Genomic DNA, 127,560 nt, shown 5'->3' with positions numbered 1-127,560 from the left:
TTGGGTGTTCTGTGGCCGGGGAGGGGTTGATTCCCCCCCCCCCCCCCCCCCCCCCCCCCGAGATCTCGGCCGTCGATCGCGCAATCGGCATGAAATTTGGCACGTAATCTACCAAGCTGTGCAAAAAGAAATGGCTAATATATGCATAAAAACATACATACTGCTCTAAATCAGACATTAAAGCTCCTAGAATCCTAATTTTTTGGTGAAAACATTCTTTGTAGCATTCCTCGCAATGTACTTGAAAAAAAAATTTAGTATCAAAATCAATTTCTTATGTATTTTATTGTTTTATGAATTTCTTATGTATTTCTGTTTTTTCGACCTTTTGTTTCATCATTTTTTTCGACCTTTTGTTTCATCATTTTTTTCCCGCAAAATTTATGACGGAACCTATTTCAAGCATAATTATGCTAAAATTAATTAGTTTCAGCCTATAAAAGTGAAAATAATCATATCTTTATGAATACGAAGAGAAAACTCCATTTGCATAGACTTTATACACAAAATCACGTATTTGAGACATTTTCGGTCTGACAGGCATGTATAAAACGTTATGCAGCGTCGTAACGGTATTCATGATTTTCGCGAAAATGGTTTCAAAAGATGCGCGAGACTTGAAAGTAAAAAGTCAGCGAACGACGCGGTCAAAAAATTTCGCGTGGCAGAGTAGTCACGAAAAATGTCGAGGGGGGGCTGATTCAACCCCCCGGCCTTTTTAGGGTTAAAACACATATTGGCAGATGGTACATACGATGTAAGTCCTTTATTGTCCTATCACAGCAAGCTGCAGTGTATGGCAACATTCAAGATGTAGAAAATAAAGCTGCCATCTTGTATGAGGTTTGCTACGTTAATCAGATAATATGTAACACTTGGTAGTCCTATTCTCTGTGTCTGATGAGTAGTCCATTCAGCAAAAAAAAAAAAAAAGCATCTTATTTCCAACAAAAAAAAAGTTTGTAAAGGTCTCCTGTCAACTGGCAAGACCAAAAGGTGTTATCTCTGGAACATTCTCTTTCTGATATATTGATCCATTAACAGACAATCATTTCCAACCTGCTTAGATTCAACATTGCCACACATTGATAAATCATGCATTAACCCTAAAGGGGCTGGGCTTTTTTGGCTATGCTCAGACCAGAGGGGGGGGGGGGGGATGGATTCCGGACATTTTGCATGCGTGAGACCCGCGTCATAATCTACAAGATTGTGTCATAAGATTTTTTGAAACAATCAATTTCTATTTTTAGTTAATTAATTATGCAAATTAAGCTCAAGATCATATTTTAGCCTAATTAAAAGAATTGAGAGTCTAATTTTTGATCTGTAAATCTGTTTTAGCATATTCAACAATTGTACATCACAAAAACTTCCAAAACTCATTTCAATTCTAATGTATTTTATTGTTTTCAGAATTTCTTATGTATTTCCTTGTTTTTCAACTTTTGTTTTTTCTTTGTTTTTTCATTGGAAATTGTCACTGACCACTTTTCTACCATAATTAGCACAAAACTAATTGATGAAAGTGATTAATTGTAAAAATAATCAGGTTTTTATGACTTTCATGACAGATTACTGTTTTCCATAGGAAATGTACATAAAATCACAAAATTGTGCCCGCTTTGGGGCGACATTCCGTTACAAAAACGGGCGTGGCTTCGCAAAAGCATGCGCGGACGTCGCAAATTTGGTCTTAAAAGTTGCGCGAGACTTGGAACAAACAAAGTCAAGAAGCCTGGCGACGAGGCCTTCTCCCGTTACAGAATTATAGCGCGAAACGTCGAGGGGGGGGGGAGGATTCTGCCCCCCCCCCCCCCAGCCCTTTTAGGGTTAAAGTGAGTCATTTCATGATCCAGTAATCATGGGGTTCCTTCCTTCACAGCACAATATCACACAAAATCATCACATTTAAGTTTCTCCTGTTTAGCAGTTAATTACCATACATGCTTATAATAGGGTGAATTTCCCTCACAGTGAAAGTTGCAAGCTACAATGTAGCTTTTAAAACATACTGTAACCCTGGGCATCTGCTATTATCGTTGATGGCCAGTAATGTGTCATTTTTGGGGGTTGAGGTGGTGCTTGATACAGGGGAGATAGGGCAGGAAGGGATATTGCCCAGATTGCATGGGCGGATAGGGAGTCTGAGGTTTAATAGCTATTGTTAGTGCCTCTGTGGGCCATGGGGAAAGTATAGGGCAGTGTAGGTCAGTGTTTGTGTGAGGGTAACAGTTGCAGGGTTTTTCTGTCCTGCTGCCATATGGAATGGCAAGGGGGGAGGAAGAATGGATAGACATCTGGTCCCTACAGAGCTGTTATCTCAAAATACCAGCACTTTTGAGGGTTACATTAGCAGGGTTTACCGGGGCCTCATATGTAGTACACGTAGTGGCTGGTGGTCTTCTCCCTTGCACCTCCACATGGTGCATTAAATGTATCACAGGTGGTTAAATCTGGTTTCCAGAGCCAGAGGCTGGATCTGGCGCTGACGGTGTGTTATAATAATGATAATAATAATAATAATAATAATAACAATGATAATAATAATGGAGTCTTGTAATATGCCATGTCTGTCACACAGTGGCACTCTTGGCGCAGAAAGGTAAGACCTCCTCTCACATCACTTCATTCAGGAAAAGATCGCAATTGAAAGAAAGCACGCAGTTACTAGAACAAAAAGGTTTTGAGTTTTTTCACTACTGTATCACTTACATTTTCTTGTGGAGGTGAGCCTCCTTGGAGCTTATCTGTGCTTGCAGGATATTCTGCAGAGGTTGCATTCCTTCTTGAGAGACCAACATTGCTGTTCCCACATCTGAGAAATTTCATCTGTTTTGGGGATGTGATTTTGTGCCATACAGTAGTAGCTCCCCTCTCCCAGGAGCCAGTTAACCATCTCCTGCTCCCTCATGTACCTCTTATGAGGACTTGACAGCCTCATTGGGAGGAAGCTTATCACTGTCAGAGGATGAATGTTGTGCTGCGGGATTGTGAACCTTGGCCACTATGTCTATCTTGGAAGCAGGGGGAGGGGCAGTAGACCCAGCTTCAGATTCTGAAGGTGCTGGGGCATCTTCAGGCTCTTCACATGCTTCCTGGGCAGCAGCACCTCGGCCCTATCCATGGCAGTCGCCATTGGTGGAGTTCTTAATCTTGACCCCTTTTATCCTTCGCGGCATGACATGATATTGACCAGGTACTACATCTGTAAGTAAGTTAATGCCGGCTGATGCTCCAGCGGCAGCTGGCCATATTTTCATGCAATTCAGCAGTGTTCTGAATTATGTTTAGACTCGTTCAAGAGGCCATTTGGAGTTATCGACTGCATCGAGGCACATTTAAGCAGCAACTGAAAGATTCTGACAGCATTCAAGCTGCATTTCCTATGAATTCTTTTTGATGTCAAAAATAGATTTTAACAGTAATTGAGTTACATTCAAGGCTCATTCCGCCTCATTTGAGGCTATTTGAGCAATTCTGGCAGTATTTGAAATGGATTGCCATTTTGGATCTACTTCAAATGCAAACAGAATGTTTCATATGCTGTTGTAATATTGTAAGAATAATGTAGAATGTAGTAAGGCTGCAGATAAAACACCATGTGAATGCTGTTCTATATTTTTCCACTTCAGATGTACATGTACATGTACACATATCTTAGAAATTTTGAGCATGAGCAAAACAATGTTGCTAACCACATGAATGGGCCTAAATATTTGGTATGTACTCAGAATGCAGTTAGCATTTTTAGATTGCCTGCAGAATATCCAGGATTATACAAAGAATTTTCATTCTGATGGTATTCTGGCCCATTAAGTCTATAGTGTGACTAGGGACACAGTACAGTCATGTACATTTCAATCTCTTTCTGTATTTAAGGCCAGTAGAATCTGCTCCATTGGTTGCTGGAGCAGTGACATTCTCTGCTCTTTGATGTCCTCACCATGGAGCTGCTTGAGGACAAACTCTTGGAATTTCTCTGGGAGATCAAGTTGCAGCCATTTTCTTGCATCTCTGTAGAGAATTCCCTCCTCATTTATCCTTAACTTCTTCCACTTGTGTAGAAGACTCTTTGATTTCTTACTATACACGAGTTGCTCATTTTGAATTGGGGAAGTGCCTACAACCTTCCTTTGTTTTAGAAACAGAAATGATTAGGTCATTGCCCTGTGTCTTCTCTTTTTTTTTTTCCTGAATTTCACCGTTTGAGGGGTCGTGGTAGAGTGTCTTTTCCTCGAATTGGTTGGTTGTAGACAGAAGCCAGGGCATTGACACAGAAGCTAAATGAGGACTCTTGCACAGCCTTCGTGATGTCTTGCTCTACCTCTTCCTTACAACCCTGTTGGTGTCCACAAGTTAATTGGGCATATGTTACAGGGTGTCTGCAACAGAAATGGTTATGCCTGGGTGGTACGCGATGTTGAAGCGGACATCTGCAAGTGCTGACGCCCATTGGTGTTCTATGGCATTTAATTTTTGTACAGCTTTCTTCATGCTGTAGGTGAGGGGTTTGTTATTTGTGAACATTAAAAGATTTGGCAAAGGCAAGGTGGTCTGGAAATGGTCACTGATGGCCCACTTAAAGGCCAGGAACTCGAGCTTCCCAAAGTGTAGGTGGTAGTTGAGTTCTCCAGGTGTGGGAGTACACGTATGTGGTACATATCCAATCATCTTGTTCTGCCCATCTACCTCCTGAGTCATTACTGCTACCAGGCCATCCTGTGACACATCTGTGGAGAGGCTTGCTAAAATTTTGGTACACCATGATTTGAGGTGATGAGAGGGTATTAACTACATGTACATGAATGTAGCTCATTAAATGTAGTTTGGTGGCTTTCCTCCCACTATGAAGGGTTATTGGATAACAATGTGTTTCCTCTCTTCTTTATTTTGCTGGTTGCCTTTTGTTTTTGGTTGGAGGGGCTGGTCCTTTGTGTACACGTGTAGCTCGTTCAGTGGTTTGGTCCTTCTGTGAGGTGCTTGGGGTGTCTTTGCAAGTACCCCACAAGTCCCAAAAGTTCTTTTTCTTCAACTGTTCTGGGCTGCTTCTCTTTCGGAGCTTTGAGGCAGAAGTATGGCCTGATGATGATACAATCCTACCCAGGAATGTTCATCTGTATATGAGTATATCATCAAGGTGCACCACACAATATTCCTGGATGAGGCCTTCCAGGCATCCTTCCATGTGGTGCTGTTTTACTTGTGTGACATTCTTTTAGCAAGTTCAGATTTCTTGTCACTCATATAAATCATATCTTGTCACAAGGGTTGTTACATGTTGACTGTCTGGATGGACAAAACCTTGATGGTAAGCCTTCCCTTGGGTGAGAGTGGTGGACCAGGTGCTGTCCAAGACATCTTGGATCAGAGGTATAGGCTGTCAGTCATCAATGGTCTTCTTGTTTAGCCCTCAGTAGGCAATGCTAAGCCAAAGATCTGTGTTCATCTTTCATACACAGACAATTGGTAAGGTGCAGGATGAGGCAGATTTCCTTATCCACCCTCACTCTATCAAGTCTCATAAGCTATCACATCAGTGCACAAAGGTCTAGGGATGGAAACATATACATTTTCTTTTTTAATAGGGGCATCATCTGTAAGTCTAGAATACAACCCATGTCGGACTCATCTTGGGCAAAGGCATTCCTCTCCTCCATAAGTATCTGTAGGACACATGCCTTCTGTGACAGGATGAGCTCTGCAAGGTCTAGTGTTTTGGATGGGGTGGACTGTCGTGGTTGGTTTGGTCTCTGTCTTTTGAAAGTTGACTTGAATCAACTTACTGGACGTGGTGGAGTCAGCCCAAGAATCTGTGTCCCTTTAGTACACATGTAGAACATCATGCTGGATGGGGTTTGAGACACAGATTACTATCCGTTTACTTTACCCCCTCTTCAATTCGACCAGGCTTTCATTACCTGGAAGGTTCTTGATCTCATCAGTTTTGCCAGGCAGAAACAAGGTATCGGTGGCATTTGAATGCACATGGCATACCACACCTCTGTCTTGAGATTGTTGTGCTGTTCTGTCTATTCATTTACCCGTCCCATCTTATCATTTTGATCTTGGAAAAGGAGATTAATGAGACAGGGCATGTCTTTTAGGTTTGGCTGTGCTTACAAAGAAGACGACATATCTTGCTGGTCGACTTGTTATGTGTATGTGCATCTTCTCCAGAGCAGGACTTTGCAACTTGATATGACCTAACCAGTGATTGGGGTTTCTAATGAATCTGGGATGACCATGGTGGGTGGGTACCTTGATGGCATTGCCCTATCCAGCAATGTTGAATTTAACATTAATCCATCCGAGGAAAGGGCTGCCAATGCCATTAGGGGCCTTGAAGGTTTGATCTTCGCTGAGTAATTCAGTCCATTTGGGTGTCACATTTGGTAAAGAGTCTTGTCTCCATTTTTTAGAGATAAAAAGGACTTGTTCACCAGTATCCCATAATTAAGGAAACAACTATAACAGTACATCTGCTACCTAATTACTTGGATACTATGCTGGTGTGAGAGCTCATTAAGACTGGATAATGGAGGAGAGAAGAATTTCCTATGATGGCTGATGAGACTTTGGCCCAGGGCTGTTTCAGCTGAATGTCACCTCTCTCGGCTGCTTCCTCAAAGTTTCCTGAGCTCTGACATCGGAATATCTAAATTCCTCAGAAAGTAATCACCGGATTTGTAATCATAGATGGTGGTCTTGATGCTGACATTGGTTAGCTTTCTTGCTTTTCTCTTAAAAATGTTTAGGAGATGGTTTGAGTGATGTAAGAGGGCATTGTGCTCTGTTTATTTTAGCACTACTCATTCCCAAAGTTATTTAGTACTCAATCATTCCCAAAGTGTGTCATGTGTTTAATTGTGTAATGATTAGATAATTGTTCAAAAAATTAGTAGGGGATCCTACTTTTTAGAAGCTCCACAATTGTAATGCACTGTTAAGTGAGAGCAGTTAAATACCTTCTTCCTTTGCACATCTGAACTGTCTAACATAATTTATTTGTCACATAAGACTCATGTCTACAGCTCTGATTGGACACCATGTATTAGAAATGTAGGAATTTTCACTAGTTCTTTTTACACCCTTCTGTGAAATCAATGATAAATACATTTGAACTTACTAGTACATGTACTGACAGTTAAGAGATTATGCTAGAGTGGAGACTTGCCACTGCTGTCTTCAATGTAGGGACCTCAAATAGTAGGCTATACATGTACAACTACACTGAGAGATACCTCAACCATTATTATATTTGCTCAGCTATAGAAGAATCAAGAGAGCAGTTCCTGGAGGCAGATGTACCTGCCAGGTAGGTATTAAGAAGAATAACATTCATCGAAGCTCAAAGTATTATCCCCTTTAAAAAACAAACAAAACTGTGCATTACTTTATTTTTTATGGAGATATTTAAAGCTTCTTCAAAAGTTATAAAAGTTAAGTGGTCGCTTGCCATCCAGCAATATTCACTTCATCTAGGCTTGCAAGTGCAAAGGAGTTTTGTACTGGCTGTGCTACTGCATTGTGTGGTTTTTCTGCAGCTGTTATAAAGCTTGATTTGTGCATGGTCCTGACATTTTTCAAACAGGCTTGTGCATATAGGGCTACATGTACTTTATGATCTCTGCCACACATGCACTCACAGCATCTACTGTCCTTCAAGTGTACAGAGATGAAAAATGTAATTCATATGGGAGGGACAGGGAACAATCTTGTACGCGTACTGTGTTACATGTTATGTTAACATTACTTTTGCAAATGGCTTTAATTTTGAAAGAGCACTTCAGTTTCTCAGGAAGCTACCAGCACCTTCCGTCATTCAACAGGAGATTTATTAGTTTACATTGTCAGATTTGTAGTGCTTTGTAGATTCTTTATGCACTATTTATGCCACCCAATACAATTTTATAGTATTTAGTACGATAAAGAGTGTGAAATATGATAATACGATATTGCCTCCTGAAAGTATGACTTTCATCATTCAAGTAAAATTATAATGAAGCCAAGATCACCGCGGAAAACTGCAGAAAATAGCGTTATCATATAGAAAGATATACTATAAATATCTGCGACCCCTACAAAAGCATTGAATGACGAGCCTAAATGGGCGGGAAATGCACGGATGCTTTACAATTTTCTCATCGATGTTGATGAAGTAGCAACATTTTTACATGCCTGTCCTTACTGGGGAATCTTTTTTTTTTCTGACATTTCACTTGCCCAGAGCCAACAGGCTACTGATGGTGTCAAGATTTCATGAAAATCTGATTTTTTTTTTATATTCCATCTGTTTTTCTATGTCAAGAAGTTGGCATCTCTGTATTTAGTACATTAATACAATGTTTTGCTATATTGTCTACATTCCCATGAAGCAAGAATAATGTGTATTGTTTACACATTTTAATTGCAAGTGATAAATGTGTACATTGAAACACCAATGGTATCCAGTTTTCACAGGTTGGTCCATAGTGTACTCGTCAGAACAATGTAGAAAAATCTTGTTACCCAATAACAATGATTGTAGTTTGACATGAATTCATTGACAATATGAGTTGTAACAGCAATGTATAAAGATAGACAAATATATTCAAGATACAGGCTATATTAACATGTGAAGTAAATTATGAGGTCCCAGGAGCTGTACATATCAGATTTTCTTGTGCAATAATTCTTTGTCACAAGTTGGCATAACAATAAATCAAAAGTCACCATTCATAATGTCAGAAAAAGTTTCTTTGATTGTGTTTTGTTACTGTGCTGTCATATCATTCACTATAGAGTAACATCTTGCAGCTGATTGAAGGGCTTCCTTGCAGTGATGTACAATGTGTGTATGTGTATATTTTAGATGCAGGTTCCATGTAAGCAGCACTTTCAAAATAGTATACATGTACTACAGTAGTACACTGACAATAATCAAATATGCAGTAATGGTCTTATATATTTGCAGCCTTTGTTATGTTAATGAAAAGAGAAAATAACATTTCTTTAGACTTTTTTTTTTCAAAATGCTTACTTTGAATTTTTGGTACATTAATGTCTTTTAGATAGTAATCGTACATGTCTTCATACTTTAGAGAGCCTGCTGATATTCTGTGATAAAGATTTTACGCATTGCAGTTCACAGGAAGAAGAGTGTGTAATAAACATGTGGATAGCAATCATTTGTTTTGCAAGTGCACCCCACAGAGATAAGATGATTTATGCTAGAAAATAATGAACTTGCGAATTTGAATGAAGGCTGCAACTTGTTATATGGAGTAAAGCTCTAATACATGTATGAGGATTGAGTGAATGCAAAAATACAAGTGAAGCACATTAGTTTGTTGGTTTCATTTTCCATCACAAAAGACGGTTGGATAGCTAGCCCATATCCAGTTGCACATTATGTCGTTGGTCTTCCATGGGGTCCATGAGGCTGACCACTTTACCGGATATTTCACCCTGCTCTCTGACATGAATGAATGATGCAGGATCTCTAGTACATGAGTTCGGAGTTTCCCGTACACAGTTCCGACAATTGAAAGGACCTCCGTGTCCTATGCAAGTTGCAGAGTTGTTGTTGTTGTTTTTTTTGTATCAACAAGGAATATAAATGTACTCATCACACTTGTTATTGAGCATTATAGTGGTTTAGTCGAATGAACGGATCTAGACTGGATTAATATCTTTTAGGGATTACAGGGTATCATTTCAAATATAATTACGTGAGTGAATGCTGTGAGAACTGTGGTAAAGTGTGAAATCTCCAAGTCAAGTGCAGGAAATAATTTACCCTCAAGGGAAAAGACACAGGAAATGTGTTTTTGCTTTTGTTTTGGCTTTTATACCCCGCATGCACAAAGTGTATAAAGGGATATTTTATATACACTGTAAGTTGATCGGGCGGTCCATTGCAAATCTTGCGTAGAGAACTCATTCTACAGTTTTGAAGCAATGTAGGATGAAACTTAGGGTACAGATGTCATTAAGGTGTATTTATGTGCAAGACATGTTTTTGTGTGAGTGTGTTTGTCGGAGAAAGTGTTGCCATGGTAACCACAATTTTCCAATACCTTGTGGAGCGAACTACTTCCACAGTATTTAAGCAATTTATTTCAGATATGATACTGTATGTATACTGCACCAAAATTGTGGAATAATCTCCCTTTGTTTGTAAGACAAGCAATTACAATTAATGAGTTTAAGGTCAGATTAAAAAGTCATCTTTCGAAGTAATGTATTTTTTGTTTGAATTTCTTGTATGTATCTGATTTTGTAATGCGCAGTAGAGTACATGTATATTATTATAGTAGCTGCGCAATATAAATGTCCTTTATTATTATTACTATTATTATTTAATGATCTGTAGGTGTAGTTATGCAAGACACTCTTTGTAGTTGTACCCGACAAAGCGTTGCCATGGTAACTGCATATTTTTCTCGCAAATTTGTGGAGTAAATTCCACAATTTTGAAGCAATTGAAATCAAATTTGTTGGACATTATGGCATTGAGGTTGAGATGTGGAAGAAATTTGTGTGTGTGTGTGTGTTTGTTGGACAAAGCATTGCCATGATGGCATACTTGCCAACTAGTAATATTTTATCAGATTCAGTAAGATTTTTTACATTAAAAATAGCAAAATCAGATTTTCTGTCAGAGAAATAAGATTTTAAAAAAGATATTTAGATATACCTTTCATGTGTATTTTCTGAAGATTTGACAGAAAGTAAGATTTTTAACTTCAGTTTGCAATATGAAGTAAGATTTTTGCAATCCACGAGTAAGATATTTTATCTTGAAATGTTGGCAGGTATGTGATGGGTGCTGTTCGTTATTCCGAAGGTTCGTTAATCCAAAACACACAAGTTCCCTATGTACCTATAGAGGTTTGTTAATCCGAAAATGAAAAAAGGTTCGTTAATCCGAACATTTGTGGCATTATTCTGAAGGTTCGTTATTCCGAAGGTTTGTTAATCGGAAAATGAAAGAGAGTTTGCTATTCCGAAGGCTCGTTTATCCAAAAATGAAATAGGTTTCGTTATTCCGGAGGTTCGTTAATCCGAAAATTAAACAAAGTTCGTTATTCCAAAGATTCTTTACGGACCCTATTTCATTTTCGGATAAACGAACCTTCGGAATAACAAACCCTATTTGATTTTCGGATTAACGAACCTTCGGAATAATGAACCTTATTTCATTTTCTGATTAATGAACCTTCGGAATAACAAGCCTTGTCACATTTTCGGATTAACGAACGTTCGGAATAACGAATCTTCGGAATAACAAACCTTCGGAATAACGAACTGTACAATATAGCCGCCATGATAACTGCAATTCTACCAAAACCTTGCGGAGCGAACTACATGTTCTTCTACAGTATCTAAGCAATTTATTTCAAATTTGGTATGTATAATGATCTGTAGGTGTAGTTATGCAAGACACACCCAACAAGACGTTGCCATTGTTACTGCATATTTTCTTAAAAATCTTGTGGAGTGAATTACAACGTACATGAAACAATCGAAATCAAATTTGGCATTGAGGAAAGATGTTGAAGACCTGATTTTTGTTTTTGCCAGACAAAGCATTGCCATTATAACTAGCAGCAGTTTTTTTTTTCTTTTTCTTTTGTTCGTTTGTTTGTTTGGTTTTTGTTTTGTTTTTGTTTTGTTTTTTATTTTTGCTTTATATTAGAGGACAGGAACTTAACTTTCATCAGCTGCTGGAGCTCCTTCAGTGATAGTTCTAGTTTAAGTTTACATGTTACTAAACAGAAACCAAATTTCTACATACAATATAGAGTATATATTTTAAATTACAGACAAATAAACAGATTTATATGGAAATGTCCTGGATTCACTTCAAACTCCTTGGGTTGTTTTAATGTTTCTTTGGTTTTTTTTTAATAGAGTGTATCCTATGTATAGTAGGGCTTATGCTGTACAGTAACAAGTCTTTCAATGCGAATTTAGTAAATTCCATGTTCTTTATTATCGATGGTCATTCCTAAAATGTTTTCAACGGTGATATGTGCACGATCCACCCCTTTATGCCATGTAAGCGTTTCTCCTTTAGTTATACATTGTACCTTTCTTTTTATGTAACACTGACGTAATAGCTACTCCTTTCCCTCTTTCTTCAATTTTACATTTTAACTTCCGTGATATTGCCTTTATGGAAGTGATATATCAAAATATGTTTACACATTAATATCATCGATTATATACTATTAACCTTGCCAACGGATGATATGTGCTGTCCTCTTGCAGTAAACACACACACACACACATACATACACGGCACATTCGTAAGGGTGATTGTCATCTTTTTACAAGTAACGTAACGAATGTTACATCTTCCATTATTCACAACTATGCTTACCTATATGTTATCACACAACTTATACGATACAAGGAACTATCGCAGTTTTGTCATAACTCCATTTTTATAAAGATTCGTATTTGTTGTAGAGAACCACAATTCGGCTTGGTGCCTTTGAAAATGTATTTAGTATCAGAAGAAAAAAAAACCGTTTCAAGAATGAAGAGAAAAGACGAGTATTGTTTGATATCGATACGCCATTACTTTTAATGAGATGACCGAAAACCCACCCTCAAGACATATCGTATACCTGTAATGGTCGATGGCAGCGTCACACCTGCAGAAAAACACGACAAGGTTCTATAGTAAGGTGCAACGTGTCAAGTGCTCACGTGCCCATCTTGACAGCTGTGGCCGCTCGAAAGGGCACGCCGAAGAGGTAGCAATGCGGGTCACTCTCAATCCGGTCAAGAACTAACATTACATCGATGTTACGACACAGTTCTGATTGACCTCTCGCAATGTATATCAAGCCTTCTGCGTTACACAAGGTTTTTGGTAGCGCGTTGTCATTATAATCATAGATCCAATTTCAATTCAGTTCGATTTCAATTTATTTTCACAAACCATTCACATGTAACACAAACCCCTTGTGGGGACATGTACATTGTTTTGTATAACTATGATTTAAAAAAGATCGAACTAGTTTGATGTTTACATGGAATGTTGCGTGGACCTTGAAAAGCACAATTTCTTAAACAAGGTCCCAAAAAAGAAATATTACATGCAGATGAGTGGAAGTGATAAACAATGTATTGCAAAATAAATAAAGGGCTAAGATGATCCTCACTCCTATGTATGGGAATCTTTTTGTATGGTAGGGACCTACATTGTCAGTACTGTATATGAGAAGAATTTCATGGAGGCCGTGCCGAATCTTTGATTTTGATGTCAGTAATCATCCCCCGCCCCGACCAACCCCAAATGATTCAGTACACATCGTACATGCACTAGACCTTGCAACAGAAGTAGGCCTACATAGTAGCTATGTGCCGGTAGTGACGTTACATAATTACTAGTAGTGCATTTACCTCTCAACACTCCATCTGCAGTGCAGTAACACTTTGGATGAGTCTTTCCGATAAAAGAAACTCTGCACCCTTGTTTAAAAATTTAAGCAGGGGCAACGGTCGGACTTAAAATTTCAGAGCTCAAATAGCCTATATTTAAAGGTTATTCAATTTTTTTCAAAACTCCCCAAATAATTACTTTGAATTTACACCCAGTGTGTTTGAAAAAAAAAAAAGTTCATAAAATTTTTTAAAATTGGATCAGAACACAAGATTAACAGAAACGACAAAACGAAGAAGAACTTGCAAATTACTCTCATCCTCATCTGAAAGAATCATAATGAATCATCCACATCATACTATTTTCGGCCTTTAAGAGCTGTTTCTCCGATGCATGTTGTTCTTATAGTTACTTTCATGTGCACGTGCGGTTCTAAACACAGTCACTGAAATCATGAAACGGCTTACATTAATGCGAGTTTTCCAATGAGCATAGAGGAAATCTCATAGCCCTAAATACCTAGTCAATGATCAATTGACCAAACTAACACACACACACCCACACACACACACACATACTCCTCCACACATAACCTTCCACTATGATAACTGGACGGGCGCAAGCGTGAAAAGCTGTTCTTGATGCCTGAGAAAAGCAATCCGCCAGCTACAGTCGAAAGCTACCTGCTTTGTCACGGGTCAGAGTTTTCCCGCCGGCTGACGGCATTACGATAGCACAAAAACAATTAGTACTTTATTACATGTACTTAGCAATTGACCAGCACAGGTGACAAGACTTAAGTGAGGAAGAATTCAGTGCCGTAATATGATATCCGTTCTCGGGCAGGCATGGCAGGAGAGAAGAATGACGGAGAGAGTGTCGTCGGCGTCAACCATCGATCACACTGAATCGCAGAATGTCAGCCACATGAGATGTCCGAGGGAAGAGTTCTTGTGAGAACTTGATTACTTTACTTTTACTTTTACTTTTCCGGAACGATGGTGTAGGACAGAGCCTGTTCATCAATTGAAATACACGGACATCATACAAGAACAGGACAGGAGGCTATTGTATTATATCTACCAGCTTTCCGTCAAAGGAAGAAGCGTTTCACGGTCATCAACTTTGGCATACAAGGACAATGGGCCAATTGGATTTTTCTGAGGAAAACCTTTCAAGCGATCACGAAGGTATGTCGCGCATCCGGGTCAAGGGCAATTACCCCCTGGGCAATTACCCCGGACCCTTCCCTTGGCCCTAATCCTAATCCTAATTTTGAACCTAATCCTAACCCTAACCCAATCTTTACTCTAATCTTACCACTAACCAGAATTTAGCCGGGGGTAATTGCCCTGATACGCGCGCATCCTATCAAGATCATTTTAAATCAGCTCCACTTGTAAAAGATTTATGATGTAGGCCCTATTTCTGTATTGTCGACATTCCTTGTATATTACATTTATTTGTCAAACATAATCATTTTGCATTGTCATCGTGCTTACCCGGGTGTAGCCCACAGACCGTTTCGGTATGTTGTTGTTGTTGTTCATTTTCCATCTGTGAAGATGGCTGGATAGCCCATATTCAGCTACACTAAGCTGGTCTTCCATGGGGGTATTCAAAGTCTACGCAAAAGTTGGCCTTGTAAGTTTACTGTACGTTCGAAGATATCACTGGCGTAGCCAGGGGGGGGGGGGGGGGGCGATGGGGGCGATCGCCCCCCTAAGATTTGGACCGGGGATTTGGGAGGCGGAAAAAAAAAATGCGTGTATACTGTATATGCATGCACATGAAGCGGGTCTCCTTTGCAACCTTTCATCAAATAAGATATTTTTTGAATATTTCACTCAAAGTGTGCACCAGATCGTTGAATTTCAATTCAAAATATGCAAAATCTCTCGTGCTTGGGAGGGGGATACCCCCTCCCAAACCCTCCCCCTCTGTGCCCCTTTCCCTAGCTTAGTACACTTTTTAGATTTACAAAAAATTATGAATAATTCTGAGTGCACAAGACTTATCACTTACATTCAAAAAACTCAAGGTTCCTGTCATGTATAAGGGGAATTTCCCCTTTTAATCGAACCTTTCCTCCCTCAGCCCCCTCCCCCAATCAGTTTTAACACTCGCCCACGCCTTCTCCCTGCTCCCCCCCCCCCTTCCACCATGCATAGAAGTATAGACTGTGGCTATACCCAGATCGCTTTATTTCAATTCTAAAAACGCAAAAGCTCCGCGAGCGGGAGGAGGAATCCCCCTTCCTCTATATACCTCACTAGACTTTATACATACACACAGATGGTGCACATTCGGAATAAGAGCTAAATTCCGTGATTTTATCACTTCGATGAAAAAGTATTGCACCAAAAATTTGCAACAGATCGCTGAATTTCAGGTCTGAAAACGCAAAATCACCTTCGTGTGGGAGGGGATATGCCCCTATCTACACCCTCGTGTGCATGCTTTTTCTGTTTGACTGCTGAACAGACGGTATTCATGATATTCAGTGTAAGAATATTAATACAAGAAGATTATCTAAATGATACCATTTTATAGGCAAATTGTTCAATAATAATATACACTAAATTATACTGCAACTTTCAACAAGTGGGACTGTTTCATCACGTTAAAACACGCAAAAACATGCATCAAATTGCACCATTTGCAACATCAAAATGCAAAAAGTTCTCACCGTGGGAGGGGGTACACCCCCTCCCACACCCTCCCCTCCCCCCTCGCTCTCTCCGCTCTCTCGGGTTCAGTCGCGTTCATGATATTCAGTGAAAAAGAAGTAACACAAGAAGCGTATTTAAATGATAGCATTTTATAGGCATATTGTTCAATGATAATCTACATCAAAATATACTGCAACCTTAAACAAGTGGGACTGTTTCACGTCGATAAAACGCGCAAAAACATGCATCAAATTGCACCATTTGCAATATCGAAATGCAAAAAGTTCTCACCGTGGGAGGGGGGACACCCCCTCCCCTCCCCCCTCGCTCGCTCTGCTCGCTCGGGTTCAGTCGCGTTCATGATATTCAGTGAAAAGAATTGATACAAGAAGTGTATTTAAATTATACCATTATATAGGCAAATTGTTCAATAATAATATACATCAAAATATACTGCAACCTTAACAAGTGGGACTGTTTCAACTCGTTAAAACACGCAAAAACATGCATCAAATTGCACCATTTGCAACATCAAAATGCAAAAAGTTCTCACCGTGGGAGGGGGGACACCCCCCTCCCACACCCTCCCCTCCCCCTTCACTCGCTCCACTCGCTCGGGTTCAGTCGCGTTCATGATATTCAGTGAAAAGAATTAATACAAGAAGTGTATTTAACGTATACCATTTTATAGGCAAATTGTTCAATAATAATCTACACTAAAATATAATGCTACGTTAAACAAGTGGGACTGTTTCACGTCGATAAAACGCGCAAAAACATGCATCTAATTGCACCATTTGCAACATCAAAATGCAAAAAGTTCTTACCGTGGGAGGGGGACACCCCCTCCCACACCCTCCCCTCCCCCCTCGCTCGCTACGCTCGCTCGGGTTCAGTCGCTTTCATGATATTCACTGAAAAGAAGTAATACAAGAAGTGTATTTAAATTATACCATATTATAGGCAAATTGTTCAATGATAATCTACATCAAAATATACTGCAACCTTAAACAAGTGGGACTGTTTCAACTCGTTAAAACACGCAAAAACATGCATCAAATTGCACCATTTGCAACATCAAAATGCAAAAGGTTCTCACCGTGGGAGGGGGGACACCCCCCTCCCACACCCTCCCCTCCCCCTTCACTCGCTCCACTCGCTCGGGTTCAGTCGCGTTCATGATATTCAGTGAAAAGAATTAATACAAGAAGTGTATTTAACGTATACCATTTTATAGGCAAATTGTTCAATAATAATCTACACTAAAATATAATGCTACGTTAAACAAGTGGGACTGTTTCACGTCGATAAAACGCGCAAAAATATGCATCTAATTGCACCATTTGCAACATCAAAATGCAAAAAGTTCTTACCGTGGGAGGGGGACACCCCCTCCCACACCCTCCCCTCCCCCCTCGCTCGCTACGCTCGCTCGGGTTCAGTCGCGTTCATGATATTCAGTGAAAAGAAGTAATACAAGAAGTGTATTTAAATTATACCATATTATAGGCAAATTGTTCAATGATAATCTACATCAAAATATACTGCAACCTTAAACAAGTGGGACTGTTTCAACTCGTTAAAACACGCAAAAACATGCATCAAATTGCACCATTTGCAACATCAAAATGCAAAAGGTTCTCACCGTGGGAGGGGGGACACCCCCCTCCCACACCCTCCCCTACCCCTTCACTCGCTCCGCTCTCTCGGGTTCAGTCGCGTTCATGATATTCAGTGAAAAGAGTTAATACAAGAAGTGTATTTAACTGATAGCATTCTATAGGCAAATTGTTCAATAATAATCTACATCAAAATAAACTGCTACCTTAAACAAGTGGGACTGTTTCACGTCGATATAACGCGCAAAAACATGCATCAAATTGCACCATTTACAACATCAAAATGCAAAAAGTTCTTACCGTGGGAGGGGGGACACCCCCCCCCCCCCCTCCCACACCCTCCCCCCCCTCGCTCGCTCCGCTCGCTCGGGCTCGGTCGCTTCGCTGCCTCGCAGACTAACCGCCCCCCCTAAGATGAAATCCTGGCTACGCCGTTGGAAGATATCAAACATGAATAATATTTTCATGAAATTGCAAACAGAGTTTAAGCCAGTCTCATTACAATTACCTACCTCACGCAAAAAAAAGAAAAGAAAAAGGTTTGTACAACATGAAGCGAGAAGAATACCATCTTCCTTTCTATTTCGAAAACCTACCGAAAATCACCGAACACGCCTGATATTTGTGACGTCACTGAATGGACTATTAAAAGCGAGCAAAAGGAATGCCAAATTGTAATTTTCTTTGAATTTCCACTTTAGCAACTACAAATCTTGCCCCACCTCGCAGCAACGAAATGAATTTCTACCTCGGGTTCCGTTATGTATTCAGATTTCATGCATGCTTTGTTCACAAAAGTTACCCTTAACAACCTCAAAGCTTGCGCAGGCTTGCCCTATTTAGCAACAACTATGTGAATTCCTGCCTATGGAACTTAATGGGAGGGAGCAGGTGAATGAAATACATGTATTTCGATAGGCTGTTGGAAAAGAAAAAAATATATATTGATATACATGTACAGAAAGGGTCTATATGATGGAGCAGGTGAATGAAATAGCTGTAGGAAGAGAAACGTTTATGAATAATATAATTATGGTAATACAATACAGAAACGGTCTTTCAGTCACAGTTGTAAAGAAAAGTACACCTACTACGTAACGGAGCAGTATGAATAAAAGCAGTATTTCATGCTCGGCGCCGCTCTGTCAAGATGAAATAATTTGCTTTTGATGTCAATTGTTGTGTCCTTGCCAGTGGATCAGTGCCTGGCGATCGATTCATCTGTTTGTGCTGCTGACCCCTGCTACTTTTCCAATAGTGAATACACTGTACTGTAGTCCTACCCGAGCTCTCTCTAAAACTGCCCTTCCCAGTGTCTCATGCTGTTTGACCTGTCTACATCCAGGGAGGTGTTACAGAGATGGAGCGGCAACTCTTCGTAATTCATGCAAACACATGGTTGGGTTCAAGGCGTTACAATGGGATGTCTAGCATTCCACTACGTTTTTAAGTCATGCTCGGCACCGCTCTATTTGCAGGACGAAGTTCGGAGACGAAGAGCGCATTTCACCTTTCGTTAAATTACAAGCTTCATTTCACCGTAAAATTTTAAATGAAATACTCGAATTGATTTAGAATAGTTTAGGAAAGAATTCAATATTATAAACATGTATTTCTAGTTTCTTCGTAATGCGCAAATCGAAATGAGATGAAAATTAGGCCCTCTTAAAAACCTAATACTTTTCTATAATGCGCACATTTCCGCATGTTAGTTCTTATTTTTTAATAATAAAAATGGTATATTTTGATCTTTCAAATAAAGTACTCCGCTAAAGCGTGTTCCAGCGTGCTTTTAAACTATTTGCTGTTAAAATTGTCAGTTTTACACTGCATTTTGATTCGCTGCTCCAATTCAAGGTACACAAATTCATTGTTGCCATCACATTGAAAGAGAGAGCGAATTGCAGTATTAAGGGGCAAGTATTTCTAGATGTGAGAGCGCTACTCCCGATTACTGACGGTCTCTTTTGTCAAAGCACATGGGTAACACCTGTAGTTGAACGCATAACTTCTCGGCGGTGCTGCGCATGACTTCAAAGGAGAGCAGTAGTTGTCTCTCCTTCTCTAGCACCTCCCTGCTACATCTTTGTTTTCCCCATCTTGAGGATGTGTGTGTGTGTGTTTGTGCCTGTGTATGCTTTCATTACTTTACTTTCTCCTTTATAAAGCCCAATGCCCACTGTGCGACCTAAGCCTGCGATCTGGCGCGAGTAGACAGCGACCTCGAGGTCGCACCAGATCGCCGCGAGTTAGCGCGATCTAGCTTTGCGGACGCGATCTCTTCATTGTCCACTGTGCGACCGCTTTGCGATCTCATTGCGACCTCCCTGGGAAATGCCTTTTTGCCCCGTTTCCGCGCATGCGTGCACGGTCGAAGAATATGTAAATTTAGTGTTCTTGCGCATGCCGAACTTGGCGCGTGTCAAAGGAGGGAACGCGGTACTTCGCCTGTCAGGCTTGCTTTATTTTATTTTTTGCTTGTTTGTTTGTTTGTTTAACATAAATCATCAACTTTCGAAGTTTTTTTTTTTTCAGGGTTTCTGCACTGCAATTCATCCAATCATTTGAGGTCATACCAGGATCTAACGATAACGGAGTTCTTAATGTAACAGTGTCTTCTTACATTGTTCTAAAATTACAGTGCAGCTGAAAGTTAGTCTGAAGAGGAATAAAAGTAACCAGCAAAAACAATGAATAAATAGTTTGATAAAAATACAGAAGTTATGACATTTTGAATTTTCGTTATTTTTCAGGAAACTGTACGTGAACAGACAATGTGAATATTATGCAAATAAGAAAGTGATGATGCCATCCCCTCACTACTTGCCGTATAGATTGTAAGCCTACATAATATTTTGACATTCTTCTTTTTGTTTTCTTTCATGTTGGTGATTGTTAACTATTAAAAGCTAGTGCGATATCATTCAAACAGATATTGTTTATCACATTTCTCTCTAAGTTCACAGATGAAACACCGCTTTGGATTAATTGTGGTGTATGCATTTTACCCCCCCCCCCCCCCCCCGGTACAGCATACAACTCTCAAGTCACATACTCTCACTTTATAGGAAATGCATAATTATGATACTAGTATACTCGACCACCCGATCACATCCTCCATACCACTTGCACATATTATCGGAATTCACCAACTGCATCCAACAGAATAGAATATAACTACATGGGTTCTGGACACGTATGATAAACTAAGCAGCTATACGATATTGTATCTTAGTTGTTTGATTCATGATACATACGAAATGATTGATAGCGGTATTTAGGAGAGATTTTTACGATATTAGCATTCACATCGACATCATCAATAATTGGCCACTGATGAAGACTGGGCGTATGATTCTATTGTTTCCAAGGAGTCATGTCATCAATGTCTCAGTGGGTGTATATCGGTATGAGGGGAGGGGCAAGATTGAATTTTACGATGAAGGCACTCCTTTTTTTCATTAAGTGAATACGACTGGTACCCTGCTCCCTGAGAGATGGTTTACTATAGTATACTGCGACAGGGAAGCTCCTCCCCCTTCCCTGACAGTGTTGTTGGATTCAACTTTGATAAATGGAAACACGCAAAAACAGACAAGCAAACAAGCAATCAAGTTCACAAATCTATTGCAACATCTACGTATTACGTGTATTCCTCATTTATTAACCATAAATGCCCATTGATCGAAGCTATTTAAGTTGACCAGAGCGTTTTGACTTAAATAGAACACACAGAAACACAAGAAATGCTTTGTATAATTATGCTGATGATTCATAACATTTTTATTGTTTTGTTCTGTTGTTTTTTTCGTTCAATATCATCGGGCAATTCAGTAGTATGGCTACCCAATTTGCACTTGCGCATTCTAATTCATTAGATGTGCATAAATTATTTTCGGCAACGGTTATTCAACTCCGTCTCAACCTGTCGCTGGCTCATTCCGAAACATGTGTTCAAATTCCCAAATGGGCAGACAAGTTCATAATAAGAGCATTAAAATTAAACCTTTACGATGTCCTTTAATTATTCAAATTGTGTGAATCTGAAGGATTTGCACTACAACCATGACAACCATTTCATTTGATTTTGTCTCCCTGTGCGAAATGTCTAAAAGCTGATATACTGTTCATGGAACGTGTTTGCTTAAAGCGCTTCTGAATTTTTCATGTTTTCCTGTTTTCATTTTTTTTTTAATGATCAAGGCAATGGGAGAAAATGTTCGTCTTTGTTGTCACCGGTACAGTACGCAAATGGTTGTGGAAGGAAAAGAAAACAATAGAATATCAAAAGCTAGAGGAAATGCCCCCCCCCCCCCCCCAAACCCTCTTCTAATTGGACATTCAGGTTTTCTTTCTCCATCGAGCTTGAAACAGATGATAATATGAATGGGGAAAGGAGAAACAGATATGGATTGTCAATAGCTCAACTATTGCAATGTAATTACCTACCCTCCTGTCTGCTTTGGAATATGGCAAAACAAACAGTCAAACAAACAATCATCATACAAAACAATCATCCCTTATCTAACAAAACATGCTTGTTGTCTCAAACCCGATCAATTCACACCTACAACCACTGTCTCATTATCTCTTTACTATTGAAGCAGGCCCGTAAGTAGGATTTTAGGGGGGGGGGGGGGTCAAAGGTGGAACTAGTGGACCTTTCTGAGGGAGTGAATCGATGTTTCAAACATACGAAATTGAATGCACACAAAATGAAAAAGGATTACAATTTTTCGACATTAGCTGAAAAAAACACCTATATATTATGCAAAATTTGACAATATTTTAGAGATAATTATTTCCATTTCCCAATACAAAATGAAATGGATTGCATTTAGAACTGGAAAACTATGCAAAAGTCTATAACCCTATAAATCAAGTAGTAACTTGATTTAAAATCATATGAATTTTTAGAATTTATCAACTAAGATTTTTTGATTCTGTTTCCATCAGTGTTCCTTTTTCAAATCATAATTATTAAAGTGAAAAAAATATCATTCAGTAAAAGAAATGTTACTCAATAGTTGTTTACCCCAAAAAACGAAATAATGTTAAAAAAACTGGTCGACAAAAAAAAAATCATCGGATGATCAAGCGCGGTAGGGTCTGGCACGGCCACAGCGAGGGAGCGTATCTCTTCCAAGCGAAGGGAAGGTCTCTTCCCTCACCCCCCCCCCCTTTTTTTGCTCTTTTATAATCAAGATTCAACGATCTGGAACTCACTTTTGACAGAAATTTGGAAAACGTTCAGTCTGAAAAGTAAGACGAAGCGTTACTTATTTATTCAAATTATGCCCCCAAATCACACAAACACAACCACACACACACACGCACACAAACAAACAAAAACTTTGATTGTTGAGCGATATCTGATTTACTGATCCAAAACTTGAAAAATCTAGTCGAGACGAAGCGTTACTTATTTATTCAAATTATGCCCCCAAATCACACAAACACAACCACACACACACACGCACACAAACAAACAAAAACTTTGATTGTTGAGCGATATCTGATTTACTGATCCAAAACTTGAAAAATCTAACAGGACCTAATAAGCGCAGCGCCCAAAAAGGGGGAAGGGGATACCCCTCCCCCCCCCCCCCTTCCGAGAAGAGGAACCTATTGCATATTTAGACTTGAATTCAACGAGCTGGTGCATACTTTGGGTAGAATTTTTGGGAAATTTTCATTCAAAAAAGTAAAACGATACGTTTACTATTTAAGTTGACAAAATTTGTTGCGTGATTTTCTTATTTGATACTGATCAAATCATTAAAAATCTTTATTCAAATCTAAAGAAAAAGGGGGGGTCGAACATTTCGTAGGGCAATTACCCCACCACCGTCATCTTGTTCGAGAATCTGCAATACCAAGGTATTAAGGAAAACCAAGACCCCGTTTACAGTGCGAGGCTCGGCCGCGGCTCGGCCGCGGCCGTGCCCAGCCCCGCTTCAGTGTAAACGCGCAAAAGGCCAAATGCGAGGCCAAAATTGGCCTCGCATTTGGCCTCGCTCTGGAGGTGGTCTCGGCCGCGGCCGAGCCGCGGCCGAGCCCGGCCTTTTCTTGGTGTAAACGCAAACTGGGCCAAATGCGCGGCCAATTGCGCGGCCAATTTTAGTCTGGCTTCCAAACCCTCTGCCTGTATCTTTCTCTATTCAGGATATTAACCCCCTCAACGAAGAAAACTATTATAGTTTAAGGTGGTTTTGTCCTGCAAAGGATTCTTTCCTTCGTCAAAGGCCTTTGCCCGAACGGCGACTTCGTCGCCACGGAATTCATTTGGCAAAGGGTCTGAAAACCAGACAATACCAAATTGCATTTGTTCACAAGCAGAGCGCCACTAAAATATTGAAAGGTTTGACTCAAAAGCGCGGCCGAGCCCAGCAGTGTAAACGGACAAAATTACGGGGCTCGGCCGCGCAATTGAGGCCGGGCTCGGCCCCGCACTGTAAACGGGGTCCAAGGCCCAAATATGTGGATTGGTAAAAGCAACGATATTAGAAGAACACATCAGTGAAAGTTTGAGGAATATCGGACAATCGATTCAAAGGTTACGATTTTATTTTTAAGTTTCGTCGTCGTCATAGCTTGATAAGAAGACTACTACACTTCATGACGTTATAATGATGTACACAAATAAAGAAAATATAAGGTGAATTCTACAAGATTTCATTTCTTTTGAAAAAATGTACATTCCATCGACAGGTTACTGAGTTATACCCTAAGAGTAATCCCCCTGCTCTCTTAAAGAGGTGTGTCAAGTGCTCTTTCATTATGCTATTTTGAAAAGTGGAAATATCATGTTGAATTTTTTTTTGTATTTTCTTTACTAAGTATCTTATCGGCCATAATGGCGTCATGCTGTATATATAATCTCCTTGTCCAGGGATGACGGCACCGAAACTTTAAAGATTTATAACTTCTGTCTGAATTTCTTCAAACTTTCACTGAATGTGTTTTACTCATACAATAGGTGTGTTGCTTTCACTCAATCCAAACTTACATTTAGGCTTTGGTTTCCTTTTTCACAGTACCTGAGTTATAGAGGGCGCTTATTCCTCCCAGTTGGACAGACGTCAGATCCCAGATTTAATACATTTTGTAAAAGGTTATCAAGTTTTATGCATCATTCGGCTGCCGAATAGATCAGACAAATTTAGTTCCGCGGCCATCAGGTAGTAAACATATCTTGACACACCAATTCCGTGTAACTTCTCATGCAATCACTATTCCACACACAGTTCATTATTTTGGTTCCTTCTTTCACCACAACGCCACCGCCAAAGTCATGTGATCGAACTATGACTGGTTTACCCACTCTCGCACTCTAGCGATCACTTCAAAATCACTGTCTTCTGTTTGACCTCATTAGCAGTACATGTATTTCATAGGGCGAGAAAACAGTTACTGTTCGCTGCACACGTGATCGTACAATTGTAACTTAAGTGAGACCATTTAATGGAGTATTCTTATGCCTTTGTTTGATTACTATCAATTATTTTTTATTACGGTTTCTTAAACCTGTTTTTTTCAAGTAGTTAGTGGGTGCTGACACAATTAAAAAGCCTTCATCAGAGTACTTCATACAGTCATTGTTGTTGTTGAAGGATTTTGCCTACGACTCATGTGAGAATCTTAAAGTAAGTACAACCATGATTATAATTAGATTTGTGATGAAATGTTATTACACGTTTTATTGCGATGTATAAGCGAAAGTTCATCATCACTGGCATACTTTATGGTGTGGCGCCCTCTCGTGAATGAGATACTAAGTAACTTGCATGTGAAGCCTCTTGTTGATGATACACGTTAACAATGATTTTTTTTTTTGTTCGGTATGCCTACTTGCAAAGAGTTTCTGTTTGCACGGTTCTTTAGAAAAGAATGTGATCACTTAAAAACAAACTAACAAAAACCCTAGGTTGGAAAGACATTCTATTTGTGTGCTAGTCTCAAAAAGTCGTGCTTTCATTCGGTTTTGTTGTTGTTGTTGTTGTTGTCGTTTAATCCACTTTCTGTCAACCACGCGTAAGATTCAATAAGTTTTGTGTTTGTTAAGCAGGTTTTAAAAGAACTATTAATACTGATCCTGAACTTTGCAAGAGAAACTTTCAGTTGTATAATGTATTCTTCCTTCAAATAGACTCTTATTGACATCAAGAGATACAAGAGTTATTTAAAGGCAACAGCGGGCAATCACAGGACAAACGTTTCATTCTGGAACTTGATGTCATCACGGTGAACAATATAATTTTGTTAACCAACGATTTCCTGGGTATAGAAGCTTGATAAGCATTAAAAGTAAATTGGCTCGCGACTTCAGCGTGATTCAGCGAGCGCCAAAAACAGACGCCAATCATTAAACAGCTGCATGACAATTAAGAGACATTAACACCGTGCTCCCTGTGTTCACGTGTCTTCAAAGCACGTGCATCCAAATACTGGGTGCATCATACGTAATATTATGTTCATGTATACTATAACTAATTATCTGCGATCATTATGCGTACGTAACATTCGTATAACTTCCATTCATCAGATTTATATACAAAACTGATTGTCTCATGACTGTGCCCCATATGCCCCAACACACTCATCGGGTCAAACACCCCGCCTAATCAAGACTATCTAAAATCTGAGCTTTTCCACACAAAAGATAAAATGTTTAAGAAATCATGTCAGGTTAATGTCAATTGAAGGTTTTAGCTGCTGTCAATAGTGAAAGTGAAACATTTATACTACCAGCTTGTTTTTGTTTTTTTTTTTTTTTTGTTTAAAGCTAACCATGTTCAATTTCTATTTTGTTGAGTTCAAACAAAACAATATTTATACAAGAGCAAGGGCATTTACAGATGGAGCAAAAGAAATTGAAGGAAGACGAGAGCTAAGCCCTGTTTATGGCCATGGTGACAGTGAAAATAAAAGTGCATACAAATAACAGTGGACTATAGAAAAAGAAACCAAAACATTCACTAATGGTTCACATGGATGGGGTCCTGAACCTTTATTCTGTTTTTGCACAAGTATTCCTATTGCTCATGTTGCTTAAGGGGAAGTAAGGTCGAAGACAAGTGTCATTTTACAATCATGATCATAATGGACGTCCCGGAGCGATATGCAGACACGTCCAAAACTCGGCTGATTCATCTCAACCACAGAGCACAAGGCATGTGACATGGATTGACGGTGCATGACTTATCTAATGGTTTTACCCACTCTCTCTTGTCAAGCAAAACGACCATTTATTTTCTTTTATGGTAACGGTCCGTATCCTAAATACAGAGGAAGTGCTTTTTTATGCTGAAAACGACTTAAAGAATAATGAGAGAGTTTGCACAAAATATATCCACCAGAAAAAAGTGTCTCAAGCCAAAATGGGTCCTTTTTGTGTTCTATCGTGTGGAATTAAAATGAAACCAAACGGATTAAAAACATCATACTTCTGTGACTTTTGTGTCTATAATTTATGTATGAGTGTGTGATGTATGGCAATAAAGGTTCCTAACAAGCAATTAGCCACATTACGGAGACGGCCATGCTAAGGTCAATTATCCTTTCTCTGAGGCAAATCATACCAATTATAGCAATTTTATGACTTTATGTTAATTATAATGATTTCAAACTAAATGAATTTTCTCAGTGGCAGCATCGTAGGGCTAGCAAAGACAAATGAATTAAGTAAGAGCGAGCGCTAGGAGGATTCTTTCCGATCTTATTATTTCAATATTTTCGAGCAACTTGGTCTGAAGCCTACCTAGCCTGACCGGACGAGATAGATACTAAACTTTATATATCTTTGGTCTGTACCTGTTGCGTAAACATAGTGATGACAAACACATAACTTATCCCATATCCATTATACAGAATGTGCATACGATGTGATCCGTATACAACTACATCAAGATTAGAATTTTGACAAAGAATGAGAGAGAGAGAGAGAGAGAGAGAGAGAGAGAGAGAGGGGGGGGGGGAGGGAGGGAGAGAGAACAGAAAGAATTCCAGGAGTCCACCTGATGGATGTTTCCATAAAAATGTGTTTTGGATTAACAAACTCTCAATCCAAAAGGCTTCATACGCATGGTCGAAAAATATAGTCACATTTGTATCAATCGTCTCTTGATATGTATAGGCCAAGCTGACAAAAGGCTTGGAATAATATCAGTGAGAAGAATGTTTTGCTGGCACACTTTTATCATACAATCACTCGACGATTTCGAGAGAGTTTAGACGAAGATATTGCCTAAAGAATGGAAGGATTTCAAGCGCGCTAAACCCGCGCAAGGAGGAAACAAGAAATGCCGGTAACTACGGAAGCACACAGAATGGAGTTGGCTATCGAGGTTTACAAATTACAGACTCAAAAACTGGAAATAGCAAGTATGGCAAGTATCAAAATAAGCAATACGACTAGAAAACAATAAACGCCCACGTATTTCCGCTATCTTTCCACTCATCAAACCGCACACTATACGTATTCGATTTTGAGGGATCACCGCTTCCGACACGACTAATTATTGTTCGCGGGCTACCAGATGCGGTTAGAAGCGTGGTACACGCTAAAATCAATAGCCCATGAGTGCAGGCATAAAAATCATCAGAAATCAAATTGTGTAGCCCCCATCCCCCTCCCCCCCCCCCCCAAAAAAAAAAAAAAGAAGAAGAAGAAGAAGAAGAAAAAGAAAAAGAAGAGGAAGAAGAAGAAGGAGGAGGAGGAGGAGGACGGATCGACGCGCAACCGAGTGGCGTCAACTCGGCTTTCCATGACTTTGCTCTGCCTTGTAACCGCCCTAAACCGTGCATTGATGAATAATGCAGAAGACATTATGCATCATTCACGTTTGTCATGCTAATCTACCAGCTGTTCGTCGCGGCCATTTTTGTGTTTGGTGCTTCTTCCGACCACCATCACCACTCCCCTCCCGGAAGACGGACTGCAGCCGCACCACCAGGTTCCCCAGTGGCTGGCTCCCAAGTCTGCTATTCCTAACGAGCCAAGCTTAGTTCTTTGTCTGAGTCGTCTTGACCTTGTCTTTGCCCTCGATCAGTCTCAAACCGCACCCATGTTGGCTGTCATCAATAGATATAATGATTATGACTGGGTCGACTCTTCAACATTACCTTGGCTCAATCACTTCTGGCTCCGTATCTCATCTGCTATAAGTGCTCGCAAGATGTGTGCTATTGCAAGTCCCCATCACCCTCTAGCCTCGAGATAGATTTTCTTCACACTTAACATTCCCAGCCCAGATAAGAGGCACTTTTCAATATGATACGGTGGCTCACGTAAAATGCGTATCTCGTAAACACAGAGCAAGAACATTCGCATACAATACAGCTATGATTAACATCTAAACTTGGACAAGACTATAATGTAAGACGTGCTTTACTTTCAATGCATAATTATAATTATGAACAAGAAACTTCCCCTCTTAAGCAGTTATAGGCTACGTGCAATAAGTTATCATTTAATCCAGAGATAAGTTTTTTCAAATGCTCTGTGTATCTTGTCTCATTAACAAAACTCTGCATACATAACTCAGAAGCCCGTTCTACCGTTCAGGGTGAATTCTGATTGAACACCTTCTCGAATCTCTCTCGGCCTTTAGCTTCGTTCGGCTGAGTTCATTGATACAGTAGGTGTAAATAAAAGACGAACAGCACGCGTGCGTGGAAGTTTTGAGCAGTGACCTAGGATTATAAGTGTTGCGCATTGCAGGAATATGTTAATTTGTCGGAAACGATCCATAAATGCTGTTCATTTACCTTCATATTTATGTGTGGCTTCGTGGAAATATGCATTAAAATGCATATAATCATGAACACTACATTAGATAGCCACAAAACCGCACTAGTAGTTACCGAGTTACAATACATCAGCTATCACTCCGAAAGGAAAAGTTAAAACACTCCCCGCGAAACGGGAAGTTCATGCCACCTCTATTACATCGTGAATGAGACTTTTGTCTGTTTGCGTTACTGGTAATTCCCCTTTTTTTCAGAGTATGCTTATTAAGTGTGTTATTCCCTCTTTGGGGGCATTGGGGTGAGGCCTGTAAACGTGTGTGGGTGTGGGTAATAGAGTCTTTGTGTTTTCATGACTGTGTTGCCACGGAAACATCATTATACATTTCATAGGCCATACAATATAGCAACAAACCAATGTTTCCATAAACTAGTGCCGATACACTGGCCGATATAAAGAGGCTTGACGAATAGCTCGTGACAGTGGGAATAAACTTGTGGCTTGTTGGTTACCAGGTTAAAACGAGGACTTGTCTGCCGATTCAAAGTAAGTGTAAAACACATTGGTGCAATCTTGTCCAGTGAAAATCAAGTAAAACTGTAGAGGCAGAAACGGGTTGTAAGTTGCCGAACGCAAGAGCTAATTCTTTTATTTAGGGAAATTCTCATGCCTGTCATTTCCCATAGTTACGGTTGTCTGCAACTGCGAAATCGCGAATATCCGTAAGACTTTAATCAGACGAGACTCACTGCATTCAGTGCTCTTACATAGGTATTTTTGTTTATAACTTATTTTTAATTTCAATCATAACAATAAAAGGGGGTTAGTACAATCGGCAAAGCCAACACGGGGCTCTATTAGCCAAATTTCAGGTATGATAACTTCGTAGATGGATTGCGACCTGCAGGCATCAATGCCAAAGCAATAATAGTCACCCTCTGTTCTATAGAGGGGATTCCAGTCTGCAGATAATTATGCTGAACATTGTGGAAGAATTCATAAACATTAATCATGCTCGTAATTTCTGCTATTTTATATAATAAATGTGAACGCATTCAACGGAACGTTGGAACAGAACAATGAGAACGTTGGTAAACTTGTGGCCATTTTGCACTCGTGTGTTTGTTGGCGAAAATCTGGGGGCATAATTTCTCTGTCACTCCCGGCTGTCACTACAATGGACTCGTTTCACTGTGTTATCATTTCTACGATGATAATGGTGATGAGTGTGATTGTTATTGTTCCTTTCATCATTGATAATAAATACATTTTTAGTTCATGTGTGAGTCATTTTCGACATATTCCTGAAATGATAGGGTGATTATACACCCCTGTCTGCCTGTCTGCGCTATGCAATAATGAGGGTCATCCTTCTGATGACCTTGAGATTCCTGTGTTATTTGTCATGCAGTCGTCGACCCACCTGAACCCTCTGGCATAATGAATGGTTGGGAAGGAAGTTGTTGCGATTTGTACAAGCGGCTGGATTATCACTTCGTGTCTGCAAGATCTCGGCACTACCTTGTATATCGTCTGGCGGAAGTTCACTGAAACACTGTTAACTCCTCGCTAAAAAAGAAAACGATGTTTATTCATGTAGATCTATATAGACTATCTACGGATATCTAATCACATTGTAAGCTATAACAGAGAAAAGCAGTGTGTAGCCCTGAGTTAAAATCATCATCAGAATGATAAAGAAGAAAGAAAATTGAGTAAATGAGGGTGTTGCAGTCGATATTTCATCGTGGCACTGGCAGCAAATATCAATGTGCATACTTCGTGCCGTCACACGTCAGACATGGAAGTTTATGGCAGAGAGGCGATGCGTAAGGAGCAACATGTCAAATGAAAGAACATTTAATACCAGGCATAGAGTCACATGACGTTCTTTCACTTCTGTATGTTGTAAATCTACCCAAATTGATGGGGGAAAGTTACCACGGAAGTTTGTCAGATAAGTTCTGCCCGAATAATCTTGTCTTGAACACTTCAAGGAAGCAGGATCATGCGGTAAATTACCTAGAAATATGACACCTGAGACATAAGTAAGTGAAGTTGCAGTCTTCTCTTGACTTTGAAAATACAAAGAAATACATCTGATACATTTACTATGCTGCATCTCTTGAACATCAGTTCATGTAATAGCATCATGGTAGATGGGATAAGCTGAAGGTTTAAGGGGGTATTAAACCTAATTTTCACCGTGCCAGGCTCACAGTGATTCTTTCAAACTTATAGTATATCAAAGCAGGAGAAGCAGATATACGTCTGGCTCCCATAACGGAAAAAAAAATAAAGAATAAAAGTCCTGCAACCATGGAGGAGTCGGTGATGAACGATGCATGAATAAATGAACGACTAATCTAGAAAGAAAATTACGCGATAATTAGTGCACGCAATGACACGAGGGTATCGCATCTCTCATCAGAAATCAGTCTCTTTTGCATTCATGTTTGTGAGCTGAGAGTCACTCCCTACAGGAGAGGAAGAGAAGACTTGAGTTCCAATAAACTGCTTTAATCAAGAATGAATATCAAGCGAATTTCCTCTCCTCGGAATTCTTCATCAAACCCCCATCAGCCGTTAAGATCGAATTATCGCTCTTTTTCCCAAGCGAGAAAAGCCGCCTCTTCCTCCCCCCTTCCTCTCTATCCCTCTCCCTTCCTCCCCCTCTCTCCCCTCTTTCTTTCAGCACACATGCATTCGTTAATGAACCTATATGGAATAAGTGAGAAATAGTGCTGAAATTATTGCGGGAAGTGACTGATATGCGACAGTTCTCAAACAGACCACTCCCGTACGATTGAAAATAAAACGCACTTGTTACTATAACGTCCCTTGAAACGTGAATCATCGTACTACCATGACCCCCCCCCCCCCCCGTTCCTTTTTTTTTGGGGGGGGGGGATCCGAATGTTATGTTGTTTCGTCTTTTTGCATTGCAGGATATGAAATAAAAAGACTTTATCATTTCTCTTTCTGCCTTTTAAGTTTGACAATTATAGGGGTAGGGTCATTACAACTGTGGTGATAATTATGGGTAAGCGTTTAATGACGCAATAAGATTAGATTTGTCGCCTCTTCTATTTTAGCTGCTGCCATGCAAAACGAGACTCCATTTTAAAGGATTTTACATAATTAATTTGAGTGTTTGTGGTCTGTCCTCTTCTGTTACTGGGTTTCCCGCAGATTGTTATTCACATTAAGATAGCAATCGCAATAAGCATGACGTCATGTGATATTGGCGCTTAATTCTAACCAGCCAACTGATGTCATTGTTTGTCAGACAAGAATGAAGCAATGTGACTTGCAACCCACCCCAGCAATAACAAATGAAAGAACTGAAATATTCTTTTATGATATGACTTCCGCTCTCACTTGAATCAAGTGATAAACTCTCCTACCAGAGAAATTCCGAAAAATGAATGAATTACACGACTAATCAAAGAAAACACGAAACAAAATACCATCATTGAAAATTAAATACCCATAGCTTAGTTTGTCCAACCAACAAATAGAAAACAGCTGACATGCTTCGGACACCCCTGTCCAAGACATGATCAGCGGGACTTCAGCGTGTTGAACTTTCTGCCAACATATCATTTAAAGTACCAGCAAAGAAATGATCGGACTTCATTATTCGCCACGAAGTCGTCAGCTTCAGTTCAATTCTCTCGTTGCTGTGATGAGCGTTTGCCTTCGTGAATTCCTCAAAACACGGGGTACAATCCTCGAATATTCAGCTAACTTTTAACTTCCGTAGCAACGGGTAAACAGGCCACACATATCTGACTCAAAATCTGTTCTGTGGTTACTTTGCTTCTCACGTGAACTCTCCGATTCTTTTTCAGAAATGTCTCGCGTGTATGTCGCTACCACACGTTCTCGGAGCGTCTCTCTGCTCGGTACAGCGGACACTCGCACACTTCGCCCTCACAGCCAGTCGTTCAGCGGCTCGTGCAGCAGCCGACAGAACATCAACAAAGGCTTCGATTATCACAAGTCCATCACCTCTTCTGGCTCACTCCACAGCCTGTGCGAGTCGGAGCACGATAACGTGTTTGAGATGAAAGTACGACCGTCCCTTTGCCGTGGCGATCTTGATGCCATGGGGAACGCGGGGTGGGGGCGAGAAACTTGCCACAATCGTCCAAGTCTAGCTTGACGATGGCAGCGATGGGAATAAGGAATGGAAGCAAAGTGTATGCAGAGGAATTGCCGATTGCAAAGTCTTCATCTGACGAACAAGACAAGATGAGAGAGTCTACAGAAGAAAAGAGGTCTAAATTCGGATTTCTGTTGTGGAGACCAGCCTGCATTCAGGTAAGAAGTTAAATGATTACCTTTTTACTCTGAAGTTCTTCTTCGACCCTACATAAATACAAGCTGTTCTACCGTTATCCGTGTTTGTTGCACCTTGCCTTTCTTAAGTGTCCACTGTTGATCCGATCGCTAATCTTGAATAAATCCTGAACGAAAATTTAACTAACAAAAGAATAAAAGAAAACCACATTACTCGCATTAGTTTTAGGATTGTCAAAAAAAAAGGTACCAGGGACAAATAGTTGCCGCTATCGTTGCTGCCGTCAGTGTGAACAAGAAATGCGATGTGGACATTCATTTATTTATCTATTTATCTATTTATTTTTACAAACCACTGGGGGACTTGTGGGCCGATGCTAGCACTTTTTTAAACTATCTCGTAAAAAACATGAGATTCCTGTGCACGAGTAGTGGCAGGGAAGACGAAACGTGAAAGAAGTTATAGTGGTACTACTAATTGTTTTGGGAGAATTTTGATCCATTATTGTGAGACACATGCCTAGTAGTGTCATGGGGCAGGATCCTTAACGAAAAATTAGCGTGTTATCTGGAAAAAGATTTCGATATTTATACGCAGAGTAAAGAAGAATACTTTAATCCAGAAAGTGTGGAACATCATCCAAAACAACTATCATCTTTAGATACGTTGCACTAATGTTTTGGGGATTGTGAAATACTTCGTAAGCAGGCATCCTAGAAACCCAATTTCACACATCATCTATATGCGGTCAAATGCAGAAGCGGAACAAGGACCTATTACCTTAAATTCTCAATTAACAGTGAATTGCAGAATTCTTTTCAGGGAAAGAATTAACTTACGACCGGATTTTACAAAGACAGTTATCTACAACAAAACTTTCGTAATCATCATTTTGCTGCAGACAGCCAGCAGAAGGAGCCTTGCAAGAAATTTCCCCAATATATATATATATATATATATATATATATATATATATATATACATATATATATATATATATATATATAACGAAGAATCAAGAAATAAACCAGTAATACATTATTTCGCCAATATATAAGAAAGAATTAGTTTATTGAGCAACTCAAATTTGTCCCCGTCGAGACTCCTGAAGAGTGAGGCACCGAAAATTTGAGTTGCTCAATAAACTCATTCTTTCTTATATATTGGCGAAATAATGTCATTACTGGTTTATTTCTTGATTCTTCGTTTTATTGGAGTCAATACGTGAATTCGATATATATATGATTGTTCGTGACATAATTTCACAGTTTTGAAAGCTTTTTCATAATGATGCGATCATTATTTTTGGCAATTTTGTGAGCCAGCAAGCCTCGGTGCCCTTCTTCGGGGCAGGCGACGTGCTATCATTTATTACTAATATGAAAGAAACAAGGTAAAAGAGTTACCTTTATCTCTTTAATGTTAGGTGATGTTAACGTTAGAGAATAAATGAAATAGACATGAATGAATGAAACAGACATATAGCCATAGTTTGCAAAGCAACAGGGGGCAGAAGGGAAAGGGGTCGATTTCCTTTCACCCATAATGGTGAGCTTATCTCAGCACACATTTTCAAAATATCTGACATTTATCACATGAATAATGCCATCTTGTCTGGAGGTGGATGGGAACACACCTTTGTTGTTGTTGTTGTTTTTTCTCTCTGTAGTGTCTTTAACCCAAATGTACTTTATGCCTGATATTATCAAAAAAGATAATTCAAATCTAGATCACTGTTTTAACCCGCATGTTGTGTGATCTTTTAGACACAAGAGTTTTCTTCAAGCCTGCATGTTGCCGCCCACAAAGAATGATAATAATACGTTGTGAATATGCTGTGTCAATGACAATTTCTCTTGTTGTTGTGTCACATACTTCATTTAAGCGTTAGTCTGTACCATTTTTTTTTTTATTTGTCATTTAACACGAACAACAGGTGGACTTAAGTCCTATCAAAAACGAATGACAAGGTCTGATGGCCTCAATTCCTGGATAAGCTGAAGTCCAAAAGAAGTCACTTGCACTTGAAAGTAATATTATTCTCATACCAGTATAATGCACGCGATGATTTTCTTTCCTTATAATCTCGTTTTATTGTAAACTATTGCAAAGCTATATAGATATATGCAAATGAACTGCTTAAGTGTGATGTAGCAAATTTTTGTTGGTTTCTGTAACTGTTTATTTGATTTGACTTGTGCGTTTTATTATTTTTTCATTCGAGTTTCATAACCTTGTGAACAAGATGAATGAGGTCAAAGATTATTATTTTCCTGAAAAACAACAACAACGTGTTGGTGTTTTCCCTCTCGGACGTTTATCTACGTCATAAGTATAAGGTTTTACAAATTAGAATTGAATGTCCATGTTCCTCATCCGATCAGATTTCCATATTTTCTAATATATCCTATAAACAGCCCCTTACTGTACATAATAAGCATGGCTTTCAGGTATATGTGGTGCCAGTCTATAGAGTACAATAAAACCGATCGTCATTGACACGCGTGATGTCATTGACCGCTCAAATCAAATTCAAGGAGGATCAGAAAACGTCATGCTATATGAATCGAAAGCGATATCAATTCTTTCTGTATAATGTTTTGTCCTTAATACTAAACGGTAACGTAGGCAGGAACTTGATCCTCGGGTGACTGTATCGCGGTTTCACTTTAATTAACGAACGCTTGTTTGTCTGGCAATATATGTTTGTGTTTATAATGATTATCACACACTTTTGATTATGATGTATGTGTGTAGGCAGTAGGTATAAAGATCAATTATTGTAAAGTCTCTGTGTCTAATCTCGAAAGAATAAGGCAATAAAAGTTTAACTGTTAGACATTTTAAAATGATGTTTATCATACTTTATGCGTCATTTCTGTTTTAGTTTATACTTGTCACAAAATCATACCCCGCAGTGCTTCTAACATAGTCATCTTCAGAGGTTTGTTTTGCTATGATAACTGTTATAATTATTATGTTTTGAGTTCGTATATATAGCTCTGTTCTATTATGCCGTTTCCCGTAGGTACACACTTAGATTTGGATATATTGTTATATTGATTATATTGAATCAGAGGGGTTTTTTTTAAACTATGATACCCACTATCAAATGCTTAAAGATCATAGTAGTGGGGAGACTTCCATGCCATTAATCATCCTTTTTTATTCAGGTTCTACAAACATGAAGAGATGATACGAGGGATCCTCATAGAAATCATTCTGTATTTTCTTGTCTGCTTTCCTATTGTTATTATCGGAATGTGTTAGACACCAGCTTTTACATTGCTTGTAATCTCGTCGTCAATTTCAGAAGTCAGCTTTTGAGTGTGAGCACTCTTTCTACATTTGACGTCCTGAAAGCGAAGTCCGCTCATTTAACTTCCATGGAGATTAGCAGTACCCGAATTTACTCACTACTTTCTTAATGATTTGTTGTTTTTCGGCGGAAAAAAATTGTATGATAATCATTATGCATAAATGATGATTTGCAAAAGGGAGCGTGTTACCGTCATAGCCTATTATGTCGAATGTTTTTAGAAGATGATAAAGTTTTGTGTGCGAAGCTTGCAGTTTGCACCGTCTCTGTAACAACTGCTGCTGAAATATGATTTTCCCACGATTAAAAAGAGGCCAGTAACATGTATCTGTGCTTTTAATCTAATAGTCACTTTTATACAGGTTAAATGCGCCCTCGTATAATTCCATGAGTGAACATTAGATAGGCATTTTTCTATTATTTCTCTACTTGTTTGTTCTGATTTGCATTAGTTTGCTTGCAACTTGCGTCCATGGAAGTTGAAAGGAATAGCGAGTGTCTGTGCGTACGTGAGCTGCCAACGGTTAAAATATTATATGGGACTATAATTTTTGGAAAGATGTGTCGACGCAACGCTTGACGTGCCACCGTTTGACATTAATGATCATGAAACCCCGTCTTAGCCAGGTGTCACTTTTCGCATTTCCGCGGTTAATTGTATACTCATATTACACCTTGCTAGATATCACGGCAGTTACAAAGGAAATCAATTACAGGCACGACCTTTATCGCCGTATTCTATTTCTACAAACGTTGGAAAATTTAGCAAGAGTGTGATACAAACATCCGTGTACACGACCGATAACCAATGATTGCTGTCACGTATCCAGTTATCCTCACAGCCAATTATTATGGTGTTTGGCAATCTATCCAGCCAGGTCAATACAGTTTAGCATTTGAATTATATATCGAAGTTCATACAGCTTTCCAATATGTGTTTAGTTGTAGTTCATGATGATAGAAGCACAATTTGCTTATTTCCTAATGAATCTCCCCTAGTTTGCATTCTCATCGAGACATTTCGAAGAAAAAAAAAGTCGTGCCATTCGACGTAGTAGACTCGCAGTACAATGATTATTATAGCTGCAATTCCGCAATGATTGACAGATTAATAAATTTGCTCTATCGTTAAACGTATAAGATGCCAAAAGTCGCACACAAAGACGAAGTATATCTACACAGGAAAATGGACTGGTGATCGATAACTTCTTATTCTAATCCATAATCGCGTGCCACCGAAAACCAGATTATGTGTTCGAAAATGTTCGGTCTTGATTTGTTCAACGAAAGAGAAAGTTGAGAAACCATATCAATATTGCCTATTCCGTTGGAAATTGGTATAAACTAAAGGAATATTGAATATTGTGTCGTTCTCTAATCATCCTGTATGCGATCATGATTACAGTAACAGTGTATTAGCTGCTTTACGCAATAGGCAGTATTTTCTAGTACAAAATGTAAACTATATTACAATAATAAACCACACAAAATTCATTATACAGTGGTATCCAACGCTATTAAAACAGCAACGAAGTAGATACAAAGCAAAACTACACCCAAATATTCCCATACGTTGCTACCTCCGTAGTTCTAAAGAGCATTTTAGTTTTGTATTTGGAGTTGTTTATCGCTAGACATAATTATGCGCTATTTTCAATTCGAAATATCTTCAGCATCCGTCTGTTATGTTTAACAGGTAACTTGTGTTTCGTGTAAATACCTTTTATAGGGTTATTATTAATGAGACTCCTTGAAAAGGCAGTTGGTGTAGAATTTCAGTGAATGACACACCATCCCCAGGCATTATAAAAAAAAGAAGCATTGATATTAAGTTTTTCTAAGAGCTTAAGAGAGCTTCAACGACTCCTCCCTGGCTTTTGTCTCTCGTTTCGCCGAAGAAATTCGTGGAAATTCAGATGCCGAAATATAATCATCGTGCGCTTTTCTTTTTCTAGACCTCACCGCCACTCATGTTCATCGTGTCATCAGTTACACAAAACCAACGAAGAAAATAGCAAATACGTGTGATCAAGACCAGTGTGATATCTTTATTATTATTTTTTTTTTGCGGTGCCCTCTTAAGGTCTCGTTTACATGAATCGTTGACAAGATATGTCTCAAAAGTGTTTGTTTTATACATGCGGGTATGGCTGGTGACAATGGACTTTTTTAGTACCTGGAACGTTATGTAAACTGTTCGATGCATTATGCTTCAGTATACGGTTTAGACTGTGTACGGTATAGACATAATATAGAAGACGAGACAATTCATCGCGTTCTCAACCTTATTCGGCATAAGATAAATGAATACGCCATGGAGAAGATGAGTTAATTCTTCGCCTTGTATATTTTATTTTCATTGCGAGAGAACGAGAAGACAAGGTACGAGATCTCGTCATCACGACTTTCTTCCTTGATCCGACAATGCGAGAAAGCGAGATCCAATAACTAGTCTTCTCTGGAATTAATTTGTATTCTCGGTGACATTTATAAGTAGTAGGAGACATCTGAAATCTGATCATCTCAAAGTCTTGGGTCAAAAAAGCCGAGAAGGAGAGATCGGAAACCTCATCTTTCTGACCTTTTGGCTCCACGAATGCGAGAAGGCGAGATTTCTGATCTCGTCATCTCGACCTCTCGGATTCGTAGACCTAAACTATTAAAAACGATTGAACGTTTGTTCGGTTTCCATAGGTACAATTAAGCTTTTAATGCAATATAATGCTGCCTTCGATAACAATTGAATTCAGTAAACCGCTTCCGTTATATAAATCCCCCTTAAATCCCTCGGATACATGGCAAGAGAGGACACTTTTCCCAGGCTCCACCTGTTCATGATCTGCATGGCAGACTTTGTCTCTGTAGGACAATAATGCTCTCTATAAAGGCCCTATCGTTTGACGTTTAGCAGGTACCATAGAGGGGCTATCTGCACAAAGGACTAGGACTGCATGCAGTGTATCCTTCTGGTCAGATTCAAAGACTAGTTAATAATACGATTTCAAAGTTGAAGCACAACTGCATACACGACTCTCACAGACAGTATTTTCATAATGATTCATTAGTGAATTATGGTATCCTTAATTCTACCAGCACTAACTTTCCCCAAATGGTGCGCAATTTGAAAATGCACAAATATCTAGACCGAACCAATAGATGAAAATAATATGGTAATTATACTTTCGTATAATCTTCCGGGGTGAATCTCGGTCCACAGAAAATTTACGCATTTCCCTTCCCCAAGCTACCTGGTACCAAGCATAGCAGATACGGCTGCTTCCTATCAGGAAGTTACGTACCGTCAGTGTCATACATACAGGATCACTACCGGCCTGTCGATCCGAGACAGTGTTGTTGTTCCGCGAATAAGACAGGAAAGTGATTGCAATGAATGATATAATATGCACATCAACATAATTATTTCGATGTTTGCTTTGTCTGGCGATCAAACCACGCTATCTACTGATGACGAAAAAGCAACAACCAGAATGTTGCCATGTGTTGACTTCACCTTTTCCGTTTTTAGGTGTAATGGAGGCGAAAGGTCATTTTATCGGCACATCAAAACATGACATGAAAAGAGTCGAAAGTCTGACTCTGACCCAAAATTCCCCAACTGATGGTATTCATACGAAGGCGAAAAAATAACAACAGCCAAGCAACAACGACGAAATGATCCTCAAAGTTTGAAACTTCCCTAACATGTGACGTTTAAGTGGTCATCGAGAAAAAAATGAAACGTCTTTCTCGGTGAATTCATTTGGTCTTCTAAACAAAACCTCTGCTCGGAGAATTCATCTTTCCGCCATGAAATAAAACACTCTCCAATCATTTGGTGGATTTATTCATACGGCGTCTATGATTCAATATCGCGTTATCTCTCTATAATTGCCATAGTCGAAAATTGTTGCTATATCCACGTGTACTAATTGATTCAGTTTGTTCTCGCTACATTTACCGTTAATCATAACATTTGTTACAAGCCATGATAATAAACTGTAAAATCAGACTTCATGTAATCACAGTTTCACGCGCTTAATGCTACACTGTATTATAAAGTCTTGACTGAGTACATGGATCTCATCAAGAGGTTTGCCCTTGATATCGAAGGTATACTGAATTGTTGATGTTCATTTAACTTTGAGGAAAATTGGCTTTGTCTCTTAACAACTCTTATTCATACATTTGGTTGGTCATTGACAGTGTAATGCAAGTGTCAAGGCACGAACCGAAAATAAGTTGAACTCATCGGTTTTTATTCATCCTTCTGTCATAAAAAATAAAAGTAAATCAACATTGGATATCAGCAACAAAAAAGAGAAAAATCAATATTGATGACATATATCGCAGTCATTATATCTTCATCACATTGACATGTAGTGAATAAAGAGTTCTAGAACCCACTGGCATTTTTCATGTTTGTAATCTTTTTAAAGTGATGGTAACATATTTATACAACTCCAACAAGGTTATTGCTAATAAATCCGATGGTCAACTACTCATTACATGATAATTACCAAAAATGATTATAATACCATTGTATACGCTGTCGCTGCTGAGCGTGCAATTTTTGCAGTGTTACGTACGCTGCACACTCCGAGGTCATCCGTTTACATTTTACCTCCACGGCATAGGCTCTTAAAGGGGCAAACATTCAAAAATGAATAAATGCAGCAATATTATTAGAACATATGAGTGAAATTTTGAGGAAAATCGGATAATCCGTTCAAAAGGTATAAACGTTTAAAGTTTTGGTGCTGCTATCTTCACATTTGGAAACAGAAAGAAAATGTAAAGAAAAATAAAAATATTTCCCCTTTCCTGGCAAATTGAAAGAGCACTTGACTTGCCTCTTTCTGAAAGCAGGAAGAATGATACTACCCTCCATATACATCAGTAACAAGTCGAGGGAAATCATGCGTAAACTTTTCGTATAAATGATATTTGTTGATTATTTTGTTATATTTTCTTAATATCGTTTTCCGTGACATAATGATCTGTAGTAGTCTTCTAATCCAGCGATGGTGACTCCAAAACTTTACACAGTAGGACCGAACATCCGAAGTGTTGTATGAAGCGAGTAGTGAGTGGTCTTTACTTGTTCATTGTGGAACACTGGAGAGTTGACCATTGAGTCATGTGACTGACTCCTTGATAGCCCCCTTGCTGCCACACTGTAGAGTGATTGCCTCTTTCTTCATCACGAAAAACTCGCAGAAGAAGATTCTCTGACTATTTTGCCTAAACCTGTAATTAATTTGTCCTTACACAACCCAGTTACCGGAAATTTTTCAAAGACTTCAGTCTCATTTCAGGAAGAGGGATAGACAGAAAAAGCTATTGAGATCACTCGTCTTGTAACTGTTCAGCCCGTGTGTGTGCAAAGAACATCGTGAAATATCACTAGCATCGAGTTACCAGTGTATCCTTTAATCTATTTTGTTCAACGCATTGAAGGCAGGCAATAAGGGTACATCCGCTGTATGGAAGGAAAACAGCGTTCTACATCATATTATCCTTTATTTACCTTCATCATTCTTCACTTTGAAAGGGAGCATATTTTAAACAAATTAGGGAGTTTTCTATTTTTAATCAGTTAAAAAGAATGAAACAAAGCCAGACACGAAGACAGAAAACAAAACAAGCGCGTGATTTGTTTTTGTAGACTGGACCCCTTCCGGAAATCATTAATAGTTCAGCAAGGCGATCTTTCACTGAAGTTGGCACAGTCTCTTTCCCCCTCCCTGGATTTGCTTAGATTTGACAACGGAACGGTTTTTCCCCTTTTCTTGTCATAGTATACGCAGGGGAAAAGAGAATCATAATCCACACGCCTATTACAGACATACCTTCCATGCATACAATGTGCAATCCGAAGGGGAATGATCCTTTTGGCCCACTGTTGGCGCTGTAAATCGCAAATTGTAATATCTTGTTCAGTTATGTGCGTGTGGGCTTTTTGTTTTCTTTCATTTATTTTCGTAAGGAAACTCCAGGGAAATGAAATCTGACATGTCGTTCATGATATCTGTCAATCTTGTCAGCGCGTGTCCTTGAAAGACATATGATATTACTGTGCGTGATATTGTCATCTCCATTGCTGGTAGCCATATTGTGAGTGTAAGAAACAATTCCATAGATCCGAATTTGCGATTAAAGCAATGTTTTGTTCATTGTGAGCATATGTATGAGCACTTAGAACAATCCTAAGATTATGCAATTTCCACATTTTAGCACTTTTAATGAAAAATACTTTACTTCCAGATGTATGATTCGACATATTACCATATTCATGAATACGTGTTTTGACTTTTTGTAACTTTGGATCGTGTGGAAAATATATCCCAACCGTTAGCAAAAGACTCTATATGCATGATAATCCACCCTACTAATGTGAACGTTCTAAAAAGATTACTTTCTATTAGATTGACAGCCATCATACTCTCCACATATTATGTATGATGACTAGTTTATCGGTGACTCGACAATAAACAAAGGATCAAAAGGCCACTGGGCTCTACGTCATAGGAGGCTTGATATCACGTCATCAATGGAGTCTCGTGAAGATTCTCATGAGAAGAGAATAGTCATCTTGTTTTATTCAGGGGCAATATGCATGCACATGGTAATCATGTCTCTCGATTAAAAAAAGAAAATGTTTGCATGGAATACATTGAAGTGTTTTAGTAAGTTTAAAAGTGATGTGGCTAGAAAAGTGGACCCATATGCATGTCTTTCAAACGAACCATATGATTTTCACTCATGTGAACAAAACGTAAATTTACGTTATCTATAAGTTCTATCCAAAGCAGCTTTATACGATCTGATGTCAACGATATTCTGTGAGATTGTGCCATCCACCTCATAGTTTCATTCATAAATTTCATTCCTTTTCAACAGGTGCTCAACAACCCCAAAGGCTATCTCGTCTTTCTGTGCCTCCTCGCGCTAATCCAGAATATGACAGTGCTGGGCTACCTTAATGTTGTCATCACCACCTTGGAGAGGCGATTCCGACTCACCAGTGTGCGCAGCGGCTTCATTATAACCGCATACGACATCAGCAACCTGATCGTCTGCGCCTTTGTCACCTACTTTGGCGAGCGTGGCCACAAACCAAAGTGGGTCGGCGTGGGTTCCATTCTTTTTAGCATTGGGTCAGCCATCTTCTGTCTGCCGCACTTTCTCGCCGGCAAATACCAGTTCGGAGGAACACAGGTAGGTCGGGACTACCTAAACTCAAAACAAACTAACAAACAAACAACATCTCTCCTCAAATGGTACACAAACATCCCAGTCACAACTTCGTGCAAACAGACAAGCAAAACATGAATATTCTCGTGGCAATTACTACCACTTAAATAGATTATGAGGTGTACCCGTAATATGCACATGAATGAAATGATGAGAGAGGCTACATAACTTGCCGAGTAAACTGATGTAGATTAGGTGTATACATGTATTAGTAGATTAGTAGATGGACACGGTGGATTTGGAGTTTAACTGCCAACGGCATGGCTAGTACATTTAGGACTGCTGTAGATCCCACACCTCAAAATACATGCAGTGAATTTTTACAAATTTTAAATTTATCATGTACAAAAATAGTGACCTGTATTGGAAACAGAATCCTCACATGCGCAGCATGTGAGGATTCAGTTTTCAAAGAACAAGACTGATTCTGAGGGATCTTGTTCTGTTGAAGCCCTACTCTATTACTTAGCTTTTTCCTAGGATTGCAGGGTATAACGAACAGACTTATGCGGAAATCCTGCCTGCAGTATATCAAGTCTTTGGATTACTAAGAACTTAGTAGTTATTCTTAGTTTTTATTCACACGTTAAATCTCGATAAGGGAATACTCACTGGTTAGAGATTCGATCACGAACAGCAAAGACAACGGCAAGCTACGTGACTGGCTCGTCAATATTCCATGGCATTATTGCGCGGAGTAAAATGCCGCTTTATGTTCAAGACAAACAGAACGGTACCACTTTCATTATAAATCAAACATAAAATGGACAAGACATAGAATTTAAGTTTCACATGTTTTCATGAAACTATCCCATCGGTTCCAAACTGACTCACATCACTTCCAATGACACGGACACAAATTTTCTTCTTTGAATGATTTATATATATGGCCATTTTCAAACAAAAGTGGACATGAGGGTGAAAAATAAAACTTGCAAGAAATCAGTAGACTTTGATATTTTTGGAACTAGATATTGTCTTAGACTATGCTTTTCCTTTAGAATTATGTTAATAATCTATTATTTCTTGTAATACAACAAATTTAGTTCAAATTCAGTTCAGTTCAAATTTATTTCATATTTCCATTTTCTCAATGATGGCATTACAAAATTATTGACAACAAAACAAGAGTACAAAATATATACAATCATGTCTTTTGATTGTAGAAGAAAAAGAAAAAGAAAATATACTTGACACAAATGTACATGGTCACATCGTATGAAAATGTCACTAGTAAGTATAAGAAATATGATGGGGCCTACATAAAAGCTTTAAAGCTTGTAAAACTGTAGGTTCCCGAGTTCATAGGCATATAATTTTACACGGAGAACGGATATGTTTGTCTTGACCAACTAAAATTACACCAGTACAAAAAATAGATGAGTAATAAACTAATGAACCACATAGATATCGCACAAACCAGACTGCATATAAATCTCGCAGTGTTTGAATAACAAAAATGCTGTATTATTAAAAGATGTATCGGTATCATGAAATAACTTAAGTAACTTGGTGCTGCGGACAAGGACAAAAGACTGGGAGCATAAAAAGGTTGCTAAAGGCTTGGTAGTGTGTATCCACAAGGGTTATTCAATGTTACAAAATGTTAATTTTTGCATCAAAATACACATATTACATCATGATATAACATTTGTATTTGAAGAGTTTTTGTTGCCAAGATACAACCTTAGTGTTGTATTTAACTCCTGAATAGCATTATTCGTATCAAATATCGTAATTCAAACTCGATTTTTCGTCGTTCAAATTAATTCATGCGGCAATCGATTTCGAACATGGCCATTTCAATTCATTGAAGGCGCATACATTTTCGGCAATGGTTATTCAACTTTATCTCACCCTGTCGCCAGCTCATTTCGAATATCAAAATTCACAAATGGGCCAACAAGTTCGTAGAAGGAGCATTCAAACTCAACATGAACGATGTCCATTAACTTGATAAAGAGTACATTACATTACATTATATGCGATGTACTGTATTTCAAATTGAATGATAAAAACGTCTATATGTGGGTCAGAGGTCATGATGATAGAAAGAAGTATGTAAAATGAAATTCACATAAACAAAACAGTGATCATAATGAAAGTAAGGATGTCAAATGAAGAATGTAAACACAATATGATGATCATGATGAAAATAAAGATGAAGATTAAAGATATAAAACGAAATTGTGATGATCGTGAGGAAAGCAATGATTATGATAATTATATTGAAGGTCCATAAGATATTGAGCACAGGAAAAAAATTGTATGTTCCAATAAAAGAACACTGATCTTGATGACGAGATTTAGATCAAAAGTAAAGTCACATGCACTGATTAAGTGGACAAAATCACTCTTGCTTTGTTTTAATGCGCATATGTGTTTCACGAAATTTAATGCTCAGTTGTATAAGTCGATAGCTCAAAAACTAAATTGAAAGTGCTTTAAAGTCCTTATATACCCAATACATCACACTAATTTGAATGCACAGATTTGGAAATTTATGCCCAAACACGAAAGCTTACATCCGAATTTGAACTTGTGACGATTGATTTGGGTGATTGAAAACGAATTTGAACACACCAAACGAGAAATTGTTTGACCAAAGTCCCCTCTTTGCTTCACATTCAGTTAAAATGGGTGACAATTCTAAGAAATTGGCCAGGAAACCCAGAATCTAATCAACTACTTAATACACAAGTAATAAGAAATATTAAGAGAAAACGTTAAACTCTTCCAATGATTCCGAAATAATACATACTTTTATTTTTTGTAATTCAATTTCAATCTTTCACTGCTAAATCATGAAGGGAGTGCTTCCTTCCGAAGATTGAAAGTGGATTACAAGAAATAAAAATAAGTATTATTTCGACAGTTAAATAATGTTCGCATTTCAGCGGAAGGGCACTCTTTTCATGATTTAGCAGTGAAAGATTGAAACTGGATTACAAGAAATAACGATATATATTATTTCGGAATCATTTGCTTCAGTAACCCGAATACCTCCCTGGTAACGCAGAGCCAAGAGGGTCACAATACTCACCTGTTCATCCCAATTGGGCATTTATAAGTTTTACTTTGCTTTCTCAACGCTCGGTTCTATACATGAGCTCGGAAACTCTCAGCCAACCGATTCCGTCGAAACATGCCAAGTGTCGCATTGCAGCGGAAGGGCACTCCCTTCATGATTTAGCAGTGAAAGATTGAAACGTCCTTTCGAGCTTCTCAAAGATTCGAAAGCCGCAGTTTCGAATTAGTATCAAAAACTAATATAAGTAGATATCTCTACTCAGGGCATAGTCGTCCTGATCTAAGCCCAGACACCCTGTGATATGCGTCTCACTATTATCTAAAATGGTTCCCGTTTGTGCGCATTCTCAGGGTTTATCTCCAAATTCTTTTCCGATGGGATACAGTTATCACTTGTATAACATGGGCATCTGATACGCTTTATCCTCTCCTTTTCAATCCATGACAAAAATGTCTCATGAGTTGTTTCCGAATGCAAATAACCCAAGTATATAGTTAGTTGTAGGAAAGAGAAGCGAAGACCAATTGATTTTACATAGTTATGGTGGTCTCTTTAAGATAACATAGACATGTGACTGATGTATAGAGACAGACAATACGTGACATGTGCTCAAGAAATTCTCCTACCACATTCAAAACAAATCTTCATGTGACTGTTTTGATATCTCAAGTTCGGACATCTTCTTCAGATGGTAATGCGGACTTCAGTGAGCTCCCAACGTTACGATTGCAAATTGTTTCTGCTTAAAGCGTAAAGGACCGGAGTCCATACCATAGACATCCTAGAAAGGGAAACTCGTTGATAAGAAAAGATCATGCCAGTTGCACATGTTTGATTGTTTCCGTGTTGATTCTGTTTGCGTTGTCTAGTACCTTCTGCGTGACTTTCTATAATGTTGAGAACCCATGTGATCAGGACTGCATAAAAATGACTGTCTTGAGTCTAGAAAATATATATATATATATCTAGAAAGAGACAGATGTCACCAAAAATGTACAGGAGATTAAGACTGATATGTGACCGCTCATGAACCACTTCAGAGCATCACAGTGGTGGCTATCATTACTGTCGTCGACTGTGAACAAAACGAATATAGATATAGACAAGCTTGAATTGATGGCCTGAAAGCCGAAGCCTAAAAAATAAATAAAGAAAGAAAGAAATAAAAACATAAGAAAATGAAACATATGAATACACCGGGTGCTGTTCGTTATTCCGAAGGTTCGTTGTGCCGAAGGGTCGTTAATCCGAAACACGCAAATTCCCTGTACCTAGAGGTTCGATAATCCGAAAATGAAAAAGGGTTCAGTGTTAATCCGAAAATTTGTGGCGTTATTCCGAAGGTTCGTTATTCCGAAGATCGGTTAATCCGAAAATGAAATTCGGAACAATGAACCTTCGGAATAACGAATCTTAGGAATAAAGAGCCTTCGGAATAACGAACCTTCGGAATAACGAGCTGTAACCGAATACACCAGCCTTAAAATCGTACGTATAGCAGACTTGAATTTTGCTAATCAGTCAACATCCTATACAAACCTTGTTCGAATCACATGACCTATTCATTTGTAGATTTCTAAATCGTAAGAAAAGGCAACATCTTATTAAAACTGAATTCAATTATTTTCCGTGTATCATCTTTAGATTTTTTTTTTGCTTTATTTTTTGTAGAAAGGTGAGAGACAGCGGATTACGTAATTTTATATACGCTTACAGTATGCTAGGAAGTATCAGCCCTTCTCACGGTGCTCCAAACATTTCCCTTCTTGAGCCCCATAATCATATCAAATATCAAACCCATGTTCTAAAAAATAGACTGAAAATTTAAGCTACGTTACTAAAAATACATTTTTTGTCTTTTTTCGTGTTTTTTTTTCTAGTCTGTGTCACCAGCCTGTATGTCCCGCGCCTTCCCTTTCTCCTCAATACGAAAAAAAAAAAAAAAATTGTCGCGAGCATACATGCTTGTAATTATTCCCTGCACTGACGCCTCTGTAATGGCAATAGACTGATGCAGGCACATTTAACCTATTTATAGCAAGAAGAACTAAGCCGAGGTAAATTGTCATTTCCTCTTGGCTATGGCCTATGACAGGTCTTTTTTCTGATCGTTGATTCTTGTTCTTGGTTTAAGGGTGCTTTTAATTTGCGATTTTAATTGAATATGCGCTGGTACTCTTATACTACCTTTACCTTTCTGTTTTCCTACGGTACTGACATTTACTGGATTGACGCTGAGATGAAGTTAGGGTGATAGCGTCGCTTTAATTCTAAAGGTCGTCATGATTACAGACGAGACTAACTGTGTTAGTAATAATGATTACGATATAGAATATATACGATAATGATATGACAATACGACACGAGTGTGTAGAATAAAACAAAATAATTGCAATCAGGCAAATGCATGGTACATGTAAAAGTATTATGCGCGGTTTCAGTTATCACGTTTACGTAATTTCGTAAGTTGACTACTTCAACAATGTACATGAAAAGCATCAACTCATTCAATTTGCTGAATTCCGTCGCTATGTAAAGTTACCTCTAAGAAAATGCAAGTTGATTATTTTTTTTTCTTCGACACAGCTCGTTATCTAATATTCATTATTATCTCTTGTATTCCGGTTTATTCCTCATTGCTGTCAACTGTTATGCAAATCACACGTGTAAAAAAAAAATGAAGTTAAGAATATGGTAATGTTCAGCAGATTTATTTTGTCCCATTTGACATGGGTAAATTTCCAGACTTGTGCTCTGTAACATGCATGTGACCTGTTGAACAGGTGGGCCATGGCGACAGATACAGATTTCAAAAGAAAGGAGTTTGTTATTACATTCAACGGCGACAGATCTTTGGCAGTCTGTCTATATCATGGAGGTGGAAGGTACAGTCTCCATTGACAGATTAGGTCTTTGTGTCCGAAGCTTAGCAAAAAGCACTAGTATGCAGTTTTATACATGCAAAACAGGCCTTATGTAACCCTTATGCCTAATGAGTTTGACTGCATGGTCTCGCCAAGGAAACGCGAAATGGCTTGAACGCAGGATATGAGACATGCAATTCGTCTCCATTGATATGAATGTGATGACATATATCATATATAGCGCCTTTATAGGAACAAGTCCAAGGAAACGTGTCCATTCATACCTTGTAGGGAAAGTTCAGTATACATATTCATAGGAAAACTAAACAGAGAAAAGTGGTAGAAATGAAAATTGGACAGAAAGTATTGTAATGACGAAATGTCAATTGCTACACGTTTTTCACGACAAAGTGAAATGAAGAATATGAGATACTGTCATAACCTCGCGCTTTTATTTGTACACGAGCATAACAAAATAAATAACATATCAGTAGCCCTATATCATCGACAATTAATAGTTTCATAACCATTACCATAAACTTTTTCCCCTTATAAAAATGTCATCATTTACAAGTTTTCTAATGAGTTACTGTTATGACTACAGTCTCTCTTTTCTTTTCAATAAGACATTCAGTGAAGGTTTTGTGAATATAATAATCGGAAAATTAATATCATCATCACCTGTAGTCGTAAGCAGTATCTTCTTTTTTTTTCTCGTGAAAACATGCAAAACTTTGAAATTTCGTCTTCTGTGCCTACACTCACTTGACTTCTCTTAAACTGGAGTTGATTTTTCACTTTAACTCGTGTTTGCCTGCATTTTCTGGTTTCCGTGACGTGATGGTGGCCGGGGATAGGGGCAAGGGGATTAAAGAGGAAGTGCGTTCGAGTCTGTCGGGTAATATACATGGAGGTTCTGCTTCTGGAACCTCGGCAGCCGGTTGCCACCTTCGCACCTCAGGAGACCTAAGGTTAATGTCACGTTTGTGGATCAAAGCCACGTAGTCATGGTCCGGCTGGATTATCTAATGATTAAACGCAGTCCCAAACAATCAGCAAATGTGTTTCAACGTCATTCCTAGGGGAAAATTATATCTTTTCCTCATTCGTATATATCAAAGTTAATTGCTTATAAGAGAAATAAGCGCCTATGATTAAAAAATGAAGAAAGAATGTATTTGTTTTTCTGACCTTGCTTTGAAGACGTTTGCAAAAAAAAAAATAATAATAATGGGTCAAGTCTGCCATCTCGCATTTTCATACTTTGATATATATATATATATATATATATATTCCACGCGTTGGACTTCGAATGTTATAATTATGTAATCATAAGAAGAATGAGTCTCAAATACGCCATCTGTAGATCCAACAAGAAGTAGATCCAACAAGAAGGTTTTTATTCATAAAATTTTCAGCGTACCACACTGACGAAGGCCCGAGGCAGGCTGAAAATATTGTGAATAAAAACCTTCTTGTTGGATCTACAGATGGTGTATTTGAGACTCATTCTTCTTATGAATATATATATATATATATATATATATATATATATATATATGTATATATATATATCTTTCTCTGTCTTACGCACACATGCAATCATGATACATACATCATCTTTTGTTAGGGAAGTGTCTTAATATGTATACTTTCACATGTCCTATATGGACATGCATTAATTCACGTGAATGACGTGTTGTAAACAGTCCCCATTCGAACATCACAGTCACTGACCTGATCTGCCGTTGTCTTCAACATTGTCTCATGAAAACTGTTTGTATCCAAAGTAAATACTCGTGCTATAAATTCAAATCTGTAACTACATTTTATAAATGGCTCAAGCACACGTTTAATCAGTGCCATAGTTATTACCTGAAACTGTGTCAGATCACGGATTATGAATAACGTTACAGCAGGCCATGAAGGTCGTTCGAACGACTTCTTTCCTTCAGGGCGATACAGAGGCAAGATACGTCGTTTCGGGCGACATGTTAGACGATCAGATGCAGCATGTGATTTGATTTTCCGAAAAGGATATCAGTTGGAACTTCAGCAAGCGAGGCTCCATTTGAGGCTTGCTGAGTGAATGAAAGAAATTAATGATGATAAGAAACGTTTGGTTTAACACAAACAGTGCAGTGAAAATAAAAATTTAGTCTCGCCATTACAGACATTCTAACATCAACGCTAATGAAGATAATGATATGAAAACGATATCAATGGAGACTATGTAATATTTCGCCAACTTACAGGGGCTGAGGGTAGACATAAAAAGGGGAGTAAAAGCGAAAAGAAATGGAAAGACACATGCAATTATTGTATAACAGATTTCGCTCGTCTCGTCTTTGTAGCCTTCGAATGAGTTAATTGTTTGCATAGTGCAATCCTGTGTTTCTTTGTAAATTAACAGGAATATAATTGCCTACATTATTTAGCAAGGCCTGCTATACCTGCCCTCCTCTCTAACCCAATGATACTTGCAGTAATCAAAACAGGATTGTCATAGCTGACACAGAGGAGACGAGAGGAGAGGAGTATTACCTTTGACCCACTTACCTTTAAGGATTATGATGTGAAAGTGTGTCTTCTTCTTTTTTGTAAACCGTAGCAGCTCTTGTTTCCAGATAATTATGGGCAAGGCGACAAGATCTTCTTCTTTTTTTCAATACATGTATTTACGGTACTACATGTTTCATTTCCGAATGTATTTTTTCCCTTTCTCTTCTTTTTTTTTTCAAGAGAGCTGCATCGTGTTTGTTTGTATGTGTCACCGTGAGTGTTTATTTCTTTCTGTCTTTCTTATTTTTGAGATACCTTGCCTAGTTTTGCTCTTTCAGCAATTAGATATTGTTACCGAGGAGCCTACAAGCCATGCTTTTTAGCAGTCCATTCTATTTCCAACAGTTTTTATTCGGTATTTGTCATTAAAGTGACAATTGACAATATCTGTAGTATTTTAGTTTACGGTTATTTCCTTTTTTTTAACATTTTTGTACTAATTTTGTGTCATTATGTCAAATATTTTGTTGCAATATCATTTTTGTTGGAAATTTGCTAAACGAAAACCTTTGTGAAAGATTACAAATCTCTCCAAAAATCTTTATTTCAAGAAAGAGCTATTATACTTGCGGGCATATTAATTTGCAAAATGAAGTGAAATTTTGGAGAAGATGGTACCGCTGAAGGTTCTCATCCAAAGGATCATACGATCTGATCCCGGTACTAGATGAAAATTAAAAAAAAATGAAAATATCAATAAATAGATGAAAGAAGATAAGGACTTTCCTGATCAAGTGTCTTAAATGATTGATTAATTTACCTATCACTGTTTCTTTGTAGCTAGAGAAAGTTCATCACAATATATAATTTTTCGAGAAAGACATAGAAACATCTTTCCAAATTCTAACCTGGGTCTATGCCGTCGTGCTTCGGTAGGAGTTCTATCCATTAGACACTGTTTGCCCTTGTGCTGACATGGCTGAACGCCCTTTTGCAACCGGATGTACTCAGGGCAGAAGTTCGTCATAGGCGAGACACTAGGTTTAAGTACAGCGTATAGCTTAGACGTAACAACATCCCTATTGAGAACTAAGGATGCCTGTGAAATCTAATATTCCCGCAAAGAGGAAAACGAACAAGTTTTACTATTCCCAGGTTAGCGTTGTTCTTGAGTATGTAAACGAAATGAAGTTGTGAACGCAGATAGACTCAAAGTAAGAAATATATTTCAAGTAAGTATACATTTTTTGTAAAAAAATTTATAACAGGTTCACTACACATTAGGAAAATCAGGAAAAAGGAAGAAGTGAATTTGTGAAAAAAAAATTCTTTGGAGATTTTAGAAATGTAGGGCTAGCAAAAGAGAATATAGATTTGGCAAAAATAGTTCTATTTAAAGGCAAGTGAAATTCATTGGATATGAGTGGACAGAATATATCAATCGCGTCGATTAGACTTGTCGGTGGTATGTATTGCTCGCTCTCTCTGTCATGCAAACACATTCCTATACTAGATTAACTATACAAATTTAGCTCAATATCAAAACAAAATTTGCATATCTTAATGCATTTTGTAAACGGGTTTCTATAAGTCTTCAGACTTTTCACCCATTTTATTAACCCAATCTATCTATCTATATATCTAAAATTCTTCTGACAAATGCAAAGACATGTCACTTTTTGCATAGACGCCTACATTCCTTTCTTATGACATTTTATCAGAATACCAGGATATCAATCTTGATCTTAAATTCTTTCACGATGAAGTAAAAAGAGATATGCATCTCAATCAGTTTCCCATATTCGCAGAAAGCACACCGCTCATTTTACTGAATGAGTTATAACCTATGGTATAATAAGATAAGATGATTGTGTATTCACAGACCCCGAGGGGTCCATGATGCGATGAAATCCTATTGCTGCAGTCATATTTAGTGTCGTGGAAGATGCTTAAATTGTGAAGGCAGGTTAACCCATTTGGGTCACGAAGAACATGTTTAGAACTCGTCGTTTTGTTTATATTAACGTAAAAACATGATCGTATCTTTGACACTTGGCAGGAACATAATGTCACTCAAATTATCCCACTTGGGAGCCAGAAGCAGGAAACCATATTATGACCCAAGCTCTGACAACTTTTTATCTACAAAATATTGAGTGAGGATGACTTGACAGAATGATGTAATATAAACATTGCTCTTGGCATGTGCAGTTCCGGGGTTGATAGCCAAGTAGATCAAAAAGGGTAATTTTCAAGAAAACTTAATCTTTCTTTTCTACTAAAGAAGTCAAAGATGGTATATTAACGTAAATTTGGCAGGAATCATCACCAAGGGTAGGGAACATTAAGATACTTAAGATGTGAAGGCAGGTTAATTAATTTTGATCTCGAAGAACGTGTTCGGAGCTCGTCGTTTTGTTTACGTATATTAACATTAAAAAAACACGATCGGATCTTATTGAAAATTGGCTGGAATATGATATCACTCAAATCATTCCTCGTTGGAGGCTGATATTTTTTTTCTGAAACTTTTTCTTAACATTATTGAATGTGGATAACTTGACAGATGATAAACGTTGTTCTTGGTATGTGCAGTTCCGGGTTTGACCCCAAAATTTTAGATTAGGAAGGATATAAATTTAAAAAAAAAGATCACTTTTCTTATCTACTTAAAAAGGCCAAGATGAGATTTTATGTATATAAAAATGATCACCAGGGATAGGGAATATAAATGGTTCCCATGAGAACAATGGAGGAAGGGCACCGGAGGTCTAAGGAGTGTTAATTTCAGTCATCATCTTCTCTTTCTTCCTGATGCGATGCAGACAGAGTGCTTCGTAGCATGTAGAGGTCAGGTTTTTATCCAAAGAATGCGCGTAATTCCTATATAAAGGTAGTCATAAATGTCATCTCCTCGAGAGGTTTCGAATCGAGGTTGCTTGAAGTTTGAATTGTCTTTGATAATTAAGTTTGAATTATTTTTAAACATAAGGTGAGGATGGCCACACCACGTTATGCAAGTTATCTCTCATTTATCAATTTTGTGGGGTCATATCAACTTTCTTACCCTGGAAAGTTGATGGTTGGAAATGGGCACTTCTCATCTTTCTACGTTTGGTTTATAAATAGATGTCAACAGTAATAGCTTTATACAACGTGTGTCCTTTGTGTCAAGCAGTTTACCATAGACTATAAAACGATATTGACCCTACGTGGCCCATACGAATTTATGCAATAGCATCATTGTTGTAGTTGTACCATGTATTTAACTACATGAATTAGATTCCTTCTTATCTCAGAAAGCTGATTACAAGTTTCAGGTACTGGAATTATTTTGATTTCTACTTCCGTAGGTATCATCATCGCTTATCGCTTGTATGCTAATTCAGATAATATGTGAGTAAACCTCAAATATTCTAAATTCAAAACGGCAATCCAAAAGGTTTGGATGAAAGTGGATCAGAAGTGGATAACGTGATAATGTTTGCCAATGATACTTTATGTATGTCACAAAGGGTAATGATAACAAAAGATTATCTGTGACACCATCGAAACAATTCCACAATATGTTATATGAGTGTAATAAAAGTGACTTCACTGTATTCTTATTGGAGAAAGAGATTCTTAACACTGATTTCGACTGGAATGATGTTTTGAAACAGAAAAACGAAAACTGAAAAACAACAAATTAAAGCAGTGTTGGTTCAAAACATTATATAATATTCTACCCTACAGATACAACATTTTCATATATGGAAAATTGTAAATGATACTTTGTGTCCTTTTTGTTCCGAAACAGAATTTTACAGTAATTTTCTTTTGGAGTGTCGAAAAGTGTCTTTGTTTTGCAAAAATATCATTGCATACATTCAGTTTACTTTCAGCAAAACATTTATGTAAAATGAGAAGGTAAATATAGATCATTGGAGTGGTATCTAAGGGTCCAAAAGAAACGAATATAAGCAACATTCTAATATATGCCCAATATGCAATCTATACGCAGTACATGATGCATTTATTTCAAGGACACGCATAAAATGGCTTCAAAATATGGACTGCTTTTAGAAGTGACATACTGTTAAATAATGGTACTGAGATTTTATATCAAACACACTAATGCAGATTGTGCATTGTGCAGTATATGTATTTATTCAACTTCATAAGAATTTCATTTGATGTCAATTTGGAAATGAATAGATAAATTACCTCTGCAGAAGAAAAAAAAAGTATTATTTTTCCTACATGTTTTATCAATTCGATTTTGATTTGACTTGTCTCTCACACAAAGACGCATACACAATGACAGATCCTGACATGAACACAGTTATATTAACAAGGCAAAAAACAAACAAACAATGAAGATATCATCGTTTTCGTCAAGTATATGATTCTATAATCTTTCTATCATTATGATCTGATCATTAGGACTCTTTCTTTGTTTAATTAACAGGACGAAATTTGTCCTGCCATCTCCAATTCCACATCGGGAGGGGTATGCGATGACGTAACGTCAGCTGATGACTCGATGCTACCCCTCTATTGGCTCTTTATCACTGGTCAAGTGCTTCATGGATGGGGAGGCTCTACGCTCTACACCTTGGGGATTACTTACATGGACGATGGTCTCTCTTCAAGCACATTCGGTCTTTACATGGGTAAGAACAGGATCATTAAATGAAGGACAATAGTTTTCAATGTAAGGGATTTGCACGATATCTGTAATCACGCAATGTCATAAACAGTCACAATACATATGAGAAGAGTTATGCTTGTGTTCACATAGGACGTTATTGTAGAAACAGATCACTAGTAAGTAGTAGAATATCAATGAGAGAGTGTCAATGTTTCACTACTGGTGGCATGTTAGATATCTTTCGATGATGGTTATCACATTCACAGCAATTAATGTTCAAACATTCCTGTAAACAGACGAAGCAAAGGAAAACTCGAAATGTGAAGTCCCACAGTAACTGTTATCACTTGGTCATAAACAATGCGAACATTATAGCATTATCTGATTATGCTTGCGTAAGATGAAATAATGGAGGGTCTCTTGACCACAGGACAACACAGGTTTAGTGCCTCCCTTTTTAGCTGTTTTGAAGGGGTACCATATCGTGTTTCAGAGATGTGACGAACAAGGCTATAGTCTAGCCAGTGGAGCGAAAACAATACGATTGATCGGCGACTGAAAGCAAGTTGTAAACAAGGATCACCAACTGAAAGCAAGTAGTAAACAAGTTGGATCGCCACGATCCATTGCAATGATTGGATGAAACCGACATCTGATAGATGTGTCGTTATTTACCAAAGTTTATTTGTAAAAGTGAATATGGCTGAATGACATCATGACAGTCAATACTTCAGAATAAGTGCATGTGTTTATTATGTATGTAGGTGGGGTGCAGCTCCTGCAGCTCTTTCGCTTTTTGATAAGAGATGATTGTTGTGGTCAGTTGTTCAATACGCACTTTCTCTGGATTGCAGTCGGAGATTCTTATAAAGATAAATGGAATAAAAAGGCAAGGAAACACCATCAAATTGATACTCTTTCTCAAGCTTGATAATCATGTCTCTAATGTAGAAGAGACAACAGAGAAATAAATCTGGTAAAGGAGGACGTTCTGTTTTTTCCTTCCATTGTAATGCGCCACAGGCATCTTCACTGCTATGAACGCAGTCGGGCCAGCTCTTGGTTACATTCTTGGTGGGGCAATGCTTTCCGAGCTGTACATGGATGTCCTTACATCGGCCTCAAGGTTAGTCCACATCTCAAATAGAGCTGTTACTTTATTTTATGAATAATTGACAGTCAACGTCCCACTGAAAAAATGTCTTCCTGAAAAAGGCTTAAAAAGTCACACATTGTACAAAATGTAATGAACTAAGGCTAAAAATGCATTGTTTTTCCTGTGGTTACTTCATTTAGGAATGTCCAAAATTGATATGATTTGATAGGAAAGTAGATATAGGAAGATAATTATTCATTCGAAAAGAGAGTGATGAAAGGTGAAAAGTCAAGGTCATACTTAATTGTACATTTGCAAAACAATGTAACTCTCAGCTGTTACTTCAGATATTAACGTCCAGCAGCGATGTAAGATAAGTTGGACAGGGTATAGCGGTAAAGTTAAAATTATTTTCTCTTACATTTATATAGTTATATAAGTCAAAGGTCACAAGTCAAAAGTCAGTGTACTATGGTTATACTGATTATATTGATTTCCATCAATGATTGAGTTTGGAATGTCCAGTGCTAATTTCATCAGGCTAGAAGGCTAAAAATGCAAAAAGATATAGGCCCATTTACCTGAAATGACAGGGGAAATGTCAAAGATTGATATCAAATGACACAAAAAATTATAAGATTATTTTGTTTAGACTATAATTTTCTACCCTTATATTCTACGAGGCAAGTCTAATGACTACAGTATCTAATGCACTGGAAAAATTTTTCGACGAACATTTCTTTGGTGCAGATAGAGTTTAATGTCAATCCTTGGAAAGTAGTCAAAATTGAATAACTTCATCAAAACGCAAAGAAAGGGTCGTGTAGGCCGTAGGCCTACTTATGACACGTATTGTGATTGCGTGAACAGGGGAGACATCCCATTCGATTACGCGGCAGTAAAATTGCTCGAGTTTGGTCTTGAATCATTATTTTGCAATGCGCCTACCTGCAGCCGACGCTTCCGAAGAAAAACACGTGAAGACCCGTGAAGTAGATCATTGTTACAAATGTAAAATTTATAACCATCTGAGCAGAAATGATTGGGATAGTAAATCAAGTTCGCATTCTTTACCGTTGCTTACCCGTCGCTAGTCAATATGGGACTATATAAGAGTCATGTAACCTTATTCAAAACCCAATATACCTTTTGAAATAAGAATTGCAGATTGGTAGCTCTGAGATCTCTCCTGGAGCTGTTTGTACGAGCTTTATGTTATCAAGCATCTTCTGTCATCCTGTTTGAGAATGAGAACTAAAATCAGTGAGCATTGTTGTGGAAAATGAGTAGTCGACAGAATTACAGGACTATAAGTTATACTCTAAATGTCTTATGTCAGAGGAGAATATATGGACGTTCTTACCATGAATTGATTACTTGGGTGTTGAATCTGTCACGCTGTGTTTATCCAATTATGAATGCGAAACTTTTTGCATGTTGTGTCTTTTGAGATTCTGTCGCCGCCGTTTGCAGCCACGAACGACCAATCCTGCAGCATCTATACTCTCGAATTTGATTACGTTACCTTTAAGACATATCTCCGGCTACTGTCCATGTTTTGTTTTTTCTATGGTGCTTTGCACCACTACCAATCCATTGTTGTCATTCCAATGGCATGTTATTATTATAAACTATCCTGACCTGATGTGGAAAAAAAAAATACATGCCGGCACTAACACAATAGATTTACGTGAGTCATGATTGTCTTGTATGTGACTCATCAGTTTTAGCCTTATTTCATTTCGTCTCCGTCATGTTTGCACCCATTATGCATCATGTCGACACAACAATCCCTTTGCATCCCCTTGCCTCTAACTTTTCTTCAAACACCAACATAACTGTCAACTGCACTAGGATGTCTCTAGTCATTCCTTCTTTCTTTCTTTCCATAGTTCTTCCTGTCTGTCTGTTGTCTGTCTTTCTTCCTTTCTTTTTCACTCCCCTCTCCCTTCCCCCCCCCCCCTCTCTCTCTCTCTCTCTTGCTTTCCGTCCATTTCTCTATTATGAAAGCGTCCTGTAATGGTCCATATTTCGTTAGTCCTATGTTGCATAAAAACATACATTTAAAAGCGAATATGAATCTCTATGTTACATTTGTGTCCAGTCCTCGAAAATAATACATCTTTTAACAAATACTAAATCATTTTGCATATTGCTTAACAAGTGATTTTCCAAAAGAAACTGTGAGTGTTCGGGAAAGATGTTCAAGAAGGCTCTTACTCGCAACTCTATCCATCCATTATCTAAAGACAACACTCTCATATCGCTGAATACAATATGTGTCAGAAAAGACATGAATATCAAAACAAATAATGTTCTTTATCTGAATCATGCACCCGGAAGATAAAGAAAAGCTATATTTGAGTGTATATTTCAATCGTCCTATCAGATAACAACGTCAGGAACTGTGTAGTCCCGCACACAATGACATGCCAATAGAGACGCAAAATTTTGATAAACAGTGGTTCAAAGATATGTCTTTATGTTATACGAAATGTCATACATATTTAAGTTATTACATTATGAAATGCGCAGTATGTCCGACCTCTTTGTCCGTTCATGTTGAGTTGCCTATCCAAATAAGTGAAAAGATTGAAATAAAACAATTGCTGATCACAATGATAAGGAGAAAAGCAAACACACATCACAATTCATAGACAAAGATCACCTAAAAATGACATGCATTAAAACTAATTTATCAACAGTACTGATACCAAATGTAAAAAAAAGTGTGATTACAATTTCACTTCATTCATCTCTGTGTAGAGCCATTACAGTTAAATTTAGTCTTAATGCCAGGTGAAAGAAAGGTGGTAATGTGCGAGTTATACCCATCAATTCAGGAATAATATTCTTCTTTTGCCGCTTACTTTTCAAGTAACACTCATAATCGGAATGAGAAGAGTGTATGTTATGATCTGTATGAGGTAAACATCCCCCTCCCCCCCCCTCCCCCCCCCCCCCCACACACACACACACTTGTGACATGGACCATTAGCTCCAGCACTGACGACCCATTAGAGCTAGATTCCTGAAATTGTAATCGTGTTCACCGCCTTCTCCAATCTACTCGACACGCTCCATCCGCCCTCCGGTCATTATATAGAGGCACGATACTTTTGGCAGATGCTTGAATGAATGATATGAATTATATGACAGTGCGAAACGTAGTGACATGCGGCAACTGACGGTGATTATGGCAAGGCGACTGGTAATTTCGCCTTCCCTTTCACACACCTACCTCTTGTCCCATGTTAAAAATGTTCTCTAGGGATATACGCCAACGTTTCCCGCAGTTGAGACGCTTCCCGCAATATGGGACAAAATTATTTGTCGGAGAAAATTTTACCTGTGTCTGATTCATCATATACTCTGTCAAGTACTGGTGTTCAATCTTTCAATCTTTCAGAGAAGTAGAAAAGACAGGACAAGAATTTGGTTCCTTTCTTGTTTTGTGAACAGTTTTGTGCCTTTAGCGTTCCTCAGTCACACCCATCCACAATCCATAATGATGAATGGATACTGAATACAATCGAATACAATGTACTCATGTATACTTGAAGGATTTTGGTATCTTGATATTTGTTATATTTTTTTCCCTCTTACTTTATATCTTTGGCAGTCTTGGGATCACAGCCAACAATCCAGTGTGGGTCGGTGCCTGGTGGCTTGGCTTTATGATCAACGCCGTTCTCCTCTTCGTCATTGCTCTTATCTTTCTGGGCTTTCCAGAGAACCTTCCTGGTGAGCTTTATTGGCCTTCTCATGCTCACCACGAATCACTTTCTACGCTGTAGGAGCATAGTGTGCTGTCTGTATTTTTGTGCTTTGTTTACCATGTTTCTGTTTACACCAGCTTTGTTTTAGAAACGTGGAAGCCTTTTTTTGTTTTTGTTTTTGTTTTGCTTTTTTTAGGTTTAAACGCAGTGGCTATAGTAGGAAAGGGATGTGATAAAGATGAGAGAAGATCATTGCAACAAACAAAAAAATCAATTTGGAAATGACGAGGGGGAAAAGGAGTATCAAGAAATACTCTTTTACGGCAAATATGAAAAAAAAATCAAACATTAATGAAGACTGGCAAAGATTACTTTTTGTGGATCTAATAGAAACTTTCCTGCACCTTTCTGTTTCCAAGGATTAAATTATTTCCTTTGTCTCAAAACGTAGGGAAGAAATAGTTTCCCTTTCACAATGAATAAAGTTACATTCATAGTCTGTAAACAAACAAACAAACAAACAAAGTAAAGCCTAGTGCCTTTTCACCCTTTACCCTAATGAAAGAGTTCCCAACTTGGCTCTCTCTATTATTACCATGATATCTGGAGAACTGTCAGTTAGAATATTAGTCTTTATCATCCAAACGTGCTGCCATGCACCGATAATTGTCACCATCGATCGTCGTTTGGATAATATGTGGAAGTGAAGGTCATCCCAAAATACAAGTGATTGGTGATAACATGTGTTTTGCATCATCACATAGATATCCTCTTTTCTCGCGAATGTGGCTACTGTTTTGGCTCGAGTTAACGCGTAAGAATAGCTCCTGAGGCCTATATTGAGTACAGGTGTGTGATTCGTCGTCAGCACAATGTCATGGCACAGTCGTAAAATCCCAAAACCGAGAAAAATTAAACCAGGTTGTCTCTTTGGCGAAGAGAGATATTGAGGTCATTTTAGAAATAGACGGTTTGACGTTTAGTTGTTTTCTGTTCAATCAATTTGGAATAGGGAACTTTCAGCTTTGTGTTGATTTTGTTTTTGTTTGCTTTTGGGCTTTTTTTTCTATCCACGGAAGCATGTTGATGCTGTACCCTGAATTGACTCATATCCAGATTACTGCACGCTTGACATCACCTTCTGAGCTTATTGTTTTATTTTTTTTCTCACAAATTAGGTTTATGTGCTTGGTAAGCTGCCTTTCATGAGGCAGCTTTCATGAGGCTCTCTCAGTGTGTTTGTGTGTGTGTGTGTGTGTGTGTGTGTGTGTGTTTGTTTGTTTGTTTTGGGGGTAATTAAATTACGTTGGAAACTTACCAACGATTTTATACGTTGGAGAATATGAAACTGCCAAAATCAGAGGAATCGGAGATTGGCCACATACACATGGTGACGAGTAAAATTATGATCTGGATACAGATTCGGATCTGGGGGGAGGTAGGTGGTTTAACCCCCCCCCCCCCCCCCTTTGGCTGCCAAATGAAGATTGTTGTTGTTGTTGTTGTTGCTGTTGTTGTTGTTGTTGTTGCTTCTTGTTGTTGCTTGTTAGCCGATTTGGCGAAAGAATTGACATTGGGTCGACCCCCCCCCCCCCCCTTAGCAAAAAACTAGGTAGGCTACGGTCCCAGTGAATAGTGTTGTTAGCTGTTTGTTATCAATATGTGGTTCAAACATAGCTGTGGCATGCTTCCAAATGATGGTCACAGACTTTGATATGCTATTGTGCTGCCATGAAAACTACGTAATACCGTAAACGCAGGAAAAGTAAGGCGATAATTTCAGATGTGAAAATTCAAGTTATACCTTGAAGCAAACGTTCTTCAGAGGATATAAGCGTGCAAATCTTATGGAATCACCCTTGATCTGTTGTGTGCTAGTTTTCCTTTGCACACTTAAAATCTAGGGAATGCAATTAAAAGAAAAAAGTTTTCATGTCTTATCACAATTCCTTTTTTTTTCATATTCAGTTTCAAAAGATGTTCTCCTAGAGAAGAGGGTGGAGTCACAGGATGGATGTGATTTCCAAGCCAGCGAGGGTTTCATCCAAACTTTGCGGGAGTTCCCTGTCGCCCTCTGGAACCTGGTGAAGAACATCCCATTTCTCTGCATCTGTGGGATGGCCACAACGGAATGGTTTGTAAACGCCGGCCTGACGTCATTTGGTCCCAAGTACTTCGAGTCTCAGTTCAACATGTCAGCAGGACAGGCAAGCAATGACATAGGTGAGTGGAAGAAGAAGAAGAAGAAATAAAAGAGAGAAAACTAAACGAGGAGAAAACGCACCTCTCATCTACATTGCTTTTCAATTGATTACTTGATGAAGTACTTTTTCAACTCATTCACCTTAAAATGTGTTTTGAAAACCTTTACGGAGAATGTTACGGGAAACTTTACCACTGGATTTTTTTTTCTTGGCAGAAGACACTGAGAATGAATGTAAGGTTTTCTATCACATGGTCTATGTTACCATGAAATATAGTTCCCAACCACTAACACAATGTTCCAGCAATCGCTCTGACATACTGCAGTAGTAGGCCCCTACATGTCAGCAGTGACCGCCACACACGCTGTAGACAAACTACGTTCCAAACGCGGTACACACGTCTTCACTGATCTGCTTGACACTCAAAATAAAATTATGCACACCTCTATGATATTTGTACAAAACAAAATAATATCGTGGTGGGCAGTAATTTTATTCACATACGTAGTGAAATTCATGCACAAATGTAAGTCAATCTACATGATACATAGTATAATACACTTTATGACAGACAGCTATAAACAGTCGAAATAACATGAATAAGAATCCAGCTAGTATGGGATACTTTTTTTTTTTGGGGGGGGGGTGTTCTGACATGTGTTTGTCTGTCTTCTTTGCTTGCTCTAATATCTAATAAATGACAAAATGAGGGGAAATGGTTTCTTTTTTTGTCTGGCAGAAAGTATGAATTATTTTGCATACAAAACATGACATTGAAACATTTACGGTTTTCTTCAGAACCAAATATGAATACACCTTTCAAAATTTGAACCTATTCTGCAACATAATTTCTTGTATATAAGCAATAAACCTTTGTGTAACATAAAATTCCCAAAACTAATGTGGCATTGTTTCTGTGGAGCTCGAACAAAATGTACAGAGATCTGTCTGTGATAGAGATGGCCATGGGAAAAAAGGTAGTTTATAAACCCAAGAATTCTATGTAGAATTGTGTATTGAAAATAACGAAATCTTTTATTCAGGGTAAATTAATACAGAATGTTGTATAACTTAAGGCAGTCTAAATTTTGGGATTAACACTTCTACCTTTTCAGATTCATGTGGTTTATTAGGTGGTCGCATACAGTGATCTTATCGCATAGTTTTTGGTGTATTTCGACTTAATATCGTTTTGATCATTTTTACCAAGTTACATATTGCATGAAAACAACGCCTGTCCTGCATCGGACTCATCAGTCACTTTCGAGCCTGCAGCAGACGTGGACTTCCTTGAATCTTCGTTCGCGAAGCAAAGCCATACAAGCCATACAATATTGCATATTTTGTTGCGTCTTTATTTCGTTATCATTCACATATTTTCGGTCAGTTTTGTTTTCCACCCTAAGGGGATTTCATGAATGACCAAAAATATATTCTTCAAAAATTGTAACAGGCATCATAATATTTGGCATTTGGCCCGAAACTGTTCAAAACTTTAAAAGAGTGATGGACAGGAAACGGGCAAAAACGAAGAATTGCGTAATGCTTGATATTCTAACCTTGAATACAGGAATAATAAGCGTCATGGCCGGTATTGTGGGAGCAGTCGTCAGCGGTCTCCTGATGAAAAAGCTAGACCTGTCGATGAAGGGCCTCCTAAAACTGAGTCTGGTTTGTGCAGTGGTCTCTCTGGCATCCCAGTTCGTCTTCATCTTCCACTGCCCAAACGTGCCCTTCGCGGGTGTCACGGTCCCCTATGGAGACAGGTGAGCTACATACAGCTGTGATCCACTTCCCATAATCCTCTACGTTCACTGACCACACCCTTTGACTAGCAAAGAGGGTCACATTAGTTTTTCCAACCCTTGTGACTTTCATGTTACGTCGAACAAAATGAATACATCAGTAGGGATGTCATGTTACCGTGGTTCTTCTCGTCTTTAATTTCAAAAAGGTTTATGTGAAGCTATGATAAACGTATTCACGTACGGACATCTTAAAGGGATAGTACAGTATTGGTGAGGATGAGAATTGGGCTTTTAACTTTTTGCGAGATACCAAGAAAACACTTATGAAATAGTACAGAGCTAACCATTTTAAGAGGAATTCAAAGTTTATTTGATGAAAATTGGGTTTGGAAGGACTGAAACATCTAAAAACAAAGTGAAACAAAGCGATCGTAAAAAAGTGTGGGTCCCACACTTATTAGAATCGCTCTGTTTTGGATATCTCAGCCATTTCAAAACCAAATTTCATCAAATAAACGTTGAATTCCTCATGGAATTACATGCTCTTTCATATTTCATAAGAGGTTTCTCATTATTTCACCAAAAATGCTAGAAACCTGAAATTAGGTCTCAACCAAAACTATACAATCCCTTTAAAGTAAATACTATTAAAACATTTTAATGATGAACTTCATAAATATTGAGACATAATCTAACCAAGTCCTTTTGCAAGAGGCGTCATAAGAATCGAAATTTTGTCACCACCGTTATTGTCAGCCTATACTCGCACTCTTTAGCGATGTTGTTGGTTTGGGTTTTTTTTTTTTTTTTGTACTCTCGGTAATACCATATCATTGGTTCCATGCGTCTGCGGTATGTTGAATTGTTTGCATTGAATAATGAGATGGTACATTTCCGTTGTTCCCATACAGGACAGGATCACTAAATGGTACTTCACTGACATCATCGTGTCACGGACAGTGCGCATGTTCAGAAACATTTGACCCCGTGTGCGGAGCCGACAACGTCCTTTACAACTCTCCTTGTCATGCAGGATGTGCCGCCCAAAATCGAACATCTAGCGGAGTAACGGTAAGAGCCATTGAATTATGTATCAAATTTTTAAGCATATATTTCTTTCACTATTGTTTCCATCATCTCGGGAAAAAAAAGCCAGACAGGGGGTACTGTTATTCTTACGTTAAACGTTTGTCCAATTGAGTAGTGAACGATAACACGCTATGCTGGTGTTACAGGAGTCACTCTACCTCCCTAGCCACACTTTGCAGGATAGAATTCACAGACGTTTGGACTAATAATTGACATGGAACAAAATCCTAATGAGATGGCACATGTGCAAACAACATATACCGCGTGTTCAGCGGATGATTCTGACTAGGACTGTATGAGAACTGATGAAAAAAAAATCGTGATAACGCGTCGACTCGACAAAACTGTCGCGATCAGGACACGTTGAGTGCAGTATACATTCCTTTCACAAAACGTTCATTTACCGGTCTTCACGGTTCTAAAACGCTCAGCGACTATGATGCTTCAATATTCATAAACGTATCTTCCTTGTCTCGTTCCCTTATGCCACTGTCACACTTTGCCGGATATGGCAAACGCATTAAATCGAATGTCGATTTTTGGCATCCGTTGATATCCGTTGAAATGCGTTTCATGTCCTTTTTATCCTTTGGATGGAGGTTTATCTTCCGGTTATTTCCGTCAGAGCGGCCAGAAAATTTTGTGCATGCAGAATTTTTTTTTCTCTCCAAAAACGGATATCGCGATCTGACCCTTGTACGATAGTTGTACGTTTTCTCGTGTATCTTTTCTGCACTTTGTCGTTTTCTACGCGTTTCTATCCGCTAGGCCTCCCGTAGAGGCCGTTAGTGCAAGAAATTGAACGGGTGGACAGCACATCAAACGAGTACGCAGTGTTCTCTGACGTTCGATACTCTCATCCGTCACCCATTTGTTCCTCGTGCGTTCTGTCCTGTAGGCATGCGGTTCTTATTCGTTTCTCATAATATGTTTGCGCGCGACTAAAACAACCATAACGTTTACCATCGAGAAGCTGGAGGGGAAACCGGTGATGGTGATGAGGATTTATGACCTCATCACACCCAGCACGTTAACGTCAACGGACCGGTTTTTGCTAGGGTACGCCAAAAGGAACCGTGTCTGGTAGTCTGGTTTTGCTACAATATCACTTCCCCGCTAATAGTTTTGGTACAAAATAAATCTTCAATTGGTGTTTTGTTGCTCTTGGTTTGACATAAGAATGTAATTTTGGCTGATCTTGTACCGAATTATTCTTTTTTTTTTTAACAGAACCAGACATGGTACCTTTTTGCGCACCATAGCAAAAAACTGGACCGTTGCCGTTACCGTGCTCGGTGCGCCGAGGTCTTTACTCGGACTGCAGAGGATGTATTCGCAGAGAATGTTTCAGACTCATGTTGAAGGGGTTCTTCTAGTTGGCTTATCGCAATTACCAGTGGGGGTGCCGTCCTTTGTCTCACTGTTGTCACTGATATCAAGAGGACAGGAAAACCTCGTATACTTTACTTGCCTTTCTCGCCATCCTCCAACTTGAACATTTTGGATATAACGGTGATTGGCAGATGTGTAGATTATTCACTTTGTGTTCAATTCACTGGAATACGTGTTGTATCTGTCACAGAGCTTTTACGAGTAGGTTCGACGGATGTTTACTGCTGTTGTGATGTCCGTTAGAATTGTCAAAAATAACTGTCCTGTATTATGACAGGTAAATTGTCGGTGATTGTACGCTTTAACGGCTCCATAAATCGTGTGATATATCTTTTAGCTGCAATTGAAACGACCTATCTACATAACAAGATAATTTCTTTTGCGAGGTTTCTATTCGTTGCCAGTGAAACCAAATATCTGTGGAAGACTGTATACGCAATCTAAACCATACAAGACCTTTGGACTTGATTTTGATATATGCACGAAATTGATTGGAGTTGCTAAGTAGCAGTAATTATTTGGAGTACCATTTCAGTTTGGACAGGACGAAAAACAATAGGAAAAAACAAATTATTGTGTGTAGTTCACGTACTGGACAACTCCTTCTCGTTCTATTCAGAGAGTTCATAGTGAAGATCCAAGTTTTTATCATTAAAAATGAATTCAACTTTAAAAAAATTATTGTAATATTGTAGTTGCTATGAAAGTCAATATTCATTCTTCTCTTCAGACGAAAACATCAATTCAACAAATGAAATATACACCAGACACATACATGTGTCATGAAGAAAAAGATTACAATGATTTTGAAAGAAAAAAATAATGGGGAATAGTGCCTATACCCACGCACGAACTGCCAGTATGTAAGACAACACAATGATTGCCGAGTTTATTCAAAATGGAACTGAATCACAAAAATACACGTATAAATCACTTATGTGGTAACTTTCTCGTGTGCTTTTGTTATCATTATGTAGATTTAATATTACCAGGGAGGTGAGAAGAAACACCTCCCTGATATTACTATCACTTAATATGGGAGGACAGATTTCATTCATACCTTCTTTGTTTTGATCACTTCAAAATTTGCCTCGTATGGAAATTTTTCTTAATGACTAGGAAAGCTGACATAAGGGATGCTTGAATGACAAACGTAAAACAGACAGCTCAAGAAATTTTCATCATCAACGGGGAAAATCATATTCCTTTAATGATACCAAAATTTGAATATCATATAATCTGTTATCTAATATTGTTTTCCCCTTATAATTTTGAAATTATATAGAGTGTTATCTGTTATTGCTGCACACTTGGGATTTATGACGCTAATGCATTTGTAATGTAGGAATCAAGGAAAATTTTCCTTTGAAATAATTCATCATCATCAATATCTTTCTTGCATTATTCAGTAGTCTCACCAATGGACCAATAATGGCTCCACCACTCGTAAGTAGGCCTGCTGTTGTTATTTATGAATGAAAATTCGCGTTCTAATGGCTTTCCGTGCGCGATGTGTATAAAACAGCTGTTGGAATCCTTTAATGCATCTTATTATTTCCCAATATTTTCCAACAATTAGATCTACACCCAGTGCACGTGCATCGCCGACGCCCTGCTGATGGCAAATGAGACGAGTGCCGCTGAGGCAGATGTCGATGCAATTGCCACTAGAGGACGCTGTTCACAATCCTGTTCTCATCGCTGGATTTTCTACATAATGATGTTCATTTCATTTACATCGACCACAATGCTCCTGGTTCCAGCTTGGACGGCAACTGTCAGGTTAGCCAATCAGGCTACATGTCCGCACTCTAACTAACGTTGTTATTTTTTTTTCCTTGAGAGATCCCTTTGTTTGTTGCACACCTTGTTATTTCTGTTGAGCTCTGCACTTGTCGATGACATGATTTTTTATGTAAAGTCACCAGCCTGTTCTGATTAATACTTATCCAATCTCAAGCCTTGAAAGCTACTTAAGAAATAAAAAATAATATCTTTATCATTATGGTAAATCTCTTGATTTCAAGTTGACAACCAAAGGGCCGTTGGCTTAATCATGACCAAGTTGTCAGTTTAGACTTTTTAATGTTTGGAATGACTGCGTGGAGATCACTCGCTGTGCCAGAACATTTTCCATAGACTGTTCATTATACAAAGGTCATAATCCCAGAGTAACAACGTAGATTTCGGTATTACATCTAGGATGTCATATTTTGTTCCTATGGTCGGGTAATCAGTAATTACAACAGTTTTTATGAGACATGACAAAGATAAGGCACTTTGTATATCAGAAACTATACTCGAACGAAAAATAATGTTACCCTTCAATAAGATATTGAACTCTTATCCTAACGAAGCACACATATTTAGAAGCATCTTAACTTGAAAATTTTCACAACACATCTTGGTTTTGATTTGGAAACACCAGAGAGAGGGAGAGGGAGAGAGGGAGAGAGAGAGAGAAAATGTATTATGCGCTGTATAAATGGCGTTAATTATAATAAGGGTGATTCTAAGCTGCCTTCATAATGATAAAATGATTTGGGAGGATTCGTTCACCTCATAATAGAATATGACCCTCTTTGATGATTCATCACGATTTTTTCTATTCTATGTGACTTATCTTCCGTCCTCACAATTAGATGCGTTGCCCATAGTCTTCGAGGATTTGCGCTCGGTCTCCAAACAGTCATGTATGGAGCTTTAGGTAAGAATCGTCTATTCAAGACATAATATTCCTCAGTAGGTATACAGTTGTTAGTGTGTACTCTAAAGCAATGAGCATTTTTTTTTTTCAGAAATCTTTGTCTGTACCACGACCAGTGTTTGGGATTACATAAATAGGTGATCATATGCAACGATATACACTAAGCAACAACGACGACATGTGAATGTGAGATACAGGTGGAATTTTTGTCAGAGTAAATGCGAAAAACAGCGCTAGGATTGTAAAAGTAACGCCCTGGACTCGTCCATGCTTTATTACCCCATGCGTTATTGGTACAAATCTTTTTATGTGCTACATATTTAAAGGGAGGATAGCAACTACACTGTATTTCTATCTTTCTATCTTGTTTATGTGCCTTTTGCTGCTGTGTTGGTTGTTGTCATTCAAATCGGTCGAGCCTCACTGTTTGCGCTCTTTAATTCCTCCAAATCAGTACTCTTTTTCGTACCGTAAGACTTCGGAACGCGTGAACAGCTGGCTTTGTTGTACTCAACCTTAGTGCTATACTGGCTGGTAATTCTTTTCTTTCTTTTTTTTTGAATGGTAGTACATGTATGTTCACTCTTTAGGCTTCCCATGTCTCTTCTGAGGACTCGCATGTCGAGTTGTTCTTTTTCAGCATTATTCAAATTGTATTATTACACCATATTGTTAACAGTGCTGAATCAACTGTTCTTACGTCTGCAGAATGTGGTTGTCTGTTTATCACTATCTGTATTGAGAAGATTCTTTTATCGCCCCGGGTATCATTGCCTTTCATTTTTGTTTTATTAATTTTAGTCCTATGTTGCACCCGTGCTCCTCATCGTATTTTTACACTCTGCTCAGAATTTGGGACCTACGCTTAACAAGCTTGATTTTAAGTAGGTTCCATCATATTTCTTTAGCGTTTATACACAGAGCCAAACCTACAAAGATTGACCGCCATGTGTTATGATTTTATGTTTACATTAATCTACTGTGCATCCAAGCCGGATATTATGGTTCACTTCATTTCATTACATTTGATGTACATGCCTTCATTGAGAAATATGAAAATAAATTCAATTGAATTGAATTGAATTGATCTTCATTGTATTTCAAAGTGGCAATAATTCAGACGCTGCAACTATATAATTGTTTCTGCTATGCCTATACCCCACTCCGAAGGGTGACGGATTTTATGATTTTGAATTCCCGTCCATCCAATCCCGTCCTGCCGATCCCTCTCTCCGTCCGTCCGTCTGTCCGTCCGTCCGTCCGTGCGTCCCAGATCTCGTTATCGCGATTCACGATTTTCGTGGCATGTACTGATGGGCTAGATACTTATGTGAGATAATGAGATTGTCTGAGAAAGAAAAGACTTCCGAGGCCACTCCATGATATATTTGAATTTATCTTTTTGGGAATTAACTCGCTGGTGAGTTGACACTCGTGTTAAACGTACTGGTTTAATTGATGACTCCATGTCCGTTTGCTCTTGATGTCTTGTCTCATCTTTAATTCAAGTGCGAATGACAACGTTCAGTATGTATTACCATAACCCTGTATGTTTGGTTCAAATCATAGAATGTTAAGATGACAGAATAAAAACGAACAGACAGCCGCCTTATGCTGCAATAGTTGGTTATCTGAACGTGGTTTTCAATGGGGTTGAATGTGTGTAATTGAATGATGCTACAATTGATATTAGAGAGTCCCAAGCTATCCGATCTCTTGCATCATACTGTACATTAACCCAGGTAATCTACTCCTGATCAGGAAAAAAAAAAATGGCTTGTCCGAGAGACTATGAAATCACGTTTTATTCACATTTATAACTCTTCTCCGAGAAGTTGAAGACAGATCAACTGTTTTTTTTTTCTTTTTGCATTGGACGTCAACTTGCAATGATATCGATATCTTACTGGACCATTAGTCATGTTTGTCATACGCTTAACATAGAACTATCAGATAGTTAAGTTATAAAACCTAGTTTCCACTTTGAATAAGACGCATCGCGCTAAACACTGATATGATCTTTTGTCTTTCTAAACCATCTGTAATGGCTTTAGGTACCGTGCCAGCTCCCGTGATCTTCGGGCTTCTCATAGACCGCTCCTGCCTTCTTTGGGAAACAGGTTGCGACGGCTCCAAGTCATGTTGGCTCTACAACAACCAGAAGTTTTCTCGCTCCTTTCTCCTCATAACCGTACTTTTCAAGTCTGTCACCTTCGTCCTGTGCGTGGGAGCTCTGTATTCATACAGACCAACCGAACATCCTGCTAAACAAATCCAAGCGGAGAAAAGGCAAACCCAGCAAAAGGATTTTGAGCGATCGCGCGGATCTTTTTCGGCGAGTTTCCGCGACAAAAGCTACACAGTAAACACCTGAATGTGTCGGTATGTACATCAGTTATTATTTCAAGGTGGAGACAAGGCACTTGATTATTATACATCAAGCTGAAAACCTTCTTCAGAATGAACTATTGCGTATTTGGAGCAAAGCTCTGACATTGTTTTCTTGTTAGTTCAGTAACATGATACGTATATAGCCGAAACAAATCGGACGCAGCATTTGTCGCCAAATTGTTGAATTAATGCACCGCATTACATCAAGCATGGCGTGTTTCCCATCAACAGTTGCTAATAGGCTGCCAAGTGAGGTTTTGTCCAGGTTTGTACATATCACAAAAGCGTTTTGTGACCTAGATGTTGTGGTTATGTGTGTGTAGATTCAGCATTAGAACATCGTTCTGTTACTTGAGCGCTGACGCCTTGATATGCTAGTCGCTATGCATACTCTTAATCTTGCTTATCGTAATAGAATAATTACCGATGAGAGTTTGTAAGTTGTTTCTCTGTGTATTGCAAAATGTGTGACTGCTGTGGTGGTATTGTCAGATCCCAAAGAAACATTTTGAAAATAATCATTTTTCTACGAATTAAGTTATGACCGTCATTCAAAATTCTATGCAGTCTTTTACGTCATACCTAATTCCTACATGTTAATCTATCATGCCAGCTCAAGACAGTATTATTCTTCGGAAACACAAACTGAATAATGATTATGATGTATGTTACATAAAGAGCATCGTTGATATGCTTCTCTACCCAGTCCGTAATATTTTTTTTTCATGTGGTACATCAAATTTGTTACAGCATCGCAGTCATTTTTCTACCGAAAGCGATTGAGCAAAATGTGAGTGTGTTTTCCAGGCGATATCATGAAGTGTGTGTGTTTGAGGGGGGGGGGGGGATGTACGTGTGTGTGTGTACGTGTGTGTAGGTGCGCGTCAGAGAGTGAATGAGGACTAAGAAGACGAGTAATTTTGTGTTCATATAGATAGTGTTCATAGATGTGTTCAAACGTGTATTCGCTTACACCACTTTGTTCTCGTGGGGTATTTAATTGTCTGGCGTATGAAAATATTTAACTTTACAAGTAGACACCGATGATATGTAAATTGCCCTCGTGATGTTGTCTTATGATAGAATATGAAATGATTCTGATGTAATCAGGCAGCTGCACTACTGGGACCAAAAAAAGAAGAAGAATATAATGGTTTGTATGTGGGACCCCATTACTGTGCCATCTTGTAAATATTAATGATCCACTGCCAGACCATTTTCATTCCACAAGACACGGTGATTCTTTCAAACTTATACAACTGTCGTTTGTAACATTGATGATGCTGACGATGATGATGAAAAATCTGGTGAGTATAGTTTTAATGAATCGCAAACCTCCACTGCACATGAAACGATTACCTCTTCGAATTTTGTTATCACTTTGGTAAAGTAGCTTGTCCCTTTTGATATGCAGATATTTGCTAAAAACTCAAGTATATGTGGTGAAGACAATACGAAACACCTTCTAACTAATTCTGAGATATTCCCTCATTTCGTTATGATAATGTCTATTGGTTGTTGCCCGTGCAACCCCTGCATGGGCTGGTTTTATATCAGACGTGCTGAAGTGAGGAATACCAATGAACACCAATATGAAGATATCTCCCACTTCGAGTCTGTATGCTACCAAAAGTCGAAACTGAACATTTACGTCGATACCACATCGCCGGTTAAGCCTATTGGGTCATCTGGCGTCGTTCAATTCTACAGTGATCTACTTTGTATCTTATTCATGTAGACTGCAGTGCAATGCATGCGAGTGTAAATGATATGGATAATACATACAGAGCAGGATAGGTCATTTCCCAGTTGGAATTTATGTCTGCATAATTATCTACACTCCCAATATGTGTTCTTAGTCGGCAACCCAGTTAGATGAATGAGGTAACAAATGAATCTGCATTTTTTTTTTGCATTACAAGTCTAGGGACAAATAAACGAGAGACCTTCACAGAGCATAAGCAACTTTGCTGGAGTATGATAATGAATGGTGCAAATGCTAGAGTTGAATACACATTAACTTGTATATGAGTTACGGTTGCATAGTTTTACAAGTTGAGAAACAGTTTTATTTTAATTCATATTAGTGACTTGTACAAGAATGGTTTTACTTGCTCTAGTGTACATATATAGATGATTATGTATGTGAGCAGATGGGTGTTACGTAAACTTGCTCTAGAAGGTGGCATGTGCTTCTCATATATCATTTCAAATAGCAAAATGAAGACTTAACAGACTGACAGATATACCCCTATTTTCTGAAACGATACACATACAGCACATGTAACGTTTTGCATTATAAGAGTTTAAATGATTATAACGTAATACCTGCCACTGTAGGTCGGACGAAAACACAGGAAATAAGCTCACAATTTAAACTGTAAAGAATAGTTGCACCGCAAAGTGAACAATAAATTCATTGTGTTTCAAATATATTGTATACTACAAAGATATCGTATGCACTTCTTACAGTGTAATTACGAGTTGAACCAATGACATTTGGATAATATTCGACGGGTAGAACTAAAGTATGTAACCCATAAGCTCAGACCTCTCTTGTGGTGTTTGTCAATACAAACACTGTTCAAAAGCTTTTGTATATAATAGAGGTAATCATAGAGTGCTCTCTGATCTTGATTAAATTTCACGGTTTGATTTCTCGGTTTTCATCAATCAGATGATGAAAGATAAGAACAAAACTCGTATTAAATAGGATGGAATCTCCTGTGGCCGCTTATGTACGTTTATTACTCCTCCTTGTCTGAGAGGGTGTAGCTCTGTGAAGGCCGGGGTTTGTTTTTTGTTTTTATTTCGTCATTACAGTTACTATTCAACTCAAACTGGATTCAGAGGACTCTCACTTCCCGTCCCTTCATGCTGGCACGCACGCTCCATGTCCTTTATTACAATATGTGTCAGCTTAATCATCTTGAAAAAATACTTTCTTTGTGCATTGTCATTGATTGTTAGATGTTCAACGCATTTACATGTCATTTTCATTAAATTATTAGTATATTTAAAGCGTGAACTTGTGGAATCTGTGTCCCTTTATTTCAAATCTTTTTCATAACTTTGAGAATCTGGATACAGGCAAAACTGATTGTTCAGACGCTCTGTAATGGTAGTTGCAACTTGAGATGTGCATGAGTGGGACACTGCTCCACGTTCGAGTGGTTTTTGAAAGACAACGTACATGACAATGAGCAGGCAGGTAAACGTTTCATTTGCAGCGGAAATGAGATAAACAAAACATATCAATTCGCGGGTTGCAAATGTTTTAACGAAAATGTGACATCAGCTGCAATCAAACATAACAAATAGGAGTAATGAATGATGTCATCCCTTCATAATTCTTCCATTGCTGTATATATAACGTTACGTAGTAGTCAAAGATACCATTGCCATGTTACTGCAACTCTATACTTGATGCGAAGGATCAATCAATTTGATTTTATGCATTGAAAAAGAGAAGCTTATTTGAGATTTAATTAAATTAATTTAATTCAAGTGGTGGTGACCGACATCATTGTCTCATTAAAACCTTTCAGTCTTCAAATTCTATACCTTTCTTAAGATCGATTGTAGTTTAAAAATATATATATACTTTTTTTCTTGTAAGATTGCTTCCTCTCTATTAAAGCCCAAGTGAGACAACATCCTTTGTTCCACATTACTGAATCAGGGATCATGGATTCCGTTTCTTTCAAACTGTACTCATAACTCCACAGCTGAACAATCTTGCAAATATAAAATAGTATTATTACAATTTTTATAAGATATATGCGACAAATTCCAACACACAAACGGTCAAGATCAAAGGCAAAACAGAATTGACAGAACTCAATATTGGGTGCATTAAAGTACCTTTTTGTTCGGTAGAAGCTTGCACACACACACACATCTGTCAACAGTCAACAAAAGTTAGGTAAGCAAGCATTCATTGTCCAAGAAAGCAACGTGTTATAATTGGTGATTTCTGTGCATATTTGTGTGTGTGTGTGTGGGTGTGTAGGTGTGGGTGTGTGTGTGTGTGTGTGTGTGTGTGTGTGTGTGTATGATTTCAACTCACAAGACACCCAGTGAGTGTTCGGTGGTTCCCCGTGAACAACAGCAGACGCTTAATTTTGGAATGCAGGTTCGTTGTTATTCAAATTCATGATATTGTAGGGTAATTTGTCAGTCAGTTGCAAAGGTTCGTTGTTATTGTACAGGTGCTACAGGAGGATGTCACGTGCCTCATTTACATTCCATTGTGTGCATGTCTTCCACCTTCTCGCAAGCATATATATATATACAGTATATATATATATATATATATATATATATATATATAATATTATATTAAATATCCTCTTTTCCGAAAATGAGGAGCAGTAAGAGGAATAATGATGTCAAAGCTACGCACCGTTTTCTCCTTCCTCTCTCATATCTCACATATAAAAAAAATAATTAAGGAGAAGCCAAAAAGCTGCTGTAGCGGTGTTTTCTTAGAGAAGCATTACCCCAATTTATTCACCGCTACGTGAATCTCATTTAGAAGATCCAGCTGAGGCACGCGGCAGATTTTTATTCATACCTCTCTGCCCCAAAAAGTAAAATCCCCTATCGCAACAAGCCCGCGTAGCTTGTCCGGAAAGGTGTGACACGGCCTTAAAGGCCGTGTCACACCAGCCTTGCGTGCGACTTGCAAAGAACAATTTTGACTACCCGGAGGTCCCCGTAGATGATCCGCACATGACAGTACCTAGCATGTATCTCAAAAGTAGTCGCCCGGAGGTGCGCACGCATATTTTTTTACCCACAACCGCGTTTAGGCCCTGTCATACCTTTCCGGGCAAGCTACTCGGGCTTGTTACGTGCAGGGATTTTCTAGCTTACCGGACATTCCTGAGGGCGGAAAAGGATTTGTGCGAGTCAGCGCATGTGTCTTACTTGCTGGACGCGTTATACTTGCGAGTATACTGTGTGACCTTGGTACCAGTCGCGTGGGGGCTGACAACTCAGTGAAGGAATTCCTCCAATGGAATGGCTGAAATCTCATAGAATTTCATTATCTTGGCTGCATACGGGACTGCGAAGTACCTGCGTGGGAATTGCCTGGGAAGTACTGCCGCTAAGTGTCTCCTACTGGCGTTCTGCGTGGACCTCTACGGGCATTCCCGCGACTCACCCGGAAAAAGTTTTGATAATGCTCAAAACTTGGCTGCGGTTAAATCGGACTTGCGTGAGCACCTCCGGGCAGCTACGCGCTAGATACTGTCAGGTGCGGACAAAATGCGGAGAGCTCCGGGGAGTAAATTTGTTTCCCCGCAAGTCAAGCCGCAGAAGTTCCCCCGTACGGTATGACAAGGCATGAATGAAAATTGCAAACATTCTTGTTCGCCCGCTGAAAATCTTCTACGTGCTGGAAACTACCTCCTCGCCACAAGCCCGCGTAGCTTGCCCGGAATGGTGTGACACGGCCTTAAGACAGAGAAATCTACCCATCCCTAATGTCTATCCACGCTGATTTAAAATCTTTGATAATCAAGTCTTGAATATTTCAAAGGTATGTTGAGAGCTGCTTGAATGGCCCAATTACAAAAGCTAATTTAGACCAGTTTATTTCATGACTCATGTGTTTGTACCCCGTTGATAAAATGAATTATCTGACACCGATGTAATGAAATTCTTGTATAGCGAACACCTACTAAAAGTTTGATTGATAACTCGCATAAGTTGCATAGATTGTAGCTGATGACGATTGTTGTATATCGTACTATATCAACGGGTGTTGATTGCGTGATCAAATAAGTAGTTCGCACATAAACAATTTGGGTTATCAGCGCTATTAAGCCTTGGGAACACAGCCGCTTCAAACTGACATACATATATTCAATTTTGGTACAGTTTATTGATCGACGGTTAAATCCGTTAAATATGATAAGTGCAACTGCGGTGTTCATTGTAAATAGAAAACAGAAGCACTTACTTTTGTATTCAGGTGTCAATTTCAATCTCTCAAAGTTTTAGAGAGGAGTTTTTGAAAATTAGTTAATTGATGTTTAGGCCTATTGCAGAAATTTCATACGTAGAAAACCAAAAACTATTTGTATTGGTTACCCTTCTCACAGAACATTACCCTAATCATGATATTCACCGATTCCCGAATCTCATTAGCTGATGCAGCTGAGGCACGCGGCTGGTTAGTATTCATATTGCTACAGTCACACACGGCCGGATTTCGAACCGGGTCCATAAGGAAATAAAAATCGTATCGACCCGGTTCGAACCGTAGAGACCCGCATTAACCCGCATCGTAACCCTGTCAATTCATGGTGGATTCCGGGGCCTGAAAATTGTTTGGTCATGTTCAAAATTTTCTCACGGATTTCAATTCCGTATTGATATCCGAATTGACACGGTTCGACCTGCATTGGCTCGAATCGATCCGCGCTGTGCCCAACCCGCAGCGTAAAACCATACGGACCCTTGCCGTTTACCGCATTGCCTTCATGCAACGGATGATATGATGACAAGGTTTACATCCGGATCAGTGTAAGGGTCGAAGCGGGTTGACATGGGTGGGTCTGTAGGGGTCGCAAAGGGATTCAGTTAAGGATTTAAAGCGGATTTTTATACTGTTCGATACGGGTCAATATGGGATCGCGTTGCAGCTGCTGTAGTGTTGTTTTTGAATTGTTGTAAAATCGTGGACTGAAGTCTTGCTATTTAGTCATGTCAAAGGTGCATAATATTATAAGTATGAATTCATCCACTTTACATTATATTAGAGATTATGAATATCTAACGGACTGAATTAAATCTAGATCTGATGATGTACGTATAACTTTGCCCTCTGTGTTTCCCAATCTTGCGCTTCCATGGTACAACTAGGTGTCCTTGTCCAGTATCCATGGTGGCAGCAAAACCACTTAAAGTCCATGACCTCCTGTAACTTTATAGATTGCTCAGATCAAGCAACGATCGCTGTGCAGGTAAATCAGTGTTATTTCGCTGCTTAGTTCCTGGTGCCGGACACGGTTCACGCTTCCGGTATTACAGCTGAATGCCCGGGATGTTGTTCTCATCTCTGCGACGCTAGCTTATGAAGATCCACTTAATTAATGTACAAGTGAATGACTGAATGATTTCGCGTTATTCTATTACTGTGCGCTTTGTGACGAGACTTGAGTGTCAGCACAGATGTATGAATGCAAAAACGCCATTGGAGTTAAAGTGTTGTATAGCTCATGGGTACTGCATAGCATGCATCTCAGAGAGACATTTTTCAAACGTCACATGTGCAAGCTTTTTGGGACTTCTACTTATAGACAGTGCATGGCAATATTTAGAATTGCCTTTAATACCATAACCTCAATCACTGCGATCATAAGAAAGATTTGTGCCAGTTGCAGAGCTTGTTGTACATACATGTGATATATCTGTACTAAGTGCTGATATGGCAATTAATAATGCAATGGCAATCAATACGTCATATAACACAGAAGACGAACGACTACTAAGCTGAACTGGATGAAAATACACAGAAATGTAGGTCTTAACACTTGGCATGCCGCAGATTTACTTACAGAAAAAAGCATCTGTCATGTCTGCCTTGTATCTTATGAGTTGCCTCATTCTGTAAGCATACACTATATAGGCTGTGTATATTTTCTGTATTATGAGATCGCAATACGTCCAATTGTGATCGATAGGGCAATACTATGTATATACGTTATTCAAAATGTATTATTTAGTACTGCCTCTAATAATATGTGAGCGAACCCGGAAACCTACACTAATAACCAGCTAGCATACTTAAACCTGATCACTCACGCTAAAGAACGAATTAAATCGGGGGAAGTGAGCGATTCAATTGCCCCAATCCCCCAAACCCCGTCCCCGCATATGCATGACCAAATGTCATTTCCCGGGTGACTCGAACACTTTCCCTTCTGGAAACCGTATACTTTTTATATTCACCACTTCTGTCCACTATTCTTAATTGAAAGCACAGTGTAAACTGGTACAGAATTTCCCTTGAAATGTAGTTTCGTTTATGTCGCGTGTTGTTTTCTGAAAATAAAAACAAATACACGATATTGTCAATCGCCGAAATGACATCTATCTATATAGAACATCTATAGCAAGGGAAGCAAATTGTGCGGACAGAACGAGAAGATAAAGGCAGGGGAAAATCAGGATAAACACCGAGTAGACCTGTACCATTGTAGTCAGGAATCGGAACATTAGCATGACAATAGCACGGCTATTACCAATGTGGATCCACCATGGGACAGTCTTGCAGAAGGCAAAGAAGCCCTTCGAACCGCCCTAAAGAAGCTTTGTTAAGATTCTGAAAGTGGTGCCTGTTTGTGGGTGACACCTTTACTCGTCAAGCTGGAAAGTAAACGGCCACTATCGCTCCAATCCCATATACATACATAACAAGTGCACGGCCTTAGTGGCACTAATTGCTCAGAAACTTTAACAAACTGCGTTTGTGTTGCATATTGTGTTTATGGATTGACGCTGGTGATGAACATTTACATCTGGGCGTATTGCAAGGTAAGTATAGGCCCCTATTCAATATTTTATTGTCATTATGGAAATATCTATTCATTGCACAGCATGCCAAAATCGGCTATTCAACCATTATATTCCTGTGTGACAAAAATGTCAAATGTTTTTGTGTCTTTGAGTATCATGATTATCAATATATTCTTAGTTGACATCAAAGCATACAAACTGAATAACATTTTTATGAAAATAGTACGACAAGAAATATACTAATTTAGTATGTTATAACAGGAAAGACATGTAACGCCAGAAAATATATTGATTCGTGTCACTAAATGCAAGATGATGATAACATGATGAAAACTCATTGTGAATATAATAAGTACACCGCATAAGATATTTCGTATTCATGTTGTGTGATTGTGATTTGCGAACAGCCGTGATTCCTTCGCATCTTAGGGGATATTTCCTGCCCTTCAATATCGACCCTTCTAATGACGTATTTATTATGCTGTTTGCCCCTGAGAACAGTTTATTCTACTTTGGCTAGCAGGTAGTAACAAATTAATAGACAGAGCAAATGAATAAAATGTCGTATCAGATAATGCATCAGCAAAACTGTTGCTCCGGTGAACCTCCAGCCATGTACTTGATATTCACATTTGAGGACTCGTTTCAAATTGATTCAGCTTTAGACGGAGATAAATAAATGTTTGCCAAATATATAATAAAATATAAAACGTCAAATCAAGTCTTATAGAAGTCAAAGCATGAAACCAAAGCATCTAGATATTTGTAAGTAAACTGTAGGCGGATCCGAATGGCACCTAATTAGATTACAGGTTTACGATTCATACAGGTCATGCAAGAAAATTTACTAATTTGATTATTGCCTTGTTTTATCATCATGCGTGACCTTCTTGCCTTTTTTTTGGGGGGGGGCGATTTGTATGGTTAACTTGATAAGTGAAATGTTGTCAAAGATGGCGTATCTTACCATTACCCTTCCCAGTTTTTTTTTTTTTTTTTTCAGGGCTGCCAAGTCGAATTTTTCGAGTGTACATGAGATTCACGCAGTTTGCATGCCTTCCTCGTATGCTTTCTTCTGAAATCTTAGGAAAAAAACGTACCTGACTTAGTAACTGTCTAAAATACGATTTACTTGATTCGGCTTCTTTGGATATATTCATTAATTTTGATACAGTTGTAAATAGTCACAGCATATAGTTACATTTCCATTCACAGCATTTTCTCTATCATAATGTTACATTTAATCATGTAAATGTACTATACTTAAAGTTATTGTGTTTTAAATGAAATAAACATATTTCATTTGAAGTTGTAGGCCTACACTTTTTTGAATGTATGACAAAATCAAATGCATCTTTCCACTCAACAGACACCAAACACTACCCTGCATTAGGCTCTAGCTGAAATTACAGACCCCAAAGTGATTGGAATAACACCATTTTTTTTTTTTTAGATGCGCGGGCTCGAAGAAAATAGTGCTATTTCTGTCCCCTATTTAGGGATCCTTAACTTTACTATATAGCGGGTCGAAACAGGTGACAGTGCGCAATATATTTGTTTTATATCAACTCCGAAGAATCTCTAAAAAAGAACACCGTAAAAAATAAGAATGTTATCACTTATCACATTGCGTCATACCGAGTTTAATCCTCATCCTAAACATTTTGATCAGATTCATCCAATAATCCAATTATGTAATCTTACCATTACTGCACCAAATTTCGAAATTCTTCTTCAGGGTTTCGGAAAATCACTTAGTACAAACATGAAAAGTTGTAAAAGTTGTTGAAGGCTAACACTGCATTACAATAATTCTTTTCATCTTATATTTACAAACACACACACACACACACACACACTCACACACTCACACACTCTCTCTCCCTCTCCCTCTCTCCCTCTCTCTCACACACACACACATACACACACGCACACACACGTATATGTATGTATGTATGTATATATATATTATATATACATATCCCCAGGTATATGCAGGGCTCGACAATAGCGGTGGCCCGGTGGCCGTTGACCACTAAAAATTGATGTCGGTCCACCATATTTCCAAAAATATTACCTTTTGGTGGCCCGGTTGGGCAACGAATATTCAAAATGGATTGCTATGTTTCGTTTACTTTCGGGCCAGTACGTTTCTTTTTCGAGCCGCTAAAATGTCAAATTGACCAATTTGATAGCACCAGATATTGAAAAAAATGTCAGTGTCGATCCCCGATATATATATATATCGACATAAGCGGCGGTCCGCTGACAAGGCGCACTAAAAGTAGATGTCGGCTAACATTGTCCAAGAAATTTTGATTTGCTGATCCGAGATTGCCAAAAGATCGTAAGCGTGTACATTATTTCTACGTGATTTTTCTCTTCCACAAAAGCCTAGAATAGTTTGAGGTTCAGTGCTTGGTATAACTGCACGCATTTCAGCTAGCTGCTGCGACCATTCTTGTCAGATGGCTGACAGTCTTCAGTCTACTCAATCTACTCGGTCTTATGTGTTTTAAAGCCAAATTTGCCCAAACTATTTTTTTCTTCTCACGGCCAGATTTTATCTATATAAAAATACAAGCATGTTTACCACTATATTTTGGTTGGCATAAACTTAAGCGACATAAGTACGAGTTTTTGGCTTTGAATCTAGCATCACTCGAACCTTGCCAGGCTGCAAATACACAGTGTCAAGAGAGCGCTATGAGATATAATTTAGAAGGCATTTCTATCGGACCCCTCACGAGCTTAGCTGAAACTGTTATCCCATTCATAGCTCGGTAAATGTCTGTAAGCGTGGAGAGCTAGTTGGGTACAGTGCCGTATGGTATTTCAATGGCTCGGAGACTAGGTGACGACCTGGTGGCGGAGTGGTAGCGTATCGAGACGTCTCCACGATGTCTTCTGGAGACTAATCTGGTCTCCGGGGATTGCGAGAGAATCGAACATGTTTGATTTTTTCCGGAGCTTTTTTTCCAGTCTCCACCTCGTCTCGGAGACTTCTCCGCGACGTCTTCGCAATCTTGCGGAGTGATCCATTGGCGACCTACCGGAGACGTCGCGCAGACGTCTCCGGGAATGGGAAGATATCTTGGAGACATTGCGGTGACGTAGCGACTTCAGGGTAAATATGTGTTGTCACTTTATTTGGAGACGTCTCGGACGTCGCCCTGGGGTTGCCTTCTTGGTGAGAGCGTAAGCATTGCACAAGTCACCGGCGACGGCAGTCGCGGCGAATTCTCCTCCAGGGAGAAAGTAGGGTTTGAAGCGCCCTGATGTGTGCCAGTTTTCATATAATTATATCGGTGCATTCATTTCCATGTTTCATTAAATTCTTTGACTTAGTTTTTTTTTTCGGGCCACAAAGATTAGTGTACAGTTTTAGTATACACGCACACGCACACACTCACACACACACATGATATAATGTATATATATATATATATATATATATATACTTGGTGATTCTATCCTTCTATGAAGAGTGCTCGATATCCTCAAAGGAAGAGCTTTAGACAGAAGTATTGGAACAAGTTCACGCGGTTGACTGTAGGTTCATTTGTATTTATTGATACTCGGAGTTTCATGCAACCTCCATGAGGTGCAATCATCAGGCAATTCGGTGGATTGCATATACGGTGCGCCACCTATCGGTTGTAGCGGACAGGCCGAAATCCGCAATGCCTTATGGGAAAAAGTCGACATCAAAATTACTCGTATTATATGCACATGCAGCAGCGCAGCTCAGCTCAGCCGGCCGCGCCGGGCGGGCGGGCGCCCGGGCTGCGTGTTTTTTTTTAGACGGCGCAGATTGGGGACCCTAAAAATCTATTGGGGACCCTATCCCTAAACCTAACCCTAATCCTAATCCTAACCCTAACCATCAAACCCTAACCCTAACCCTAACCCTAACCCCAACCCTAACCCTAACCCTAACCCTAACCCTAACCAAAAACCCTAACCCAACGTTTTTCCCATAGGTTTAACACGCGCCATGCCCCAATCTGTGCCGTCTTAACAAAAAAACGCGCCCGGGCTGGGCCGGCCGGATATCAATTGCGAGATCGAGAGATAGATCGATACGGTATGGTATTAGCAGCAAACTGGCTTTTCCGTGCTGCATGTTCGACGCGACGTATGTACACTTCAAAATGCAGGCTTTGCTTTTGACTTATTTCTTTGGCAAAAGACACCAAAGCTGGTTGGAAAAAAGGCATCTCACATGCCAAATTGTTACTTACCTGCTGTTCTAAACAGACTCAACCAGGGCTGCCAAAGCCTCCTTGTGCTTCTTGGCCTTCTGGTCTGGCTTGTTGGCCCGCCTCTCCTGACTGCACGGGAGGTATGCCACGATCATTCAGGTATTTCTTCAGTTCGTCGACTCGCATTCGCCGGAAGACAGCTAGGTCTTGGGGGTCTGCCATTTTCGCCTTGGGCCTTGGGTTTGGGGAGGGGGGGGGGGGGTCTGCCATTTTTTTAAGTCCGCTGTGCTCTGTGACGACCGTAACGCGCACCTCTAGTTACCGCGTATACCGATCGCCAGGCGCTAGGCCAGTACAGTTATTGTACAGTAAACAGTGCATTGCGCATGCAGCTACTGTCTGCTGCGCTGTTGCGTAGCTCTAGCTGCATAGCGCGATGTCGACCCCAAAGTTGAAAATCGGCCTGTCCGCTACAACCGATAGGTGGCGCACCGTATATGGAATCCACCGAATTATTACATCCCAGAAATGATACCATTGAACAATGCATTTGGATTGAATTAACGCACTTTAAGCGCATGATACCATAACAAGCTATACGCGCTAGGACCATAGTGACCAGTGCGCACTGAAACATATTCATTATTACGTACAAATTTGTATATCAGACAATCATAAACTCCCATGATTATAGCCAAAACATAGTTCTGGTACGCATGCAAAAGTTGTCAAATTTCGCTCCCAAATTTGAACGTATACCTAGGAAATGTGCGGAACAACGCTGTAATAACAAGATATTCGATGGGTAAAGACGAAAATGCGAAATATTAACCAAAAAGGTTCAGTCTCAGAACTTACCCGAACGGGATCAGGCTAAACTCGGACTCGGGGATAACTCGGCCTCGCTTGACGGCGGGCTGAGTTGTATTGGTCGTCTCTCTGGATTAATTGTACAGTGGTAGTTGTACTATGTGAGCAGCCTGTATAAACTAGCACTTCGCGTTCTGGCTACTCGCAGTATGGTCCGAGTTTTTAAAACGCGCGCATCAAAAAACCTCTTTGGCGCGCATGCTAAATTAGTGTGCGCCTATCAAGCACCTCTAAAATCAATCAGACGCTTGATAAACAACAACAAAAACTTCAAAGGCAGCGCGTCTCCAGCAACTGAGGTGATCACCGCGCGCTGTCCATTTGTTTTGTACAGGATTAGCACGCACTTTCCTGTCTGTTCAGTTAGGCCTCGTTTGGTATTAAAGGTGCATGGTCCCGGTGTTTTAGTTAAATGCGTACGCGGGCGCACGGCGCAAGTTTCCTATAGAGACCTACGTTACCGACTCCTCTTTGGCGCTTACGCTTTGGCCCACTTTCCCGAGTCCGAAGAAGTCCGATTCACTGTAGTCAGTGGTCCGATCACAGTTCGGCTCAATATTCGGCTGAGGGGGATGACAGCTATAGCAAACTTCTTTTGTGATGTCATAATAAGAAGCATATATGCACGCACCCTGGCTTTACTACAGACTGCGCGATGCGCAGAGAAGACAACGAAGGCAACGTTACTTAGCAACACCTACGCACTTTACTCTTGATGACAACTCAACTTCGGTAATCTTCGTATCAATGCTAACAGTGATCGGCAGTATCATCAACAGCGCCCTCTACACTACCGGGACTATGCACCCTTATACTGAAGTACAGTAGAATGTGGCGATCATGAACTGCGTGTAAATTGTCTGAAATAGGGTCGAGTTTCCCTGAGACCGAGTTAGTCTGGATCCTTCTGGAATAAAAGTCGGTTTTCCGACTTTTATTTTTTTTCTCAAAATACTCCAAAACGACTCATCATCCCGGCAAATCGCGTCAGGCAGGTAAGTTTCTTTGTAGACTCTTTCGATATATTGCAAGCAAATATGAAATGGTGCCAGACGGGTTCTCAAACCCTTACCAAAACTATGTTTTCACTTTAAAGCCCAAACAAAGTTCTGGTACGCCTGCCAAAGTTGTCAAATTTCGCTCCCAAATGTGAACGTATGCTTAGGAAATGTGCAGGATAACGATATCATAACAAGATATTGGATGGGTAACGACGAAAATGCGAAATATTAACCAAAAAGGTTCAGTCTCAGTACTTACCCGAACGGGGTCAGGCTAGACTCGGACTCGGGGATAACTCGGCTTCGCTTTGACAGCGGGATGAGTTGTAATGGTTGTCCCTCTGATTGTACAGTGTTGTCCTATGGGAGCGGCCTGTATAAACTAGCGCTTCGTGTTCTGGCTACTCGCAGTAATGGTCCGAGTTGTTACAACGCGCGCATCAAAAACGGCTTGCGCGCATGCAAAATTAGTGTGCGCCTATCAAGCACCTCTAAAACAATCAAAGGCGCTTGATAAACAACAACAAAAACTCCAAAGACCGCGCGTCTCAGCATCGAGGACCGCGCGCTGTCATTTTTGTTTTGTTTTGTACAGGATTACGTTAGCACGCACTTTCCTGTCCATTCAGTTAGGCCTCATTTGGTATTATGCAGTGGCCAGTTAGAATGTGGCGATCACGAACTGCGTGTGAATTGTCTAAAGCAGGGTCGATTTTTCCCCGAGACCGAGTTAGTCTGGAGCCTTCTGGAATAAAAGTCGGTTTTCCTACTATTATTATTTTTCTCAAAATACTCCAAACCGACTCATCATTCCGGCAAACCGCGTCAGCCAGGTAAGTTTCGTAGTGGACTCTTTCGATATATTGCAAGAAAAAATGAAATGGCGCTAGACGGGTTCTCAAGCACTTACCGAAACTTAGTTTTCACTTTAAGCCGTTGGACAATGCATGTACGTAATGATGCATTTGGTTGAGTTGATGCATTTTAAAGTGCGTGACACCATAACAAGTTTTACGCGCTATGACCATAGTGACCAGCGCGTACTGAATCACATTCATTATTACGTATTGAATATCAGGCAATAATAACTTCCCAGAAATAATTACCATTGACCAATGCATTGGATTGACTTGACGAGCTTTAAAGTGCGTGACACTGTAACAAATTAACAAATTATACGAGCTATAGGACCATAGAGGCCAGCGCGTACTGAATCACATTCATTATTACGTATTGAGTAATTGCATCCTGTATTATCCTGCATCTAATATTGTGAGCTATTTTTCATCCCAATTAATTTGTTTTATAACTCATCACAAATTCGTTTAATTCATCGCATATTTGGTTAATAATTCCTTTCGTAAATGTATGTATCAACCTGGGCTTTTTTTTTTTGCATCGATGCAAATTTCCGGATGCAATTACTCAATACGTAATAATGAATGTGATTCAGTACGCACTGGCCTCTATAATTTGTTAATTTGTTATAGTGTCACGCGCTTTAAAGCGCGTCAAGTCAATCCAATGCATTGGTCAATGGTAATTATTTCTGGGAAGTTATTATTGCCTGATATTCAATACGTAATAATGAATGTGATTCAGTACGCGCTGGTCACTATGGTCATTGCGCGTAAAACTTGTTATGGTGTCATGCACTTTAAAATGCATCGTTCCCGTCTCCATATTCCTTCATTCTTGTTCACTTAGCGTACGAATACATTTCCGTATGTCTTTGCGTTTTTCTTTTTTCTGTTTCTATTTTTTCTTTTTTTTCTTGAACCGAAAGTCACTCGTATATCTTTTGTTAATTCACCAGTCTTGTGTCCTTCTCACTCTCCCTCTTCACCTCCATATCCCTTCTCTCTCTCTCTCTCGTCATATTTCCCTTTCTTTGTTTTGTTTTGGTTTTTTCACAATATATCGTGTATATATTGTATATTTCTGTACATTTTTCTTTCTTTTCATCAATCGCATTTCATTATTTTCTTTGTTATAGTTATTTTGTACACTTTTCAGAGTTATTTGCAATTATTATTTATTAATATTATAATGTGCTATATGTTTTTCATTGGACTCCGATACCCAGAGTTTGAGTTGTTGAGTAAATAAACTTTCAAACTTTCAAACTTTTATCAACTCAACCAAATGCATCATTACATACATGCATTGTCCAACGGCTTAATCATAGGAGTTTATAATTGTCTGATATACGTAATAATGAATATGATTCAGTGCGCACTGGTCACTATGGTCCTAGCGCGTATAGCTTGTTATGGTATCACGCGCTTAAAGTGCGTTAATTCAATCCAAATGCATTGTTCAATGGTATCATGTCTCTGTTCTGCCATGGACGTCACTGCCCGTTGGCGATCACTGATATACAAATGATGCACAGGATAGAGTGTGTTAGTGTAGGCGTGGTGCACTCGAGGGTATTTACAATTGTGAAACATGCACGAGGCGAAGCCGAGTGCATGTTGCACTACATTGTAAATACCCGAGAGTGAGCTACGCCTCCACTAACGCCACGAAATAATCCTGTGCATCATTTGTTTTATAAAATGGGTCGAAAATTCGAAAACTAACATCATTTTTCAGCGTTTTTCACGTACCCTAGTGGGTCAAGACGTCCGAAGATGTTCGTCCCAAACATTTACGCACGTCGCACTCGCGGAAGTCCCGCACATACAGTATAAGTATAATGATGATGATGATGATGATCCACAGCATTTGTATGGCGCCATATATCTGTCACAGAAACATTCAAAGGCGCATGGGGGTTGGGTTTCCGGACACTTAAGTTCCCGCATGAAAACTTACTTATTTTACATAGAATATGCACCCTTTACCTTAAAGACTTGATATAGACTCCTCATATAGGCCTACTAGACAACATACTCTGAAAACGGCGTGAGAATCAACCTGCTAAATCGTTGGATTTGCTCTTCAAAGTGACTCCATGTACGCGTCCGGTCCCATAACGCTTGGTCTACTGTGCTGTACAAAGTGTACGTATAGTAGAGTATACGTACGTACGCCACACATGTTATGCACAAGGGAAGACAGGCCGACCGGCCGGCAGCCCGAACTAGAAGTTGTTTACAGGATCGACAGCGCGTATGCATGCAATTCATCAAAGGAGCCGCCGCGCGCACAGACGATCGGCAATCTACCGTAGGATTACAGGCAGTGCAATTGTACTGAAGTAAAGGAAGGAGGTGTGTCTCATTTCAGCGCTTCCTATTGGCTACATTCTTGAACCCATTACATTTTTATAATGCAGTATGTCTCCGCCATCTCCCTCTATCGTCGCACGAATGCAGCAGCAATGTAGATCCTCTCTCGCCAACTAATCCAGCCATTGCAGAAAGGAAAGTGAGTCGCTGTCGTCCACGTGATCTCTTCCCGTTCACAAATCCAGACAGGACTAGATGTTCAGTTTGCCTCTTCCTCACGACATGGCCCAAAAACTGCATCTGGCGTTTCCTGGTGGTCGAAAGCAGCTCACGTTCAGCCGACACCATTTCTAGTACTTCTGTGTTTGATTTTCTTTCCGTCCATGATATTTTCAACATTCTCCTGTAGCACCACATCTCGAAACTTTCTATTCTGTGTCTCATCATGTCTGGGATGTAATAATTGCCTGATGATTGCGCTTCATGGAGGTTGCATGAAACTCCGAGTAGCAATAAATACGGATGAACCTACAGTCAACCGCGTGAACTTGTTCCAATACTTCTATATACATATACATGTACACATACATATATATAATATATAATATATAATATATAATATATATATGTATATATATTATATATACATACATACTTGGTGATTCTATCCTTCTATGAAGAGTGCTCGATATCCTCAAAGGAAGAGCTTTAGACAGAAGTATTGGAACAAGTTCACTCGGTTGACAGCAGGTTCATCCGTATTTTATTGCAATAAAATACGGATGAACCTGCTGTCAACCGAGTGAACTTGTTCCAATACTTCTACATATATATATATATAGAGAGAGAGAGAGAGAGAGAGATAGAGAAAGAGAGAGAGAGAGAGATGAATTGCCTCGATCATGCACTGAACGGAGCGAACGAGTTAGCAAGATGCAATATTTACTTGTTGAAGACCGATATTTTAACGGCAGTGGGACGCAATGGGGGGGGGGTATGCAGACATGCGAGGAGTACTGGATTTGTTGTTATTGGTCCGGCTTGGAAAATGAAAAATGAATTAAATGAAATAAGTGTAGCTTTTCCCAATGCAACGATTTTACTACGTCTATAAACGTATTCTTCTTTGATATGAATTGTTAATTCAAAACCAAAATTCTCTTCTACATCTTCGTTCCTTTTTCTCCTTCTCTCACTATCGATATCATTGTAAGTGAGGGTATTTCCTGAAGCCGACAATGGAAGAAGGTAACGTTGTGTACCGTCCAGGCACACGGACATCAACAATAGGGCTCTACAACAGTGACGCCCTTCAGAACCTACACGATCTCGAGATCAACGTGGAAATCAAGAATGGGATCGGACACGCTTCTCAGACAAATGACGACGTAACGACTGTCGACAACGAGCACTGTAGGAGCGAAATTGGCCGTAGGGTCCTTTCTTGTGACCCCGACGAGTCCGGGATGACTTGCGGGTGGTTAGGATTTCAACTAAAATGGCTGCAGAAGATGTGTACGGCGCCATGGTTGTTGTTCTGCATGTGCTGTGGTACTTTCTCTCAGGTAACGCGAGAAAATCCAATGTCAAACTTTGTGCATTGATCATTATTATTATTATTATTATTATTACTATTATTTATAGTGCGCTTTTCCCACAAGGCCCAAAGCGCTTACAATCAATTCAAAACATGTACGACAGTATGTATAATTGGATAAATGTTATATATACAGCTACGAACTAGTTGCTACTGAAAAGATGTGTTTTCAAGGCTTTTTTGAACACACTGACTGATGGAGACTGTCTAACGGTAAGTGGTAAATTGTTCCAGTGCTTTGAAGCAGACACAGTAAATGTCCTATCACCGGCTAAGGTGCGAGTAACAGAGTATGTGAGACGAAGCGGATCACTAGATGACCTCAAATTTCTAGTAGGTGTATATAAAGTCAAACAGGCGTCTAAATATTTCGGAGCTTGATCGTTAAGGATTTTATAAACAAACAAAACTAATTTGAAAATTATCCGTTGCTTCAAAGGAAGCCAGTGCAACGACTTCAGAAGTGGCTGAGATGGGTAGTCCCTAGAAACCTGAAACACTAATCGGGCTGCCCAATTTTGAAGTCGCTGCACACGATCCAGTTGAGTTGAAGGAATGGAAGAGAGAAGCCCGTTACAATAATCTATACGGGATAGAACTAAAGAACGCACTGCGTTATGACATGCAGATTGATCAATAAATCTCCTAATCCTAGCAATATTTCTTAAATAAAACGTAACAGTACTACAAATTTGAGAAATATGTTGAGACATTGACATTCGACAATCAAAAATAACACCAAGATTTCTTATTGTTTCTGAGGGGCTAATTAGTGTGCAACCAACATTGAGCTGAATGTTTGAAAGACCGCGCAGATTGTGGGCTGAAGCTGCTACAAAAAACTCAGTCTTCGAATCATTCAGTTTCAACTTATTTGCTACCATCCATTTCTTAATATCTAAAATACACATTTCAAGTTTAGTGATGGCATTAAAAGAAGCTCCTGGAGTCTTCGGGTCATAAGAATTATATAACTGTATATCATCAGCATAAAAATGATAATTAACATCATAATGTTGGGCTATCTCGCCAACTGGAAGAGTATAAATTGAGTATCCTATGGGTCCTACTATTGATCCCTGGGGAAGTCCAAACTCTAACACAGTGGGGTTTGACAAATTACCGGCAATGTCAACTTGAGAAGACCATCCCAAAAGGTATGACTGAAACCAGGACAAAACTGTTGACCTAACACCTGTTCGTTTATATAAACGGGAAAGAAAAATTTGATGATCAATCGTGTCAAATGCGGCTGACAGATCTAAAAGAACAGCAAAAACAACCTTGTTTGAATCAATGGCAAACATAATATCATTTTTCACTTTTACTAAAGCTGACTCAGTACTGTGCAGAGACCTGTAAGCAGATTGAAAAGAATCAAAAAGATTGTTAGACTCAATGTGATGAACTAACTGTTTACAAACTGCTTTCTCAATAAGTTTACCTAGAAATGTTAAATTTGACACTGGTCTATAATTCTTAAATTCGTTTTGGTCCAGGCTGGGTTTCTTCAAAAGTGGTTTTACTATTGCCGAGTGTGCTCCTTTGGGAAAAACACCTGTGGAAAGAGATTGATTGACTATGTTTGTAAGCAATGGTAATACATGATTGAGGTTCTCTTTCAGGAGCCATGTTGGAATGGGATCAAGTTGACAAGATTTAGTAGCAGATGACATAATGATTCTGGATAAATCTGATTGTGTAAGCAACTGAAAATTCTCAAAAAGAGGAATATTTACGTTTACAGTATCACAAAATTGGTTTACAGTGATTCTGTTGCACGCATCTACTTCATCTCTAATTTTTCTTATCTTTCCGACAAAAAACAAAGAAAATTGATTCGCTAATATGGACGCAGAATCATACAAGGGGAGATAACTTGCTTTCTTATTCAAAAGTGAGTGGATAATGCGATATACCTCCTTGACAGTGCATGAACTCAACTTGTCTTTCAAAAATTTCTCTTTAGAGACATTAATAACCCGACATACATCTTTATTTGCTGCAATGAACAGTTTACGATCTGAATCAAGTCTTGTTTTCCGCCATTTTCGTTCTGCTTTACGACGAAGTTGGCGAGCTACAAGTGTGGACTCATTAAACCAAGGCATACGTGATTTCAAAGGGCGAGATTTTGTCTCAGATGGAGCATAGGTATCGAGTACCTTAGTAACTCCAGAAACATACCAATCAAACAAGGACTCGCTATCTAATCCTGCGGGTTGAGACGACACTAATTCCTGCAAAGCATTAGCAAATTGAACTTTATCAATTTTGCGATAATTGCGTAATGAAGAAGTAATAGAAATTAACTCTGATTTCTGTTTAGCCAGTGAGAAACGGATCATATGATGATCAGAGATACATGTTTCAAATGTATTACAATCTGATATTACTAAATCATCTCGGGTAAAAACTAAATCTAAGGTGTGACCCAGATTATGAGTTGGACCTTGGACGTGTTGGATAAGCCCAGCAGATGCTGTACTATTATTCATATGAAGCACATCGCTTTTAGACATGTCTTCCCAATGGATATTAAAGTCTCCTAATAACACCAATTTCCCCGGATACAAGGATATCTCACTTACAAATTCATCAAATTCGTTCAGAAACTTAGAAGATGTGAGTCTATTTACTGAAGAGGGTGGTGGTCTATACACAATGAAAAAATTGACCGAACATGACAAATCAGTAATGTGTGCCCACTCAAAAGTGGAAAAAGACAGAACAGAATTTTTCATCATCAACTTAAGAGTAGACTTGTACAATACACCAATTCCACCCCCACGTGTACTTGTATTTCGTGGTGAATTTATAAAAGAATACCCTCTAGGAGTCAACTCCCCAATTATCACATCATCCTGGGGGTTAAGCCACGTTTCTGTGATAAACATGATATCGAAGTCATGTTCGTGAACATATTCAGCAATGCATATTGTTTTGTTTCTAACAGAATGTACATTCCATAAACAGACATTACAATTGGACTCTACAAAAGAATTACTTAAATTTGGCACGACTTTAAGATTGTCGACGTTCATCCCTCTCAGTTTCTTGTAGGTCAGTTTCCTACATGATGAGGTGATCACTGGTATATGTGACAATGAAGGGGCACTTAGTATTGTGCTCACTCGTGTCCGTGTCTTAACATTCTTCCGACGTCCCCATCTCTTCCCTCGAAGATGTGTCTGAACACCTAGCTCTTTGATTCTTCTCCATACATTCTCATTGAGCATGCCCCTGTTCTTGCCTGTTCTATGAAGAAAATTGGGCAAATCATTAGTCACTGTCTCCAGACTCAAATGTCTCCATGCAGGGTTGCACAGCAGTAGAATCTCCCTGTTGTATACAATGCGTTCCCCAGTACCAAGTCTATTGTAGGATGTAGAATGTACCGGTATCGGAGTGCGACAGCTCAAGTGAGAATACTCAGCTGTTGGTCCTGGGTTAGGGGCGACATCTCCGGCTTTCAGTAAATTGAGCTGAAATGTTGCAGAGGAATTCCTGTAGTATGGCAGCCGGTATTTAAAGTATTTACAATGAAGAAAGGGCTCTCTATTCCATGAATACCCTTGTACACGTACATGATAGTTTGTGGTTGAGACTTGACAAACAGATACAATGTGAATGATGAGCCAAAGTCTCAATAGATCCATTATACTACCAGAGTAACAATGACTTAGAGTATGGCGGGCACTCTGTTAGAGTTGAGCGAACATGAATAAGGCGCAGATGAAAGTGAAGTGCATAGTCACTGTGTACACAAAATGGTTTACAAATTCAGTGTAGCTCAAATCAGAACTTGTAAGAAAATAATGCATAGAATATCTCACCAAATACAGCAAAATACAGTTCCAGATTTGGCCACCTGTATCCATGTACGTTACAAAATAGGATGATACAATCGAAAATCCAATATTTCACAGAAATACAATGAAAATAACACAAAATGTCAGAGCACAAAATAAGAGCATGTCAACCACGCAGGGCGACTTACAATATCATCTTACGTTAGTCATGTTTCAACAGTATCTTGGTTGAATTCTTTTGATCAATCTGTTTACAACTTGTAGTTATGTTTTCAACTGCTCGATTTTGTCTGTGTACAGCAGTGTTGATTTCTGTTTCACATTGACACAATCATGAACACAATCATGAATATGAAAAAATATTGACATTTACTAGAGTCCACCGAACAACGAAATATATCATAGGTTTTCCCGGCCAATTTCGCACTTTTGTCAATCCATTTGATAAAAGGTTCCTTCAATTTAGCGAAAATCCTCGTCACTGCACATTCTGTCATTCAAGATTGCAACTTGTTCGTGAAATTTAGCATTTCGATCAATGAAATTCGCACATGTGTCTTTCGAATTCGTAAAACGGGCATTCAAATCGGCACGTGCTCTTCAGTCATTCAAATTCGGGAGCACTGGCGGAAATCGTATTTCAGTCATTCAGTTTCGCGTATGGGCAGTCAAATTCCAAACATGTTTATTCAAATTGGCGTAATGTTATTTCTATTTTGAAAAGGTGAGAACCGTGATTTATACGTATCTAAATTTGAATTTTTTATTCCATCCACACACTGTTAAGTATATAGTAAAGGTATCTTTGACCCTAAATAACTCAAGTTTGTTGTTCTGTAACACCCCTCTTCTTTCATGCATGATATCAGAACTATACATGCACCAGTACCATAGATTATGTCCAGTCATGGCAGCACAAGTGAGATTCAAGCGTATCTCTCAAGAAGACAGGGTATCATAGAAGCATTAGAGGGTAATAACCTTGACAAATCGATGGCTAGGAGCTGATCCAAGAACTGATGATTAACGCAATATAGCACCCACCAAATGAAAATAATGAAACACGCAGATGTAAGAAATAATCACGATGTAAATTGAAACCTCCTTCTCCCTATTAATGTCAAAACAAACTTAAGATTAATGTATCTGTGAATGAAATAATGATATCGAACATTATAAACACTTACACATATTTTGAAAGTACGTTGCAAAGATGGTATCAGAATCCAAAGAATGAATACGAAAATATGAAATGTCATGATTCTTGCAAACAATACCTATGATGAATGAAAATGAATAAAGGAATAAGAGCATAAACGTGTCTGCTAAATTGACTGTAGTAAATGCGAAATTGGATGCCCAAGAATGAATTCGAATGAACGAGCGCAGCGTATACGTGATTACGTGACTATATCATGCTAAATTGAATGAACGATTTGCGAAATGGTGCTTGTATTACGAATTTGAACTGAAAAAGTGCTGATTCGAATGATGTTGAAGGTAATTTGAATGCTCCAAAATGAATTTGAATGAAAAGATTATAAAATTGAAATACCGAACATGCCATCTAGGCTTAACTGTGCTAAATTGAATACAGCAATTAGGAATTGGACTGACAAAAGTGCGAAATTGGCCGGGAAAACCTATACTACCAATTGACAATGATCTATATTACAGCATGATATAACACAGTGAAGAAAACTCCAACAAGGGTCTATCAACCTTCCGCGGTGTATGATATAAGTTGTAACTTTGATCAAGACACAAGGCTTATGACTGAACTTATGATAATATGTTGCAGAATAATGTAGCTGCATACATAATTATATACATTGACAAAGTATAAAGCAGTTGGGGTCCAATGCCTCTCTCTTCATCAATGTTTATTTCACAGTGCCATAATTTGTTCTTATCTCATATTGTTTGAATGTAATGTGTCTTCCAGTTAGATTCATGTTGAATAGATACATCTAGTTAACTTTACATAAATATGTGGTTGTACATCGAAGTCCTTAAATGTTTGCCTCGAGTCACACCATGACTCAGTATCTTTGCAAGACCCTCAGCAGATTCTTGCAAGCTAGGTCGACCGAACCTTCAGGCTGCTACTAAGTCGGCGCCAATTGTCTTTATAGTTTTCATCTTAAGTTTTCTCACAGAAAGACCTGTCATATAGAAAGCAACATCTTCGCCTCACCTAGTTCAAAGATGTGACAGTGACCACGTGGAGACCGATCCCACTATTCTGGGAAACTTCCGTCAATATCTTGGCTTAGGTCCGATTCTGAGGAAACCTCTTCCTTACTGTTGATTTATTTGTTTACTTCATTCTTCTGAGTTTTATACTTAAACATGAAGAAGGCATTCCCTTCTCATTTCGAACAGCTAAATCCTTTATCAAATATGAAATCAGTGGGGATGCTTGGACATAAAAGATAGTCATGTTTTGTTTCGTGCTGTCTTTCATTATTTCGGACTTTAGCTTGAGCCAATAATTAATTTGCACTGACTTTTGTGTAAGCCCCACCAATTGAAAGTCCTTTGGTGACTTTGTTTAGTATAAAGGCAACTTTGTGCAATCGGAAATTCAGCTGTTCTGAAGACTTAAAAACATAGCTATATAACATAATCCTCCCTCTACCGGTCTACATTACGACGCAGTCACTTCATAAATGTATATCACACGGGCAAACAAAGGTAAGCAAGGCTTACTGTGTGTCCTGTTGAACCCACCTATTCTACTTCCCAGGGACACCTTACAAGATGAAAATCTGACAAACTCGCTGCAGACAAAAAATAAATTCTTTTGTGGTCATTATTTATAGGACACTTTGCTCTTAAAATCGACCAAACACGAGGCAGGCCTTTGTGAATAAAAGGAAGTTGATCACAGTTTTAACATCATTTGAAGAGTTTTATCGTAAAACGAGCTAACTCCATTCTTGTTAAGTTGAGACATTTGTGATTAAAGCTGCTGAAAACAAAGAAAATATTAATAGGAAGATACAGGATATTTTTAAATCATACCTTCAAGAATATGCCGTGTTATATCACAAGTGAGGTATTTACTGCAAAGGTTTAGTTTTGCTCTATCTGATGCTGGACTCACTTTCAGATGTTTACTAATGGCGCTTAGCCCATTTTGCAATAAAATTCTTCATTTATTCATGTTTCATTATAGTGTTCTTCTTATGTTTCCTGAAGGGCATCTTCATAAACGGATTCATTCCCAGTGCCATCACGTCACTTGAGCGCCGCTTCCAGTTATCTAGCGAGCAATCAGGTCTGCTAATCAGCACTTATGACATTGTCAGCATAGTCGTCGTCCTTTTCGTCGTCTACGTAGGCGGGCGGGGGCACAAGACGCGATGGGTCGCCGTTGGTGTCATTCTTCTTAGCGTGTCCGCCTTCCTATTTAGTGTGCCACATTTTACCACCCAGGCATACACCTACGCCGGTATCAATGACGACAGCCATCTCTGTCTCGTCAACGGCAGCAACGGCTGCTCCAAGTCGTCGAATGAGGGTTCAACAACGGCGTCGAATATATCCACATACTACTACCTTTTTATTGTTGCCACTGTCATTGGGGCCCTCGGGGCATTACCGATGTACACGCTTGGAATTGCGGCAATTGATGAGTCTGTGTCTAATGAAGACCATGGTTTGTATTTAGGTAAGCCTAAGTTAAGTTACGAGAAAATCTTTACAAGCGCACAATAAGATGTGACGAATGGTTCTAACACAGGGGTCGTGGAAAATCTTTTTAGTGTGTGGGGAAGAGTCAGGGATAATGCTCGAGATTGGGTCAAGGGCAGTGCTTCTTCCTCCTTGCCTCTTTGATGAGAAAAATTCTGGCGGAAACCTCAATGTCATGAATTTTCTTGCGTTTTTGTTGTCTTTTTCTGAGGGTTTAAGAGTGAAAAATGTGCGGGGGTATGCATCACAATATCTATATCGACTCATACATGTCAGAGAATTGACTACTGCTCATAATATCAGTCTTGATATTTGTTTCTGTTTGTAAAATTCGATAATGCCAGAAAACTCTTCCATCACCTAATTTTGTCGAAGATACCTTTTTCTCCCTCCACCACTCAATGGCAAATCTATGAATCTGCTATTGAAAAAAAGACTGGTATTTCATCCATTAAGGAATTTGAGCTTCGAATGTGAGCAATGGTTGCAATTTGGATATCAATTGATGCCTTTTGTCAGTGTCTTTTACATTATAAGTGACGATTTGAAAAAGGACTACCGAATATGTATATGAATATGGTATGGCAGTGTCATGTACGGAGGGTTCCACAACGTGTCATCATCTCATAGTTAAGCAGATTCCATTCCAGTTTGAAAATGAAAATGAATGCAGCACAGCCAAACTCAGTCATGTAACATGACAATGAAAACCGACTGTGATTAGCATACAAATATCACACTCATATTACCGCTGCCTTCGTATTTTCTAATCTCTAGGAATATTCCTAGCTGTCGCAGCGGTCGGGCCTGGATGCGGCTACTTGCTTAGCGGAATATTTCTCAACATCTTCACGGAGATCACACCCCCAGAAGAGTAAGGTCCCAAATTGCCATTTGAAATCCACTCCATATTAAATTGACTTTGAACATGTGAATGAAATCAATCAAAGTCAACGTTTGATTCAAATTGGGTTGAGATCACGAGAAAGGTGGGGGTTTATTAAAGTGTCTTATGTTTTTTTTTTCCAGAACAGAGATATCGGTGACAATTACGGATGTATATCACATGAGGTGATATCGTGACCTCACTAGTTTCATAAAATTTGCTCTCAAATTTTCCCAAAATTTTCTTGTTAAACCATTAATCCTCAAACGAGATAGTAAATAAATTAAATGATATTGATCGCATCTTTAATTTCAACAAATATGTCGGAATAAAGGCAAGGGCCTCGAAGCTGTCATCTCCTGCTTTCCAGGCAGCGACACTACAACCGGGCTATCCCTGGTTGCTGGCAGTGACACGATGAACTTCAAACAAATACACAAGCTCCGAAATTTCGACATTGTTATGTTAAGTAGTCCAAAGTGGACAAGGCATTAATAAAAGCAAGAGATCATTAAGCAGAGGGTTAAATGTTGGGGAGTGACTTTTCTTCAATTTGTCTCATTCCACAAATGAAATTTGTAAGATCGCAACTGTTGATCTGTAATCAACTTGACATAACAATGTGGGCCCCTATTTTCCGACTTGTTTGTTTAATTATAGATCAGCAGTGTATGGCGATCTTACAATTTTGAATTACATGTTCTGAGTCATAACGATTTGGCAATGACGTTGTAAGAGAGAGAGATGGGTGTTATTTCCGCGACATCTGCTTCTCTCACGAGGCTTAGGCCAATATTAAAACTGTATTATTATGCACTTATACTGTGTCCTGCGCGCCAGTACGTGTGCGCGTATGTGTCATATTCATGTCGGGACCAGAGTAATTTTTTTCGCGTGTTTAAAGTGAACATCCAAAGAATATTACCAGTTGGTATAAATGTATATGCTGTGTTTATGCTAGACTGTTGAAGAGGACAAAGTGTAAGACTTTTGCTCACTCCACAATAGGGAATGAAACAAGAACAGCAGCAACAACAACAACAAATCATACGATATCTGAGGTAATACAAGCACTTCAGATGAATTCGGGAAATTTTGGCGAAGGTTTTACTGACGTCATAAATGGACCAATCTAACAACAGCAAACGACGTGACACAGCTAAAACACAAATCATAAGTGCATACATTGCTACTGAAGAAGAGGTTAAATTACCTCGAATTACGCCATTTGTGTAATTCTTCGAAAGAAAAGGTGGCACAGCTAAGACACCATCACTGGAAAGACACAGGCCTATTTAAGATCTTAAAACGCGAGGGCCATCGCATTTTCGAGTTTGAAAAGCTCGTCTAACAATGTTGAATGTGAACGAACAGCAAAACATCCGGAGCGGCAGTGCGGCTGAATGCATAACTCAAACAGTAGCAAGGTATTGTATTGTATTGTATTGTATTTATTTTCCGTCATTAAAAGATATACAAACAAAGATATGTTACATAAAATAGATCTTCAACGGAGGGATGACCCTACTCAGCACTGTTATCGTAACAGCGCTGTTTTACAGAGGGGTCCCTTACATGAGAAATATAAACAAACAATATAGTGACATAGGAAGAAAATACAAACATTCAGAGAAATATATCAGCTGTGAATTATATACAATTATAAACTTCAATGATAAGTATGTAGACACAAAAACAGGCATCTACGTGGTTACATAAAAAGAAAATACAAACATTCAGAGAAGTATTTCAGCTGTGAATTATATACAATTATAAACTTCGATGATAAAATATAAACACACAAAAAACACAACAAACATCTAAGTATATTCAACAGAGAAAGAAACTGAATGAGGAATATACATCTACACGCTACATTAACAAGAATCACATAAAATCAGAAATACAATTTTCTAATCCCTTGAAAAATATATCTGGACTTGAGGTCAACTTCAAGGTACAAGGCAATGGATTGTATTGCATCGATTCCCTATAATGTGTTGTTCTTTTACAATAATCAGTACGAGGCTTTGGGAGAAGAATATTACCTGCGATACGAAGAGAGTATGAGTAACGGGAAGGCTGATGGAACATATCATTCATAGATGAGGATAACATTATTATGAGTTGATTTAAATACAAACATGTTCAAGTGCTTCCTACGTCTCGATTCAAGAGAAGACCAATTTAAAACAGAATGAATTTGTAAATTAGACACATGTTCATAAGGATTTGTTTTCATGATAATCCGCCCCGCGCGATTTTGAAGGATTTGCAATTGCTTGATATACTTTTTATGACTTGAATCAAATATGATATCAGCATAATCAAAAAGTGGCAAGATAATGGACTGATAAATCAACTTCAGATTAGATTCATTGATAAAATGACGAAGTCTGCCTAAATACTTCACTAATTTCCCTGCTTTTTTACATGAATTCTCGATATGAACATCCCATTTCAATTTGTTATCAACAATAAAACCGAGATATTTAACATGATCCACTTGTTGTATTAGTCTACCGTTCATAAAAACATCCAATCTATTACATCTATTCAACATGTGCCTTGATCCAATGAGTATAGATGAAGTCTTTTCAAAATTGATAGTCAGTTTATTTGCACACATCCATTCATAAACACAAACCAGATCATTATTAAGATTCATATGTACACTGTCAATATTACTATCAGAAAATACAGGACAGTATCATCGGCATATAATTGGATTGAGCAGCTAGGTATATATCTGCACAAATTATTTATAAAAACGATAAATAAAAGGGGGCCAAGAATCGATCCCTGTGGAACTCCATAAGATATGGGTAACGGAGTTGAAAGATGTGAATGGAGTGACGTACAAATGGATCGCCCCTTCAGGTAATCAATGAACCACGGCAGACACTCATCTGATACCCCAATATTGCGTAATTTGGTTAAAAGCAGCTCATGATTAACACAATCAAACGCTTTTTTTTAAAGTCTATGAATACGGCCCCTGTGTATTTCCCTTCATCTATTGCTTTCATCCATTCATCTATCACCTGGACTAAGGATGTGATTGTGGAATGCTTTCGCCTAAATCCAAATTGTTTGGGAGATAATATGTTATTTTCTTCAAGGTAAGCCATTAATTGTCTTTATACAAATCTTTCGAGCAGTTTAGAAACAGTGGGTAGTATTGAAATAGGACGAAAATTGTTTGGAGAATTAACGGTACATGATTTATGAATGGGAATAACCTTTGACATTTCCACTTTTTTGGGGGAACTTATTTTCACACAAAGATTAATATTAATAATATACGTTAAACAAGGAACAATAATAGGGGCGCTTATTTTCAAAATCTTGGAAGAAATCTCATCCAGACCTACTGAAATGCTATCTCTCAAATTTTTCAATTCCTTATGTACATCATCCTCAGTAACTACATGAAATCTAAATTGTACATCACCATCAATATAAATATCATTTTCATGATAAGACTCAGTGGGCTGTTCTTCGATATCAGAAGCAAGCTTTTCTCCAGTTGAAGAAAAATATTGATTAAACTCATTTCTCTTCGATTCACAATCTAATACATTACCTTGGGGATTATTACTTTGTGAATTAGGCATAACGGATTTCAAAATTTTCCAAATATCAGCGGATCTTCCCTTAGCTGAAGAAATTAAGTCTGTCCACATAATACTTTCTTTTTGCTTTCCTTATTTCAGATGTGACTTTATTTCTCAGTTTCCTGTACATATTCATAGTATCACTTTCCTCCGTTTTCTTTGATTTCCTTTTCATTTTATCTCGTTGTTTCATTAAATTTATAATTTCCGAAGTCATCCAAGGGGAACATTTACTTTTAACTTTCCTGGATTTAACAGGCATAAATAGATTAACAGTTTCCATGAGATAATCTTCCCATAGTTTGACAGCCTCATCAATGTCTTTTGCGAAAAGAACGTCTTCCCACGGCTGGTTTTGTAAATGATCACAAAAAGCTATTATATCAAGCGAAAGCTGTTATATCAAGCGAATGCTGACCAGGTGACCAGAAGATGTAGTGTCCGTCGATCAACACCTGGGGAAGCATCCATATCATTGTATTGTATTACATGCAATTGCATTAACAATGTTTTTTTCTTTCAGTATTGCCAAATACCAGGCTTACTGTCAGGGCGATCTACTGGCAAGCACTACATACATACACGCATAATCATGTCGCAGATGCTTATCTCATCGAACTTAAAAACTAACAGAAAAAAGCAAACTTCGCAAAGACTTCGTAATCTTTTGCCAGTGTTACCACGGCTATTGACCGCGCGCTTCAGAGCCACCGCCCGCAAACAAATGGTGGATTGGTTACGTAACAAACTTCGCGAAGTTTCAGTTGCTAGCGTTCACACTGCCCAAAGATCAAGTGGATTGGCGAGGGTCGGGGAGACATCCCTTATTTCGCAGGAAGTTTCGAGAGAGTTTCGAGAGAGTCTGCAGTCACCCTGGCAAAACGTCGAGATCCTATAAAGATCACGATCTTAAACTTCGCGGTCATTTGTCAGGATGACCGCGGATATTTTCAGCTTTTCGAGCAATGAAGTAAAAGATAAAAAAGACCCTATAGTATACATACGTGGAGTGCAATGGCCCGGTCTTTGCGACAACTTAACACACCCAAGTGTGCGATATTTTGCATCTGTGAGTGCCTCTACGTTCCAGTTTAGTTAATAGCAAAATGTTTGTTTACTAAATTGTATTCTTACCTTTCAAACAGCCTTAATCTTTCACCTACTGACCCAGGATGGGTTGGTGCTTGGTGGATTGGATTCTTATTCTCTGGCGCCTTCCTTTTGCTTGCGTCAGTTCCACTGAGCTTGTTCCCGCGGGAATTGCCGAGTAAGTATAAACACATTGAAGGTGTTTAAAATCGAAGAAACATTACAACCATCGTCAAATATTAAGATGACCCTGATTATGAAAAAAATTCAAAGCATATAGATTATCAATTATTTGGAGAGGAGGAAACTGTCTCCAGCGATATCGTTGATATATATAAGACATCAATTTACATCTTCGTGATGTTCCCGCATTTGAATCAAGAGTCTCGTAGATGTGAAGAACGTAATATTTTAATCCAAATTTGATGTAAGCACAGATGATTGCTTTCATCGGGTTTACAGCCATGTTGATTTAACTTCAGAATGCACATAACTTTTCCGTACATAATCTGTGATAATGTCGACATGAGTTCCATTCTGACTTGAACATCAATGACATTTGAATCGACAAATCAAACATCCATTCTACCTTTCGGCAGCAACTGCCAAGGTTCGATCGGAGAAAGAGAACCAGGCTCACCGTAACGCGGGCTCAGAGGCGACCGCCGAGCCAGGATTCGGAGAGAAGCCCAGTGACCTACTCCGAGCCATCAAGTTCCTTGTAATCAACCCAACCTTCATGTTGACGGCCCTTGGGGGTGTGGCCGATTCACTTCTAATCAACGCGTTTGGAGCATTTCTGCCTAAGTTCCTGCAAAACCAATTTGGCGTGACGGCCAGTTTAGCAACGATACTGACCGGTGAAAATCTTAGACTGTAGAATATTAGTAGGTTGTCATGCCTTTTGTGTGTGTGTGTGTGTGTGTGTGTGTGTTCTATTACTTGACAAGCGGGACCCTAAACAAAACTCTGTAATATTTGCAGTTAATTGAGTCGACATACTATTCAGACCGTCAGGTATAATGTATACGCCTGTCTATTATGGTAGCAATATTTCATGTAAAAAAAGGACAGATACTGTCTGTTTACATGACATGGTGCTGGGATAATCGTTTCCTTATTATGCATACTAATTATAAAGTTAACCAACATTAAGGGCCGTGTTTCGATTATTCCGGCACAACTGTCCAAACATTATTTTGCCTGGCTGGTTGTGTGCCCAGAACCATACTAAGAATGGACGCTTTACATGTTGCACAGTTTCACAGTTGTACATGTACAAATGTATAAATAACATTCATGCAGTATCGAAAATTGAAAACCAGAAATATTTCCTTCTTCAAAACACTGGTATGCAAAGTTTTTAATGATAGAAATCATCTGCTACTGAACACAATGCAGGGTTAGTAGTGGTTGTCGGTGGCATCATCGGAACGGTGAACGGCGGCCTGATAATGCGGAGGTACAAGTTGAAGGTACCAAGTCTTCTGAAGCTCATCATCGCCAGCAATCTCATAACTTGCATGGCCTTTCTCACCACGCTCTGGCACTGTCCACAGACTAAAGTAGCTGGCGTCACAGTCCAATATGATGGAAGCACGTAAGCAAGCATTTTTTCCTTGTGTGAAAAGGTTGTAGTCCGTCCTCAGTTATCTATCAAGAACATGATCCACACTAAAGCTTATTCGTTTTTATTCCTAGAAATTTACCCCATCAACGCGGAACGCCCAATAGCGAAGTTACCAAGTACATTACTGCGTCCTCGTACATTACTGCGTCCTCGTGATATTCAGGCTTTCACAACTACTCATCCTATACCATACCACTGATTGTGACTGCATCAAGTGCTAGCTCCGCAGGACTTTTTACGGCAAAACTGCACATCTGCATTTAAGACAGGGCTGGGAACACTGCCTTAAAGGGTGTGTACAGTTCTGGCTGAGGTGAGGATTTAGCTTTTAACGTTTTGCCAGATATTCAGAAACCACGTTTTGCCAGATATTCAGAAACCACTCTATGAGATGTCAAAGAGCATGCAATTCTAAAGGGAATCAAAGGGTTTTGAAATGGCCGAGATATCCAAAAACAATGGTGAAACAAAGAGATCCTAATAAAAGGCGTGGCCTGTCGCCTTTTATTATCATCATCACTTTTTTGGATATCTCGGCCATTTGAAAACCGATTTTCATCAAATAAACGTTAAATCCTTCTTTAATTACATGCTCTTTCATATTTCATAAGAGGTTTCTCATTATCTCACTTAGGACTGTTCAAAACATGAATACCCACCTCAATCAGTACTGTACGATCCCTTTAAATGAAGTTTGCAAAATTGTAAATCTATAGTCGTAAGTAGAGACACGTTTGAGAACGAACAGCTAAAAGTTATCTTAATGTCTTTGATTAACTTGGGCGCCTTAATATCTGCATCGTTTCGAACTACTTAAAGTTAATCTTCAATGATTTGACTCAATAGAAGATACACGGTCAAACTAGACTTTACTTTCTAAGCAGAAAATATTGCAGTCCTTAGTTGAATCTTACTCAAGCGGATTAAATATGATAAACAGACAGTAGAAGTAAAGGAAAAGAAGATTAAAGTTATCAAAGTGGATAATTCGTGCAAAATAATGGATCATTATACTGGTCAGCAAAATACTCACGGAGATCTTACAGTGTCTTGTTTTTTATCCCAATGTATGCCAACATCGTAGATATGGCATGCGACCACCTGCCTTCGTATAATCAGGGAGGTGAATTGTCTCACCTCCCTGGTATAATGTGATGTTGGGTATTATCCTTTTTTTATGCATTTGCTTTTTTCTCACTTATGTAGTGGTATCTATCAGAATTATCTGAAAAGACGGATATATCCCATGCCCATGTCATTATCTTTATTTCTCATCGACAGTTTTAGCGCGTTCTCAAACATAAACGTCACTCACACGTGCAATGCCCACTGCTCCTGCGCTGAAGACAGATATATTCCAGTTTGTGCTGATGGCGGACAATTGGAGTACCTGTCACCCTGCCACGCTGGTTGTTTACTGGACGCTGTAAATGAGGCACGTATATTTCATGGGAGTTTTAATTTTTCCTACTTTAAAACGAAAAAAAAAATGCTTTCAATGCTATAACGTCACCACGACAGAAAGCACAGAAACAAGGAACATTGAAAAGGTCGAGTGAAAAATTCGAGCGAAATTTGAGACCGGGGCCCCGTTGCTAGAAACTTTGCGTTTAAACGCAACTTGCAACTGATTGTCACTGGCCAATCATTGTTGCATGCATGTCTTCTTAATAGGGCAGACCCTGAGCCAATCAGAATGGTTGTTTCAAAATTAGCAATTATTTGCAATTGATTGCAACTTTCTTGCAACGGGGCCCAGGTCAGGTAACATGGAGTCTGTATGTCTCAACGCAGCAGCCGAGGCCAGGTTGCTTTGGTATGACTGGCGTAAAACGGTTTTTGTTTCTTTGTTAGTTTGTTTGTTTTTTGGTGGTTTTTTTTTGTTGTTGTTGTTGTTGTTGTTGTTGTTTTTTTTTTTTTTTTTTTTGGGGGGGGGGTTCGTAGTATGCTTTCTCCTATATCTGTTAATCGATTTATAAACAAGTAGGATATAAACAATTTGTGATTCCGTCCTTTATGAGAGAGTTCAACGAGTGTGAAAAACGAGAAAACATATAAACATACAGCAACAATAGCCACACGATATCACAGTCACGTCTCAAATAGCAATCACATTTATAATGATAACCTTAATGACAATGATAAATTATACCATCACGATTTTTTGATAAGAGCACTATATCAGTAATAATGATGATAATGAAAATAGCAATGATAATAACAATGTACATTAAAAACACAAATTCCACTCCATTCTTTGCCAGTCAAGTGCACAAATTTGAACTATCCACCCACAGAAAACTGTCAAAGAAGCATTTCCGTGCTTTTCATATAGCACATAAGCAGGTATTTTTCAATTAATGTTGCTCCTCCCCCCCCCCCCAAAAAAAAAGAAAATAAAAATGATAATCATAAGGCGTGATCAATACGACTTGGTTTAGTTTAAATCACTTGCAGGGTTTAACAAAACACAATAAACTTGACTTTAACAATGGAAAAATAAAAACTGGTTACCTAATTTTTTATTTCTCCTCTTTAAAAGAACACATGCTATTTGAGTTGTGTCCTGTATTTTTATATCTTTTTCAAACAACAGACTTACAGTGACTGTTCATGTCTTCGTGGAACGGCACTCGCAGCTTCTACCAGTGCGTCCCTTGGTAGATGTCCTACTACCTGTGGCTATTATCCCTATCTCTTTAGCGCCTTATCTATCTTGCTAGTCATCGTTAACTTCACGGCTACCATTCCCGAGATAAACGTACTTCTCAGGTTCGTGTTCTTAGATTAAAATATCTATTTTCGTGTAGTTACCCTCACCATTTGAAAACTGACTTTTGAAGAGCTTGTTTCTATCTAAAGCATTTCTCTGACTGCATTATGGCTTTAATAAAACACGGAAGGTAATGGAGAAAAGCAGACATTATTTTCACATAAAGGCAATATAGGTAGCTAAGAACACATCACGACGTGTCCCTTGTTCCTTCAAAGGCATGTGAATGAATTTGTTATGACAGTTGTAAAGCGGTACACGTTCAGTTGTCTTTCAGCGCTCTTGTCTTCCCCTCCCGATAGTATCATCAATGAACTAATCTCTGTGCTTCGATTCTTATTTTTCTTGTAGCATTTATCTTTTATCAACGTTTATGTATGGAAGTTCATCAGAATTGAAGGTCTTGACAAAGGAAAAGCGCTAGTACGAATACGCACACTTTTAACCGAAACTACACAATCATATGCAAGTGTAGAATTTGTGTTATCATTTGCCCTCTTCTACTTTTACGTGATAATACTATAATCTTTTAAACTATCTCTAATTTTTGTAAACCAGGGTTGTTCCAGAAGGACAGCGATCCATGTCACTGGGACTCAATTCCCTTCTCAAGAGACTATTAGGTAAGTAGACTTGGACATACATTGACAGATTTTCATGGCATCGGAGCTAAGCAAATTATATTTAGTTTTTGTTTGTTCATTTCCATCTGAGAAGACGGCTGGATATCCTATATTCAGCTACACTTAGCTGGTCTTCCATTCAATTCAATTCAATTCAATTCAATTCAATTCAATTATAATTTATTTCCAATCAACGAAGATCAAAAACGAAGATCAAAAACGAAGATCAAAAAGATCCATGCATTGGGGTCCAGTTGGATGTGAGGCGGGATCACTTCACCGGGTTAAACACCCTCCTCTTTGGGATGAATGAATGAAGCGGGATCTTTTACGTGGATGAGTTGTGACTCTCTCTTACACGGGACCTCCAATTCATTTCCTATCCGATGGACAGAGTATTTTGCCTCTTTTTTTTCTTTAGTTCATTGTGATAGAGTAAAATAGTCAGATTTAAATGATTCCCTTTAGGACGTTAATGAATCCAGCAATAAACCGTGTTGTTTTTTTAGACGGAATAGGCATGGAAACTGCTCTGTTTGCCTGAGAACACCGAAGAACAGCTTTAATCGGAGAGTATTTCAAAGAAGATCGCTTAACTTGCGGTGACATCATGTAGTCATCCGCGAAGAACAAAGTAACTCTTCTGGAGTGAAAGAAAGAATCAGAACATGGGATTTGATATTTAATGAAATAATTACTTTCTACAATTCGATTTTGGAGAAGCACAGTTGCATCAATTTCACCACGTGGAAAAGGAAATAATAATGAGAGCATTAACATTTTTTTTTTCGGCAGAAGAGGAGTGATCGAGTCTATCAGTGTATCTCCTCTCGTCGGCTTTGGCAAAACACGTGATCAACACCTGAAATTCCATCGGAATTTCTGCGCTAAACCTACGCTCTAATCCACTGTGTGTTTCTGCGCTCAACCTTACTAACGCTCGAATTCAGCTTTTGATTGCTGCACTCAACTAGCGCTCGAATTCCATCTGAATTTCTCCACAAAACTAATGCCATAATTCACTGTTGATTTTTTTGCACAGAACTAATGCTCGAAATTAAGTGATTTTTTACTAAAGTTGAGCGCTGTGAAATTCCATGTAAACTGATAATATTACAATTGGAAATAGTAACATCACAAAATTTATTTCTTGATATCAAGAATGTGAATTCGTGATATCTCGAACTGAATTTGTGACATTACTAATTCGGTTTCGTGACATCAAAAATTGGTATTACGTGATAAACCAACGGGTTTTCGTGATATCACAAATTGAATTTGTGATATTAGAAATTCAAATTTTTGATATTACGAAATAGAATTCGTGATATCAGTAAATCGTTTTAAACGATTAAATTGGCTTTCCATACGAGCGTGGCCACGTACCTGGCAGGAAAATACTGCACTCCACTGTGTTCATGCACTGGCAAGCCCCTGATCACGCTAATACTAAAGTTTTCCTCAAATCAGCTTTTTAGGCCAAGTTTCTCGAGAGAAATAAATGTTTGATGAATTTGAATTGATACCTACTCTTCGCCAAGCCTGTGATGTTTTTCGTTTGTCTGTATATAAAAAAAAAAAATATAAAAAAACATGCGCACACTGCACTGGCACTGTCTGGATCGGACTAGGTACTGGACGAAATACAGTTAAAACTTAATTATAGTAATAGCGAGGCTTCTTTCTCTACAAAATGGTGGATTTTAAAATTCGGACCCTCCAGGCGTTATTGTTCCTTTTACACGCACTTGTTGTTAGACTTGAAGCCTGTGAGCGCTGAATTACTTCTCTCAATAGAAACGAATACCTCCACGGATGATGTTCCATGCCGTTAACACGCTGCATGTACATCTTGATTTTATCATCGAGTAGGGCCAGTTACTAGCTGGCGAAACTAGTGATGTTAAGCGCCGTGTGAACTCTCGAAGCTGATTTGCCCGTCATCGATGACAGCCGTCATAAATGACAGAGCTACCAAGTCTCACGCATTGTGAGTGAATCTCAAGCATTTAGGGTCTGTCTCACGATCTCACGCATGACACCTATTTTTCTCACGCATTGGGTGCATAGCTTAAATGATTAAAGTGACAGTTGCAATTGAAGGCATATTTCCCTTTCGTCTTTCAAAATAAATGAAAATAGTCACTTTAGTATGCACCAGCTTCCACCATTAAGACGGAAAAATTGAAAAAGCTCCCAACCCTGGGAGGGCGGACACCCCCTCCCATGCCCTCCCCTCGCTCACGCACATTCGTGCGCGCCAAGATGCTGAGTAATGAATATCTCACTCATAAAAAAAAAAATGAACTTGGCATCTATGAGATGACATCGTGACCGTGAGAACATTGCATCTTTTGTTACCATGTGCTTCTATGGGGCTCACACCTGTAAATAAAATGGAATGTCCCACACCCCTTCGCAAATTCGTACCAAAGATACCACTGAATAGCTGCAGATATTGAGTATGAATTCCTCTACAAACTGCATTTTTTTTGGAAGATGTAAGCTTTCCTCATGGGATTTAAAGGGAATATTTTTCATTGGGTGCATGTACAGAAAATAGGTGATATTTTGAGTGAAAAGAACTCGTAGTCTGGCTTTCGGGCCCTTGGACAGAGTTTGAGCTGAAGATCCAGCCTTGGGAATTTGATGGATGAAAGGATATATTTCACTTGTCCAGGAGATTGAAGATGAAAGACCTCATTTCTCCCAGCTATTTTAGAGAATGTTTTGTATTTTGAATTTAACACACGTCTCTATGGGGAATAATCTACCCGTGTGAGCCCTATGAAGCACACTCTGCCCCGACCTTCCAGGCCTCGTCTCCCTCTCTCATCAAAATTGCATATATGTTGCACTACGAATCACTTTGTTAACGAATGTGATCGAGCGAGGACATCCCACGAGCTCGAAACCCACGAGTCATACAGCCCACGAGTTTGACCATAAGAAAAAAAAATGGATGAGTCATGCACCCACTGCCCAAAAGACATTCATCCCACGAGCTCGACACTAGGGTGATAAGGCCCACCAGCTCGACACCAGACAAAGAATGCGGCCAATGAGCCGACACTAGGTAAATAAGCCAACGAGCTCGACACTGCATGCACAAGGTCTCACAAGCTTGACACTAGGCAAAGAAGGCCTACTACTCCGATACTTCGCAAATAAGGCCGACGAGCTAAACAGGATTAACGGCTCCACCTACTAGTATACAACAACAAACAGGGCCTACATATATCTGTACAGGGTGTTGCAGTACTCATTCTATATTAGAAAATGCTCGTAGCGCTATCAGAAATGAATAGGATATAATACGTTGCAACACAGTATCAAAGCACATGGAACTTAAGCACAAAAAAAGGAAAAACGTAATATATGTACGTGCATACAAAACTGTCGATGTAAAAAAAAAAATGCACGTTTTAAGGTGCTTTTCAGAGAGATATTGGAAGATTATTCCTAAGTTCTGGGCTCATGTTTGAAAAAACACGATGCCCTCAATTATATTTCGTCCTTGGTGTCTGTATAATTTGTGAGTTAGATGAGTGGAGATTCGTGATGGTTGGGGAAAATGAGGAGAATAATAGTATTGAAGACCTGCAGGGGATAATGTGCGGAACGAACAGCAGACAATGAGAAGACTCTTGAAGGTAATACGTTGGTGCACAGGGAGCCAGTGGAGAGACAAAAGTACCGACCTATGTGTTGTTTTCTTTGTGTCATTAATGAAGGTGAGTAATCTAGTCGTCAGCCCAATTCTGGATACGTTACAGTTTACTAATATCTTTTTTGTGAAAGGTTACAAAACAAAGAATTACAGTGTACGTATATCCAGACGGGACGAGATACGAACATGTATCAATTTTTCTGAATGTTCCAATAGAGCCCAGGTTTCAAAAATGAAATCCTACAGATTCGGATGTATGTGAAGATTACGGTCTCTAAATGGTAGGTTTGTAATGAATACAACGAGATTTCGTACTTTGTTTAGATACTTGATAAAACTTACCAATGCTAAGATAGATTTCATCATGGACATTTGTTTGGAGCCTATTTGAATAAATTCCCTTGACCATTGCATTCCATCTGTATAATGTACCTTTACATAATCAATACATTATTCTAGTTGATTTAAAGGTACAGAGAGTCACTCCAATCCTAGTTGCTGGGAAAGAAACACAAATTTGTACATCATCTGCATGCTTGTGATATTGAATGCTGTGTCTTTTGAAAATTTGCATAATCCGGGAAAGATACAGAAAGAGCACAAGTGGTCCGTCTACAGACCCCTTTGAGACACCACATTTACAGTGTAGCAGGATCAGAGTTCTTCTTCATCTTCCTGCAAGCAAACTCCACAGCTGGGATAATGTAGGCGACAGGTGCAAGGTGGCCACTGGGCCCCGAATGAATGGTTGAGATACCCACGTCACCTAATCTTACCTTTAAATAATGAATGTGTCAAGTGTTAGAACGTCCTTAACATTTGTTGGTAGGAGACTCTTTTCTGTCATTGTCTTTGGAAGAAAGAGAAAGGAATATCATTCATTTCTAGTCACATGATGAAGGAAGGAAATCGAAGATGATTTCCTAGTTTGGATTCCATCCGGAGGTACTTTTGATTGATACTTGCCACAAAGTGAATATCATAATATAGCAACAACATGACTCTTGGGTGTGAGGTCGTGACGTGCACCTGATTGATCGTGCACTGTAATAAGTAATATCATGGCGCTCAAACTGAAAAGTGTGAGACTTTCTGTTAACAGTTTGTGCACGTTAGCTTGTATTATTACTATTATTTTTATAGTCGTCATTATCATCATTATTATTGTCATCATCATCTTTCAGTATTATGATCATTGTTATTATAGTACGGTCTGCTATGTCGAAATATTGGATCCCGGATTTTCGTACCAAAATTGATTTTGTTAGCTAACTTGGTCAATTTGGGGGTGCTGAATCAAAAAAAAAAAAAAAATTTGGTTCCATTTTTTTCGACCACGTCTTCAGCCGCCATTTTGAATTCCAAAATGGCCGCCATAGCAAACTGTATTTTGACCCAGTTCTCTTGATGTGAGCATCTAGAAGGTTCAAATTTGATGACAAAAAGCATGTTTATGATGTCAGACATGCTAATATATACATTTTTGTTTTAAAAGATGGATCATTTTGGTTGGCGGCCATCTTTGAATTCAAAATGGCCACCATAGCAAATGTAATTGGGCCTATATCTCATATCGTATGAAGTGTGTAAGGTTCTAACTTGGGGCAAAGAGCATGCGTATGCCATCAGACTTTCTGAAACATCTTTTTTTTTTAAATGACGGTCCATTTTGATATTGTAAGTGGCCATCTTGAAATTGAAAATGGCCACCATACCAGAATGTACATTTTGACCCATATTTCATGTTGTAAACAATGCAGACAGTTCACATTTCGGGCATAAACCGGGCTCATGATGTTGAACATTAAGATGCACTTTGATCCCCTCCCTGAAATTGCAGATCATTTTTGAGGCTGCCATTTTATCATTCAAAGTGGCTGCTTTTACAAGCAACTTTTAGGCATATCAATGTTTATGGTGGTGTACTTTGCACATTCTTTTACAAACACACACACACAACACACACAGTTATATTTGAAGCATTCTGTAATAATGGATTATGTGCATTGGCTGCCACTCTTGCCACCATATTTGGTGCTGTTAAGATCTTTACCTTGCAAACTCAAGCATATGCTTTCATGTTTCAAACTGTAGGACTTATGTGGAAGTTAATCACTTCAATAAATGGTATTATTATTGCATAGGCGGAACTGCTTCCTGTAGGTACACTGCCATGTTGAAGTGCAAAATTCCTTTAAGAGCATTGCAGGTGGGTAAAACTTGTAAATGGGAAATCATGTGATCCTGGTGTCAAAGCAAATGACTTTCAAAAGTGCCTCAATAACGATGTGTCTGAGTGACTAAATGTCCCCATTTAGACATCGCAGCACTTGTATGGGGCTATACACAGGGGAGAATGGGTTCAAAATTCTTCCAGAAACAATGACTAATGCATTTCTTGCCATATGATCATGACAATGAATTCTGTGGCTACTATTGGTGTAGGAAGCTCAAAGCATTTAATTACACAGTTTATGTATATCCGCTGGAAATAACTACAATGTACCATATTATATTCCCCTGTAAGTAGAGACACAAATTAGGTTGTAAAGGTTTACGATGTTTGTTCTCTGGATATGTTGTATCAAGACTCTACAAGAGCAAAGTAGGAGATTGTCCAGGTTGAAGTCATCCACGCCCAACTTCTGGAAGGCATAGACTGTGTTATTGCACAGTCTGCATGATTCAAGGCTTAGAGAATTCTTGATCCATCTGCTCTATGAGACATCCTCAAATTTTCAACTTCAGAATGAGCCATGAAAGGCATGACCAAGCAGACTTTTGTTTTTCGCAACAATTTGCAGAACATACTCTCTCAACAATGTCAATTGTACTTTATCATCTCCTTTTCCAGTGATGGAGCAGACAACATGTGATGCAGTATTTAAAGTAAAGCAAAGATCCATTATAGGAGAATGAAAACCTCAGTGTCTATACGTAATAATCATAAATATCTCTGATATTCCCTGTTGCTCTTGAAGTAGCATCTAATACATGCAATGGAATGAGGATATCTGCTTCCTCGTTGTGACGGGTGACAGCTCCCATGGCATCTTTCATGTACCCTCTGTTTCTTCCCCCCCCCCCCCCCCCGTTCTGTGTCAGATGGAATTTACTGATCAGTATTTCAACTTTCAGGCTGATTATTTGGCTCAGTTTTGCGGGTTTCTAAGGCATGGGTATGAAAAATGAACCTTTTTTAGTGAGAATGAGAAGGCCATAAAATTGTGAGATGAATAGTGATTGTGGAATTAATCAAAACAGTAGAACTTATAACTTCCGATAATTGTTTCGTCCAGTAGTGACTCGATGATGACAGGTCTATCAGACTGTTGTACCGGTAGAAGTGTTGTAAGAAGGTATAATGGTCCTCTTAAGCTTAATGACTTTTGATCCAATCTTACACGGTGTATTTCAATTGCAAGAGCTGAATGTCCGGCCTTTCTCATTATCCCAGACAGATTTTTTTTTTTAATTCTTTCAGGTAAAAATTGCTAGTACAGAACAAGAAAACTTCCATTTTCATCTCTTTCTAGAATATCCTCCTTGAATGTTTCCGATATCTGATTGCTAAACACCACGTTCATCAGTTTTAATGCAGTGACAGTTTTTTAGATTACTCTCGTGTGATGGTGTTCTAAATTGTTGAGGAATTCTACTGATGCATCCTAAGTGCCACAGATTTCAGCTATTATTGCTCCTTCGTAGTTTTAGAATCATTGGCGATACAGCAATAAGCATCTTGGAAGTCCTGATTATTGAGGATGACCCACACAAGGGCAGTCATGTAAAACCTATATACTAGTACTGATCATTGGCACTCCTTATTCATTCTGTGTTATTCCAGAAATACATCCAGCAATCATGAGCTCCCTGAAGAGCTGTTTCCTTTTGTGGTCAACAGTCAACAAACAAGCTGGTGAATGTGATGCCTGGTAGGGTGACCATGACATTTTTTGCCGTTGCGAGACTTTTCCTTGTTTTTCTTCATTCTCTCGAGGCAGCACAAAGTTTTTGAAGATCACCTTTAATCGTATCAATGCTTGCTTTTGTACAAATATTTAATAACTGGGATCAAATATAACTATTAACGAGGTTCCACGGCATCAAAATAATGTTTTGCCTGAGAGGCTAAAACAAATCATGTGTATGCGAACCACATACCCGCTTGGCTATTATGGTACGTGGGATGTAACGCTTACACGATTGCCCACACTCATGGGATGTGGTATGGTACCCTCCCCTCTCCCCCCCCCCCCCTGCAGTTTTTGCCCCTGAGGATGGCTTGATGACGTCATGGGAACCTCGTCCTTACAGTCTGAATTTATGGCGTCCATTTGGAATTAAGAGATGGCTGTCGTTCTGCGTGACCTGAAAATGAATTCGGTCTAACTAGAATAATTTTGGCAAATTCATCTTAGGTGCTTGCCACAGTATTATATGTTTTTCTATGGCCACCATCTTGAATTTCAAGATGGTGGCCTATCTCATGATCCACAATAGGAAACAGCTGTATACTGGAACGTCAGACATCACGAGCATGTGCATTACTGAAAATTTGATGCTCCTACAATAATTACAACATGAGACATAGGTAAAAACGCTATGGCGGCCATTTTGAATTTCAAGATGGCCGTCTATGAATTGTATCAAAACAATCCACTATATCAGAAAATGATATATCAGAGTGTCTGACATCACAACCATGCATTTTGCACCAAATTTGAAGCTTCTACAATGCTCACCGTATGAGATATGGATACAAATACAGTTTGCTATGGCGACATTTTGAAATTCAAGATGGCAGCCTACAAATTGTATCAAAACAATCCACAATATCAGAAAAAGACATATAAGAGTGTCTGACATCACACCCATGCATTTTGCACCAAATTTGAAGCTTTTTACAATGCTCACTTAATGGGATATGGATAAAGATACAGTTTGCTATGGCGGCCATTTTGAAATTCAAAATGGCGGCTGAAGACGCGGTCGGAAAAAATGGAACCAAAGTTTTTTGGATTCAGCAACCCCAAATTGACAAAGTTAGCCGAAAAAAAAATCAATTTTGGCACAAAAATCTCACGAGATTACATAGTAGCCTCTACTATTATTGATACCATTATTGTTTAGTCTTGTGAATACTTGCGAATCTTGTGAATTTCTTGTTATAAAGAAAGGTCACTTTAAGATTCAAGTTACTTCTTGTCTGTGGTAGTGTATGGTAAACCCCATTTAAATTAATTTGGTTAAAAAGTAATGCAGTGGCAGCAAACACTCGTATTAATGATAATATTCAGAGATATAGCAGTGAAAAAGTATGATAGGACCGCTCGGGAGGGATTGGAGTTTTAATGATAAAATAAATCTTTGACAATACAATACGGGAGTTTCCATAGTCAGTTGGAACACATACAGCTTTCTTGTCTAAACCGCTTCTCTTCTTTCCTTCTCCCACTCCTTCTCACTCTTTTCCTCACTTTTCTTTTCTCGAAGGCGCCGTGCCCGGTCCGATCGTGTTCGGTGCAGTCATCGATGGCTCGTGTCTCCTTTGGCAGGATTCCTGTGGAGTGCGTGGCTCCTGCTGGATCTACGACTCGCAAGGTCTTGCCTGGCGTGTTACAGTCATTGCTGTGGTTATGAAGCTTTTCGGAGCGTGTCTCAACTTTACTTCCCTCATGCTCTACCAGCCCGAGGTTGACATCAACCGGCAGGATGACGTCAAGCGGAATTCGGAGAAAGAAGTTGGACATTAGTTATGCCTGAGCAAATATCATGAACAGTTTATCGAAATATACATGTGTATTGAGTGAATGCGGCAATACTAGGAAAACACATCAGTGACGGTTTGAGAAAAATCGGATAATCCGTTCAAAATTATGAATCTTTAGAATTTCAGTGCTTCTGCGGCTGGATGAGAAGGCTACAACAGCTTTTGACATCACATCATAACAATAATATAAAGAATTAAGATATAGAGAGAATAGCACAAAATTTCATTCATTTGTTTTGAAAAGCACACGTTCTTTTGACTTGTTGTTGACATAAGTGTAATAATTATCCTTGTTTTCCGAAAGAGGTAAGTAAACTGCTCTTCCATTTTGGTTGAAAAATTAAATACGTTGAAATCTTTGTTAATTCTTTCTATCAATGTTTTTGTGTGATGTCACAAGCTCTGGTAGCCTTCTCATCCAGCTGTAGAGGCATTAAAACTTTAAAAATTCATAACTTTTGAACGGATTATCCGATTTTTTTTTTCTCAAACTTTCACTAATGTGTTCTACTTATATTTCTACATTCTCTCAACCTACTTTTTTATTTGGGTAAAATTCCCCTTTAAGAAACAGAAATGAATCGGTAGTCGGAATGTTGTAGGGTGTTTTTTTTTTCATTACGTAGAATTGCTATTGAAAAACACACACAACATGTACAAAAACCTACCAGACGGAGCGATACGAGTAAAACACTAAATTTTCGATGGACAACGTTACCCAGTAGATACGAAAAAAAGGTGTATGCACAGCCATTCACAACACCAACTGCGAACATGATTTTCTATGTGTATCGTATACTTTATGCACTGAAGCATGTCTCAACATACTAGCTTTACTCATCTGAAAACAAGACACATGTTCCCTTAATGTCAAATAACTATGTTTCTGTACACCTCCATCAATGTGAACACTGTATTACAATGTAAAATTTGGATAGAGTTTAAGCTTGAAAAAAAAATGACCCCTTTGATCATAGTATAGCAAGAAAATGAGACGACTGTATGTATTTTCAAGTGAAACATGAAAACATCGTGTCTTTTGTGCATTCAACATAATTAATCCTTTTACATAATGGTGACAATTGTACAGGCGTTATTGTAGACTATGTAGCTCCATGTGTAGAATTAAGACAACTCGTATGTAAAATATCAAGCTGAACTGAACATGTCAAGACATTCAGGTATTTGTGTATGCAAGATGTTCTCTGGGAACTGTGGGATTGAAGAGTTCTAGCAATGATGAGATGATACAGAATGGAGGAACACAACACAGTGTTGTCTTGCAACCGATGTCCAATGCACAGATCCCATGTTTTTCGGCTGAAATTCTTGCGCTATGGTATAATTTCTAGAGTGATGACTCACTATCATGTAGCATAGCATGACGAAAATGTTGCAATCATTTAGACTCATTGAAAGTGCGTCAATACCGCGTTAATATATCTTTTTAAGGCCTTGCCATGCACCTTTCAAGGGCAAGCCTTGCGTAAGCTTTGCAAGTGACATGCGGGGAATACAGTTTGCTACCCGGAGGTCCCCACAAATGGCCCGCATATGACAGCATCTAGCACGTATCTCGCCCGTAGTTGCCCGGAAATGTGAAGACCCTGTCACAACTTTCCGGGGAAGGTACGCAGGCTTGTTGTACGTAGGGATTTCCAGCATGCAGGATAATTTCTGCGGGCGGACGAGGATTTAGGTGAGTTTTGAATGCGTCTCACCTACTGGATGCGTGCTACGTACGTTCTGCGGAAGTGCAGTCTGTTGTGACCTACGTGTCGGGCACGTGGGTGGCGAGTGAGGGCTGACAACTCAGTGAAGGAATCCCTCTGAAGGACTAGTTATATGGCAGAGGTCCCACAGAATGCCATTATCTTGACCGCAGCCGACTCTCAACTAAGCAGCAGAAAGGCAGTAAATAAAACTCAGCATGCACGCAATTTCGCTCCCATAGCTCTCACCACGCCCGGAAAACTGACCAGCTACACGGATGTTGGCAGTATTGACACGGTTCCTTCCCAGACATCCAAATTTTGTTTCTAGAATGGCCGCAGATGACACACTTGTCTGGCCCACAGGTACAGCTCCACGGCAATCTACATACTTCAAGCGGATTTACTGCCTGTGACTTGCGGCAGCTACGGACCTCCTGCTGGTGTTCTGCGTGGACCTCTGCTGGCAATCCCCCCGACTCACCCGGAACAAGTTTTGAGCATGCTCAAATCGGACCTGCGTGAGCAACTTCTGACAACTACGGGCAAGATACGTACTAAGTCCTGCCGGGTGCGGGCAATCTTCGGGGACCTCTGGGTACCAAAAATTGTTCCCTGCAAGTAGCAAGTAAGGCTTGCCCGGATAGGTGTGACAATCCCTTGAACATGGTCATATCCTGTTCCGGGTGAGTCACGGGGATCGTCCGCGCAGGTTCACGCAGAACACCAGAAGGAGTAGGAGAATAAATTGCAGGAAACCCCCACGCAGGTAACGCTCAGTTGTAACGTAGGAAGTTCACAGTGCTCGTATGTCTCCCGTAACTAGAACGTCAGTAGCAAGTAAGTAGCACGCGTCCAGCAAGTTAGACGCACGTGAAACTCGCAAAACTCGCGAAGCTCACTCAAATCTTTGTCAGCCAGCAGAAAATTATCCTGCTTGCTGGAAAATCCCTGCGCGCAACAAGCCATCGCAGCTTTCTCGGAAAGGTGTGACAGGATCTATACATCTGATATGTCCATATAAAGATTTTTTGGGGGGATGAAATTCATTTCAAAGATATCTATTAAGTACTGCTTTATTTCTAAAACTATTTGAATGTCATGATTTTTAAGTAGTATAACATATTTCTATGTGTTGTGATAAAATGAATTCTTTCTGTTTCATTGTGTGCTGTGTTCAATCATTGATATACCAGAATCACAACTGAAATTATCGAGACATATAATACATTTGACGGCAACATTACGTAAACTAGAAATTATAATAGGTCAAACCTAAATCGCAATATGTAATCACAACTCGATGATATCTGCATGTACTTATGACTCGTATCTTATTTTCCTATTTTTTGTGTTTTTTATACTGTAAATAGACATTTTCCATAATACGATTCTTTACCGTATGTATTCAGAAAACAAGTAAATTTGGATGTATGAAATTTTAATGTATTATTCAGTCTGCACATTAGAAATACTGTAGTGTTTATTTCATTGTGTGTGTGTGTATTCTGCATATGCAATAGCAAAAGAACGAGATGTATTTTTACCATTGAAAGCGCCCGGTATATAGTTGATCTACTCAATACTGCCCTTCTACTGAAAATCGGAATTGTTCGTGAATCTTGAGGGACCATTGTGACAAACATATGTATCTGTTTCGCGCCAGGGAAAGCGCAAACATACTCAACATCTGTATATTCTCAATGAGAGACTTTTTTCTTTTCTATTTTTATGAAATGATCTTAACACTTAAACATGTTCAATAATTATTGACGTCTTTCTTGTCTCCGGTTTTTGTCCATGTCGAAACACCGAAACTGCCCGAATTAAACTGGACGTTCGTAGTGGCTAACTGCGCCAAATTTATTTGGTTCACGACATAGGAAAAAAAGTAGAATCTTTCTACCTTTTCTAATATTCACTTTCTTACTCTACTACATTTCTTTAAAGTTAAAGATTTTATTCTACTAATTTATATAAGCCCTGCATGAGTAGTGACTGCGAGCAAACAGCCGTGTGTTCTCTGTATGGCCAAATTTCTGTCGTTTTTCTATATTTTGTAAGTTTGCTTTTCGGGTCCATTTCGTGCAAACGACCCTTAGGAATTAAGAACCTCATTTCGCTTGCGGATTTTTAAACTGAATCCCTTGTTATGGTTCAGTGAAGAGAAAGGTGTATATCAGCGGCTGCTATCTTCCACTTGAGTGGCGTAATTGACTGTAAAGATCCCCTTCTACAATACTCACAGGCACTATGAAAATACAATTTAGGTTACTCTCGTATCATGAGCAAAGTAGTATTTGAAAGCATTCTTTCGTGTTAGGTAGTACAAATGTACTCGAAATGACTGGCAAGAACTCATGAAGTTCCGTTTACTCACCAGCTAATAAAGATACCGAGCTGAGAACTTTAAATGGCAAACCTTTATACTGGCTCTCATCTATAAGTACTTTCGAAGAGGGGAATTGGATTTTCTGAAATACCTCAAACTGAACTGAGTTGAATTGAACTTCCATCGAGTGACCGTCTCAGGTTACATGTAATTTTTCCTTGAGATTAATGCAAAAAAAATTATTAAACTAATGCAAAAAACAATATGGAATATATTTCATAATTAGTAGACCAGAATATGCATGCATTGTAATACATGAGGTCCGAGTGCAGCACTGTTGTATCGTGTATCGAGTGTGTGTGTGTGTGTGTGTGCAAGTATAATTATGTTTTTGTGTGTATGTGTGTGCTTATGAGAGAGTATTTGATGTCCGTGTGTGTATATGTCTACATGTTTACGTGTGATCATGTACAATTTATACTATAGGCCTACTTACTCATATCATTGCCTTTGTTCTCGTTACTAACAGATTTAGACAAGTAAAATCAAAATTTCATGATAATCAATTTGATGATATTAGAAATAATGCAAGAAAAATTTGGCAACTATTGAGCGATTACTTGGAAAATATAAAGAGAAGTCATGTATTGAATTGATCAAACTTGATTGTGAAGTAACAGATGAAGGATCAATAATATTGATTATCATAAATGCTTTTAATGATTCATTTGCAACTATTAGAAGTAAATTAATCTAACAACATATAGATACATGCAGAATAAATTTTGATTTTTATTTACGTAAGTGGATTCTCTTCTTAAACAATATTTTTAAAACCTGTTAAACCAATAGAATTGATCAATATTGTTTTTACAGATGAAAAATGATACAAGTTCTGGCTTCGATTCTGGAAGCATCAATGTAGTTATAAAGTTATTCTTTGATTACCAATATTTATATAATATTGACTGGCCCTGAGGGAGGTACCAGAAAATATTGCCCAAACTGAAAGCATATTGCCCGAGTCGAAGACGAGGGCAATATGTTTTCAGTGCGGGCAATATTTATCTGGTACCTCCCGAAAGAAAGGCCAGTCAATATCATAAGTATTACCTATCCCCCTAGGTAACTTAAGAAAATATGTAAATACGGCTACACACTATTATATGATACAGATCAAGCCACATTTGACTACCTGTAGACCATCAACATGTTGAATAATTGCAAAATTGTTCATCAATGTATATCATTCAACTCCAACTTCAAAGATACATGTAGTTGTAACAGGCAAACTTCAAACTGCTGAACGTTCTTACACTTTATTTTTACTTCTCTGTTTAAAGTTTGAGAGTTGTAAAACTGATGGTCACTCTGCAATTACTGATCACAAATGGACTAGTCATTGCCTAGTGCTGCTGTAAGTCGTCGACCTTGTATGAGTTGATTTATCAGCGTTCTTATGCGGTGCGTGTAACTGACACCCTGGACGTCCTGGAATGTTTTCTTTTCGTGGTCGATCGGAATGTTTACGTTTAAAGCAGGGAGGTGGGGAGAGAGAACCCACTCTTTAGAGCTTTTTACACTTGTAAATTTTCGCTTAGCCCCGGACCAACGGTGGGGCTAAGGGGGGGGGGGGGGCTTAGCCCCACCGTTGGTACGGGACTATCCTTAGCCCACTTTCTGTTTACACTCGTTTTTGCCAAAGTGGGCTAGCCCCACCGATAGTACGGTACTATCTGGCCCTGCAAAATAGCAGGGGTTAGCACCGCAATTGCGGTGCCAAGCAAGTGAGTGTAAACAGAACGAAAAAATAATCCGGGGCTAAGCGACGGAGACGAAGTCCGACCTCCACTGACCAATCAGAAACGAGGTAATCAAGTGCTGCCGATGCGTGCGTGTACGTGTACAGTGCACAGCATAATCATGAATATCTATGTGGTTTGGAAAGTCCGGGGCTAAGAAATACGAATGTAAAAAGGTCAGTTTTCTCCTTAGCCCCGGACAAGAGATAGTACGGGACTAATTGGCCAGTGTAAAAAGCTGAAACAAATTTGTACGGGACTAACGATAGTCCTGGGTCAGAGAAACAAAAGTGTAAAAAGCCCTTTTCTCTTCCCACCTCCCCAAACCGGAAAATTGCACTGTTTGCACATACTGTTACTGTTACGCAGCGACGTGGCGAAAAGCATATTGACTGCTGACCTTTAACCCTGCAAAATAACAACTCCTGACCTTTAACCCTGCAAAATAACAACCGGAATTGCCTCGCAAAACTCCCTCGTATAGGTAATAATTTCATTTGTTTCACATTTTAAAGAATATTTAGTTGTAATATGTTGACACCTGGAAAGGCGTGACAGGGCGAGTTAACTTGAGAGGTGCGTGTATGGGCGATTTTTAGAGAGGACATGGCGGGTTTAACTCGAGTATTGTGAGCTCACTACTAGTTATGACTAGTTGCATACGAGTCGCTTCGAGTACTAGGGCAACATTTTTAGCACGTTCAAACATTTTAGAACAACTTCAGACTGAAACACGTGTGTAGGGATGTTATGCCGAGTCGCGACGAGAAGACAGTGGCAAATTGTCCCGAATCGCATGATGAGCTCTTCGGTCATTCCGAGTGCTGCTAAAATCCAAATCGCCATCACTCTCTGCAATTCGATACTACAAGTCGGTAAGGTGGGAGCGTTGCACACTGCGGAAGTATTTTGAGTATACAGCGTCTTTGCATATCAAGAAACTGCATACAATAAAATTGTCTATCAAGAACTGTAAATAATCTATTTCTTGCCATAATCAACTCTTCAATCAAATAATTATGCAGCTGTCATTTGTATGACGCACCTCTTGACCCCCGGGATAGGTGCGTCAAAGTACCAATGTG

The 127,560-nt window shown here is 38.9% G+C and overlaps 2 protein-coding genes across 2 annotated transcripts; both read left to right on the top strand.

Moving 5' to 3' along the window:
- The first annotated feature begins 33,593 nt into the window (after positions 1 to 33,593).
- Positions 33,594 to 73,664, top strand: LOC139744261 (solute carrier organic anion transporter family member 4A1-like). Its single transcript, XM_071654704.1, has 11 exons — positions 33,594 to 33,747; positions 43,947 to 44,264; positions 57,148 to 57,352; positions 58,354 to 58,456; positions 62,049 to 62,170; positions 64,114 to 64,368; positions 65,920 to 66,115; positions 67,009 to 67,168; positions 70,158 to 70,360; positions 71,221 to 71,285; positions 73,340 to 73,664. The coding sequence occupies exons 1-11, from the start codon at positions 33,601 to 33,603 to the stop codon at positions 73,657 to 73,659; spliced, it is 2,094 nt and encodes a 697-aa protein (XP_071510805.1). The 5' UTR covers positions 33,594 to 33,600; the 3' UTR covers positions 73,660 to 73,664.
- A 19,034-nt stretch (positions 73,665 to 92,698) lies between these two features.
- LOC139744263 (solute carrier organic anion transporter family member 4A1-like) lies at positions 92,699 to 120,612 on the top strand. Its single transcript, XM_071654708.1, has 10 exons — positions 92,699 to 93,025; positions 100,074 to 100,545; positions 101,346 to 101,442; positions 106,217 to 106,338; positions 106,760 to 107,020; positions 107,562 to 107,760; positions 109,078 to 109,225; positions 110,387 to 110,562; positions 111,122 to 111,186; positions 120,353 to 120,612. Exons 1-10 carry the CDS (start codon positions 92,699 to 92,701, stop codon positions 120,610 to 120,612), a joined length of 2,127 nt encoding a protein of 708 aa, XP_071510809.1.
- The last annotated feature ends 6,948 nt before the right edge of the window (positions 120,613 to 127,560 follow it).

Source organism: Diadema antillarum, unplaced genomic scaffold, assembly GCF_040938485.1.
Source record: "Diadema antillarum isolate AM-2024a unplaced genomic scaffold, OU_Dant_1.0 seq00001151_RagTag, whole genome shotgun sequence".
NCBI lineage: Eukaryota > Metazoa > Echinodermata > Echinoidea > Diadematoida > Diadematidae > Diadema > Diadema antillarum.
The sequence above is the reverse complement of the archived record's forward strand: the minus strand, read 5'-3'. Positions and strand labels throughout refer to the sequence as shown.

Coding starts and splice junctions, on each gene's coding strand:
- LOC139744261 (XM_071654704.1), top strand. CDS start 33,601: ATGGGAATAAGGAATGGAAGCAAAGTGTATGCAGAGGAATTGCCGATT. Junction 44,265..57,147: donor ACCAGTTCGGAGGAACACAG/GTAGGTCGGGAC, acceptor TTTAATTAACAG/GACGAAATTTGTCCTGCCAT. Junction 62,171..64,113: donor CTTTCCAGAGAACCTTCCTG/GTGAGCTTTATT, acceptor TTTCATATTCAG/TTTCAAAAGATGTTCTCCTA.
- LOC139744263 (XM_071654708.1), top strand. CDS start 92,699: ATGGAAGAAGGTAACGTTGTGTACCGTCCAGGCACACGGACATCAACA. Junction 100,546..101,345: donor AGACCATGGTTTGTATTTAG/GTAAGCCTAAGT, acceptor TCTAATCTCTAG/GAATATTCCTAGCTGTCGCA. Junction 107,761..109,077: donor GTCCAATATGATGGAAGCAC/GTAAGCAAGCAT, acceptor CGACAGTTTTAG/CGCGTTCTCAAACATAAACG.